Source organism: Populus euphratica, unplaced genomic scaffold (genome assembly GCF_000495115.2).
Source record: "Populus euphratica unplaced genomic scaffold, PopEup_1.0 scaffold3.1, whole genome shotgun sequence".
NCBI classification, from domain to species: Eukaryota; Viridiplantae; Streptophyta; class Magnoliopsida; order Malpighiales; family Salicaceae; genus Populus; species Populus euphratica.
This window is the reverse complement of record NW_011499847.1, coordinates 5,294,261-5,400,217: the sequence shown is the minus strand read 5'-3', so window position 1 is coordinate 5,400,217 and position 105,957 is coordinate 5,294,261. Positions and strand designations below refer to the sequence as shown.

General features: G+C 32.9%; 10 protein-coding genes across 13 annotated transcripts; 4 read left to right on the top strand and 6 right to left on the bottom strand.

The window, feature by feature from the left end:
- Positions 1-723: 723 nt before the first annotated feature.
- On the bottom strand, positions 724-4,174 carry LOC105110047 (malonyl-CoA-acyl carrier protein transacylase, mitochondrial-like). The gene is made up of 10 exons (XM_011004952.1): positions 3,768-4,174; positions 3,464-3,549; positions 3,290-3,356; positions 2,766-2,908; positions 2,134-2,182; positions 1,896-2,033; positions 1,720-1,800; positions 1,465-1,641; positions 1,301-1,387; positions 724-1,182 (listed from the first exon to the last, which is right to left on the bottom strand). Exons 1-10 carry the CDS (start codon positions 4,056-4,058, stop codon positions 1,120-1,122), a joined length of 1,182 nt encoding a protein of 393 aa, XP_011003254.1. The 5' UTR covers positions 4,059-4,174; the 3' UTR covers positions 724-1,119.
- Positions 4,175-4,965: 791 nt separating this feature from the next.
- On the bottom strand, positions 4,966-9,047 carry SLP1 (Calcineurin-like metallo-phosphoesterase superfamily protein). Its single transcript, XM_011004942.1, has 10 exons — positions 8,722-9,047; positions 7,929-8,029; positions 7,656-7,769; positions 7,156-7,368; positions 6,886-7,021; positions 6,579-6,754; positions 6,154-6,242; positions 5,983-6,052; positions 5,688-5,797; positions 4,966-5,398 (listed from the first exon to the last, which is right to left on the bottom strand). The coding sequence occupies exons 1-9, from the start codon at positions 8,921-8,923 to the stop codon at positions 5,711-5,713; spliced, it is 1,188 nt and encodes a 395-aa protein (XP_011003244.1). The 5' UTR covers positions 8,924-9,047; the 3' UTR covers positions 4,966-5,398; positions 5,688-5,710.
- A 22,950-nt stretch (positions 9,048-31,997) lies between these two features.
- CHX24 (cation/H+ exchanger 24) lies at positions 31,998-35,708 on the top strand. The gene is made up of 3 exons (XM_011004930.1): positions 31,998-32,432; positions 32,720-33,727; positions 34,330-35,708. Exons 1-3 carry the CDS (start codon positions 32,118-32,120, stop codon positions 35,455-35,457), a joined length of 2,451 nt encoding a protein of 816 aa, XP_011003232.1. The 5' UTR covers positions 31,998-32,117; the 3' UTR covers positions 35,458-35,708.
- Positions 35,709-37,038: 1,330 nt separating this feature from the next.
- Positions 37,039-39,353, top strand: LOC105110020 (coiled-coil-helix-coiled-coil-helix domain-containing protein 2, mitochondrial-like). The gene is made up of 5 exons (XM_011004920.1): positions 37,039-37,150; positions 37,783-37,842; positions 38,049-38,132; positions 38,266-38,441; positions 38,960-39,353. The coding sequence occupies exons 1-5, from the start codon at positions 37,129-37,131 to the stop codon at positions 39,056-39,058; spliced, it is 441 nt and encodes a 146-aa protein (XP_011003222.1). The 5' UTR covers positions 37,039-37,128; the 3' UTR covers positions 39,059-39,353.
- Positions 39,354-44,847: 5,494 nt separating this feature from the next.
- Positions 44,848-47,953, bottom strand: LOC105110012 (putative glutamine amidotransferase YLR126C). The gene is made up of 4 exons (XM_011004908.1): positions 47,447-47,953; positions 45,640-45,792; positions 45,353-45,520; positions 44,848-45,275 (listed from the first exon to the last, which is right to left on the bottom strand). Exons 1-4 carry the CDS (start codon positions 47,753-47,755, stop codon positions 45,180-45,182), a joined length of 726 nt encoding a protein of 241 aa, XP_011003210.1. The 5' UTR covers positions 47,756-47,953; the 3' UTR covers positions 44,848-45,179.
- Positions 47,954-59,933: 11,980 nt separating this feature from the next.
- LOC105111428 (anthocyanidin 3-O-glucosyltransferase 7-like) lies at positions 59,934-61,408 on the top strand. Its single transcript, XM_011006774.1, has one exon. It carries the CDS (start codon positions 60,011-60,013, stop codon positions 61,406-61,408), a length of 1,398 nt encoding a protein of 465 aa, XP_011005076.1. The 5' UTR covers positions 59,934-60,010.
- An 8,267-nt stretch (positions 61,409-69,675) lies between these two features.
- Positions 69,676-73,608, top strand: LOC105109998 (uncharacterized). Of its 2 annotated transcripts, none has more exons than XM_011004892.1 (9): positions 69,676-69,873; positions 70,154-70,180; positions 70,336-70,452; positions 70,770-71,013; positions 71,251-71,313; positions 71,664-71,756; positions 71,889-71,981; positions 72,118-72,210; positions 72,658-73,608. In XM_011004892.1, exons 1-9 carry the CDS (start codon positions 69,818-69,820, stop codon positions 73,390-73,392), a joined length of 1,521 nt encoding a protein of 506 aa, XP_011003194.1. In that variant the 5' UTR covers positions 69,676-69,817; the 3' UTR covers positions 73,393-73,608. The 2 variants fall into 2 exon arrangements, with proteins under 2 accessions (XP_011003194.1, XP_011003201.1); XM_011004899.1 differs by having other exon boundaries at positions 69,676-69,883.
- A 5,520-nt stretch (positions 73,609-79,128) lies between these two features.
- On the bottom strand, positions 79,129-84,909 carry LOC105109991 (methylmalonate-semialdehyde dehydrogenase [acylating], mitochondrial-like). The gene is made up of 19 exons (XM_011004883.1): positions 84,757-84,909; positions 84,546-84,649; positions 84,295-84,366; positions 84,042-84,203; positions 83,859-83,937; positions 83,603-83,757; positions 83,272-83,335; positions 82,589-82,668; positions 82,211-82,276; positions 81,906-81,956; positions 81,641-81,792; positions 81,126-81,216; positions 80,964-81,044; positions 80,292-80,369; positions 80,122-80,157; positions 79,987-80,030; positions 79,813-79,891; positions 79,472-79,562; positions 79,129-79,320 (listed from the first exon to the last, which is right to left on the bottom strand). Exons 1-19 carry the CDS (start codon positions 84,785-84,787, stop codon positions 79,208-79,210), a joined length of 1,629 nt encoding a protein of 542 aa, XP_011003185.1. The 5' UTR covers positions 84,788-84,909; the 3' UTR covers positions 79,129-79,207.
- A 2,203-nt stretch (positions 84,910-87,112) lies between these two features.
- On the bottom strand, positions 87,113-95,425 carry LOC105109975 (methylmalonate-semialdehyde dehydrogenase [acylating], mitochondrial-like). Of its 3 annotated transcripts, none has more exons than XR_839382.1 (20): positions 95,135-95,425; positions 94,138-94,719; positions 93,327-93,421; positions 93,079-93,150; positions 92,811-92,972; positions 92,663-92,741; positions 92,428-92,582; positions 92,080-92,143; positions 91,451-91,530; positions 90,999-91,064; positions 90,378-90,428; positions 90,118-90,269; positions 89,447-89,537; positions 89,141-89,221; positions 88,746-88,816; positions 88,618-88,653; positions 88,490-88,533; positions 88,318-88,396; positions 87,938-88,028; positions 87,113-87,820 (listed from the first exon to the last, which is right to left on the bottom strand). XR_839382.1 is itself a non-coding variant. In XM_011004861.1 (20 exons), exons 2-20 carry the CDS (start codon positions 94,697-94,699, stop codon positions 87,717-87,719), a joined length of 2,142 nt encoding a protein of 713 aa, XP_011003163.1. In that variant the 5' UTR covers positions 94,700-94,719; positions 95,135-95,423; the 3' UTR covers positions 87,113-87,716. The 3 variants fall into 3 exon arrangements, 2 of the variants coding, with proteins under 2 accessions (XP_011003163.1, XP_011003175.1); XM_011004861.1 differs by having other exon boundaries at positions 88,746-88,823; positions 95,135-95,423; XM_011004873.1 differs by lacking the exon at positions 95,135-95,425 and adding an exon at positions 93,855-93,963 and having other exon boundaries at positions 88,746-88,823; positions 94,138-94,221.
- A 2,598-nt stretch (positions 95,426-98,023) lies between these two features.
- On the bottom strand, positions 98,024-99,549 carry LOC105109966 (uncharacterized). Its single transcript, XM_011004849.1, has 2 exons — positions 99,063-99,549; positions 98,024-98,990 (listed from the first exon to the last, which is right to left on the bottom strand). The coding sequence occupies exons 1-2, from the start codon at positions 99,208-99,210 to the stop codon at positions 98,278-98,280; spliced, it is 861 nt and encodes a 286-aa protein (XP_011003151.1). The 5' UTR covers positions 99,211-99,549; the 3' UTR covers positions 98,024-98,277.
- Between the last annotated feature and the right edge of the window lie 6,408 nt (positions 99,550-105,957).

Genomic DNA, 105,957 nt, shown 5'->3' with positions numbered 1-105,957 from the left:
TTTTTTTGGTTGGGGGGGGGGGGGGGTAGAAAGTCAACTCTCACTTGCTTCTCCCTGATGTGATCACATAAAGATTTCACGGTAAAATCACAAGCTAACATTCACCACACATCCGATCCGATCTAGAAAGAGGCCGATCCACCTTCTGCTTAGGAAGAGTGACAGAGCAACACTTCTTTCGACCCAATCCACCACCTTGCTTAGGAAGGGTAATACTTTTTTACTTGGTTTGAGATACACAAATCTCAAATTGAGATTTATATAATTATTAATTTTAAAATTTATAAAATTAATTAAAATATGCATAAACAATCTGATAGAATTATTGGGGCATGCGTAAACAATCAGGACACTCACATTAATTTTTTTTTAGAAGTACCACTTTTCCATGAGACTTGCCCCTGCAGCCGAAAACCTTCTTTACCCTTGGAAATGCATAGCATCTCTGCTCTGCCTCCGATGACTTTGGATGAGATGACAAAAACGGGAACCAATAGTTTTGCATACTAAGGTCTGGGAGGAAACCAACTGAATTTTCAAGCAAAAGAGACCATTTGATGCCGAACGCGGAGTTGGAACAGGAAGTTTAATGATATGGGGCTTACAATCATCATAGCTGAGCTTCTTTGTAATAAGGGTTACACCTAAATATCTCACAGGCAAATTCCCCAGATTTCACAACCCATTAGTAAAAACCATTAAATCATCCGCAAAACAAAAGGGTGAGAGAAGAAGTTCCCTGCATTTAGGGTGGCAAGGCACGCCAACAACATTATTAAGCAGGCTTGGATAGAACCTCTCCATACAGATCACAAAGAGATTAGGTGATAATTAGTCACTTTGTCTTAACCCCTTCTTCCCTTTAAACTGTTTTTTAATGCTACTCCACGTACAAAGTAAATCCATACATTGTAATTATTTGACGCAGTCGACAATCTGAATGTCTAGTTTCTAGTGCACATCGAGACAAATTAATCTCAAATCAAAACTGAAGTTGCAAATCATGGTCCAGGAAATTTTAAACTGCCATTCACTGGAATGAAGGTCCTGTGCACGTTGTGCTCCAGCTGTGATTATGTTGATCAGGAACCACTTGAGGCATGCTTCTAGCGTTCCTTCTCATGCACTGATATTCTCTATTTCAGCTTTCTTGTCCATTCTCTTGAAAATGCCAGCAATAACCTGGAAAAATGATTTTAATAAACTAAGTAAGATGGGAATTTTCAAGAGTGTAGATTAGAATGAGTTACTGCTACACGACTCTGGTTCTGTAATTTATGAGATCGGGATAAATTTGTACCTTTCCAGGTCCCAACTCATAACTCTTCTTCAGTCCTTTGGTTAGGAGAGTCTTCACTGTTGTTTCCCATTGAACTGGAGAAGTCACCTGCAAGTTTGAATTTATAGGATCAAATTATTGTTTCCTCCGCTTTATCATGGAGAAGCAAGTTACGGGTAGTTTACTTGGCGTGCCAAGATCTTCTTAATTGTGGCAGGATCTGCATGTGGTTGTGCATCAACATTGGATATAACTGGTATTCTTGGTTGTCTGATTTCAGTGGCTGCCAATGCGGCCTCCAATCTTGAGACAGCTGGTTCCATGAAACTTGTATGAAAAGCACCGGCAACTGCTAAACGAACCTGACAAAAGTTGGAACCATGGTTATTAACAGTGAAAAGATGATGATGATGACGATGACGACAATGAAACAAAATTACCGTCATTCGAGCTTTGAATGACTTTGCTTTGGCTTCTACTGCTTCTATTCCCTTGACACCTCCAGATACCGCATAATTACCCTACCAAAATGCATTCAATACCAAAGTTCATACATTAAGTTAATAAATACACCAAGGCACTGATACTAAAAGAATCTGATTTAAAGGAACATTACAGGACATAGGTAATTTGCAATCTGAACTCTATCAGCTTCATCAACTTCTTGATTGGCTGCATCACACAACTGTTGAACTTTGTCAGAGTCCAGTCCTATAACACTGACCATTGCACTTTTAGCAGCATCAGCAGCTTCCTGTAGGCAGTTTCGTAGAAACGTTATTACTAAAACATGTCATGAAACACTCAATACGAGGTACATATGCTATAGCCATCTCTTAGCCAGCTATGATTACCTGCATGGCTTCACCTCTTAGTTTGACCAGCTTCAGTCCATCTTCGAAGCTATAATAAGATGGAATCCAGAGAAACAGGACATGTGAATACATAAACACAAGTGACATATAAACAGGCAGGAATCATACAGGCATATACTATCTGTAAGCGATTAAAACTTTTATTCTGAAAACAGTAAATGGTGCACAGACTAAAACATGAATACGACGATGTTGTATCGGCCCCAATCTGATACACAGAGCACAGCATGAGCAACGACCAGATAATCACCCAGCAGTGACAATCATTGATCAGATTTGAATATTTCTGGATTAATCTAGTTTGCATGTTGGGCAGAACTCAACTAAATGAGGTAGTCATCACTTAAGTTTGAATATAACTGGGTCCTTCTAATGTATGACACACAGGATTTTAACAGAAGCATCATATTGATAAGCATTGTAATCTAAAAGTGCTTGGCTCAATGCAGGATAAATTAAAATATGAATACGAAGGAGGAGGTAGCAAGCTCATAAATCAATTTGTGCAAACACATCAACACAATATTGCTTCAACTCAGTTAGAGTTATTGTTAGATGAAGTTGCTTTAGTTTGCAAATACAACAGTTGTTTTCTTGAGTTAAATGCTCACCTGAAGGCTCCAGCAAATGCTAAAGCAGTATATTCTCCCAAGCTGAGACCACATGTGACATCAACAGAGTCAATTATCTGCTGGCCTCCATCACGTGCTCGGAGAACCTCAACTGCAGCTAGACTTGTGACATAAATAGCAGGCTGCATTGATAGTTACAGATGCTCACCATTAATCACCATTTATAAATCTTAACTGCATGCATGACAGCTAAGCATCAACATCACCAGAAATTAATGCTGCTATTTAGATAAAAGGGTGTAGATCCATGACATGGTGTTTATCCTAGTTTCAAAAATAAGATTAACCGATCAAGCCAATTGGTGTAGTAAATCTATCACATGGGACCTAGTAATTTAAAAGAAAATGCTGACATCTTTTCACCAAAGTAGAGTGTCTTCACAACCATACATGTTGCATTGGGTGAGCTTGTCTCCTTATGGCACAAATGACTGTTGATTATTGCCAGGACAATTAAGCCCAAAGTAAAGCAGTAAACATTGCATAGCAGAAAGAGGGAGTACCTGGCTTATAACAGTCGAATCCAGCTTCTCTTTTGGACCACCGGTGCAGAGTTCTAGAAGATCATACCTGCATCCAACAAATGCTTATGAAGACAATGAATATAGATTCCAGGCCGAATTTCTAAAGCTGACTGAAAGAGGAAAAAAAAAAGAATAATTTTTTTGAATGCTTACCCCAGTATATCGGTGGCTTTTTTGTACAACTCGGAAGCAGCTGACACACTATGAGCCTCCTTTCCCATCCCAACAGCTTGTGCACCCTGAATTACTTAGAACAAACAACAACACACCACTCTAGTTAGGACTTAGGAGTAGCAATCAATTAATTAATCAACAAACTAACAATTTAGCTCTTAATCTTTAATTCCAGTCCCAATTAAACAAAAATCAATCAAGCCTTATCTAACGATTTCCTACATTAGGAATTAACCAATGCAGGTAAAATTAGAAAGGTAAAAGAAATCAATAAAAGACTGACCTGACCAGGAAACAAAAAGGCAGAGGTAGGCTTATAATCGAGAAACAACGTATCATCAACAACAACAGTTTGAGTTTGTGATCCAACTGACAAGCTCATGAAAACCCGTGATGGGTTCCCATTTTTAAGAGCAAATCCACGAATTCCTTTGTTAAAAGCATCAGAGGAAGTGAAAGAGAGGGTTTTGAGAGAAACGGAAGGCATGGAGAGAGAAGAAGAAGCCATGGTTGAAGAAGGGAGGGTGCGTAGGATAAGAGGGAGGGTGGTGGTGGTAGTGAAGGATACTGGCATGTGAATTTAGTGTGTTTGTTTGGGTTTTTTATAATATGAAATGGTGTGGGTATTGAGTAGCGGAGTTTACAAAGAGAGACGTTGGAGATGGCTTCAAAGCCAAAGTGAGCAGCCAACCATTACTGTTTGGTAATATGATATTAGTTTTTTTAAAAACAATCATTAAAATAATATTTTAAAAATTATTTTTGAAATTTTCATATCAAAACAATTTAAAATATAAAAAAATTATCTAAAATAAAAAAATATTTTTTAAAAAAAAATATAATAATCTCAGCCCAAAAACAAACCCTTGCATTTTGTGTTCTTTATTTTATTTTAGGGACATAACTTCACTTTGTTATTGTCGTTTAAGAAAAACTAGAGAACGAGGAGTCGATGAGAGAAAGTTCCAGGGAAGAAGGAAGGAGAATGCTTCTCTTCACCTGGAGAGGTCTCGAGCATCAGAACCAGGTCATGTCTAAAAATAAAATAAATAATAAAATTCTCAGGAATGACTTTTAAAAAAATTCTGACGATCTATCGAACATCTAAAATGAGGCTTTTCTCATCGAGAGTAGGAAATCTCAGGAGGATTCTGGCTAAATTCCAAAAAAAAACCTCTTAACAGCATCTGTAATATGCTATTCTGAGACTGAGAGTCTGAGAGAGTCCGTGTAATTAATTTACCCTCTAAAATAATAATACCATGACCTACTTGAAGTCCTTGATACGAATTTGAGGTACTCAAGTGCATGGATCATTTAACACTATATATTTTGCTTCGTTTTGCTAAGAGGAGTTGAATTCCAATTTTGAAGCTCTTGTTTTCTTCATTCGGTATTTTGCTAGATTTATGCGGTGATAAAGAACTAGCTGATTTAGTTTTTTTTTTCACTCGAGGAATAATGCAGCGACAAACCCAAAATGCGAAAAAAGAAAAGTAATGTAGTGGATAGATTGCATATACCATGGCGTTTGTTGATTACAAATATGAGCCACAGGGAAACTAACGGGGAGGCCAGACGTTATCTCCGCGACCAGGTCTGTCTTGCCTTGATATGTTCTCCAGAGTCTGCTAGTGCTATTATTCTTGCTCGATATAGATCAATTTTTATGTGGCCATCACTAGCCTGCTTCCGATCTTATTACAAACTAATATTTACTAACTTCAGTGGACAACGATATGAAGGCTCGTTCCCCGAGTATCCTCTCGTTTATGCGCGTAATTACTTTGGACTTTTTGTCTGAATTTCCACTTCTCCTTTGCTGATTTGATGTTGAACTATTTCTTTCAATTACAAAACAATTTAACCAATGGGAAGAGAATCCGCCACAAAAAGGTCAAGGTAGGTGTATTCCTGCGAACATATAAAACAGAAATAGAACCCTTAATCCCCCACCATTTTGAAAGTGATATACCCTAATTTTCATGTTTTTTTTCGTACAAGTCTTGCCCAGTAGTGCACGGCATATAATAAATAATGCAGCCTTTCAGAAGCAAATACATAGCTAAAAAGCATTGCGGCAGATGGTTATATCCATCCAACGCAGATTCTGCAAAGCCGAACTGTGTCCTTGCAGAGCATTTTACTTTACGTGGGGCATGAAATAAAGCAACAAACAAGAAAATTTGATTCAGAACAATACCTGGTCAATTCATTTGCTTCTCTTTATGTATAATCAACAGCCTGAAGTTCACTAAATCTGTCCCTTTCGATCCTTATTACTCTTGCTTTGTTCTCTACTATTTCAAGCACCTGAAGAATGTAAGTGAAGGAAAAAAAATCCATCACCTTTTAAGTAGTTCATTGTTTGCTTAGATGACAAAGAAGTGCTTTACAGGGGCTCCTCAACTTGGGTGCAAGATCTTAAATTAATTTTCCTTTTTTCTGTTTTCACGTGTTCTATGCAGCAGAGTTGTGGCACTCCAAATTCAAATTACCTCTGGTCTTGAATTCAGAACTCCACTGGACATTCCAACATCGATGCACCATATGCTACAGTTGTATTTACTGCAAGAAACACACAGAATTTCAGAACTACGACCAGGAAAAAATAGCTGCCATATTATGATGCAAATCGGAACCTAACTAAAGACAGCATAGATGAGTACCAATTTACGCCTGTAGTCTGAGGAGTATGCCCTACCACCATTGCCTTAGCTCCAAGCAAATGCAGCGTCTCTTCAAGAACGGATTGTATCTGATGAGCACACAGTTTTTAGTTCCAAAAGCCAGAGAAGTTACTACAGTATTAAGATTGCACAGTTCAAGCTTGACTCCAATAATTGATTAAAAATCATGGGAAAAAAAAACACGACATCAGAAAATCTCATTTTGAAAGAGGTTGATTTCTTCTTGCTTCAAAGACGAAGTAATCCACCCTAAAGCAAATCAAGTTGGCAGACAAATGCATGCTCTGATAAACAGTGGTTGTAGTTTTTAGTGGCAACAAGTTTGTTTCATTTCATATTATTTTTAATTGCCTGATTCCCTCACAAGAAAGAGATAGAAATACACACCATCAAAGGATACATACCTGGTTAATCTGATAGCCCTCCAACCCCAGCATGTCTCTTGAGTATAAGCGGTTCCAAACAACAGAATCAAAACCCTTTGTGGCTATAAACGGGAAATTAGGACTAGTATCATCCTCACTGAAACCTCTCATCCACTGAGATACTTCATAGTTCATCCTTTCAACGCCATATGCAACTGCAGAAGTACCAATACTCCTATCAGGCATTTCAAACAAGAAAAGATAAAAATCTAACATGTTTTAGCAAGCATAAACAGCATGACAACCAAATCTTCCAAGAAGAGATGCTGCTATTTTTATTTCTTACCATGTCGAGGGAGGAGGCCACCATGACAGAATACCCAGTCATTGATCTTGAGCACAACTGCATGCCGCGCCAATTCACATGCTAACGGACCACCTGGTCTCAACAAGATTGATCTGGCAATTACCCCCTTTTGCCTCTGCCCTAATATTTTAAGATGATATCAGTAAATGCGCCATATGCTGGTAAAGGCAAAGACGGAGAGTTTCTGTGGAGGAACAGGAGGAGAGCCGTTCACTGCATTTGATAACTGAAAGGACAGGATTTTTGTACCTTCACCAGATTCCAAGGACCCCAGTGATTCTGAGACAATTTTCGATCTTCTCTCCACCTTTTAGACTCTCCAATCCAGCCAAGAAAAGCATTTTCCCAGTTGTACTGGTGGTCTTCCAAGTAGGCCAGGAAATCTGAACATTCATCAAATGCCCCCGAGTCAACATATCTAAAATCTCCCTCCACATTCATTGTCTCATGATTCCCATTGACCTATTATCAAAACAATAATATAGCTGAAACATAAATCAAGAAAACTTGGAGAATAATATCTTGGAGTTTCACAAGAATCTTTTAAAATGAATATATTGAACTCAAATTACTGAAAAGTTTGCTGGATGACAGAAGATTGTATGCTTGAGACATAAGAGGTAGGAATCCTAGAGGAACTTCAATAAGCCTTAATTCATATACTGTTGTGCAATATTTAAAATGTGTCTGTAGCATGATGTTGATGTTGCCTCACTGACAGAGCTCTTTCCATCTTTAGTACTACAAACCTGAAAAACAGCTCCGCCTTGAGCTTTTGCCTGAATATCCAATGAGCGTAGTAAGGACAGTATTGCTATCTCTTCTTCACCTCGATCAAGTACATCTCCAAGCTGAATCAATACCTACATTTCCAAAGAAGGATTAGAAAACATTAGACAACAAATATAGAAGCTTGAAGAGGATAGTGTTATCTTAATGATATCACATAAGATTACAGTCCATAAATTGTAAACCAATAGTAGTTCAAAGTTTTCTGCATGTTACACAAATAAAAGACATACGGTTTCTCCACCAGTCCATAAATCTTGACCATCAGAACTCAGTACGCCAGCGATTTCAAGCGCACATCTTGCTTGGTCAAGATCTCCATGAACATCTCCAACTATGAACACAAGTCAAAGTAGACAGTGAAGAAAAAACTAATGAATGGCATGCATAAAAGCCAACACAATAAATTGATACAGATTATATTGTTTCTCTTCAATCTCCACATGAAATCTTCACAAAGATATCTTTTATCGCTTTGAAAAATGAAAAAAATCAATTTTGACTTGTACAAAACTAACAAAAACATTTCACAAATCTCCTTCCAAAATAGGACTTAATGACAAAAGGCATCACAGCCGAGCAAAATGGCACCTTGGATGCCATAGTGGGGAAACCCCAATTAAGTTAAGCATACATTCTCCAGTAACCATCAAGAATCTGTATATTATCCTTTGAGTTAATAAATGAAAATTACCAGCACTCATACTAGTGTATATCAACATGCAGAATGATTACAAATATGCGTTTCAGTTCTCTGAAAATTTAGTCAAACTTACTAATTTGGGTGCGTTCAACAAAAATAATCAGGACTAACTTAGTTTCTGTTACATAATTCAAATTTTGCATTGAAACATTAAGACTACCTTCCAACAATTCAAGTTCGTTAAGTCATGAAGCTGAAGTGTATAAAGAACACACCAATACCAGAAAATGACAATACGGTATCGATATTACTAAGAACCAAGCTCAGACAGAGTAAAACAAAAGCACCAAAACCGAAAAGGGAGATGATGACTAGTAAATTACCAGCTACAATACGCCGACCAGGAGCAGAGACAAAAGTAGGAGGGTCTCCATTGATAACTATAGGCTTTAAGGCTCCTCCTATGCTGCTGCAAGTAGGATTTAACGCGGGACAAGAAGAAGATAAAGAAGCACAAGTCTCTGTTACTCTACGAGGAAGTGAACAAGGTGGTAGAATTAAAGAATTCAGACATGATGAAGCCATTGGTTTTTTTCCCTCTCATTCACTCTTCATTTCTATAGTTTAACGCGAGTTACGAATATAGAGGCTTCTTATTTTTGTTGTTTTCGATTTTCAGTAAAGGGCGAAATTCCTTGCCTCTCAGCCACGTATTTACTTTATATCTTCTTTCTCTTTAGAAGCTTTGTGGATGGAGATTCTTTTGAATGGTGGCCTGTTAAAATCTCTCGGTTTGTTTTGTTATCGTTCAACGGCCAAGGCCATCGAGACAGCTGGGCATGGGATGTCCACTTGTAAACGGCATCGTTTCTTTGTTTTTCCATTTTTATTTTTGTTAGCGTAAAATTTCTTTTCATTTTTCTCAGCTCCTTTCGGCACCATTTATATCTGCATAATTATTATTATTTTTTACTCGTGGTCATTTATAAATTTAATAAATTCTGTGAAATTCGCTCTGAGGATCCACGTATCAATTTTAACTTCTTAATTAAATATGGAAAGACACAAAGTTTATCCTCTAAAAAAATAAAAATGAAATCAAGAAGAAGTTTGACGATTATCAGTTGAGATTGAGAGCGAGATTAATTCATATCATGCAAATTGTTAGACAGTTAAAGAAGGTGTCCAAACTGGAAACTGTCCATCTTGGGTGTAAAAATAAATCCTTGTATAATATTGTAGTTTAATTATATTTTTGAAAAAAAATAAATTTATTGAGATTTTAAATTAATTTTCTTATGTTTTTTGATTATCTTGATATATTTATATTAAAAATAAAATATAAAAAATGTATATTATTTTAATATATTTTTAAATAAAAAATATTTTATATTCAAAATGGATGATGAGGCATGGGCACACGGTTGCGCAATATGGTCCAAAACTAACAATCCCGTAAAACATGAAAGAAAATCACCACAGCACTTGGAGCCATTTGTTCAACTTTAAGCGTTCTGTACGTTACTGGGCAATTTTCGTCATTAGACCAGATTCGATCAAGCCCAACCCAACTTTGCTAATTAATTTGCCCCTGATCATAGGCCCATGCATCCACGAAAGAGTTAGATGTCAGCTAGCAGAAACTCATGTGAAATTAAAGTACACACTCGGAAATCCTAGCCCAGACCGAGCCAATGGCCCATCGCCCAAAGTCGAGACGAGTTTTCTCCCATGGCTAATTGGTGCACACCCAACTGCAACCTATAAAAAAAATGAAGAGAAGAAACCCAGGTTTTTAAAAAAAGAAAATCCATTTGATTGTGTGAGTGTTATCTGTTTGGTAGCAGAGAAAATGTCGAGAATTAATCTGTTCATTTTTTTTCCTTTTTGCAAAAAAAAAAAAAAGAATTCTCTCTATTTCGAGGTAACTCGTTTAGTAACATCCAAGGATGAGAAATTCAATTCTAACAGCACAAGTGAGAAGCCCGAATCAGGACAAGATACCGTTGAAATGATGGTTCTATCAAATCAAACGTCCAGCATACCTAACTGTAGGGTCTCAAAAACCTGCTTTCGAGCTTCTCTTTCCACTCTTCATCGGAGTTCGTTTGATTTTATTTTTCTTCCTCTCAAATAGAAGTTGCAGGATCTGACCAGAAAATATAACAAAGGTGCGCAAGTGGGCATGCACATCCACCGAACAATCCCTGGGCCAAATATGTCCCAGCTGAAACGACCAAAACTATCCAATGTCAATGGATAAAAAGAAAAGCACTCCTGCGGTGTTTTCTCGGAACATGTTCGGCTCTTTCACATGATCTTGTGTGTGGAAATAAATGTGGATAACGTACCATCTGTAGCTTCGTGTCATTATTCACAACTACCATTAATGAAAACACAAAATCAGCAGTATTACATGCAAAACCTCTAACAATGAGATGGCTCTTCTCGGTATTGATGTAGAATGAAAAAATCTTGAACACGGCAAATGAAGTGGTTGGGAAAAAAAAAATCATTTTAAGATATAATTTGATTGTTGAAAAGTATTTTTTAAAAGTAATTTTTTTGATATATAGATTTTCAAAAAGTAAAATATTTTTTAATATTTGATAATATTATAAAAAATAAATTAAAAAACACTTTTCACTATTTGATCATGAAAAAAAACTCTATTTTTTTAAATTTATTAAAATAATTAAAAATAAATTTTACAAATTAAAAGGATAAATGAGAATAAAATTAAAAAAAATATAATCTCATAAATTATTTTCAATCAAATAAATAACAATCAAAATAATATAGATCAAATATATAACAATAAAAAATTTGAGTATTAAATTTGATATTATCAATAAATAAAAAGATATTTCAAAAAATTTCACAACATATAAAAAGTGTTTTTCACTTAAAATAAAAAGAAAATACTTTTCTAAAAACCAAGTTAAATTTTCTTTTGACTATAAATTTTTTTCTATTCATCAACTTTTATAATAAAAAATAAATATATAAAAATCTAAAAAATAATTTTTAAAAATTTACTTTTTATTAAACAAACATGTCTCTTTATTATGTTAAAAACCCTCCAATATATAAGTTAACAAATCCAATATATAAGTTAACAGAGATAAGTTGAAAAACAAGCCTAAAAAGTTGTGTGGCAGGTGCTGCGTAGTTTTTGTGAATAAAAGAGAAGAAAACATCTTGGATATGTTTGAGTGTTTAGTTAAAGCATATTTTTAAAAAAGTTTGAATTTTTTTATTTATTATTGTGATATAAAAATATAAAAAAAATATTATTTTTATATATTTCTAAATAAAAGATCCCAAACACAATATCCACCCTACTTTCTCGGGCTAAGGTCTATAACTACGAAGAAGAGAATTAAAGAAAAAAAAGAAGAAGAAGAAGCTTTGTCAAGGTTTTTTTTATGCAGTCATAATTAAGCTATGGCGAACTTGCATTGACTAAGAAGCGAAAGAGTCAGTTCCCTTGCCATATACGGTTTTATATCAATATTGAAAATAACACAAGCAACATAAGCACTGTTCACTTCATAATTGTAGCTCCTAGGACAACTTGTGCGATGTCACATGCATGTCTCAGAGACATACAAGCATTCGATACTTGTATAATTTGACTTCGTCGTGTCGCTGATCTAAGAAGTCAGACTAGCTGTGTTCTTGGCTGATATCCCTGGTTAATTAAGTGAGCATTTGTTTTTTAATTACAATATAGTTTTTTCATTACAATGTATTATTTTAATATATTTTTAATTAAAAAATATCAAACATTTAAAAACTCTAAAAAAATAACAAGCAAGGCCTTCTTATCGTATCTGGATTGATCATGCACCATCCAAATGGAGAGTTTTTCCTTGCATGTCCAAGCCATGAAATTCAAGTAGAGGAAGATGGAACTCGTATCTGATAATACAGGTGTATCGTGGGTACATTAGCCACCCCGTCAAATCTATACACAAACACGGCAAGAAATGTACATCGCTATTCAACTTTTTTGCCAAACTTGGAATGGAGTTTATGGTGGATGAAGCATGTGACTCTAAAGAGATCTCCCTTTGTGGATCGATCTTATAAACGTATGCTGCACCTCCACACATGAGAGAACGTAGATGCCATCGCTGGCTATGTTCTATCGTTCTCAATTTGATGTATGAATTATGTCAGGTATCTTATGTCAGGTCCTCGGGGAAAAGTTCCATGGCTACATAATATAGGTGATATTTTGATGAAGGTGGCAAAGCAATTTTACTCGGATCTATTCACTTCTTTTTGGATTATATATACCTCAAAACATTTCAAGTTTATTCTCTTGTAAGGAAGCCCGATACCTTGCATTGCGAGTTAAAACCTTATAATTGTATATATTGTTGACAGATTAAATAAATTAGTTAAATCCAAAGAAAAAGAAACTAAAAAGAAAATTAACCATTAATATCTCCATGTAAATTGGTCTCCTTCTGGTTTGGAAGAATTTACAGGAATTTGTGTTTATATTTAATTTTAATAGTATAGTTGTTATGGTTGTTTTTCAAATAATTTTTTATAATGAAATACATACTAAAAATATTTTTTATTTTTAAAAATTATTTTTAATATTACTATATCAAAACAGTACAAAACATATAAAATATATTAAATTTTAATAAAAAAATTGAATTTTTAAAAACTATAATTTGTATCTCGTTCCCAAATTAAAAGGATTCTTTTCTTTTTTGGGGGGTAATTTGTAGTATTCATTACTTCAATCAAAAATTTCTTTCAAGGATAGATTAACTGGGTTATGCGAATTTCGTTTTGAGTTATTTTATTAACCGAAACCTCAACGTAAATATTTTGATAAAAAGGTTTACATGTGGTCAGTGTATTCCGTGATAATTAGAAAGGAGCATGGAGTATTATGAAAGCTAGGATGCAGGGTGTTTTAAACCACCCACCGAATTAAAATTAAGAAATGAAACTGTAATTAAGCTGGTAGATCTGAGTTTGTTTTCAAAATTAGATATTGTATAAACTATCACCGAATTGAAATTAAAAAATAAAACCTCGAGGTTGTAGCTAAACTAGTTATTACTCCTAAAAATTATGAGTCCGAGTAGAATTAATCAAAATATATGAAAACTATCCATACCCCTACAGTTTTTTTTTTTAAAAGAAAGAAATGGAAGCAGAGCAATAGGGGCCGGGGGAAGCCTGATCCGGCTCTGACGTTAGGTGTATTGCTAAAATTAGGACAAGTGGGAGAGCAAACATGAAGAGATTGTCGGGTTGTGGACCCCTTTACCGAGAAGTCTTATTCTTCTCTAATTCATAGAGTATATTTTATTTTTCATACGGAGATTCGTGATTTGACCACTGCCCCCACACACATTCACTTTGACCTTTGTGAAATTCCCACCCACTTTCTCTAGATTTAATGATTTTATATCCTTTCTTAATTCTATCTCTTGGGATTTGCCTCCCCACCTAATACCTCCTTGCTATTACATATCTTCAAAAGGATATAATCACACCATGACCTATAATTTTATCTTGGGCAGGCAGTACGGAATCAAGATTGGATGCAAGTTTTAGCTTGGTTTTTTTAAGCTTGGCTTTGCAGCTGATCTTATTTGTCCATTCATATCTTTACAGCCTTTTCATCTCAAAAAGGTGTTCTACTTTGTCAATTGTAAGGCTTTGCGTAATCCAATTGCATCAATATGCCTGCTCTTGAAAAATAAAGTAAAGGAAATATATAGTTGTAATTAATTAATAGTTTAATACACACTTTGTAGTGTCCAGATTTGATGTCAATGCAGTTTTCAAATGGATCTAGGGGCTGACGAAGCGCACAGAGTTTGCAGGCTGCTGCAAGGATGGCACATCAGCCAAACTGCCATTAGGGTGGGGGTTTCAGGCCATTCATTGAAGGATGAAAATGTACGCTATATCGCTGTTAGAAAAAATATATATTTATCACAACATCCTATGCAATCTAGGGTGCACCCTTGATCTTGATTTTAAATTTAGGAAGAATTTGTGAGAGAAGAATTCTCTATTCTTGTAAGTTCTTGGCAATCTGAGTGTAAACGACTATATAAAATCCAATTAATTAGGAGTTGTTTAGCTTTGATATACAGATTATAAACAAGAATTGATGAGTAAATGTCTGTCAAAGTTGCAAAACAAACCTGGCATATAATCAATTGTGATTCCCGAAACTCTTCAATAAAGTTCATATTATTCAGTCAATTAAATGAAAGGGCTAAGTTCATGGTGGGAGATTTTATCAAGGATTGTACCTTTAATCTAGGTAAGGCTGGAAAAAAACAGGGGGAGGGGGGGCATAGCTGAAGAAGAAACCTGTGAGACCCAAGTGGCATTGAGGCGGCCCTGTCCTGAGTTTTCGAGGATGTTGACGCGACCTATACACATCCGCGCGCGCGCGCGCGCACACACACACTTTTTTTTTTATCTGGCTAGAAACTGAACATGTTCGCTCATTTGGCTACAGAAGTTGCTTTGGGCCATTCTCCTCCTCAACTAGTACGTCGTCGAATCGTTCAGCCTATTTTTATAGATTAAGTTTCCCAAATTTATCTCTTAGATTTGTGGTTGAATTGTTAAGTCAAACTTTTGCCATTCCCTCTCACCCTATGAGCTACGAGTTATTTGCATACCCTGGTTTTTCTGGTGGTGCCAAAATTCGGACCATAGCTAATGGTTTTGGCTTATACAACACCATACCAAACAATGTCAAGGGACTTTGATTGTTTATTTACAAGTAAAGCATTGCGTTCAGTGCTATTGTGAAAACATTAAAAATGATCGTTTTATTACTTTTTCGAACCATACGTACTTTGAGAATTGCTTTCAAATCTAGCTCAAGTCCATCATCAAACTTTTGTCATTCCCCCTCGCCCTATGAGCTGCGAGTTATTTGCACGCCAACACTCGGATCACAGCTCATAGTTTAGGCTATACAACTCCGAATCAAACATGGTCAAGGGGCTTTGATTGTTTATTTGCTATCGGAGTACCGTGTTCAGTAATATCATGAAAACATCGAAGAATTATTTTAATATCCTTGCAATCTGTATATACTTTAAAAATTACTTTCATATATAGTTCAAATGCATTATTAAATATGACCAAAATTCTAGTCAAGAAATTGTGTAGCGTTTAGAGTTTTTCTTTCTTTGTTATTTTGTAACGAACTTGTTTTTTGGAATTGGAAGTGACCTTCATGTAAAGAAGGTTTTTATTTTTATTTTTATTTTTATAAAAAATTGATATACATCCATGGTTAGCTATTAGTATTAATGGGGAAGGGAACGACAAGATTTATTAATTATTACAGCAATAAATAAATTGATCACCGCATAAAATGCTAAAGAAGGCTAAAGATTCGAGCTCACATTGACACAACTAATTAATCAGATCTCGAGTTTTTAAAAACTAAATATTTAATTTCTTTAATTTTAGATCTATATAATTTAATCATTTTCTTGATTTCATGTTTATTTTGAAAAAAAAACTAAAGAAAAACAAAGCAAAGCAAATCAGGTAAAATGGAAAGATTTGATTAGAAAAGAAGATATTTAGAAAGAAAAAACCAATAAAGTGAAATAATCCAAATCCATCAATGAAATACTTAATTATTTCTATTATTAAAAATTAATTAATTAATATTGATAAATTACAAGGACTAAGTTGCACTTAGCTTTTCCAGACAGGAAATAGAAAAGGAAAAAAAAAACAGAGAGTGGTGCGATGGTACCCAAAAACCCGTCTATTTTGACCGCCACATGCAAGAAGGTTTGAATATTTTCCAATATATTAATTAACGAGTCTCCGACTCATCGGCAGTGGCTTCCTAGTTTCTATTAAATGGTGTCATAGAATGGATCAAGTAATAGCATTTGCTTGGAAATAATTTGCTTCTACACCGCGCAAGAGATTTTTGTTGCGGTGATTAAATTAATTTCGAGACATGAAAGATATTAAACTCAGTATTCCTTCACGCTTTGATTTATATGACCTGTGAAAAAACGAGAAAAAAGAATAGCCAGGAGTACATGTATTAAATTAGACATTTAATATTTTATCAATAGCTTTTCATATAGTTATGTTTTGGCGGTATTTGTTCTGTAACTCATTTATTAATTTTCTTCCCTTCTGTTGACTTGCTAACCTTTGGGTTCGACCATATTGGCCAGGAAAGGACTTTACCAAGCCAACAAAAACAAGAGGACAAACGCATACAAGGTTTTCATGATTTTTTACGATTTCTAAACCTAGTCAGGTAGAGATAAGTCGTGAGAAACTAGTTAAAAAATGTCCTGATAGGCCAAAAAGGATAAAAGATTGCGATCACCTTTTCGGCAGAGGATGGGGAGGGGCCGGTCAGATTCTATCAAGGCATTAATGTCCTCACACGATTAAATGTGGGTTTCCCAGAATAAAATAAATGAAATGCAGCTCATCAAGGGGTCACGATTTTCGAGAGAGTAGCAGGCATAGCTGAGTCTGTGGAGAGTATGTACCGATGAATGAAGAAAAGAAATAGGCGAGATGGGGTTTCCAAGAAAAACCCCTGTCGAAAAGCTGAACCGAGTGCCGAGCGGTGCTGCCCCCTCGAGAACCAGAGAAACTAGGGTATAGAATAACCAGGGCCCGAGGCAGATTTTCAGTTCTTCCACCCTTTTATTATTTTTTGCTCCTCGATGAATACAGAATTTCAAGGGACTCCCCTTTAACTTATGTTTTTTCCTGTTTCCTCCTCGTGTAGTTTTCATCTTGAAGTTCAGCTAGCTAGGTCAGCTCGAGAATTAATGTTGTTGATCTCTCAAAGGGTGTACCATCCAAGCTTCATATGAAACTTCAATTATACATTTATATAATCATTATGAAAAATATTAAGTAATTTTCAACTGTCTTTCATATAATCATTATGAACCTTTCCACTTAATGCCAGATGAATCCGATCTCATGATATTAATCCAGTGTCCCAACTAGAGTGACTCCTTGCTGAGAAAGAGTTATTTAAAAATAAAATATCAATATTTTTTTTATGGGTGATTATTATTAGATAAAATTTTAAAATATAATTTATATTAAAAAATTATATTAATTTAAAATTTTAAGTTATTAATTAAGATCTCATGATATTATTTCATAATACATTCTTTTAAATAAAAATCTTTTAAATTTGAAATTTGCATGAATTTATATTAACTTGTATTAAATTTTTATTAAATAAATAAGAATAAAAAAATTTTAATTCATGACTGTTTTGTCATCAAAACTTTAATATCATATTAAAAAAATTATCTTAATTTAAAAATTTAAGCTATTAAATAATATTATAAAATATAATTTATATTAGTTTCCAGCTATTTCACACTTAAACTATTTTATAAAATTAAAATATAAAAATAAATCACTTATAAAAAAAAAAAGAAGGATAATGATCTAAAAGTGAAGTAATAACCCAAGACTTTCATCTGAGAAGTTAATTTTTGTTGGACTTTGCTGTCTTAAAATAGCAAATTACACGAGTATTGTTCGGCTATGGTGTTTTTTTTTTTGGTTAGAATAATGATCATACTATAAATTGAATTTATTACATGATGTGTTGAATTGTCTTATTTTTAGAGTATATTGTTATACATTAACATTAAATGGCGAGTTTAAATTAAGTAAAAGTTAACAAAGATAATTAACTTCATTGTATTAATATAAAAATCAATTAGATCACAAGTTACGTGAATATAATCGTCTACAAGTAGATAACAGAACTAATGTTGCGAGATAGATTTGATATGATTAAAAATACAATTGAAGCATTTAATAACTTGGAATCTTTGCATGCCCAAGAATGGTGTCCTGGTGGAAGAGCTCCGGGTACTTGTGCATAACTTTAACTATGAACAGTCGAGCTATTTTATATACTATGAAGGAAACAAATCATAGAGCACATGCGCGCAAGTTATATATAAGGCTTAATTATGTCCATTATAAATGGCTTGAATCTTCTTAAAAACAGATATATACCCATGCCTCGTCAACTAACTTTAACTGCATTTTAACCATTCAAAAATATTACAAATTATCACAGTAACACCAGTAATTTTAAGAAGATTATCAGTGCTTCTTTCAATTTTTTTAAGGAGAATACACGGAAAATTATTGGAAATCCTCCTTTCAGCAATTTTAAGGATTTTTCTGAAGATTAAAAATTTTCGGAAGCTCCATCCAACCATGTTGAAGATAGTTGAGAAAAAAAATATTGAAAAAACATATAGCAATTTTAAACATTAAGAAAAAGTTAACTTGGCAAAGAAGTGTTGAATCGTCTTTTCAATATTAAGGAGATTTCAATAATTTGTTCATGGAATACAAAAGGATTATGGAGAAAACAACAAAGTTTTTTTTAATTAGTGTAGATGTCTGGAGCAGTTTGTGCATGTTATAATTAATTTTACAGTTTCTGAAATTAACTATCTTGTAAGCTTTCAATGACCATCATACAATCAATTAAAAACTTGAATTTAAAACCATAAAAAAATTATTTTTTTTGGTTTTAAATTCTTATTATTGAGCACCTTCTAAATGATTAAAATCAACAAAATCTTTTGATTTAAGAAGTCATGGTTAAAAATGAAAAGAGGAGACAATTTTAAGTATGTTTAGGGTTATGGATGTAATTTAAAGTATCTTTTATTTAGAATTATATTAAAATAATATTTTTTATTATTTTAAAATTAACATATTAAAACAATTAAAAAATATAAAAAATATTCTTTTAATATTCTTTTATTCTTTTAAAAACATGAGCCAGACAAAATCTTTATTCTCCTATTTTCATGACTCGGATGAGGTTATTCACGATGAAAGGTTAAAAATATAACTTTTATTTAAAAATAATTTTTTATATAATTATATCTATATTTTAATTATAAATCTATCAACTTAAAATGGCCTAGGATGAAAAATTATGATGATTTTATAAAAAAATATGTTTTAATATGAAAAATATTGTGCTTATATTTTTATGACTAGTAGCATTCTCTTTTTAGCTATTATATTTTAATAGTAAAGGTGATTTTAAATTGAGAAAAAAATCAACAAAGATTATTAATGCTAACTTATGATATATTACCATAAAAAAATAACCAACTCGCAAGCCACGTGAATACAATCACATATAAATAGTTAACAAAGCTAAAATTGTCAATTATATGAAATATAATGAAAACTTTAATTAAAATTCCTGACTATATCATACATTTTTTTTTATCATGAACATGTAAAAGCTGGTGATATCTATTAGATTTTTTTCTACGAACAAGGGGGAAAAAGGAGTAAAAGGAGGTAAAAAAAATAGCTAAAAATAAAAAATATGTATTAAAAAAAGAAAAGAAAAGAAATTATTTTTTATTTCTTGAAGTAATTCAATGACAAACTAGTCATCAAAATATACTAGATAATAAAGATGTTCTTGTCATATCAGTTATTTAAATGGAGTTTATGTTTTTATATATAGTTGTTGCTGTTGTACATGTAACCTAGTGTTTGAATTTTTCAAGATTTTATAATCAAGTAATTTATCTTTAATATTTTTTAATAAGTTTTTCAATTATTTAAGATTTAAAAATCAAGTAAAAACTTGTAAGTCTGTTAATTTCTTTAATGCTTCGGTGCATAAAAATACTCATTTGATCGTGAAATTTTAAATAATTGAAATAATTATTTAAAAACAAGATACTCGAAAACTATGAAACTTCAGGCGTTGAAACTTGCGCACGCAGCGCCACAAGCTTTCATCATGGGAGTAGTTAAGGAAGGAAGGAGCTGAGGTTGAGCTAATTTTCATAAAAATTATTTCTTTCAGTTTAAATTAATATTTTTAGTGTTTTTTTAATTTGTCAATGGTAAAAATATTTTTTTAATATTTTTATATATTTCAAAAAAAAAATTTAAAAATAACTGTAACACTGAAAAATTATAATATTTAATGTAACTTTTTTTTTGCCTCCAAACTCAGTCGTTTTGAATTATGAGAGTAAAATTATAACTATGCTACTGACAACAAAACACAAATCACCTTCGAGCTCGTCTGAAATTATGAAAATAATAATAATTTAAAGTGTTTTTTATTTAAAAATATATTAAAATATTTTTTTAAAAAAATTATTTTTAATATTAATACATTAAAATGATTCAATAACACTAAAAAAATAATTTTAAATAAAAAAATTAAATATTTTAAAAACATAAGTTAAACCACATTTCCAAATATACTTTTTTACCATGGATGAATAAAAAAAATCACATTACTTCGCCGAATATAGGGATATTTTTTATTTTTTTCATTCTAAGTACAATGTAAAACTACCACAATATCATTGAATTTAAATTGTTTTTCCCTTGAGTCAAGCTATTTTTATGTTTTATTTATTTATTTATTTTTATTGTAAAGTTTGACGAGGGCAATTTAATGTTTAGATACATGTAAAATATTGATTGATTTTAAAAATTCGGTTGCACATGACATTCACGCGGATATGCATAAAAACACCCACGATCTTCGTCCAGACCGTATATGACTGTACAGGGGTTAAACTCCAGCTTTCATGACGGTATTTTATCCTTCACGATATCACTCCACCGATGGCCAGTGTATGTATAAAAAAACAATATCGGGTTTTGCCATAGTGACTTTTTTCTTTCCTTTATCTTTTTTTATTTCAGAGTTTTCACACGTATATATATTTTTTAAATAACCTTTTAATTTTATTTTATTTTAGATTTTATTTTTATTATTTTTATAACTATTTTTAAAAAATTTTAAAAATCCATGGAATTAAAATTTTCTTTTAATTTAACATGTATTAGATTTTTTTTACATTTTAGATTTAATCTTTATTTTTTTATTGTTAATTTTTTTAATTATTTTCTTAATTTAATTATTTTTAATTACATCAATCGATATTTTATATTATATTTTAGTTAAAATATTTATTCAACTATATCTTTCAATATTTTAGTTCATTTTATATTATATTATATATATTCTTCATTTTTTTATTTTATTTTAATTAGATTTTTTATTTTATCTTCTAGCATTTTATTTATCAAGATTTTATTGACTTTTCAAATTATGGGTTTAAAAAATAGAATCAAATTCACTCGATTTCTTTTAAAAAATTTTTATAATTTTTTTTTTATAATTTCATCTCCATGAAAGATGATCCTAATCTTATATATCAAATTATAGATTTTAGATGATAAATATTATTTTTTATAATATTATCAAATTAATTAAAATTTAATCCGTTAAAAACACCATCATCACTCGATTTTTTTGAATTAAAAAAATTGGTTAGGCTCGTGTTTTTTTAAAAAAGTCCAGTCCTTTGTAAAAGTACTGGAGCGGATGGCTGGGCAGAAAAACCGGTGTTTCCTGGACATGCACACTCTTTATCGAAAAGCCAATTATTCTCTTCTTAAAATAACAGAAGGATTCATTGCAAATTAAATGCAACCACCAATGCCATGCATCATATTCCTATCCCTGCAAAGCAAAGAGTAAAGCTTGCAAAAAGATCCCAAACGCCTTTCTAGAAAAGGGCAGTGACAGTGACTGTGACAGTGACAGTGACTGTGACAGTAACAATATCACAGTTAAAATAACACGCTTAAAAGCATTCAAGCACTTAAATTACACTCAGTTGCTAGAGACTAGATTTTTAAATGATCAATGCTCTGAGTGTAATGCAAGATGATGGAATATCATTTTGCCGACTCTAATTAAGATTATTAAGTCATGATGTCCTCTCTGACGAATTCGGGTTTCCAGAAGTATAAAGTATTCCTCTAAAAATTGTGGGTTTTTTTTTTTCTGGGTAAGATTCCATTCTTCGTCATCTTATATATTATTGTGAATGAATGAACTATGCCAAAATTTATTTATTTTTAATTTATTTTAGGTGATTTAATCCTTATTAAAAATTAATTTATTTTTTTATAAAAAAATAAAATAAAAATATCAAATATGATTAACATGCTATAAATTTCACAAATAATATACTTTGATATTTAAATTTTAAAAATCATATAAATTATATAATTTTAGTATCTTAATATTTTTTTAAATATTTTTTTTATTTTTTAGTTTTTAATTAAGAAAGGAGAGATAAATTGTCGGATTCCAACAACAAATACAAAAAAATATCATTAACATCAATTTTAGCTATTAAAACATACAATATTTATGTCAAATAGTTCTATTTGATGAAAAGAGCTCATGATCGGTATTTCTTTTACATTTAAAGTTTGTGAAAAATAGACTTAAGCTTGAATTGATTTTTTTAGTGGGGTTAATTTGGTTTTTGGGGTGGTTTTTTGGGTTTTTAGGCCACGTATAGGTTCATGATGATTTTTATACTATTTTGTAGCTCATGTAAGTAAAAAATGAGTTGAAAAATAAGTTTTTTTATAAAAAATTCTTAAACTTTAATTTTACGAATCATTGCAGATCAAATAATAATATATCTAATTTTTTTCAAAAAGAACATGTTGTCTATTCCAATTACAAAAAAAAAAATATATCATGGCTCAATCACGTAAGCCTTGACAAATTGAGTTAAGAAAGTCAAGCTCAACAACGCTTGATCTTTGTTTTTTTTTTAATTTTATTTCTATTTTTTTAATCACTCATTTTCTTATGTTTTTTCTCTATTTTTTAAAAATAAATTATATTTAAATTAGTATTATATCTCGTTTTTCTTTATTTTGTTTAAAGTGCTACTTTTAAATAATAATAATTTTTTAATCATGCATTTAAATTTGAAGAGTTTTTCTTAATTATTTATTTTTTTAATCTTTTGTATGAAAGAAATTTATTAAAATATTTTTTCATTTTCAGATATTATTTCTAAAATATGTTGTTTAAATGATTTTTTTTCCTTTTATCTTATTCAATTAGTTTCATTTATTTTTTTTATTTCTATTATTATTTACTTAGATACAAAAATTATCTTAATAAATAAATTTAATAAATATAACCATGTAAAAGTCTTTAATTTTTCAGGTTTTATTTTTAGATATTGTTGATGATTATTTATTTATTTATTAACATATAATTTTTGATTTATTTGATTATATGTATGTATAAATTTTTTTATTTGAATCTAAATTTTTTAAATTATAAAAATATATTGAAAATATTTGTATATAAAAGTTTTTATAATAAATAAAAATATCTATCTTGTACTGGATTACAGTGGACTGCAGGTAACGTAATTATTAAGCTCACAAGTGACGTGGGATAATTGTGAAGGCAACTCCTTGAACCCTGCCACCGCCCAGTGCTTAATTAATTAATGATACGTTTCAAATTCCCTTATTAACTAGAAAATATATAGAGAGAGAAGGCATCCATGGTAACCAGTACTAAGGCTTCATTTTTTTCACCCATAATTCATCCGCAACATGCATGTATGTTCTGAAAGGCACCAATCCAACCTTGTTTTTGGATCAATAAAGGCTTTAAGCAGGTTAACAAAAAAAGAGACTAGATTCTGAAAATCAATACAATTTTTACTAATCTAGTTAATTCCCTATCTGGGCAGGGACGTGATTTTTCATAGGAGAGCCAGGATTAGAGAAATTTTTAGAGGATAAAACTTAAATTTTACTGGATTTAGCTCTAAAATTTTAAATTCTTCGAGGAGAAAGCACGGAATTTGTTTAATTCAGCGGCTCGAGCCCCTGTCAGTCTCTACTGATTCCGCCCCTTGTTACATGCATACCTATTCATGTTAGAAAACGTACATATTTCCAATATATAATATGTATGAGCAATTATTTCGATTCATATTGAAGTTTAGCTTCCCCAATATGACAATGACAATTAAATTGTTGAGAATTTGAAATTTCAAAGGTAGATATTTGAGAGTATCAATCACTGGATGGGTTGATGAACGAGGACTTGGAAAAAAAAAGTGGATCCTAATGTCAAATGGACGTCTTGAGATATTTTATTTAGTTCGATGTAAGTTTGAAATTTCCGAAAAAGCTAGCTCACTAGTAAACATGTGAAGGAGGAAATAAGACCAGAGTACAAATATATTTAATCCTTCAGTACCGTCGCAACAACAAGAAGAATTAGGTAAAAAAATCAGGATATGTTTCGGACAGGAAAACTCTCATCAAACACAAGCAAAAAGCATTAGGTTTTGACTCTGTACACATGCTAGATCATGGATCGTAAACTGGATATTGTCTCCAATTTATATAACTCTCTATCTTTAGAGGCTTAACGGATTGGTAAATGAGTGTCTGTATATATATGTATAATCATCTTTATAATTGAACTCGACGTTATGGAGAAGAAATATTACTATATGGTTTTGATCAGCCGTAAACAGCTGGTGTCCAAACAATTCAATGCCTCATTAATGCTAACAACGATAACCATGTCATTGCTGTATTGGAAATGCTTGGAGGTTGAAACTAGCTAGCTCGCTTGTCAATTACTATCTAGTCCAAATTGTCCAGTGGTCAAGATATGGTAGAGTGCATATTAGACAATATTGAGGCTCCCTCCTTCTAAACATTACTCGAGACAAAATTTGAAAGAATTCATGGCTACCATGCGGCAAAACTGCGAGAAAATAAAAAATAATCTCGAATTTAGAAAATTATAGGCCATAGTCCATACCGTATCCCGAGTGATCATCCTATCATGAAAGACGTAGTCGGCAGGAGTATATATAGAGAAAAACATGACACATGGACTTAAACCATAATACAAAAATATAAGAAAATACTACTACAAATAAAATGATAAAAAACCGTCCTTCCATAATGCTCTACCACGTTCCTCCCTTTATAAATAGACTCTCATCCTCCTTGACACCTCCCCCCATGTGAGTCATGACTTGAAGAGCTTCATTGGCTAGCTACTAGCTGTGCCTCTTTCAAGTATTGCTTGCTTCGGGCTTTCTTGATAAAGGCTTCAAATGGATGCTGTGTGCACAAGTATGGGAGAATCTGTTAAGCTCAGGAGGGATAGCGCCATGAGCTGATGATAAGTTGATGTTTGATGGGTTAATCTCAACATAATCAATCTAGTCATTAGTGGCGCTATCTATCCTGAGTTCTATGGGTTCTCCTTACTATTCCGGTACAGTTTCAGCTTTAAAGATGGTTGTTGGCTTCTGGGTATGTGTGTACTTTTCTTCTTCAAATGCGTTCTTAATTAGGTTACAATTTCTCTCTTTTGCTAGATTTTCTTTTAAAAGACAAGAGCCTGGATTCATGATCATGTTTGGGGTATTTTGGATAAATATATCCTTGTTCTTGCCATTTTTGTTCCTGGTTGGATTTTCAGCAGCATAATCATACCAAGACCAATGATGTGCGTTTTACTTTCTCTTCCTTTTAACTCAATACGATAGTTATATACATAAGTTGATTCAAGATGTAATTTTTCTTGTTTTGGCTCTAGTTTCCTGGAATTAGTGTCATGAGGGAAGCTCCACATCTTTGCAAGGACAAACCCCGGCTTTGCTTTCTTCCCTGTTCTGGGTTTTTATTTATTTATTTACATGCTTTATATCAGTAAGATTTTGGTAATAGAAAGGTAAATGATCTTTGGTCTTTTTTCCTCAATTCTTTTGTTCCATGGCCAGGTTTTCACTGGGATGTTATCATCGCAAAATAAAATGATCTGTGATCATTCATGCTTATCAGGTTATTAGGTTATTAGGTATGTTATTTTATTTCTTACTTTTGCTCTCTTGGTTGATTATCCCGTTAAGAATGATATTTATGTCTCTGAACTTGTAATTGTTTTCAGCTTGCTTGCATTCTTAATATCTTTGGCTTAAGTGATGCTCTAGTTAGTTTCCTTGAACGGTTCTGATCTCCATAATTTTCTCAATTAGGTTAAAACCCCAGGAATTCTGTGATCTATTTCTTCGTCTGGTTTGTATAACAACAACAAAATTAATTATGCAGTAAGGTCTTTATATTGCTGAGTAATATTATGAATTGGGTACGTTAGGGTTTGTCTTTTGGGTATGCCAATCATCAGTTCTGTTGGTCTACTGTTTAGAAAGGTTCTTACCTTTTCCTCTTACAAGAAAAATCAAGGGTTTTAACACTTTTCTTTGAAACAGGTGCTTGGTGAGTGCCTTTTGAGAGATTACCCTGATCTTACGGTTGTGGCTGTAAGCTATTCTGAAACTAACTTTGAAACCCTAGAGATTCCTGATATAAATTTATGGTGTTAGGGTTTTATGTTTTGATTTAAATTTTTTGCAGGCTTTTCAATAATTGGGGTTGGTTGCTGTGGATGTTGACTCCTTCCCCACTTTGTTCAGATCACGGTTCTGTCGCTTTCTTTTTCTATAATTTTTTCGCCCACCACCACCACCACCACCCCTGTTAAAAGCAAACTTTGATGCAAATTACATAGTAATTGTCGTTATCTTTATTCTATCATGCATTTTTATAAACATTGCTGTTCATAGCCTTTCATGAGGATGATGATGGGTGAAGTTGACTTGAATATTCGAGTTCTTTTATATAATATAGTCATCCATTCTCTGTTCGATTGCAAAAGCGGATCATTTTGTTGGCCATTATAACCAAATTGTGAGGTTGGGATGTATATTTTTAAGTTTGATAGCATTTATTTAAAAGTTTGATTTAATTTTAGGGTACAAAGTTTGTCCTATTGTTTGGGGACAAAGGAAACATCTTCCCCCAGCAGATCTCCTACCTTTTGCTATTATTGATTATATAATATGATCTTCATCATTATAGGATAGTGGACAGCGTGCTCAAACAGAAACCCCCACCTTTCCACAGTATGGAGAGCTTTAAGGGTATGCCTCCAGTGAGAGGCATCAAAATCTTGACTGTATCTTTGACCCAAAATAGCTACTGATATGTATTATTCTGTTCTTCCTCCATGAAAATAATGCCTTATAATTGAAATATGCATTTTAAGATTTTGAATGTGATGTAATTGTTTCAGAGGTTTATAAATTTTGGGAGGATGGTGGTATATATCCTGGTGTTGATGCGAATCTGATTAGGTTAAATTCCCAGAAGGTAGATAAAAATGCTGTCGTCTCTTTTTTCCCCAAGATTCTGCGGGATCCATCATTTTTTTTTTTGGGTTAACGTTGGGTAAAAGAGATGAGAGAGCAGCCTATGGCAGAGGCTTAAATATCTGTGCTTGCTGAAACGTCATCATCGACCAGGTTAAATGGTTTTTTCTTTTTCAAGAATTCTGTGTTTATGCGCGAGGCCGGTTTTGCCCCATTTGTTTCCTTTAGTAGAAGGTCCAAACTCCAATTCCTAGACAAGTAGAAAATATACAAGTTCCGGTAATATTATGCAAGAAGTCGCTACATCGCCTAAACATAAGAACAGAACTAATTGTCAGCAACAGAGGTAGACGACTCTTTACGGGCAGCGCCGTGAGCTGGCAGAAAACCAGTGTAGTGGTAAAAATCAAGACGCCGGAAAAGAGCCAAGCCCAAGCATCAATTCTAAATTGCAAGGACGAACTGGTTTGTCCTTAATTGGATCCGCAATATCTAAAATTCTCAATTAAATCACCTTCCACGTGTAGTCTCTCTCTCTCTCTCCAAAATCGCATGTCATGCAGTAGATCAGGGACGTTGATTTTAGAGAGAACTTGTATATGGAACTTATTATTTAATTAGATTTCATTTTTTTTAATTTGGGTTTTATTATTTAATTCAATGTAGCTTATTATTTATCAGATCATAATTTGTTCTACCAAGCTGCACTAAGAAATGTCAATTTATTTTATTTATAAGCCCAAGAAAAGTGCATTGGACTTCAACAGGAGGGCTTATTTATACAAATTTCTACCAAATACCTTAAAATAATGGATTATTAAAACTACCGGATCTATGCAAATCAAACCAGCTGCATTTTAGGTCCAACACCACCATGCTAACAATTTAAAAAATTGATATAATTTTATGAATCAGATCCAACAAATAGCTTTTTAACCCCTATAATAGTTGGCTACGTGCAAAGAGATGATTGAATTACTTTTCTCAATTTTATATTCATGCAGGTGGTGGCTGTATCTCAGCTGAATATATTGTGTTGAAATCATCTTCACAATAAACTGCCGCCTTCTACTGATTCTTGATACAAATCTTCTAGGCTTGGCAAAGGCGAAGTTAAGGCAGGCCTTAGTTGTAGGCCCTATCGTCGCATTGAGGAAAGCCCAGATCGAGGGGCCTCTATGCTTCATTTCTAATCCTTCTCGTAATTAGGTTTTAATTTGCAGGTACTTGTCATGGTCAGATTTTTAAACCCTGTCAATAACTCCCTCATGCAAATGTCTCCGGTGATCTTAATACCACCGTCAAAGTTGAATCAAGTGACTCATACTTCTCCTTCTTCGGCCTTTTCTACGGAGATGACCCTTTGAATTTCAACTTTAACCTCGTATTGCTTGATCTTGCTTTGATCATCTTAATAACTAAGATGATTCGCATTCTTCTCAAGCCTCAAACAGCCAAGGGACGTCTGCGAAATCATGTGAGTGATTTCTTCCTTCAATTTATAGACATAAACGCACACATATATGAGGTTAGTCTAATGATAATTAAGGCCTAAGTGAAGTTCTGTAAATTAGACTTGCACCTAATTAGACAATATTGTATACCATTGAAATTTGAATGTGGATTGTGACTTGTGAGTGTTTCAAATAATTTCCCTCCTAAAATTGTGCAATGGAATGATGATTTTCAAGGGTGCCATTTCTTTGGACCCTCTGTTCCAGGCCGGAGCAAGGAGTCAACGAAGCAGTTGGTACTAGATAATGCCCGATTCGTGGTGGCGAATCTTATTGGAACTATTGGTTTTGCACATTTCTTATCTTTGACTTCAGTCGAAACGGTTTTCAGTGTATATAGAAGAGAAGGGAAGAAACAAGTCTTCACTGATCTTTCTTCCCTTTATAAGAGTGTGTATAGGTGCACCCTATTTTCAATCATCACTTCATGGGAAGCTTTCAAAACCTGTTTTATCTGGAGGGGTTGCCGCAAGTATATCTATAACTGCATTTCCTGTGGTTAATCTTGTCCTTAAAGAGTGAAAACTACTCTCCTCCGAGGTTGGACGAATTGCATTGACCCCAGCATTGGTAAGCGATGTAATAGGGATTATTGTTATTATTACACATTTGAAACCCTGAGACAAGGTCAAAGCAGTGCTATCAGTGTTCTGTGGTTCGTGATTTGGGTGATAATTCTAGTGGCCTATGGGATTTGTTTTCACCCAGGGAGCACTGATTTGGAATGTTGAAAACACCTCAGAAGAGAAACCTGTAAATCAATCATGTAGTTTCCATTCAGTAAGAGTCTCACTCTCGGTCTCATGATGAACTTGAGAGTCACATATGAGCTTATGGTATTTCTAGAATGGCTGAACAAAAGGGTAATTCTCTATACCCATGTTTTTTCTCTTCTACATTCTCTTGAAAATGTGCTTACTTTTTGGAAATTGTGAATGAAAAGAATAAAATGAATTCAAGTTCGCTAGATATTGGTTGCTAGCAACTTGCTTTCTATATGAACCACTGGATCTTATAGAATAATGCATCTCTTCATTTTTGCAGAATAATTCCAAGAGTAATTTCACCCATTGATGTTAAAGAAAGAATCAAGCCATTCATCGAGGCCGAGGATCAGGCTTTGCAGTGTTTCAAAGCTAACAAGGGGAGTAAACTGGTAGGCATTGTTGATTAGGATGTGAGTTTTGGCCTCTTGTAACAGCGTCTTCAAGATTGTAAAAAAGCTTTCAAGGTTGTAAAAAAGCTTTTGTTTTGTCTGGGTAGGAGTACAAAATACAGGTTGTGAGGGGTATGTTCCTTGTCTTGTTCGGGGGAAGAGATGGGAGAGAAACAAGATCTGCAGCAACATAACCATTTCTTTTCAGGGCTTTTGGAGGAATAAGATCAACAATGTCGTCTGGCCCTTTTTTTTTCCCCTTCCGGGACTAATAAACCTGTCGGAATTCTTGTCGACAAGGGCCACACTAATGACTCTGCTGCTATGCAATATTACAGTCGGCGCTTCGTCAACAAATATGTTGGCTTCTCATGAGGTGCTCGCCTATGCAGGCAGGATGGTCGCTAATCGTGAAGTCTCTCTAACAGTAATGAAGTTTTTTTTCATGTAATAATGTTGGAGTAAGTGGGTGGTGACATCTTTTTGCGTGAAGAATGTAAGAATCTGGACTGTTGTTTATGTAGAAAACCTTAATTAATTGCGCTTTTTTAGGTTAAATTTAATTTTGAAGAACTAAATATATGGGAATATTATTAATTCATTGCAATAAAGACTTTAATACAATCAGTCGATAAATTTCATGCAAGTTTTAAGATATTTCTATAGAATTCCATGCAAGATAACAAAACTAGAATAAAATTTAAACGAGTAGTTAAATTAAACAAAGTTTTTAACATACACACTTAACACATACCATACTAGAGTATTAAACTTATAGTTTGAAATATTAAACTAAAGTAGTGTAAATAGAAAGCATTGTTGTTAAATATTAAATTCTTTTGTTCTTCAAACTCGAATGTAAATGATGCAACCAGTCTCATTGCAAAAAGTCTTTTATGATTCTAATAATTTAATTTTTAAAGATTAATGCATAATCTTTCAAATTCTACGAATCAAAGAAATATAATTTTGATTATCTAGGTATTAAACCTGAGCAGCTGAATAGAAAGATTCTTTGGGAAAACAGAAGTTTACTTAAGTCTTGTTTCTTGAAGTTCCTTTTCCAAGAATTTCTTATTATCTTCTAGGTTCAAGCTCCACGATGATACATATCAAATATTTTTCTTAATTTCCTTTTTGTTGTTCAATGTTCAATAACGGTACCACAACTCGTTTTATCTGTATCATCCCTACATTTGAAGAATCTAGTTCTTCATACTTTTTAAATTATAATTTTTTTATTAATTTATTATCTTATCAATATAAGCTTATGTGTTGATTTTCTTTTTATGAATAATTGGAGTAGAAAATCTGATCAATATCTTATTCTAATTTTGGTATATTAAAGTATAAGTATCCATATTAAATATTAAACTTTAATTTTTAGATTTAATTACCACATTGAACAGTGGCGAAATTTCTGTGGTTGCCATGGAATACATGGCAATCTGTTGACCGGTAGGCTTCAAGGGGGCAAAAACTCCAAATCCTTTCTTTCATATTTAGATAGTGATTAAAATTGTGATAATAGTTGGTTTTAAAATTTATTTTTTAAAATATATAAAAATAATATTATTTTATTTTAAAAAAAATTGTTTTAATATTAACATATTAAAACAAATAAAAATTATAAAAAAATAATTTTAAATAATAATTAAAAAAAATCTTACACACATGTAAAATTCTGTCAGTTCTAACTAAAGAAATAAGAAAAAACAAGAGCATGTTTTATGTTAGCATGATAAGTTGTCTTATAATATTTTAATGAATGGATGACATTGGTTTTAGAAATCTGAAGGCATGGTAGACTGAGCTAAGAGAAGATCATCAACTTGTCAACCCTGACCAAGAACGTAAGCTAGCCACTGCCCCATTTCACGCACGTCCACATCCCTTGAAAAAGAGGAAGTATTTCTCTCTTTCTCTGTGCTTCTATTCTTCATAGCTAGTATTTGCATTTCAGGTAGTCATTATTTGCGATGGTGAGATTTGTCCAATTGTATCATCCCCTCCCTGATCACGCGAGATGGAGACATGCAGAACAATATTCCCGCGATCTTCTTCAGACTACAGAGGAAGTTGATGATGAGTCCAGAAGCACTACTCCTCATCATGTCTTTATATGTCGAAGAACTCATCCTGGTCACTGCCTGGGCATTTTCCACGGAGAAAACCCTTTGACCTGCTCCTTTAACATCATCTTATTTGATCTTGTTTTGATGATTTTGATTACTACCATGCTCCGTCTTCTTCTCAAGCCTTTAAAACAGCCAAGGATCGTCTCAGAGATTATTGTGAGTAATTTCTGCTATCTTATTTTGATCTGGAAAAATTCACACGATCATATATATAGGTACTTGGTTCAAGTGGCATGTTCCCAGAAATTAGTTGGCCCAAATTAATATAGAATGAATGGGCCCTCCTCTATTCTTAATCATCTTGAGGGAAGCTACCTCTCATTTTCTGTTTTATATTTTGATATTTGATGCGTACATATATGTGGGTGTATGAATGTATTAGTTTGTGAGTATTTCAAATTGTTTCCCTACTAAATTTTTGCAATGCAATGATGATTTTTAAGGCTGGCATATTCGTTGGACCCTCTGTTCTAGGCCAGAGCAAGAAGTTAACCGAGCAGGTGTTACCAGATAATGCCCAGTTTTTGGTGGCGAATCTTGGAGCTATTGGTTTTGCATATTTCCTTTTTGTGACTTCAGTGGAAACGGATTTCAGTGTACTTAGAAAAGTAGGGAAGAAACATGTCTACAGTGCTGTGATAGGAGTCTTTTTTCCAATTACAACAGTGTGTATAGTTGCACGCTGTTTTAAATCATCAATTCATGGGAACCTTGCAAAACCTGTTGGGATTGGAAGCGTTGCTTCAAGTGTGTCAGTAACTGTATTTCCTGTGATTTATCTTATACTTAAAGAGTTACGACTACTAAGTTCTGAGGTTGGACGGATGGCAATGGCCACAGCAATGGTAAGTGATGTGATGGGGATTATTCTTGTTATTGCATTTGTAGCAGTGAAACATGGTCAACATAGTGGTGCCGATGCTTTGTGGTTTTTGATTTCTGTGGTAGTTCTAATGGCCTTTGCGATTATTGTGATTCGGAGCGTACTGCTCTGGGTTGTTGAAAAAACCCCCGAAGGGAAACCTGTAGATCGGTCATATGTGGTTCTCATTTTGCTGGGGGTATTGGTGATGACATTTTTTAGTGACATGTTTGGTCTGGTCTTTCTTCATGCATCGTTGCTGCTTGGGATTGTGATGCCTGATGGGCCTCCACTAGGGGCAACCATGGTGCAAAGGAGCCGAACAATAGTAATGGAGCTTCTTATGCCATTTACATTTGCAATCTTGGGATTGAATGTGGATGTCTTTGCCATGGCCAATTATGGCTGGTCGAATTTGGAACCGCTATTTGCCATGGTTATTGCAGGGTATCTCTCCAAATTGATTGCGACTTCTGTTGTTGCTCTCTTCTTTGGATTTCCATTCAAAGAGAGTTTCACTCTTGGTCTCATGATGAACTTGAGAGGTTTATACGAGGTTACAATATTTTTGAAATGGCTGAACGAAGGGGTAAGCTCTCTATGCTCACATATTCTCTTGAAAACATGATTAATTTTTTGAAATTTCGAAGGGCGAAGGGAAAAGGTTCAAAGTTAATTTCTTAGATTGAAAGAAACTAGCCAGCGTAACCAAGCTCCTATGTGAACAACTAGATATTGTAGTGTAATCCACCTTTCCTTTTTGATGAATAGACCTGCTTTGATTTTGATTGCAGTGTGCAGGTTTAATTGTAGTTTTAGGGCTATGTTGGTGGCCATCCCCTAGTTAGCTCTATTATCCTCTTATCATGACTTGTAGCTTCCTTTTTCTGGTCTTTTGTCATCTAATAAAATTACGTCGCTCTTCAAGGAAAAAAAAATGCCATGAGTAATTTGGGCAGAGGAGGTAAATTAATGAAAGTTTAGTCTAAAGATGAAATGTGATGGGAACTTAGTATAGGTTAGTTGGACTGAAAAGGCCAGCCCTGTACTTGGAAAAATGCACGTCTTCTTCATTTCCGTTTTCTTTTCGAAGTATATTGTAAGAGACAATTAGAAAACGTTGGCATAATGGCTTTCAAAACATTTCACTTTTTGGATTTTTAGGTTCTTACATTTTTTGTTTGCTCGCAGATTTTGGAGACACCTACCTACACATTGATGCTGCTATTAACAACATTGATGACTGGCACATGTTCAGCTTTGATTTGCTTCATCTACGATCCCACAAAGCAATACATGACAAACAAAAGAAGAACCATACAACACACCCCTCCAGGAACAGAGCTCTGCATATTAGTTGGCATACACGATGAAGAATGTGTAGCAGGGCTCATTAACCTCCTCGAGACCTCACATCCAACTATGACCAGCCCTTTTGCAGTCTATGCCATCCATCTATTTGAGCTTGTAGGCCGTGCGTTTCCCGTGTTCATAGACCATGATAAACCAGAACGACCACCCAAGTATATAAACTACAAAAAAATTCACAATGCCCTAAAGATCTATCAAAAACCAAGAAGTGAATATGTCAAACTACGTTCCTACACTGTTGCGACTGTGAAGCGAACTATGCACCAAGACATTTGCGATTTGGCTTTGACATATAAAGCTACTCTAATCCTCTTACCTTTCTGCAATAAAAGACTTCATAACCTTGCAGGAAGTGAAATTGTCAGGCATGTTTATGGAATGCAATCTATAAACTCTAGAGTCCTAGCCAATTCACCTTGCTCAATTGGAATTCTTGTCGACAAGGGTTACACTCATAACCCTATTGCCATGCAATACTACCATCAGCTCTTCTTTCGCAGATGTGTTGTTCTATTTTTGGGAGGAGCGGATTCTCGAGAGGCACTTGCCTACGCGGACAGGATGGCTACTAATCCTGAAGTTTCTCTAACGGCGATAAGGTTTCTCTCATACAATAATATTGGTGATGATGAGATGGAGAAGAAGCTTGATGACGGGGTGGTGACATGGTTTTGGGTGAAGAATGAAGGGAATAGCAGAGTGGCTTATAGAGAGGTGGTGGTGAGAAATGGAGAAGAAACTCTAGCAGCAATCCAGGCATTGGACAACGATAATAATGAACTTTGGATAGTGGGAAGGAAACAAGGAATAAACCAGGTTCTCCTTGAGGGATTGTCAAAGTTGAGTGAAAATCCTGAATTGGGAGTGATTGGGGATTATGTTGCGTCCACTGATTTTGGTAGCACAGCTTCTGTGTTAGTAGTACATCAGCAAATTATGAGAGGATGAGGGCTGGCTACTGCTGACGTTTTATCAGAGATAGCTTTGGTAGTAGGTTTTCTGAACATCCCTGTGTAAAGACTAATTGAATTTTATTGTTATTTTTTTAAAAATACTGGGAATTATATCTTTACCCGATTTGTTGATCAAGTAGATATCAAATGCGATTCATCTGGAATGCCACTGGTGCAAATACTGTCTTGTAACGGGTTCTTCCATCAGGTATTTGCCAATTGTAACTTCTGGAGGTTCTTTCCAGCATTAATGCAACGAAGAACTTGAAATCAAAGGGCAGCTGTTAAGAAATGGAAGCACCAGTTACATGTATCCTCGCCATATAAATTAGTCTTCAGATAAGAACAACCTACATGGAAGCATTATGAAATGCAACTACGTTGATTACACTCTAAAAGTGTAGATTTTCTATTGACCGATGCCAAGTTAAACAATTCGCGACAAGAGATCTAACTGTTAGAACTTGGAAACTCTCAATCCATAAGTTTCAAATCTTCATCGATGGTGGGCTGGCATCTTGTTCGATAGATCTGTATACTTTAATTCATAAGTTTCAAATCTTCATAGATGGTGGGCTGGCATCTTGTTCGATAGATTATGTTCAGTCCAGCCCCCAGCTCAGATTCAGAAATGGTCAAATAAGACGATATCACAAGCCTGTATACTTGTCCATATACTATTTACCATCCAATATTACTGGGGAAAAAGAAAAGGCCAGATTGAGATCAAGGCGTATCTTTCGTCTCACTTGAGCAAACTGCATACATGTTACAATGATAGTATTTTAGAGAGCATTGATAAACTCCACCCGTTTTTTTCTCAAGAAAAGAAAAGAAATGTTGAATAATTGGCTATGTCTTGGTTAATCTGCATATTTAATTCTAAATTAAAAGTGGACTCTATAGAAAAATATTTTTCAATATTAACTCTATAATATAAAATACTAATATATCTAAAAGTCTTATTTTATATCGAAAGATTATAAGCTTTATGCTTAAAACTCTTTTGTTCTTAGATGAAATTTAACTTTTCTCTTTTTTGTTTTATTGGTTTATACATATTTTAATTTATTTTATTAAATATAAACAATAAATTTCTATTAAAAAAATTAAATATCAAAAAACACATCTATAATATTATCATATTTCTCTCTTATATTAAAAATTAATTTAAAATTCTACCCTTAAGCAGGGTTGCAGCACCAGTCAGAACTAAAAGTCACCGTTAAGACTAACGAACCTTGAGTTTTCTTTTTCTCCAAGAAAAGGAAGAAAATTCTAGCTTCACAGCAGGCTAGTGGAATATTCCGTTATTATTTTTTAAAAACTCATAATATTGACACCTGTATATATAAAAATTATCAAACCTATATACATAAACAAACAAAATAATCATCTGCTCTCTAGCCTAAAACGACTTGTCTGCGCTTCCAAGTTCCAACCATTACCATCCAAGTCTCAACAAAACACGCCCTCCCTTATCTCACTCCATTACAATACTGCCACGTGTCCAACCAAACTCACCCTGGCCCTACCAAATTAACCAGAGATAACCCCATATAAAATCACAAGTTCCACAAAATCGTAAACACGCAAAACCCTTTCGCCCCAGCTCTCTAGAAGCCTCTTTCTGTCTATCTGATCGCCGCCTCTATCATCATCCATCATGCCTCGCCGAAGCTCTGGAGGTCAGATTTTTACTTATATTTGTTAGTTCTTCTCTGGGTTATGTTTATTTCTTGAGTTTGTGTGTTCATTTGTGCAACTTCTTTGCTTTAGATTTTGAGAAAACGTAGGCAAGAATGCAAATACAATTCTGTTTCTTTTCTTCTCTGTTTTTTTCCCCCGTTTTGCGGTTAGGGAGGCCGGGTCGTCTTGATTATATTTTTCTAGTCGTTTTTTCCTTAAAAAAAACATGTAGTTTGTGTTAGTCTTCTAATTCGTGAAAGTTAATGTCCAGCATAGAGTTTGTTTCATTTTATCTGTTTAGATCTTGAAAGATGCCTGATTGGTATGGGTTTCCATGTTTTTTGCTGATATAAATAAGTGGGTAGCTTGATTTCTTGTTTAGTTAATATTGAACATGAAAATTTGGCATTTAGATTCTGGTGTTTTTCAGCTTTTATAATTTTTGGGTTGATTCATTCATGTCTTGAATACCCCTTTCTGATCCGTTTCATTTCATTGTTTGGGATAATCTTTTGAGCCCTTTACGGGTTTCCAATCATTTTGTTTATAGACTTTTGTTAATCAATTCTGCAACTTGCATGAAATACCGATGACCCAACTTCTTATTTACACATAATTCAATGTTTTGCAGGAAGATCTGCCCGCCCAGCTCCTCGTCCTGCACCAGCACGCAGCCCACCTCCCCAAACAGGTAATGTTGCTCTGCAGAATCTTGCAGTGTATTTGAAGATCTCAAAACATCTTTTAAATATACTCAAGAACAGATTTAGTTTTCATGCATCACATTTAGTTTTGGATATAGGATTTGAAATGCAATTTTACGCTGTCATCTTAAATTTGGCGTTGCTTTTTTTAAGCAGAGCTTGGCTTTAATTCATTATTTTTTTCCTGATGCAGTTAACCATGCTCCTCCACCAGCTCATACTCAGAGTAGTGGTGGTGGATCATTGCTCGGAGGCATTGGCTCAACCATAGCTCAGGGTATGTGAAAAATGGAATGTTGTTGTCTTGGGATTGAAATTGTCACTTTCATGTTGTATCTTAGGCATGCTATATATGATTTGAATCAGCATAAGTCTGAATTTTTCTGCTCTTCTGTTCTCTCTTAACACAGGCATGGCTTTCGGTACTGGAAGTGCAGTGGCACACAGAGCTGTTGATGCGGTGATGGGTCCTCGCACTATTCAACATGAAACCATAGTCTCTGAGGCTGCTGCTCCCTCAGCACCCGCTGCAAGCAGTATGGGTGGTGCTGATGCATGTAATATCCACTCCAAGGCATTCCAAGATGTACGTGAACTTTTCTCATTTGGTTACTTTTTTTCTAAGATTAACCATCTTAAATTAAGTGATATTTTTAATGTCTTCTTTCTTATTTCTGGTTGTAAAATTGCTTGGAGAATGCTAGAGAGTGACAGTTTGGCAAATAATTTTCTTCTATGCTGCCTCATCCTTTAACCTAACTCCCATTTTTTGTCCATGCATCATCGTCATGTTTAATTTGAACTAGTGCTTTGTCCAAATCTCATCCAATGATTTCTGACTAGGTTCCCTGAGATAGGGATCGGTAAGAATAGTAAAACAATCTGCTCAGTGGTGTCATTGCGAGAACAAGTTATTCAAAACATATTTTAGACTCCAGTCTTCAATATGAGCATTATAACTTAGAGGCTTTCTCTTGCTAAATGCTTGGTTTTTAATTTTGTTTTTCTTTCTGTTCATGCCTGATGCTGCTTGTATTTTTTTATGTTATACCCAAAGTTAGGTTATTAATTGCTCTTGCATTGTTTCACTGGTCTTCCTTGTAGTGTGTGAACAACTTTGGAAATGACATCAGCAAGTGCCAGTTCTACATGGACATGTTGACCGAGTGCAGGAAGAACTCAGGCTCTATGTTGAGTGCCTAAATGTTGGCCCATTGCTTTGCCATGAAATGGAGTATTGGCTTTGAACTATATTTCTATTTTGATTTATGTGATGGTGATGAAGCTATAGTCCATCTATGGTACATTTATTAATTTTTGTGGTGAATTACTAGATGCTGAGATTCAAATACTCGACCTTCCAGGTTATTATTGAAACCTGGTTATCTGTGTTTTGTTCCATCAAGTGCACATTCATCTGATCGAATGCCAATGGTTGGTCTTGAATAATTACGGACAGTGATTCATTGATGTTATCAGCTTTCCTGATTCTTAATAATTTTGGTATTTCCGAAATATACACACTTATTCGGAAATATTAAGAGAGTTAATTTGCATGACTTGTGTACGTGTTTTGAGGTATGAAGTTATGTTTTATGAATAAACTACGAGTAATAAGTCTGAAAATTTTCTCGGAGATAGTATGAATTTGAATCAATGTGTTATAGGTGAAAACACTTCACATCCAATTCAAGAATTTATTTTTACCTAAATAGGTTGGTATAATTTTGGGTGGACATCAGAAAAGAAAGTGTTATTGAAATTTACCCCTATTGTTGCAATTTTACCTTTCCAAAACCTTATGTCTCTGGCACACGCTTTAGAGAGTGCGTATTAATTAAAAGTCTATAATTGAGAATATAATAAAATCTCAAATTATAAATTTACAAAGTTACGATTTATGAAATCTGAGTTTTAGAATAAAAATCTCTAGTTTATCGCAAAAACTAAAGTTCCAGGTGTTCATGTGCGTGTTCCTCTCCGTAACTCTTTGCAATCAAGTTACCTTTTTCTTCTGGATTCTTTTCAATTGCAATGGGAAAATTTACAGGCAGAGAGGAGCTGCAGTGTATCATCTTCCCATAAATCCAAGAAGAAAACTGTTGCGTGCGATGCTGTTGAATTTGTCCAATCCCTTGTGATTCTCAGCCTTGGCAACAGCTTTACCACCAAAAATGCACCGCGTCACTGAACTCTTGCACTGACATAGACCGCACAAGATTGCAGGCATACCGACACCCTCCACCCATAAAACCACGAATTTATCATCTGGGCACCCTTTTATCCAATCTAGTTTTACATCGCACCATTGATCTCGAAGTCAATGTTGCTCACCATTGATCAAAGACTAGTGTCGTTTTGATTCGTGAGAGAATGACTGAAATTGTTTGCAAGAAGTTTATTGTTGTTGTTAATGAAAGTGTTAGCGTGTTTGTTTTTGTGTTCAAAAAATATTTTAAATTTTGTTAAAATTAACTTGTTTTATGTGATTTTAAATTGTGAATCAAGATTCTTAATCAAATAAATTAAGGATAAAATTCACAAAAACAATAACCAAATAAATAATGCAAAATAAAAAAATAGTAATTAAAAAAATTAAGACAATTTAATATAAAAATTAAATAAAATTGAGAAAAAGATCAATTAAAAAAATTAGGACTAAGTTTGACATAAAAATAAATTAAAAAAATGTTTAGGGATGAAATTTTAAAAAAAAAATCAATCAAGAAATATTTAGGGATGAAATTTTTTAAAAAAAATCAATCAAGAAAATAATTAAAAAAAATACCAATTAAAAAAATAAGAGCCAAATTTTATAAAATAATTAACAAAATCAAACCACTAAAGAGGTAATCGAAAATAAAATCAAATTAGAAATAATCAATGTAAATAAAATACAAAAATAAAATCAAATTAGAAATAATCAATTTAAATAAAATAATTAAAATTAAAAAAAATGACTGAATAAAAAATAAAAATTGAAAGGCTAATATAATTTTTTGCATGGTCAACACACAATTAAAGAGAAAAGAAAAAAAAAAGAAAAACAAGAAAAGCAAATTGGAGCAAAACTAAACCCAACAATCATACAACAACTACTTGGGATGGAAGAGAATATTAAAACAAATCAAATAATATAGCATAATTGTGATTCAAACAACAATAAACACTCCTAGAACCAAACAACAATAATAAAAAGAATTATCATGAAATGACAATCAAGCCACTAAAGCCAAAGCTAACAAATTTTAATTGCTAGGATAATGGAATAATTGAATTATTCATTAAACAATTAAAATTGCTATAAAACCCTTGGATCAAAGGTTCTTATTGTTAACTTTATATGGGCAATATGGTAATTGTATTATTATAAAAAATAAAAAGATATTGTTCCTAAAAAAATAAAGAATGATGAATTAACTGTATATAAAGACCATTTTACTCCTGAAACAAAATTTTATAAATAAAAAAAGTACAGAGTAAAGACAATAATTTCACTATAACCCAAGACATGTTTTAATAAGAATTGGGCTATAGTGAATTGGACTATATGATGGTCACTGGAAGCTTATATGGTCGTTAATTTTAGGGCCTGTGGGATAGTGAATTGGGCTATATGATGGCCACAGGAAGCTTATATGGTCGTTAATTTCAAGGCCCGTGGGATTAGTCGTGGTGCGCGCAAGCTGGCCCGGATACCCACATTAATCTAAAAAAAAGAATTGACTATAGTGAAACAGCACCACATAATTTAGAAAGAATCGGCTATAGTGAAACAGCACCACATAATTTAGTTTTTTAGTTAATAATATATAGAAAGAGTCATGGCAACCATTGATAAGGAAAACATCAAGTTCACGAACTCTTGCAAAATACACATCATCAATAATATACTTCAAACAAAATTCACAAAATAATAATGTAGTTTTTTTCTAAAAATAAATAAAAGTATTACAGTACCATTTGTCAGGATCCATATAAACTCCATGGGTGGCAAATTCACGAATAACAATGTCATGTCTGAAGGGCCATGATCCAATAACATTGCTCTCCTCACTTTATATATACACACACAGGCGTTGATCAATTGAAATAGTACGACATCATAGCTATATGTGTTTGATGGTTAAGCTAGAAATTAATGACTGGCCAGAAATAATGTCTGCTAGGACTACCAGGAAAAAATTGTGGCCAGTATAACGGTTCAGTGTCTCGAAAAATCATCAAATAAGAACAAATAAAAAAATATCAATGATGATGATGTCAAGTTTGTACACTTACTTCGAATAGAGCGATAGAAGGTAGCTGAAACGTCGTCATTATGCAGTCGATGATAATGATTATACACAGTAGACAGCACTTCATCATGTAGTTTAATCAGCTTGGACTTGACAGAAGGGGCTCTTTGAGACGGCGACTTGGCAAAGCCGACCTGTTTTTTGGACACGGCTGCGTTTGTTTACTGGGAGGTTTTGCAATTGTGGTGCGGAAAAAAAAATATTTTAATATTTTTTTAAATAAAAAAAACTTTGAAAAGTAACCATAATAATACAACTATCAAATATTTTATACATATTTTTTATTATATATAAACCATAATTATAATTTTTATTAAACATGTATTTAAATTCAACTAATCACATCTAATTATATTTTTAAAAAAATTATTTTTTTAAAATTACAACTATAATCTAAAAAATAAATGCAAGTCGACCTTAACTAGCAGCTCGTAAGATAATATAAAGCAAAAATCCCTCCTACGATATCCAAAAATCAAGTAGCATTTTTTAGTCATTGACAGTTGTTGTAGGACAAGTTCCCAAATCACCACATACAGGCCCAAAACATTGAAACGAAAGCTTCAAAATGGTACCCCATTTCGGTGCCTGCATTTTATTCAAGCAAGTATCCATGCAATATTATTTTAGATTTATTTGTTAAATGATAAAATGAACTACTTGATTTCCACAACATTCACTCCGGGTTCCTGGTTCATCCAAGCACACATAAACGATTTAACAGTTCGTTTGGTAAGAAATTGTGACCGAGGAGAGGGAATGAAGGAGACGGGAAGGGATAGAAAAAGATTAATGGAGATAATTTTCTTTGTCTGGATAGAATAGTGAATGAAGGGGTGATAAACATTAAATATCATTAATACCTTTTTAATTGAATGTAAAAGGAAGAAATGATAAATAGGATAAAATTAGATTTTTCAAAAAATTATAAAATTATAAAGTTTATAAATAGGATAAAATCACTCTCAATTTAAGGGTAAGACTTTAAAGGTAAATGAATTTTCTTCCCAAAATTAAACGTGTGTTTGGGATGTACAATGTAAGGTGTTTTTTAAAATATTTTTTTGGTTTGAAAATATTTTAAAATAATTTTTTATATATTTTAAAAAAATTTAGCACATAAAATTAGATTTTTCAAAAAATTATAAAGTTATTTCCTCCCCCCTTAATCACTCTCAATTTAAGGGTAAGACTTTAAAGGTAAATGAATTTTCTTCCCAAAATTAAACGTGTGTTTGGGATGTACAATGTAAGGTGTTTTTTAAAATATTTTTTTGGTTTGAAAATATTTTAAAATAATTTTTTATATATTTTAAAAAAATTTAGCACTAATATATTAAAATTATCATAAAACACTAAAAAAATAGTTTATTTGTTTTTTAAGCCAAAAATACTTTTAGAAAAATATCAATATATATATATATATAAAATACTCTTAAACACACCCTTAAAGATACATTGTAAATTTTAAAATATTTGGAATAATGTAATGAAACAACTATGAGACATCAATTAAAAATTATTAAAAAGATTGTGCGGAATGAGACCAAGTAAGAAACCAGAACATGTAAAAGAATCTAGGTGGTGGCCAAGTGGTAAGAACTTGGGATCAAGGGGTTTGCTCCCTCTGTGATCTCAGGTTCGAGTCCTTGGTTGCTCATATGATGGCCACTGGAGGCTTACATGGTCGTTAACTTCAGGGCCCGTGGGATTAGTCGTGGTGCGCGCAAGCTGGCCCGGACACCCACGTTAATCTAAAAAAAAAAGAGCGGGTCAAAAATCAGACCTTTGTAATACAGCTGAAATGAAATAAAAAAAAAACAAAACAAAACAAAAAACGTAGAGTACATTTTTTTTATGGTCTCTTTCCAGAAACCAGGAACGGCTTCTGTTTTCATGGTTTAAATGTGCATTCCAGTTTTTAAATTTCCATTGACTAAAAATGAGCTGGATTTAAAAAATAATATAATTTTTTTTAATTTGTTTGAAAATATAGTTATAATTGTTTTTTTAAAAAAATTATTGGGAAATATATAAAAATAATATATTTTTTAAAATTTATTTTTAATATCAGCGTATCAAAATAATTTTAAAAAATAAAAAAATATTAATTTAAAGTAAATAAAAAATATTAAATATTAAATTTTTAAAAAAATATTTTTATAATACAAAAATAAACTGGAAAAAATTTGAAATATTTGACTGTCAGTTTCAGAAAACGATAAAAATCAAAGCATACCAAGAGCCCATGACCCTCAAGATTGAATTAAAAATACTAAAGAATGCTAAAGAATGCTCATGAAAGGTCAAAAGTGAGGCCCCCCCCTGCATCATCCTCAAAGGCCGTGCTAAGAGGGTGATTCGGAAAGCATTTCAATCGGAACTTAAAATTTAAAAATATTCCCTTTGTTTTAAATTAATTTTTTAATTATTTTGATGTTGATGTTTAAAATAAAATTTTTTTTTTTTAATATTTTTTAATTGTTTTGATGTTGATGTTTAAAATAAAATTTAAAAAATATATATATACTATTTTAATATATTTTTAAATATAAAACACTTCACAAAACAATAGGCATCACTTTTTCACTCGCCCTGGTCATCTCTTTGAACGGTGAGGAGCCACCATGACATAAACTCATGTTTTTTTATATTCGGGAATAGAAACTAGTGTATGGCAATAAAAAGTACCAATTGAGAAACTAAAAGTTTCAACTTTTCAAGAACGTAAGCTTCCTTGCAAAACACCCAATTCTTAAAAAACCACCTGCTTGCATTGTTAAAGTCATACATAGCTAGATTGACCAAGTACGCAACTTGCGGTTTGGCATAAATCACACGCTTGCCTCGAGGACACAACTAAGTAGTCCAGGCATGCAAGCTGTGCCTTCCCGTAAATTCCTCACTCCATGCCTAACCAACATAAACTAAACTTCTTCGAATGTTCCTTCCAAAAATATTTTATTATTTACAGGTCAGTCTATTTATTTATTTATTCTTAATGAAAATAAAAATTATAATCGAAGTCAACCCTTGAGAAAGTTGATGCACAGTTTCTTCCATGCCTCCCTATCTGGTTCGGTTCCCTCCACATTTGCCTTTATCTCGTCAGCGTAGGAGTCCTGATTGATAAATTAATTAAAAAGGGTCAGTCTAAAGGTTGAGTGCTGAGATCAATATTGGAAGTGAAGACGCATACCACTATGAAATCGCGTTGGAGAAGGCGGTTGATCAAGTGGAAGAGAATGTCTTTGGTGTACTCAGGGTGACCTTGGATGCCCATGATGTGGTCCCCACATCGGAACATCTCGACCCCGGTCTTATCAGACCACGCAATTACCTCGGCTCTAGCAGGAAGTTCCTTGACCTGGTATTATTACAAACGGTTGCAAAACGTTGGAACGGTATCCATTAAAATAAAGAAATGATTAATTATCCATGGATTGTAAGTTGGTGTTACAAAGTTCATTTTTTAACCGAACAAACCTCGTCTCTGTGACATTCGATCACCGAGAGGACAGCAGGCATTTTCACCGAGGAGGAGAGCTTGGATGAAGCTGAAAAATTGATGGTTGTTATCCCTATATCCCACCCTGAGACGGCGCGTCCAGTCTTCCCCCCCAGAGCACGGCATAGTATCTGATCAAAACCATAAAACGCTCTCTCAGAAGCAATATAAATTGTTATTGGGAACAAAATGTGTACAAAGTTTCAAGCAAATTATTTGCTTTGCCATTTTATAAAGCACCAACCAATAAAACAGCCTTTCATGTGCACTAATAGTATGATATGGACTTACATTTAGTTTGTCAACTATGTGCACAGAAAATATACACTTGTCACCCACAATAGCTATCAATCAACAAGTGAATCGAAATTGCCATAGGAAAGCACTACACCTCAAGAGATAGCCCATCACAAACAGTACTGATCATAGAAAGAACCCAAAAAACAAAATGTCCATAGTTCTCCAATATATATATATATAGGTTTCCATCAAATTTTGTCTACCGACAAATCTTATCTCAAAGTCTTGCATTAAGAATGAGACCATTTGGCTTCACATTTGCTTTGTCCACCATAGGAACCCTACAACATATGGATATGACCAGTTTATTTCGCCTCGTGGTGATGAGGTTACACAAAATGTACAACATGTGTTCGTGTCCCTTGTATGTGGACACGCTAATCTAACAAATATAACTAATTTATGCAATCAACTTTAAAAAAGAAATTTTACGCTCTAGGAGGAAAAAAAAAACAGAAGGCAAAAACTGTTGAAATTATATTGTAATGATCGCCGAAAGTTTCTATACATCATAACGTTACATGTCAATGGTTTTGCACTCTTACAGGCTCAAACCCCAAAAATAACGTAGAGCCAGAAGGATGTTTCTGTCCGGCCCCTCTTTTAACATCCGGAAAATAACGCATGGCACAGACACCGTTTCTAAAATGCAAATCGGTTTTCCCTTGTAACCTGTTTTTTTTTTCCTCAAGTAAAAAATTTATCAGTAAATGAAACTATTAAAGCCGAGTGAAACAGGTGCGGAGCCAATTGCACATCATTCCCGCATCAGTGGAATGGATGGCTGAGCGACATGAAGCATAAAAGAATCAGCTGAGATAGCGCTATCATCTAACAACAAGGTCAGAATTAGCGGTGATGGAACACGCGCACATGAGTTATTTTCAAAGTGAACCACACTGGAAGTGCTACTACGGATTTTTTTTCAACTGCTTGGATTGGATGGATGCCTAATTCACTTTCTACTACTAGCATAAAATCTGTGCTTTTTTCCAAATTTATTTTATCTCCGAGTCTCGGTGCAAATATTTTATTCACAGTATCAACTTAAAACTTTTTTGACTAGCCTTCACCAACAGAAAACTAAAGATTTAAAACTGGCAACTCTCCCCAAAGCATTCGTATCCAAGCTCAAGATAGATTTTGCCTCTTTCTGTCTAAAAGGATTTTCAAATATCTAAATGCAAATAAAGATTAATCCCGTGATATCTTTTCCTCCAATATAGGAAGGGAAGATTCGGCCCATCTCTTGCCCTTGCTAAGATAAAAACTACTGTTTCGTTAAAAATGAGAACGGTAATTATTTGAGAAATCAATGCCGCTACGAAAAAAAAATACAAAAAAAAAACTCAAATACAGTTCAGTTCCATGGGACGACAAGCGTTCCAAAGGCATGAAACTATAAGGACGCAAAAAAAATATCATGACTGCGATATTAAAAAAATAAAGGGGGAAAAAGAAAGAACTAAATCAATAATTAAATACCTGGTGGCCGAAGCAAATACCCAGAACTTTTTTCTTTTTCGAATCCAGTTTCTTTAACAGGCTCATAAGCCTGCAGATCCAGACATCATTGCCATGAGCATCATTGCAGCTTCCAGTGATCACAAATCCATCAAAGGTGTCAGTCTCATCATCTTCAGGGAACTCTCCAGAAGCCACCCTGTAAACATCCCATGTCTCTCCTTCTTCAGCCAACATTCTCACAAACACCCCAAAATACCCTCCGTACATCTTTATCACGTATTCTGAGTCCTCTGCACATAACAAAACCGCAAACCTCTTGCCACCCATTTGTTTTTTAGCAGCAAAAGAACTCAGTCGTTTTTACACTTGATATGAAAAAAATGTGACTTCCTCTCTCTAAAAATGAGAGAGAGAGAGAGAGAATAGGAAGAGGGTTTTCTCTAAGAGACAGCCCGAGATAATTAGGGGGATTTTGTTTTCTATGTTTGTTCTAAAGGTGTTTTTATCGTGAAAATAAAGGATTGTGTGTTTCGTCAGAGAAAACAAGCTGTATATAAAAAGAACGGGTTTGTAACTAGGTCGTGTTTTTCGGTCTAATTTACAATTGTGTCCTGATTGATTTGTTTACCAAATTAGCCTTGATTTTTGTGATTGCTTTCTCTTTTTAGGTTTTCAGTAGGTGGGATTCATTTTCGTGGATCTCGCAAAAATTAGGGCAAATATTTTGTACAAGTAAAGTATTTTCTTTAGCAGGCTTTTTTTCTTGGTTAGAAAATGTTTTTATAAAAAATAATTTTTTTATTTTTAATTTTTTTTAATATTTTTATATAATAACATCAAATTACTTTTTCTAACATGTAAGTAACTGTTTTGCGAGCTTGTTAATGAAGTAACATGTAGCGTGTGTGTATTATTGTGGTGTATAATACTTTTAAAAATTCATATTTATTTGAAAAATATATTACAATAATTCTTATTTTATATTTTTATATTTTTTTATATTAATATATCAAAATAATTTAAAATGTCTAAAAGCATATAAATTTAATATTTTCTTCATCGTTGGTAGATGAAATACCTGCAAGTAAAGCAATGTTTGCATTAACTTTGTTATTTTTTTTTGTCACTGTTGCAGTATTGAAATTGTATATCTTGAAGAGACAACACTTTCTATATACTTTGCCTCCTTGCTATCTGAAGAGATTGAACATAAGATAAATAATAATAATATGATTGTTTAATCTTGATATAAAGTTTATTCATAATCCTCTTGTGAGTCTTTATTTCATTGATTATTTCTTGAAAAAATAGCCTACAAGGCTATTCAAATATTAAAAAAAAATCTTAATTACTAAAATCTTAATTAAATTGAAAATTCAAATCTCAATTGGAGAAAAAGAAAAACGAAAACAACAAGAAAACAAAACCATGAGCAGTAACTTCTAGGTCAAATTAGCATGTTGTTGACGAGCCTGGCTGAAGCTATCTTCCTAGCTGTGTAAGTGTGTGTGTGTGAGGCTTGTAAGATTATCTACCAGTGATCTCGTGTGTGACTGTGTGTGTCCTTTACTGCAAAGTAATTATTCTAAAGTCAAATAATTCAACCCTAGCTGAATAAGAACAGAGAACTGTACACATCAAGGGAAAACAGGTTTCACCAAAAGGGAGGGGGGCGCAAGAAAATGGGCATTCAAATCAATACCACTGTGATCCAATGATAAAAGAGAAGGGAGATGGTACGGACAGTGACAAGTTAGAAACATCAAGTGCGACCACATTCAAAGGATTTTTAAAAATTTATTAGTTGTTATTTTTTGAAGTATTATTTATTTAAAAATATATTAAAATAATTTAATTTTTATATTTAAAAAATAAAATTTTAAAATCAATATATTTAAAAAAATAAAAAAAAAATCAAATTTTGTACAAACCGCTTTTTTGTCAGGACGGAACACCGAATGGAGGCTTTGCCGTCTTTTTTGCAAGGTGGACAGGTATCATAAAGGCAGATTAATTATCATAAAGTTTTTATTTGAGATCAGGAAAGCTTCTCCATGAGGCCTTAATGGACCGCAGACTCGGAAATCATACAGCAAACATGTAGGCCAGATTATAAAAGAAGTTAGAAATTGATTGTTTTATTGCTTATCGGGTAAAACATAAAATTATTTGCGAGCTCATTAATTCTACTATATGAATCATAGAGTTTTAATCTAGATTATATCAACTATTATCAGCGGCTATAAAGCCAGAAGACAATCACATTAGGAGCGTGAAGTAATCCAGTACCGTTCATTATTTGTTTTCTCTTGACAACGTGAGTAATTGCCGTTTACAAGAATCATTGGCGACCAGTGATGGATTTCCATTTATGCACGCATTAAGGAAAGTGTAGAGACAACGAAGGGACCAATAACAAGATGTGATGTGGTCCATGCTGGCAACCATATGTATCATTAAAGCAAAATACTGTGGTAACGTTGCGACATGTCTTAATCACTCGCGTACATCCCATTTCAAATGGCACCTTGATTACGGTTTACGAGCCCCCATGCCAAGCCGCGTGAAATGCCTTGACCCTCGTTAAACAATGATTGAGGATATTTGGGGTGTAAAACAAGGTTTGTATAACATGTTATTAATCATAGAGAGTTTTTTTAAAAAAGAATCTTCAAATTTTTAAGTGGCTTCTGTGATATTCTAAATATGATATTAAATTTTTTTAAAAAAAAAAGTAAAAGAGTTTTGAAGTTATAGATTATAAGAGTATCTCTAAAAGGAAGATACTATTTTAAAAAGTTAAATTAATAAATAATATGAATATAACTTTTTGTGCTATCCATGCATCAATAAAAAAAAATATTTGAAAAGTCAATTGTATTGGAATGTAAAAAGTATATATTTTATTTTTTTAATGAATTTGATGTTATTTTTTTACATGATTATATAATTGATTTTTTTAAAAAAATATAAAAGTCAAAATAATATTTTTAATTTATTTCTAACTTTCCATTATTCAGACCCCCTTGGAGATGCTCTTATGAGAAAGAAATGAAACAACATTATATTTTTACTTGAATTGATAGGAGCATTGCTAACTCATCGACTCATCGGAGTGATGCCTGACTGCATGCGTGACACAAATAACCATGACATTCTATTTTTTCAACCGCGACCTTGGTATATAATAATGGTTATATTTTGCTCCTGGACGCGTATGGTTCGAAGGTGGTAATTTTATACAATGAGACACGTCTTTTCATAGATTCATTGAATCATTTTAATATATGATTGGAAGTGGTTAATATATGCCTCCTCGAGAAACTGAAAATAAGGCACAGCTTTTTTTTTCATTTTATTCTCGAAAACAACTATATCAGGTTTTCTTTTTTTTTCGACGTGGTGTTTTTTTTTTAAGATTAACATGAATGTTTGGACCAGCTTACATGCACTATGATTAATCCCACAAATCCTAAAGTTAATAATCATATAAGTCTCAATGGCTATTATATAAGCAACCACGTAGTGTTTCTTATATTGCTGTCAAATTGATTTTTAGTAACTTTATATCATTCCAAGGGTATGTTTATTTCAGATTTAGTAAGTAACAAGAACAGTAACAATTTAAATCAAGATTATTCAGATCACAAAAGCATCAATTAAACATAAATTCTTTAAAATAATTTGTTTTCCCAATGAAATAAAAAAGCTATGCTTCCTCGACAGTGATTGCCAGGGAAATTAACACCTGTCATGACAACTGATACAGTTAATATCATTTTAGTCCTTTTTGTTCAAGCCTGACGACGTTGTCTTTGCAATTTCTTATAATTTGTGTGCATAACTATATGTATATAATAACTCTGATACTTGGACTCGAGTTAGCGCATGCAAGTGCAACTAGCAATATAAAGTGTGTTCCTTCGCGGTTTAATTGATTTTTTTATTAAATTTTTTATTTATATTTTCGAGTTGTTTTAATATGTGAATATAAAAAAATAAATTTTAAAACTAAAAAAATATATTCATTTTAATACCTTTCTATATAAACAATACTTTTAAAAAGATTTTAAATTCAAACAATTGTTTTATAATAATAATTCTTTTAATAGTTTCTCGCACTATCATTGATAAGCAATCCATTGAGAAAAGGGAACAGAAAAGGTAATCTAACGTAAGTTGATTATATATCCTGTCTTGATAACTTCATGGTAAATGTCCTAAAGTTGATGATGATATTATCATATTATACATTTTACTATTTGTTCCCATAGTATAGTTACTATATTATTCATTCGTTATTTTCTTTTTAATCTTTGCTTCGGGAAGTATGATAGTCTTTTTCTATTGATGTAAATATACTGTAAGAATTGAGTTGGGTTTACTATAGTTATTGCATTTTTAGATGCATAATAAAATAATGAATATCACCTTAGAATAAAATAATTCAATATTTTCTGGATGAGGATTATTTTATATTTTTTTGTTTAGTCAAACTGTGAAATTGTGACTTTACTCCTGCCATTTCATTTTCTATCATTGTATTCAGGGACTTTATAGTAATTTTATTGTGATTTGTTTATGATTGTTGATTAGAGGTATTTTTAGTTTTGTGCCTTTAAAAAAAATAAAAAAAAATATCAATGCGTATAAAATATATGTTAGCGTGTCAACTATATTGCCAACTTTAGGCAACTGACTCTTGTAGTTGTTCTAGCAATTTCGAATCATCAATAAATTTATTTTAATGTTTTTTTTATTAGATGATACATATATAGTATTTCGACATGGTTTGGCCAAGAATAATTTTTTGTTTTTTTGTTTTCTTCTCCTTCTCCTTGTTCATTGATTTGCATGCAGGTCATGAAAATCAAATTAGTTATTTAATAGATTTTTTCTTTCAATTTCATCCATCTTCTTTTATTTGTATTTTTTTATTAATATTATTTTTTTCTAATTGAATTTTATTTTTTATTTTATCAATGGTTATTTGATTTTTCAAATACAATCATGATTTTATTTTTTTTTGCATGGTTTCTTTATTGATTTTTTTTCTTAATTTCACCTCTTGGTGAAAAATTTAGTCCTAATCATTTTTATCATTTTTTTGGGATAATTTTGATTTTTTTAATTTCATCTTTATTTGATTTTTTCCTATTAGATTTTAATCTCATTGTTATTATTTTTTTCTTTTGCAAGTTTTTTTATTGATAGTTTTTTTAATGATTCTACTATTCAAGATTAAATTTGATGACATTTAAGTTTTGTATTTGAAACCTAAGTACATAATCTAATAAGTTGTGAATTTTTTAGATTAAATAAGGTTTAAAATATCAACTTATGATTGTTTTGTTTCTTTTTTTTAGGCCGACGTTTTCTTTTCTTTTACTTTTTTGAAGTTTGACTTCTTTTGTTCTAATTTTTTTTATTTAGATTAACATCAGGTTGTTTGATAATCCAAATAAGTTTGGGTGTGATTCTTTTTTATCTATTTTTTGGGTCAATTTATTTATCATTGTTATGTTTTATTTTCTATATTATTTAAATTGTCATCTTGACCAATGGCCTTGGACAGTGGTGGAGATAGAAAATTTTAATTAAGGAGATAAATTATAAATATTATATATTATATATTACATAGATATATATTTTATATAGAGAAATCAATTTGAAATTCATGTACTACCTTATATCAGGTAAAATTAATTTAAGAATATTTTTAAAATAAAAAAATTATATTATAATTATTTTTTTCAAGTTTTTATATTTTAAAATCACTTGATAATAACTTCATTATTGATTTCATTAAAGATATTCTTTCTCAATATATACAATGAATATTTTATTAATCTATTTCTAATTTTTATAGGGATTGGTGAAATTATTAGCAATAATTTTTTGTTAATTTGTTGTTTTACACAAGTAGCTTAAATATAAATATTAATATATATTTTTATTGTATTTCTAATTTTTTTAGTTGTTTAGTACTTCATTTTTAATCATCAGTATGTTAATCACCGTTATTTTTATACAAAATTTATAACAAAATACATATTAATTTCTCAAAATTTATTTCAATTCATATTTATATGGATATAATATTATACATAAACATATTAATTTAACATATTCATAAATTATCATATTATTAAGGAATAAAACTAAAATTAAACAATAAAATAAATAGAAAAAATGAATGAAACTCGCCTAAAATATTAAATATAAAGTATAAAATATTACTTGTTTAATCAATTAATAGTTTAAATTTTTTTAAAAAAATTATAAAAGAAAAAGACATAGGAACAATAATTAAAAAAAAAACTTGTTAAATTATTATATTAAAATTTTAATATAAAAAATATTAAAAAAATTAAGGGGGCAATTGCCCTCTTAATCCCCTTTGGTTGTGTACTTGAATTTTTTTCTTACTTTTAAATTTTTTACATAAAAAGTTAATATTTCACCTACGGCAAAGTGAGGGCAACATGTCTAACAATTTTTTTTTTATGGTGAAAATGTTTCTATTATAAAATACCAGAACAGCTTTTGAGAATAAAATGTGGATCATCGATGAAAGCACTATGGGGTAACTTATAAATATTCTACAAAACAAAGAGCTAATATTGCAAATTTCCAAATTACGCGGGGGTAAGAAAGGAAAGGAGAAGAAACTAAAGTGCATGGCATGGCCGTGGAGAGACTGTTATAATTATTTGAGCAAAAAAATAAAAATGCAATGGAGGGTATTATAGTAAAATAGCATGGGAATGCGCTATAATTTTTTTTTTATGAAATGCATTACACTATAATCTAAGTTGGGAGATTTATTTGTAATTAATTATTTTGTAATTTATTATTGTATGGAAATTTGAGTTTGTTTCGACGTGTCGGGGTTGACATGTGGAGGTTACCACGTGATATTCTATCACACTGTCACAGTCACGTGCAGTTATGACCCAGTGGTGCTGATACACGTGTATGGCCAGAATTTGTTCACTGTCAATCAAGACAATTAATAAATCAATTGACTGAGCTCAAGCTTGTTTTCTTTTTCTTAAAAAAAAATGAAGTGAATCACCTTTGAAAACACGCCAGCTTGGACTTTATATTGGTTCATATCCTATAACCAACATCATCGCCGTGTAACCTTTTTTTTTTTAATTAAAATTAGTAGTAGAAAATTGTCAGAATTTTTGGTCCGAAACATGGAATCGGGAGTTGCTTTTGGCTTGCGGGATGGCGTTTTTAAGACCACGGTTTTATTAAATTTGAACTTTATGGATTTTAAGTGTATCGAGTTTTTTAAATTATAATTTTAGAAAAGTTATCAACCACCTACTTTTGACTAAACTTATTTTTTTAAAAACTCAACTACAACATAGACTTTTTTATATTATAATATCTTTTATGTTTTACCCAATCATACAGTAGAAAATATTTACCTAGCTAAATAGCTTATGTGCTTTAAAGTTTAATATTGTAAAAGTTAAAATAACGTATTTTTTTTTATCTATAAAGACATTTATTTATTTATTTTACATATAAAAATTTATCTAACAATAATTTTTTAAAATCATAATTAAAAATATATTTTTAAAACCTATTCTTTTAAAAAATCACTATTATAAAAGCCATTTGAACTCATAGCTGGCTACCACTGAATACGATTTTTAAGGGTTTTTCACCGCTGTAGCTGCAAGATTGTGGGCATCGATAGCCCGCTTATGCTTGAATGACATGTACTGTCTCTCACGTGTGTAAATGACACGAATGATTATAATCTTATAATTCTTCTTAATTCTTCCTTTAGAAATAGAGAATGCCTTTTACGTGTGGGAGAAAAAACGAAGGAAATCCAAATTCTCGAGACCTAGAAAACGTGGCATTTACGGATACGGTCGCTCTCTCTTTTCGTGCAGGGCTGTGAAACATTTTGTGGATTGTGACGCGAGGTGCCCCATTGTCTTTTTCTTCTTCAGTTGACGGTGTTCCCCTTCTGTTGAGTTCTATAAGGAACCCCGTGGATGGATAAAATTGTCCGTCAGTATGATTTATTTTAAAGATCGTACCGTGCCTGGATTCCGTATCTTCCAATCGATACGTGCCGTATGGCGTAGTCCACGTAACAATACAAGCAACATAATTTTCAGGCGTCGCTGCCTGGACTCCTTACACATAAGCCTTCCCTTTTATGTTTAACTAGAGGCACTTCTCCTTCTCCTTCTCCTTCTCCTTCATGCTTGTGTCTATGAAAGCGTAATGATATTCAAACGCGTTTTTATGTGTTTATGCTGTTGAATAAATAAATAAATAACAGCAGCATAAAGCGTTTGGCTGTGTGGTAGCTTTCACGTTTTACTGTCATTGCAGATATCAGTTGTTTGCTGCATGATAAATTATTATTTACTATTAATGATACCTTTCAAAATTTGCGGACGCGTTTATGTTCTGTTGAAAGCAGCTCCAAGCTGCTTTATCTGTGTCTGCGTGGTAACAAGTGAAGTTTTTGTCAGGGAGTGAAAAAAGCTGCTTTTATTCGAATTGTGTTTCAATAGATAGGGAAGTTCACTTGCTCTCCTTGTTTGTTCGTATGTTTTTTTTTTTATATATTTTTTTTAAAAAATTAACTTAAAATAAAATAAATTTATTTATATTATCATATGAAATAATATTTTTTTAAAAAAATTTAGTGTAAAGTAAATTAAATTCACTCATACTGTAATATTAAATTAATTTTATTCTTGATAATATTTTATTTAAATTTATTATATGCTTAAAAAATTATAAAAACTATAATTCTTGTCGGATGAATTTTGTACATAATAAAATTATAGATGATTTAATAAAATAATAATTTTTTTTTCTATAAAGTATTATTTATTTCATGATATAATAGCAATAGTTAAATCTACCATATTTAAATTAAAAACCATCAATATTAATATATATATATTTTTAATTATTTTATAACTTTAATTTTAAAAGTATTCTTAATCAAATACATTAAATTATTTTTTATTCAACTTTAATTTTAATTATAATTTTAAATAAATATTTATTTTTTTAATTAATTTTAATTAAAAATATTTTTTATAATTACAAGGATGTATACGGCAATACCAAATAAACTTTACACGCATGGCGCATGTTGCTCAAGGGTGGTTGAAGATGATAAATCTTCCACCTGCGTTGTTCATGTTTCCGGCTTCCTGACTGGATATAGCTAGTGGCAATAGGGAGGACCTGGCATGGGGTGTTTTCGTCTTCGTCTAATTAATGTAATTTTATATCATATCCATTAAAAAAGAAAAACCCGATTCTTCCAAACTCTTAGTCCAAATATACTCCATCCCCAACCGTCCATTTAATATTTCTCATATATTGATTTTGAAGGTGTGAAAATTGCAGGCAGTGCACACCAGATATGATATTTCTTGTATTCTTGGGAATCGAAAGTTTATGGCAAGCGAGATTTTGAGTTTTAAAAAACTAGCGTGATAGTTCGATGTTACATTTTTTATACAGGGATCTATAATTTTAATTGTCAAGGAAAAAAAAATGCAAGGGTTTATTTTAACAAGAAGGAATGGCTGGTTGGGAAAACATTTTCAACAGTACGGATGCATGATTAATTTAATGTCCCATCATGCCACGTGTGCTGTTGAAAGTGTACTAGTAGTTAGTAGTTAGATGTCCTGCTTGTAAATTTATTATAATAATATTTTATTATTATTATTATTATTGTTTTTAAAAAATTGTTTTTAAAACAATTTAAAAATATATAAAAAATATCTTTTTATATGAAACATTGTTTTATCCGCGTTGCCAAAGTGGGTCTAGGTAAAGCAATTCTCTAACGGGTTTTCACAATAAAAGCAATTGATTACTTGCTGTTGTTTGTCGAGCAGAGCACTGCCAGCGGTCAGCTTTTCCATGCCTGTATATTCTTTTAAACAAGAACAGGGAGAAACGGGTAAATGGAAAACACGGGGCCACTGTAGAATCGTAGATAAGAGGAAGACAAATCATTGTCGTCAAGATGTTTAAATCACCCGTCCAATTCCATCCTCCTTAAATTAAAAAATAAAAATGAAAGGCGTTGATAAGCCGTTCGTTATTTGGTAATTGGTGGTCTTAAGTGCTGTATTAATTGTATAATTAAACCCCATTATGTAGATTTATGAATACTTAGTAGCTGAGAATGAAAGAAGATACATGTATTAGTAACGTCACTAATATTGGTGGAGAAGGAACAGCCTTCATACGCATGGAAGCCAGAGAGGCAGTCAACAGAGGCTCTAAAAGGCATGAGTTAATTCCCGTTGTCAACCTTGAACTCGAAAGTTCTGTTATCTTTCTTTCCTTTCATAAATAAACGAATGAAAGCATATTAAGCTAAGTACGTCTACAGCTATCCATACCTATTAATCTGCCTATATTAGTCTATATTAGAAGGGTATGGTTAATTAATAGGTTCATAAAAACAATTTGAATTTACTTAAAAATACAGCATGAAGCCTCGTAAGGAAGAATGTAATTCTTCGTTATTGTCTCATTAGTCCCCTTCATTGTTGAAAATCTTATTTTACTCCTTATATATGGTATTTTTCATTACAAATAGGCCCTCGTTTGCAAGTTTTTTTATCCTCGTATTTCTTAAAGCTACATTTTAGCTACTCTATCAAAAAATAATTATACAATTAACTCCATGCATGTCAAAAGTTCATTTTAATTGAAATTTAGGAAATATTTATTATAATTAATTCAAAAATATTTTTAAATTAATTGATGCATACTATAAATTGAGTTGGTTAATTGTGGTTACGAGTATTCATTTAAAAAATGTCGTCCATGGATAAAATTAGTGACGAAGATGGATATTAGGGAAGGGGATGATTTTCCCCGATATTTTATATTTTATGATATGTTATAGTTAGATTAAATTTTTAATATACAAATAAAATATTTAAAAATTGCTAAATAAATCTGCAATATTTCTCAAAAAACCATGATAAATTATAAAAATAAATTATAATAAATTTTAAAATCTAATTCTCAATCAATTTAATATTAAAAAATAAAATTTAAAAAATTAATTAAAAAATCTAAAAAAAAACATTTTCGAGTCATGAATATCCTAGATAAAATATCAAACTGGTTTTAAAATCTATAATCAGTATAATTTTCTCTGTAGTTAAATTTCAATTCAAAAGGGTTCTTACATGGTACCCTCAAAAAACATGACAAAAGAAAAGGCCGTTAAGGTGTCCTTCGATGATGCCAGTACTGCAGGCTATTTTCATGGCCGACGATTCCTATTTCCTAGCAATAAACCTCATCCGGTGTTTCATTTTTTTTATCTGATGTTTGTTGTATGCGCAATCGACAAAAATCTGGCTGCATTTTTGTTAATGGTAACAAGAAGATATTTTCTAAACCGCTTCCTGGACCCAGGCAGGTCATTTCACAGCAAGATTCAAACATTCATGAGACTTTTGTTTTTCCCCCTCCCCTGTAGCATACTCTCAAACTTGAGTTTTTCACCATTAGAAAAAAAAAAAAAAAACCGCTTGCTTGGACAGATGACACCAAAATAATGAAAAGAGAGAAGAATAGCTAATCAATGAGCTTGGTGCTCGTCAACGATTGTCCTTACAGAGTTAATTGTGGGCTGGAGGCCATATAATAAGGGGCGGCCCCTAATTTCTTCAACTCATCTCTCATTCTATATTAGGGTTTGAATTATGACTTGAATGTCGGATCTCTAACCTCTTTTACCGGAGCCTAATTTCGCTAAACTAACCTTGAAGCTCACCTTTTTGTGCGTGTATGAGCCTTTTTCGAGGGGAAAACGAATCCAGCACACATATTTGGTATAATTATATATAAATAAAAATGAGAATTAAATAAAATTTAATGCAATATATATCATTACATGGACCGGTGTGAGAGATGATGATAGACAGACGGATTCATGGAATTTGTTTTTTCAAATGTGAGGTGACAAGCATAGCCGGTAACGTACCTTAACAAGAGTGTTTAGGTTTATTTTTTGTGGGCTGGACTGTATGTTTTTTGGGCTTTTGCAGGCTTGAACCAGCGAGGGTTTTTTTATGGGCTGTATCTCTTTGTTCGACGATTTGGAGGCTGGTCCTTCGTTTTTTCTCTCCTTTTTTTCCACGACGTGGAGCTTCCAACACGAAGTGCCCATAAGCACTTTGCAAAGCCTAGGCACAGATGCGTCCAAACAGTTACTTTCATCTCTTGGAAACTCTCCTCTTTAATGGAGCAGTTTTTTGAATAGTCATTTAATGCTACCTATGCGAAACCAACATCCTCAACGAATCAATTTTATCCATGGTTTTCAAACCAACACCATCGACATTAAAATACGGTGTGTGTGTGTGTGTGTGTGTGTGTTTGTGTGTATAATTTGATCTCCATTTCCTATCCATAGATGGATCGTTTGACACAAATAATCTACAACCTATCACATAAATCTTTTGCGATTTCTCCGTTCTTAATCAGTCTCAACTCAAGTTGATCAAATTCTGTAATACCAACTAAACACAGTGAGAAAACATGCATGTTGCCGTCTTTGCATTCCCATTTGGTTGCCATGCTCTTTCTCTCGTTAATCTAGTGCAGAAGTTAGCAAGGGCTGCGCAGGAAACACAATTTTCCTTTCTTAACACAGAAGAATCCAATAATTCAATCTTCTTAGCATCAAGAACCAACCTGCCTGATAACATAAAAACCTACAATGTAGCGGATGGCGTGCCGCTGAATCATGTATTTTCAGGAGATCCAATAGAAAGAGTCGAGCTATTCATAAAAGAAACGCCAAAAAACTTTAAGATGGCAATGGACATGGCGGTGGCAGAAACTGGCCAAAAAATAAGCTGCTTGATAGCAGATGCGTTCTTGTCATTTTCCGGATCAGTCGCCGAGGATTTCAGCATTCCTTGGATCCCAGTTTGGATACCAGTGCCCCATTCCCTCTCTACACACATTTATACTGATATGATTCGCCAACACTATGCCAATTCTCCTAGTTATGGTTGCAGCAATAGTTGCAGAGATGGCAACGATGTAGAGCTTGAAGAAAAAACCTTGGAAATCCCAGGATTATCTGAATTGCACATTGCGGATTTACCTGTAGAAGTGTTACCAAGAGATGCACAAGAAACACCCTTTTCTTGCTTGTTAGGTCAAATTGGAAACATGGTGCTAAAAGTAGATACTCTAGTTGTGAACTTTTACCAAGAGCTCTACCCTAAACCCCTCTTAAATGATCTCAATTCCAAGTTTTCGAACTTGCTAAATGTCGGCTTTATTAGCTTGTCTATGCCTCCACCATCGTTGCCACCGTCAACTGAAGATACCACAGGCTGTCTATCATGGTTGGATAGCCAAAAATCTAAGACGGTAGCGTATATCAGCTTTGGAACTGTAGCGAATATTCCTCAAGGTGAGATAGAAGAACTAGCACAAGCTCTTGAAGTGAGCAGAATTCCATTCCTTTGGTCTCTTAGGGACAATATAAAGGATTGCTTGCCAAAGGGGTTCCTAGAAAGAACTATAATGCACGGAAAGGTGGTTCCATGGGCACCTCAGATCCAAGTATTGGCACATAGCTCAACAGGTGTCTTTATGACACATTGTGGAGCTAATTCTGTGTATGAGAGTATTGCAAATGGGGTTCCAATGATCTGCAGACCATTTTTTGCGGATAATAAGCTGAATGCACGATTAATAGTGGACGTTTGGAGAATTGGTGAGAGAATTGATGGAGGTGTTTTTACGAAGACAGGAGTTGCCAAGAGCTTGGACCTCATTTTGCAACATGAACAGGGGAGAAGAATTCGGAGCAGAGTCCAAGCCGTTAAAGAGCTTGCATTGAAGGCATCCGCGCCTGGTGGCCATGCTACACAAGCTTTCAAAACTTTGGTGGAAAAGATCACATTGGTGTATCCATAGTCATCAAACCCAATTCGGGTGTTCATCCAGCTAAGAAGTTAAGTTAAATTAATAAGTCAATACAGATTAACTAAAATTAATTTGAAATTTTTTTAAAAAATATATTTAAAATTTTAATATTTCATAAAAAATTCATATAAATATAGGCCATGCATATTATAAATAAAATATATTTTTAATATTTATATAATAAAATTTAAAAAATACTAATAATCAACTAAAAAAATATAAAAAAATATAAAAAAACATCCAAATTAAAAAAAAGCCTCTAAAAGACGCTCATGTTTCATTAAAAAGACTATTATTTTCAACTCCAATCTCACCGCCCACCACAGTACCATCCCCACCTGCTCCACCACTATGCATTAGCAATTGGTCATCCTCATATAAAAATAGCTTGTTGTTTTTGGATGCTTGTACTATTGTTTTTTGTGTTTATTTTTATTTCTATTATTCTTGATTTATTTTTTATTTTTATTCTCTATATTTCACTACTCATAACCGCTGCTTCTTTTTCTTGCCAACGTATAATTCATTTTTTGTGGTTGGATTTGCTGTTTCATGTTGGTCAAGATATTGCTTATCTTTTTTTTTCTTTAATCATTTTTTTTAATTATTATCAAGATTTAATTATGTGCTTGGATGCAGTAACAATGAGCTTCAGGCCATGCCTCTACCGTCTCATATATATACCTTTAAAAAGGATTATGGGTGTTTTTTTGTGTTCTCGTATATATGCCTTATGAGGGTTAAAAGTGTTAATTAAACATAAATTCTTTAAAATAATTTATTTTCCCGATGAAATAAAAAAGCTATGCTTCCTCGACAGTAATCGCTGGGGAAATTAACACCTGTCAAGACAACTGATACAATTAATATCATTTTATTCCTCTTTTTTTTTTTATACAACTAATCCCCACGGTCCACTGAATATCCTACAAACCCAGTAGGCATGTAAGGCACCACAGGGGTGACAGGCGTGCACGCTAGAGCTTGAACCCAGGTGCAGTGAAAGGAGACAAGCCCCTTCCACCGCTAGGCCAAGCCCTAGTTTGCCATTTGCAATACCTTACAATTTGTGTGCATAAATATATATTATAACTCTGATATTTAGGCTCAAGCGCATGCATGTGCAGCTAGCTATATAAAGTGTGTTCCTTTGGGTGGTTTTAATTTATTTTTTATTAAGATTTATTTATTTATATTTTCCAGTTGTTTTGATATAGTAATATAAAAAATAATTTTTTTAAAATAAAATAATATATTATTTTATATTTAGTGTGTTCCAAGTAAGTAATGCTTTTAAAAAGATTTTGAATTCAAACAATTGTTTTATAATAATAATAATTTTTTTTAATAGTTTCTTCCACGGTCATTGATAAGCAATCCATTGAAAAAAACAAACAAAAAAAGAAATTAAACATAAATTGATTATATATTCTGTCTCGATAACTTTATGGTAAATACCTATAAGTTGGTGTTAATATTATACAATTTACTATTTATTTCAAATCTGTCATGGAGAGTTTCCTGGATATCATCTGGGTTTGGTTGGGTAGCCTAAATTATGAGTTGATTTTCTAGACCGATCAAGTTTGGCTCGATTATTACAATAATCAATGTTTTAATAAACTCAAATTTATTCAGTTATTAAGTCAACCCGCATGACCGATCCAGATTTAATAACTATAAATATAGTATAGTTAATTTAGAGACATTATAAAAGACATTTGCATCTTCTAGCTTTTCCATTGAGAATAAGTTTAAAAGTGTTTTTGAAAAAAAATTATTTTATTTTGATTTGTTACTTAAAAAATAAAATTTAAAAAATAAAAATATTATTTTCATGGTAGATTTAACATCTTAATCTTTCTTGCAGCCTTCAGCCCCTTCAAGTGCATTGAGCCTCATAATTTTTGTTGTTGGGAGCAAGGCTAGGCAATTTGAAATCTAACTTCAAAAGATAGCAACAATGGTTGTTAAATATCTTTGTATATTTTTAACTATCATACATAGTAGTCTTCATAGATAAAGTAACAATAGAAGACTTGAGATATAAAGCAGCAGAAGGCTTGAGAAAGCTTTCTCAAAGGACTATAAAAAAGAAGTCCAGAACTGAGTCTTGATGAACTAATATAGTAATATAACCCTTTATGAAGGCTTTGTTGTTTTGATATAGTAATATAACCCTTTATGAAGGAATATATATGAGACTGCAGAGACATCACTTGGAGCTCACTGTTCCAGCATCTCAGCCTAGGACTGAGTCTTGATGATAATTAAAAGAAAGTAATTGAAGAAAGAAAAGGCAAGCAATATCATGGCCAACCTAGAACAGCAAATCCAACAACAAAAAATGGATAACGTGTTAGCAAGAAGAAGAAGCAGCGGTTACGAGTAAAAAGTACGGAGGATAAAAATAAAAAATGAATCAAGAATGCTGCCTTAATGCTGCATCTCTTCCTAGACCAGGACCCTTTATCATGACTTCTGCTCGTTGCATACCTTGATCCACTACGGTCCGAATAGCATTTCCTGCTGCAGTTTGAGCAGCAAATGGCGTCCCTCTTCTTGTGCCCCTGAATCCACAAGCGCCTGCGGAGGACCAAGAGATCACCCGACCTCGTACATCTGTAACGGTCACAATAGTATTGTTGAAACTTGCTTGGACATGAATAACTCCCTTAGGAATTTTACGTGCATTTTTACGTGAACTAATACGTCCATTCTTGCGGGAACCAATTCTTGGTAAAAGTTTTGCCATATTTTATCATCTCAAAAATGAAGTCTGAGGTCTATGGATATATCCATTTCGTGTCAAAATAGATTATTTGTATATCGGATCCTTTAGAGAGTCTCCGCTTAGAAAAATTATCCTTGTCTTTGTTTATGTCTCGGGTTGGAGCAAATTATTAGAATTCGTCCCCGTCGACGTATTAGTCGACATTTTTCACAAATTTTACGAGCGGAAGCCCTTATCTTCATATTTTTCATTCCTTAATTTTGAATATACATACTTTTTGTGAAGAAAAAAAGTTTCGTTAAATTTTGAAATCGTAAATTGTATTCCTATAAAATATAAAAAATAAAAGGAATGTTGAAGTTGAAAAAATTACCTAATCATTCGAATTTTTGTTGGGGAGTCTATAAATTAGACGTTTTCTGGTCGAATCATAAGCACTTACTTCTATTTTGACTCTATCTCCTGATGGTATACGTATAAAATCGCGTCAGGCCTTTTCTGAAGCATAATCTAAAACCATATCTTCATTATCTAATCTAAACGAATCCCTAACATATTATTGGAAAGTTATTAAGAAATTAAACCTTTCTGAATCCCCCCCTTTTTTTTTTCTATCTAAAAGCCTCTTGAAATATCAGCTAATCTAATGTAGGAGGAATGATATTAGAAATCTGTTCTTTACTTTTTTTTTTCACAAATAGGGGAAGTTCGGATACAATTTGGATATCGAAAAGATTACCATATATAACACAAAATTTCTCCACCGATTCTTTCTAGTCGAGCCTCTCGGTCTGTCATTATACCCCGAGAAGTAGAAAGAATTACAATCCCCATTCCACCTAAAATTCTCGGAATTTGTTGATAGTTAGAATAGATTCGTAGACCAGGGCGACTGATGCGTTTTAAATTTAGACTCGTTCGACATGGTCCTTTCCTATTTCTTCTATGTCGTAGGGTTAAAGTAAAAAAAAAAAAAATAGCCTTCCTGGTGTTTCCTCACATTTTCAATAAAACCTTCTCGTAAAAGTATTTTAATAATGTTTTCGGTGATGTTAGTAGATGGTATTCGAACGGTTCCTTTTCTATCCATGTCCGCATTTCGTATAGAGGTTATTATGTCAGCAAGAGTGTCCCTACCCATGATAAACTAAAATTTTTGTTGCCTCGTAATTTTGATATAATCAACATACTTTGTTTTCATTTTTTTTTTATAAATTAATTATTTTATTTTTTTTTATTAAATATTCATTTTTATTAAAGGTATATGCGTGAAACACAATCTACTAATTAATTTTAATTTAATTGATTTCGTTCAAATATCAAATATTATAAATTATGGTTTATATCTCATCTTATATTTTATAATGCTTTATTTTATAAGACTTCAGGTGCTAATGAAACTATTTTAGTGAAATTTAACTGTCTCAATTCCCGAGCGATTGCACCAAAAATTCGAGTTCCCTTTGGATTTCCTTCTTGATCAATTACAACTGCAGCGTTGTCATCATATCGTATTATCATACCGTTGTCGCGTTTGAGTTCTTTAGAAGTACGCACAATTACAGCTCTGATCACTTCAGATCTTTCTAGAGGTGAATTGGGGACTGCTTCCTTGATCACAGCAATAATAACGTCGCCGATATGAGCATATCGGCGATTACTAGTTCCTATGATTCGAATACACATCAATTCTCGAGCTCCGCTATTATCTGCTACATTCAAATGGGTCTGAGATTGGATCATATTCTTTTTTAATCTGTTATTTCAATGGAAAGGGGCAAAAAAAAGAAATATTGTTTGTCCAAAAAAAAAAAAAAGAAACTTGCAAATTTTTTCCTAACAAAGGCCTTTTTCTTTTAGTTCTGTATTCCTATCTCAAAATAATGAATTGAGTTCGTATAGGCATTTTGGACGCTGCTATTGAAATAGCCTTTCTGGCTATATTTTCTGCTACCCCGCCCATTTCATAAATCATTCTACCCGGTTTAACAACAGCTACCCAATATTCGGGAGATCCCTTCCCCGAACCCATACGTGTTTCCGAGGGTCTTAGGGTAACTGGTTTGTCGGGAAAGATACGTACCCATATTTTTCCACCGCGGCGTACATTTCGTGTCATTGCCCGACGCCCTGCTTCTATTTGTCTAGACGTAATCCAAGCAGGTTCAAGTGCCTGAAGAGCATATCTACCGAAACAAATACGATTGCCTCGAGAAGATATTCCTTTCATTCTTCCTCTATGTTGTTTACGGAATCTGGTTCTTTTGGGGTTATAGTTGATGGTTGTTTCGCAATTCCATCTCTACTGCAGAACCGGACATGAGAGTTTCTTCTCATCCAGCTCCTCGCGAATGAAATGATTAGGATTGATTATGATTAAAAAGAAAATATACATAGATATTGATATTTCACTTAATCTATTTATTAGATTAGAAATTTGTATATTTTTTATTTGTCTATCTTATTATTTGTCTATCTTATATAGATAATTATGTATTCTATTTCTATATAGTATATAGAAATTCATAGAGAATTCTAAATTTATAGATAATTATTTCTATTTTTAGTTTGAGTCTATTTTTAGATAATGTTTAGATAATGTTCTTTTAATCTTATAACAAGTCTGTATTTATTATGATTATTAGATCAGATCGCTTAAAATTTTGAAATCAAATAATATAAAATAAAAATCTTCGCGGGCGAATATTTACTCTTTCAATATTTACTTCATTTGTAGGGTTAACCCATGACCTCTCAGAATAAATGGATTGTCTCTTGGTTCGTTTCGCCATCCTACCCAATAAATCATTAAGATTCGTTTTCAATAAAATCTTATATATTCATAGGTTCCATCGTTCCCATCGCTTTTCGATTAATGGTTAGGTCTTAATTATACAATGGAGCCCCTCCCTAATGAATTTGTTTTTGAGTCAATGTTCTTAGTCTTTATTGGCCCGAGGCTCTTGATTTTTTTGTTCTATGAATGGGATTCATTTAATTATGAATCAATCGATATTGATGCTTTATTACATTGGCTTTTATGATATGACCTATAGACCTTACATATATTGGAATCCTATATCATTGATATTCTTTTTCTCTCTTTCTCTCATCCTTCCATTTATCTGCATAATTTTTTTATTTTGCTTTACAATTCATAATCAGATTGGTTTTTAGTTTATTTATGCAAAAAAGATTTCAATTGCTACAATGAAATGACCAATAGATTCTATCTTGACTTTGACTGCTTTTTTTGATCCAGATCCAGATAATGTGAAGCGATGAGTTGGTTATAAATTCTATATTTATACTTAATTCTATATTTATACTTATTTTTTTTTTTTTTGACCTTTGAAAAACCAACGAGTCACACACTAAGCATAGCATATTAAATAATCAATCGAATTTTTTATTTTATTCAACCTTATAGAATTAGAATTCTTTCATTCTTTTTTTTGGCCAAAAAAAAGAATGAAAGAATTTGTCATTTTTTGTTCTATCAATGAATAGAATGTAAAGACAAGTTAAGTAAGGGTTTACTATTCCTCGTCTACAAATATCCAAATTTTTATACCTAAGACCCCATAAATAGTTCTAACTGTATAAGAACAATAATTAATTTTAGCTCGAAGAGTTTGTAGAGGAACCCTGCCCTCTCTAACCCATTCGGCGCGTGCAATTTCTTTTCCATCAAGACGCCCTGCAATTTGTACTTGAATTCCTTTTGTATTGCTCTGCTCAGTTAATTCAATAGCCTTTTTCATTGCTTTGCGAAATGAAACTCGATTCTTTAATTGTCCGGCTATAAATTCTGCAAGAACATTCGGGTGCATGTAAGGGTTTTCAATTCTTGTAATAGAAATGTTGAGTTTTCGGTTCATACAATTAAGTTCTTTTTGTACATTTATCTGTAATTCTTTGATCCTTTTAGGTTTACCTTCTGTTAAAAATTTTGGGAATCCTAAATAGATTATAACTTGAATCACATCGATTCGTTTTTGAATCTCTATATGTCCAATTCCTTCAACACCAGAAGAAATTTTCATATTTTTTTGTACATAATTTTTGATACAATTTCTTATTTTTTGATCTTCTTGCAGACCCTCAAAAAATTTTTTTGGTTGTGCAAACCAAAGAGAATAATGATCTTGGGTTGTACCAAGTCTGAAACCAAGTGGATTTATTTTTTGTCCCATAATCCCCCACTAGTATATATATCATCAAATGTCATATGTGTGTACTTAGTTTTATTTATCCTTATACGTCTGGGTTTTTTTAAGTATATGTTATATTTTTCATATTCTTCGTAGAAAATCTTCTTCATATTCTTCATATGATATATCCTCCAATACAATACTTATATGGCAAGTCGGTCTTTTTATCAGATAACTTCGTCCTCGAGCCCGAGGTTTCAATTTTTTCATAGTAGCACCTTCGTTGACTTCGGCTTTGCTAATGACTAAACTGGCTTCGTTCAAACCCATATTGTGACTAGCATTGGCTGCTGCGGAATAAACCAATTTAAAAATGGGATAGCATGCTCGATAAGGCATTAGTTCGAGTATCATAAGTGTTTCCTCATAGGAACGTCCACGAATCTGATCAATTATTCTTCGCGCTTTGTGAGCAGACATAGATATATAGAACCCTGAAGCGGATGCTTCATATGGGTTCTTTTTTCTCTTCTTTATCATAGGGTTTACTTTACCTCTTACTCTTAATCTTAATTCTTACTCTTAAAATTGAATAAAATATAAAAAGAAATATAAATAATAAACTAATAATGAATAATAAACTAATAATGAACGATAAGCATCTATATTTTCCTTTTCAAATTCTAATATTTATTAATTATTAAGGAATTAACGACGAGATTTATTATCATTTTTTGCATGTCCCCGGAAATTAAGAGTAGGTGCAAATTCTCCTAATTTATGACCTTTGAATGTGGATAACCAATTGTTGATGAGAGGCTGCCTTTAGATAAGGATGACCAATTGCTGATGCATAGTGATGGAGGGGGTAGAGGTAGTGTTGGTGGTGGGATTGGGGTCGGTAATAATAGTCTTTTTAATGAAATGCGAACGTTTTCCAGTGGTTTTTTTTTTTTATAAAAAATATGGGTATTTTTTCTATACTTCTTTTTTTATATATTTTTAATTGATTATTAATATTTTTTAAAATTCACTATATAAATATTAAAAACATATTTTATTTATAATATACATAGCCTATATTCCGTCTTTTTAAGCGGGTTAACACAGAAATCGGGTGAGATAACTATGATAGGGTGCAACCGAGTCTTGTTCGCGTACACATCCGTACTCCAGTAACTTATGCTGTCTTATGTTTCCGCTGCCAGTAATCATCTACAAGTACTCGCCAAATTCAACTAGAATATTCTATCAAAGGACACGTTTCAGTTACAGAAGGCGAGTACTTAAGCGAGTAACTATATCACAGCACGCAAAATTAGGACATATTTGTCATTTCGTATACCAACTGCTACAAAAGCGACTTCTTCATTTCACACCTTCACTCTCCTATGAAAATCTTTCTACCCTCGCTTTCCTCAACAATGGTCCTTCATTAGTTAAGATCTGAACTGAAGTCTTGCGAAGATTAAGTAAGCTGAGAAAAACTTCTCGAAGAGGCCTGCGTTCGTGATGAGTTTTGTAGGGCTTTTGAAATTTGCTGTCAAATGCCTTGATATTCTTGCATGGTATGCATATGTATGTGTATCTTTACTTTGGCAATACGTACAAATGTACTGAAAATTCATACTTATAATATGGTCTTGATACTTGATTCTAATTTCTTACATCTCTTTGTTACTTCTAACTAATTGAAGTCTCAATTTCATATTTTATGATTGATTATGAGCAGTGCTTGATTTTAAGCACCTTTTTTTTGCTCCAACAATTAATGAGGAACGTCTTGTTTTCCTTTGCTTTGTGTTTTCATGACTGTGATGATCACTTGTTTCCGTTATGTGGTTGCAGGCCTGTTTTTGGTTTGGGTTATCCTATGTAAGTCTCCCCGCTTTGTTTGACTTTGTGCGTGTGTTCATGTTATTGACGATACAATTTCTAATGATGTTTCAATTATGTTATTCAGAATGTCTAGTCGGTATTTATTTATCGAAGAATTTATTAAACATTACTAATTACCCTTACATGAACAGATGTGCTTCCATTCTAGCGATCGAGACTAATTCAAACTCAGACACCCAGAAGCTGATCACATATTGGGTATCCATTTCTGTGGTTTTGCTCTTTGAGCATAGCTTTCAGCTTCAGTGGTAATTTATTTTATTTTCTGTGTTTTACATTATGTATCTCTGTTTTTGTAGCCAATTGAAACAAATAAAAACATGATCTCTTGCAAGTCGAAACAATTTCAGTATAGTTTCCGATCTAGGGGGCTTTTTTTTTTTGTTCTGTAATTACTCTTGACTACGATCAATTAATGGAGGTTTATGTGTTCAACATGATTTTGGACATCGGTTCAAATTGGTGGAACAGGGAGAAATGTTGTGTTATACTTGATTAGGACAAGAGGCAGTACATTACTGCTGAATCTCCTAACTCAGTTTCAATTTTGTATCTCTATATGCAGGCTAGCCTTCTGGCCATACATCAAGCTAATGATTGTCGGCTGCTTGGTTCTGCCTTACTTTCATGGTTCCCTTTATATATATAAACACCTTGTTCTTCCATGTCTATCCATGGGCCCTAGAATTATCACCTGCCAGTTCAACAAACTGAAGTTATTTTTCAAGAAAGATGATTTTCTTGTTGAGGTGAAGAGGTATATGAAGGAAAATGGCTCTCATGCTTTGGAGGATCTCATTGCTTCCACGGTACACATCCTTCGTCATGGCAACAAGACCTATGGAAATCTTTTGATGTGTACCTGGAATCAATTGGATTAATTTAATTTTACTTTCTTATCATGTGCATAAAATTGCATGCATGTTATGGTTGGATTGAATCAGGGTGATAATAAAATTAGTTTCATAGATGCTGTCTATACTTGATGTAATAATTATGTCTTTCTCTTCATTGCTGCTCTCCCAAAAACTATCTCTTTCTTCCAGAAAAAGAGTGCAAAGCCTAATGTTGCTGTGAACGAGATCAGGGCAGTTGCAGCAGAGGATTGGGTAAGGCCACTAATTTCATTTGCATATTGTTTTTGTCTCTTTACGTGACTTCCTCAATCCAGATGTATGTAGAAACACACCCCAGCTAATGGTGTTGTAGGAATGGTATTTATAATGAGAGCTCAATCAAAGCAGCTACCACATAATTCATGTTTCCTTATCATCCTTTTTTTTTTTTGAAAAGAAGTCCGTGCTTATGAATTAATTCAATGTTCTTGTAGAAGGGTGGTTGTTAAGTGTGATGCTGTGGTAAGTACAGGGCTTTATTTCTGAGCAATCAAATTAGCTGTTTTCAACCATCTGGAAAGAAAGAAAAAAAAAGGAGCTGATCAAGAGTTTGATTCATGCAGCCAAAGTCCAAACAACCAGAACTTCCAGTTCGATATAAAGATAGTAATGCTGTCAAGATAACAGAGAAGATAGAAGTTGCATCAACCAAGCAGGTAATCTTGTTCAACTGTTGGGATTTTGGGCACTTTTAAAGGAAAAGTCAACCTGTGCTTTTGGAAATAATATTATGAACTGTGAAATCTTACTGCCTAATAAGAAATTTGAACATCTTCTGATTCATGCAGCTTAAGTTGGAACAACCTAAACATCAAGTTCGACTTGAGGACAGTAATGCTGTGGAAGTAACACAGAAAAAAGAAGTTGCATCAACTGAGCAGGTTATTTTATTCAACAGTTGAAAAATTCAGCACTTTTTATAGAAAAAGTCCACTTGTGCTTTTGGGATAATATTATGAACTGTGAACGAAATGTTGCTTCCTAGTGCAAAATTTGAATATCTTTTGATTCATGCAGCTGAAGCTTGAACAACCTAAACTTCCAGTTCTATTCAAAGACAGTAATGCTGCGGAAATAACAGAGAAAAAGGAAGTCACATCAACCAAGAAGGTAACTAACTTCATTCAACAGTTGGATAGTATTATGAATAGTGAAATTCCAGTGCCTATTAGAAATTTGAATATCCAAAAATATGTAGGAAAGAACAAAAACTTGTGTGGAAAATAATCCAGGAATGTTGGCAAGGCCCAATGAACTAAAACAAATAGTGGCCACCTATACGTCCCAACAAAGTAAATGGATGTAACAAAAATTAAAATATAGAATATTTGTACTTCAATCCAAACAATCTAAAACTTCTCTGGAACTTGTGTTATTTGATAAAATTTTCAAAAATTCCCTTTCTGGGTATCACAAATTTCGTTCCCCTCTATGATTTGAAATTTTACCTTTCTTTATTGGTTTCTTATCAGTCAGTGTTCTCGTAAACATTGTATATTTACCATGTGCATTTTTTTTTAACATCCTCTTAAGCATCTATATTTACCGCATTTGCAGGTTAGACAAGTAGAATCTAACTTCAGTCAGACAGAAAACAGTACATTTCCACCTCTGGAGTTCATAAACACAGTAACAACAACAGGAGGCGGCAGAGATCTTTGCGAGATACTACCTCCCGAGAAAGTCCTAAATGCATGGACTTGTGCTATATGTCAAGTGACAGTCCAAAGTGAGACAGTTCTTAATTCACACCTCCAAGGGAACCGACACAAGGCTGCTTGTGAACGACTAAAACTCAAGAATCAGATACCAGAAAGCGAGGTCCCCCCTGTTTCAGTGGGAAAGGAATTTAATGTTACCGCAGCAACCACAGCGATTGATGTTGCTTGTGTTGTATGTCAGTTAACACTTAAAAATCAGATAGATCTTAGCTCACATCTTCAAGGAAAAAGACACAAGAAAGCTTGTTTGCTGCTGAACTCCAAGAACCAGGCATCAAACAGCAATGTTTCCCCTGCTTCAGTGGGAAAGAACGCTAATTTTCCTGAAAGCAAGCCCGAGAAGTGTACAGTCAACAATAGTACCCCACCTGAAAATAGAATACATGAAGCGAAGAAGCCAGAGAACCTGATGAAGAGCCGATTTGTAGAGATTAGAGATTCTAAATGGTGGTGTAAAATCTGCAATAAAAGTTGCACCGGTGAAGGAAACATGAAAAGTCATCTTAAGGCGAAGAAGCACTTGGCTAGGATGCGAGCATTGGATGGTCCTGGAAGCGGTGTTCATGCCTGAGTCACTAAATATGCTTATATCATTATTGCAGAAGACGTTCTAATCTGGAGGCCAAGGTGGCGGTAAGCATCCAAGGTACCTGTAGATTAATTAATCACTTAGCCCCCAATTACTTTCTGTATGCCTGAATCCATCTTTTGGTTTCTAGTTACACAAGTAAACTTTTCAAGGCAAGCGTGTCATGGTACAAAGATGAAAGCATATTTTCCCGCGGTCCATGGTATACACGACTCAGGGTCGCTGGACAAATAAAAAATTAAACAACTACTGAAGGCAAAAACTTAGAAGGCAGATGTAGGCTAGTATTTGAAATTGAAGGCTTTTATTAATGAAAGAAGTTTCATGGGTCCAAAGGAAACAAGTAGGAGCCTGTACTGACAAGAGCAAGAATCCAAGTAGGATTACAAGAAAAATAATCAGAGAACTAGCCAGTGAGTCCAAAGAACAGAAATTTAGCTTCTAAATAAGTTCCATTTGCATATTGCATGTGAATAACGGACCTCTATGGACTGCTCGTTGAATTCTTCTTCATATTGGGGTGGGGGGTGTCTGTCACGCAAAACCGTCGTTTATTGGCGTAGGCATTGACTTCGTCAACTGTTGAGGTGCGAGCATCTCAAATGGATTGACGATTTTGACAATGGAATCTTAATCCGTGCATGATAGAGAACCAGGAAAGTGTTTGATAGGAGAGCTCTGTCCATATTTGCAAGGGTTTTTGTCAACAGAGAACCTCTCAAGTTGCTCTTTCGTCAAAAGTTCACATGCATTCCTCTTGTAGATTTTCATGCTTCTTCTTCCTGGGTCCAAATTCTATTACTTCAGAGTGTTTGGGAAGGTCAGAGAAACTAGCAGAGAATAGACGGCGACATATAAAGGAAGTCAAAGAGTCCCATAAAATGTGCAAGGATAAATCTGCTCATGCATGCATTAGGCAACTGTCTTTCCCTCGGCTCAATGGTGCATGAGAATCGAATATTTCAATATTCTTTTTAGGTCTAACTAAGATGGAATGAATTGATCAGTGATCTCAATGGAGCCTATGACCAATATGGGCCAGTTACTTGTGGAAAAAAACCGTCCTTTTTATGATTTTCGTGCGGTATCTGAACTCGTTGATTAGGATTGGTAAAAATTAATCTCCCCTAACATTCAGCAACAGAGAGTCAGTTAGATATTTCAAAGCCCAGCTACTCTCGATTTAATTAGCTACATAATTGGGAATTAGCAACTACTTGAACCAAACTAAAATGTGGCCACCGAATTTGCCATCCTCGTGTCATTGAAATCACATGAAGAAATGGCAGCTATACCTGAAGGCTGATTGCAGGATAGATTTAAAGGTCATGAGTGCAGGATAGATTTAAAGGTCATGATTCTTTTCCCGGAAAAACTGAGCAAAAAGCTCATGAAGCAGGTGCACTGTGCATTTGGATATCTTTGCAACCATGATGAGAATATATTCCAATTTGGGCAGCTAGCTCTATGAGAAATGAAAGGTCATGTGGTTGAGGCAAATTGATCATGGTGAAGCCAAATAATGTAGCAAATCTGAATCAGATTTTTATTCTTTCGCTGGTTATAAATAGGATGTCAAAACCATCACATTTCCAGCGTGAATACAAGAGGAAGAGAAACCTAACATCAAAACAAGAGTTGTTGGCTATCCGAGGACGGCTTGCCTGGTCCTAGCAATTAAGGTCATGTCCTGGACAAAGTAGGCAGAAACCCGCATTGCGGGTTTCAGGCAGTCTTCTTGGCTAGGTTGACAAGCTCTTCTTTGTTATGCCAGGCCTTCTCTTCTAATTCAGGCCACCATGCCATTCACTCCATCTTGGTGTCATTTCATTGGAGGATGAATTTTTGAGAGGAAGTCAAGTCTTGCATGAAGATAAGAGTCGTGTTTGGTAGCCAAGGATGACTTGCCCACTCCATTGAAAGAGTTTTTCAAGCATATGGTGGTGTAGATCTTTTCTTTGTTTCTGGGCAGTCGTCTTGGCTATGCTGACGGACTCTTCTTTCTCATGCTAGACTGTCTCTTCTTACCTGGCAACCGGCAAGTCCTCTGCATCAACTTGGAGCTCCAACTGAGTTCATGCAGCTATTCCATAACACGTTGCAATTAAGTGTGCTCTGAAAATCAGCAGTTAAGAAATTGCAAAGGACACGTATTGTTTATGGCATCTGACTAATTCTTCAGTTCAACAATTAAAATTGATATTAAGAGACTTGATCACGGATTTTGGCACTTTTAAGGGTTTTTTTTTTTCATCAAAAGATTTGTTGGACTTTGAGAGGATAAATAACTAAATAAATTGAGGTCGTAAAAACTCGAATTTACTTCACTAAAAAGACCATCGAATATACAACCATTAGCCTATATTTATCTAGGTTTTACACACTTAGTTTAACTATAATGTATTTTACCTATTTCTTTATCTTCTTTTTAAAAATGATGTATTTATTTTCTATCAATTGGGATCCTATAGTTAAGGGAAGCGATTTTTTCATTTGTCGAAGCCTTGGATCTTCCAAAATAAAATCTACAAGAGCTAGTTTTGTTATTTTTTGGATTTATTATTTTTATTTCAGATTTTATTTTAATGTTTTTTAACTTCAGGTTGTTTCCTAATAAAAACAGATTTTCTTAATCTATTTAAAAATCTTATATTTTTCTTGAGAAAACAATCATCATATACTTAAATTTTATATAATAAAAATATGAATTGAAAGTTTACATGTATAATTTTTTTTGCTCATTATAATTCTTATATTATGGCAGTCCTATCATTAGCTTCCGTCTATATCACTACTGGAAACACCGTGGAAGGATATTAAAAAGGGTATGATACTCGACGTTATACGTTTCACAAGAGCACTTCTTTCAAGTCTTGCATATAAAACTCCATCTTTTGTGAGTACTTATCTTAATAAGATTTTGTTCTTTCCTTCTCATGTAAGTTCAGCATCAATGCTTTATCTTATTAGGAAAATACCAAGAGCAAATAGTTAGACAAAGGAACGAGATCATGGAGATGTGGCTTACTAATTTTAGCAAGAGGATTTGCCAGCTAATTGAGCCTCGGCTTCAGTTATCCTGGCTAATTTGACGGGCGCCACCTTAATAACAAGATATATAATTATTGATACTAACCATATTTACAAAATAATAATAAAAATAAAAATAGGAAAGAGAATAAAATGCAGCAATAATAGGCCTACAATCTGAAATGTTAGAGCGTTGGTATGCTTTCGCACAAATATTGTGTAAATTCAAATTTTGGATAACCTAATATAAAATTTGTTAACTATCAATACTCATTTGCAGAACACGACCAGAGCTATTAACTTGATAACTTTATGGTGGAATGTGGATCACAAAAAAGAAATTAGACGACACGGGGAACTAAATAATAATCTCATTAACAACTAAAAAGAAGATAAAGGGTAAGCAAAGCCTCTTATTTAGTGTTCGTTTTTAAGCTTAAATTGTGCTTTTTTTATTTTTTATTGTTTTAATATAATAATATAAAAATGAATTTTAAAAAATAAAACAATATTATTTTATAATATTTCTAAATAAAAAAAAATAAGAGGGCATGCCTAGATGAAAAGGGCTTGAACCTATCGTGCCTATGGGCTTGCTGCGCGGTATAAATATGATTTAGATTTTAGTCCCTGTGTTTATGCATAGTTAGACTTTAGTCCCTGTGCTTTCAAAACCTACTATTTAACCCCGATGTATTGTACATGTAGCTATCTTTCAATCAAATAAGAACCTCATTTTCATTGTTATTCCAAGTCACTGAATAGTGCTTTCAAGTTGGAAACTTTTAAATATTTTTATTAATTATGTCTTAGTAATTTATCTTCCTACTCAATAAATTAATTAATTATTATGTAATATACTGATTATTAATATTATTATAAACATTGTTTTAAAGCCTACCTAGGGATTTAGGCTAGGTTGAGCTTGAACAAATATAAAAAAATAAAAAAAGGATTGACTTATTACAATATAGTCACAAATTCGAGTTGATCCATGAACTAATCAAGGCTAGGTAAAAACCAATAAAAAGTCATTGATTTATCCTATTTGATAAATTAATTAATTATTATGTAATATACTAATTATTAATATTATTATAAACATTGTTTTAAAGCCTACCAAGTGATTTAGGCCAGGTTGAGTTTGAACAAAAATAAAAAAATAAAAATAAAAAGAGGATTGATTCATTACGATCTAGTCATAAATCCGAGTTGACCCATAAACTAATCAAGCTAGGTAAAAACCAATAAAATTCATTGATTTTTTTTTTAATTTTTTCTCAAAATAATGTTATAATTTATTTTTTATAAAATAAAAAAATTAAACTGGCATGAATTGACTATCAACTTGCCAAACTCAATGTTTATCCCAAATCAAGTTTAAAAACTTTAATTATGCAATCACAACACAAAATATATACTATATTTTTTTAAAAAAATAAATATTATTCACTTAAAAAAAAATAATAAGTTAATATAAACCATAAAGAACCATTTCATCTTTTTATAATTTAGCTAATTGTTCCATAATTATTATGATAGTTTAAAAAGTTAATTATTATTTCAACCGAAAAGATTTTTTGTTATCTCAGAGAAGAATAAATATTATTTGAATCATTTTTAATTGACTATGAATTAATAAAAATTTAATCTTATTGCATTGTAAATGTTATTTTATTATTTCATAAACTTAAAAACACAGTAGTTATAACGCCATAAAGGTGTGGCAACAAGAGCTCCTTTAGAAAACCTGTGGAAGTTATTTTTAAAGCATTTTTATATAAAAATAATATTTATTTTATTTTTAAATATTTATTTCTAGTATTAATATAAAAACAGTTATTTTTAAAGCATTTTTATATAAAAACAAAAAAAATTAATTTTTTTTTAAAAACACATTGAAGGTGAGTTTCAGAACGGGAACGAGGGTGGCTTTCACATCGCCCACCCCTTTCGGCCTTTACAGGAATTTGTCTCACAAATTGAAGCCTAAGTCACTGGTAATGTCGTTGCAGGATATCGGAATTCAGCGCGGGTTTTTTCGAAATTTAGTAAAAATAAATTATCAAAACACACTAGATTTAAGAAAATAATACTTTATAATTTTTTCACAGGACCAGATTTTAATTTCATTAGGAGTGTTTGGTATTAAAATACATGATATTTTTTAAAATAACTTTTGCTTATAAAAGTATAAAAATAAGTTTTTTTCTTATTTTTTTTATCAACATATTAAAATTATAAAAAAAATCTAAAATATATAAAAAAAAATCTAAAAATATTAAATATTAAAAAAATACATCTAAAAACAAAAGCTAAACCAAAAACCCAAACAAACCTCAGACTTTAAATAATTTACTCCATAGAAATACCATACGGCCTTTCCTTTTTCACTTTCCTTTCGTGCTAGTGTCGATATCTTGCTTCCGTACCAAGAAGAATTTAGCTTTTAGACATTTTAACTTAAAAAACCGTCAACAACAATAGCTAGTATGTGTTTCCCTTTATTTATTCTTTTTTTTCCCCGTCTCTAGAACTGAAAGGGGAGAAGGCTGGAAGCGAGTGAAAGGTTCCTTGCTTTTCTGTCACCTAATATTTGTGCCCATGATTTGTTATTTGACACGATGAGGATTTTGGTAGCCCGCCAGAGAAGAGAGAGATTACATGTACTTAAAAACGACAAGGAAGGGGGAGCAGAAGACCTCGAATTACTTTATTTATGGTTTACAAATGCATTGCAGATGATAGTTGGTAGGACATGGCATCGTTATAGTTTCTGTGAAGTCGGCATTGCTAGAGAAACTCCACCACCACCTGGTAGATCCTTCCATTGCTGAGTTATTGTTTTGATCTGGGTGTAGAAATTAACACCAGCCTTGCCTGCAATTATTTATAAAAAGAAAAAAAAAAAAACCATCTCAAGGATGTTTACATGGCCGCCAACTTTATACAACCAGCATGTTGGTGAAGAAAATAAGATCGTAACAGTTTCAAAATGAAAGAGCAAGGCTTTAGAGGACGTATGCATTACCATAGAAGTTGAGATCGCCAGCAAAAGATGCCTTGGAGCCAGTAAAAGAGAAAAATGGCAAGGGAACTGGTATAGGAACATTGATGCCAACCTGGATAGCAGCTAATTATGTTAAGCATGCATGCATTTTCCAAGGTGCCTATTTCAACAAAATATGAAAGTTAAATTATCCTGGAAGTAATTTTCAAAGTTCCTCGTGTGGTTTGAGCTATCAAATCTTGGCATAGAAAGAGTGATCAGTAGAGTGGGGAGCTAAAATTGCTGCCCTTAACAGATAAATTATGCAGTTGTATCCATTAAATATTCTTTGATGATTGTGCAGTGTTTCTTCGTTTCTTTACCTGCCCAGCCTCTATCTCAGTTTGGAATTTCCTTGCAGCAGCACCAGATGTAGTGAATATGGCAGCTCCATTGCCATATCTGTGACAAAAATATTACAAACATGAAAACCAGATATACTTCATGGAAGGAAAAATGATAACACAAGCAAATGAGAAGTCATAACAAAAAAGTACTTATTTCTGTTCACGAAGTGGATGGCTTCTTCAAAGCTGTCAGCCTAAAGTTACAAGAAAGAAGTTAATTCATTGCCATGCTAATCGATCAGAGGCCTAATTATCATAGAAACACAAAAGGAGTATTTAACCCACCTCCACGCAAAGAAGAACTGGGCCAAAAATTTCCTCCTGCAAAGGAAATGTATGGAGAGTAGATCAGTCAATTTTTCACCAAAATTTTAAGTCTACATCTTCATACACTTATGAATTTAATAAATTATAGATTTCTTGGAGTATGATCTACAAAATCACTTTAAAAAAACCTTGTAGCAATCCATATCAGCTGTGACACCGGATAAGATGGTGGGACCAATAAAATTGCCATCCTCGTATCCTGGAACCTGTTTATCACCAGAAACAAATTGGTAAGCAGAACAGTCTCTTTTCGGTTAAAACTTAATTGAGAATAAAGGATATAAAAGGAGCAAAAGCACCCTTCCAAGGAGGAGGAAAGAAAAGGCACAAAGCTAATTTAAAACTGATGGATGTTTGAGATTAACAAATGCTGGACTCGAACTCAGTACCTTATCCATCTTGCTTTACAAGAGAGCCAATGCTACAAGACTACTGGTCCTAATGTATTTTCAGTTCCTTACTACAAAGAGAAATGCTATTTGCTCTTCCAGCAATTACTAAATTAATCCATCATTTCCACTATATTCCATGCTTTACAAATGCTGGACTCAAACTCAGTACCTTATCCATCTTGCTTTACAAGAGAGCCAATGCTACATGACTACTGGTCCTAATGTATTTTCAGTTCCTTGCTACAAAGAGAAATGCTATTTGCTCTTCCAGCAATTACTAAATTAATCCATCATTTCCACTATATTCCATGCTTCTGGTCTGACATGCATATTTAGGTGGGTTTACTCAACATTATATAAAAAAGAAGTATTGGGTCCCATCAACAAAACAAAGATGCAATAAAATACCACTATATTTCTTCCATCAAGCAGAAGTCTGGCACCACTTTCGACACCACTTTCAATTAATTTGCATACTCGTTCCTTGGCCTGCAAAAACAGAGAAAATTTCCAAGTAAAAGTTTGATCATGGTGGTGCAGAACCAGGTTAAGAATAATTCTTAAAGATACCTGTTTGCTGATCACTGGACCAAGGTCTGCATCAGGTTCTGTTCCTGCATTTACTTTTAGAGACTTTGCACATTCCACCAGTTTATTCTCCCTAGAAAAGTTTGAAAAGGTTCTATGTTATACAGTTACGTCTCGGCCAATCACCAACTTACTCTTATTTTCTAATTTTATAAAATATGGTAAAAGTTTGCAAGGGGATGTGATCTATGTACAACTGTGCAAACAGTGATAAAGGCTAAATCTTGTGTGCGGCCTCAGAACCCACCTACACAGACAAATGCCTCCCTAACTAACATGATGACATGCATGAGCCAACTCTCAACAAAGGAGCTGTGTATTAGCTGTGTCCTATTCTGGCTACTAAAACTGATCCAGATTCCTTGACATGGCTGAAAAATCATTCTCTCAACAGCATTTTCCTTTGCAGCTAGCTAACTGACAGCAGATTATTTGAAAAATCCAGCTAGAAGTTATTAAGTCAACGACTTGTGGATTTTAATTGGAAACAAACTTACCATGACTGTGAGTCTCCAACAAAAACTACAGTGCTCAGTGCCATACATCTCTGTCCCGCTGCACCAAAACCAGCAGCAACCAAGGCATTCAAAGTGGCATCAGTGTTGGCATCAGGTAAGACGATTGCATGGTTTTTAGCTCCCATGTTGGACTGCACAAAAGAATCCACATAGCCAGTTAATTCCAACCTCCAACCATTGTGAAGAAGTCATATTGATCCCAAGAGACTGAATAGTTATTACTAAAGAAATGATGTGAACTCACTTGTACACGTTTTCCTTTAGCTGATGCCCTTGAATATATGTGCATTCCAGCCTGTGAATATGATAACAAAACATCAAGTACTAATGTGACTATCAGGTAGATACTAACATATCAATTTTGCAGAAAAATGCAATTATCTCCAGAACGTTGCCCACCCAAAAATAGCAAGAGAATAATTTAAAGGTTATCCACCTAAAAACTAATCTTGTTCAGGATCTTCATTTTTCTCAGAATACTTGAGGAGTGAAATGTAAGACAAAAAAACATTAATTAGGAAAACCTGGATATCGTGCCGAGTAACTTACAGTATTAGAGCCCACAAATGATATAGCTCTAATGTCGTCGTCATCACAGATAGCATTAACAATATCCTGCCACAAATAGAAACATGTTATAAAAACAATGCTGTAAAAGACAAATCAATAAATGAAAACCACAAGTCCGTATCATAGGTATAAATAACTACAGCAAATATAATTGTTTTTCCACTATTTTTCCACTATGTCACAGCCCTTTAATTATGTAGATTTACTAAAAACTCTGCAAATGAAACTCCAAATCTTACTAATTTAGAATCAATTAAACAAAATCCTATTTGTCAATATTATTTTCTTAGGAAGCTATAGCTAATAAATCACAATAGAGATTAATTAGCTAAAAAGAGCTTATTAGCAAAATCATACATTGGTGCCATGAACAATATTTAAGACACCATTAGGTAAACCGGCCTCCATTGCCAATTCCGCAAGTATTATAGAAGCACCTGTTTCACCACCGGAGAACAAAGTTACTGCTATGTATAAAAGTATGATGATTGATTCTTTTGCGCAGAATATGCCTGGATTTGGAACTATGATTAGTGAACATCTAGGCAGAGACTGCCTTTGTCCCAGACCAATGCTGTTTGCCTGAATTTTCCAGGACTTTCAAAACTACATTTCTTCACATTACTAAAAAATGCAAGAGAAAGCATCCTATTGATATGCCAGGTGCAATTTTCAAATCTTTGAACAATTTCCATTAACTATTCAAAGTGGAAAGCTATTTTTAATAAGAGCAAAAAGAAAGGCAAACACCATTTATGACAGGAGCAGAAAATCTGACACAGGATTCAAGCTTCCAAACACTTTTCTTATTGGATAAAAGAGGTCACCTGATGGAAAGTCCCACAATTATTGGCCAAAGGTGCTTCCAATACCCATAGGAAGCTATTACATTATCAGTGTAACCAACTTCTAAAAGCTTTTATACCACATATCTATGACCAGAGAAGATAGGAAGTATCTCTCTTGCCTGAATATAGCACAACTTGGTACCATGAAGAGGTGCTCCAAACCTTATACACAAAGTACAAGTAAATTCTCACCGGGATCTTTCTCCGATGGCTTCAAGACAAAGGTATTGCCACATGTAACTGCAACAGGGAACATCTGCAGCAAAAAAGGTCGCATACACATTTTTAAATTACTTTTTTTCTTTGAGAACTCAAGATTTGTTCACAACAAGAGAATCCTTTAAATGTTAGTACAGTTGTGAAACATGATCAACTTCAAGATGAAGCTAAAAGTTGGCCTGGTTAACTGCATGTTTTCATCTTAACAGCAAAATTTAAGTTCCACCTTTGTGATAATGAGATATGCAGGCATCGTAAATGCATGGAAAAAAACAAATTGTGAAGAAGAATACTGAAGGCTTACCCATAAAGGAATCATTGCTGGAAAGTTGAAAGGGCAAATCCCAGCACATACACCAAGTGGCTCTCTGATGCTAAAGGTATCAATTCCATTTGCCACATTTGGGACATACTCTCCCATCTGCAAAGTTGCCATTCCACAAGCATGTTCCACCACCTCTGTATGAGAAAACAATCAAAATTGAGAAAGCATAGAAGCAATCGACTGCAATCTTTTCACCGAAAGAGATTTTAGGAAAGGGAATAAAAGATAGACTAACCTAGCCCACGGAAAACATCTCCATGAGCATCCTTCAAGGTCTTCCCCTGTTCAGTAGTGATATTCATCGCTAGCTTATCCTACAACAAGATCAAAGTGATTCTAATCATCAAACAAAAGCCAATAAAAAATAATACGAATAAAACGCAGTAACATACGACAGAACAAATTCTAGTATGCTTACAGTGTCTCTACGAATAAGCTCTTGAAGCTTGAGCATGACACGCTGACGGGTAGTAATTGGCGTGTTACGCCACGCCGGAAAAGCATGCTTTGCTGCAGAGACTGCAGCTTTGAACTCTTCATTCGTCGTCAAAGGAATTTGTGATACAACTTCTTGTGTTGCCTATCCCCAAATTTCAATCCATTAAACCCACCCAAAACCACAACAATTTCCAATAAACAAGAGAAAGAACATTATAAGTTCATATACTCACGGGATTTATCACATCAATGGTTGAAGATGATTGCGAATCAACGAACTTTCCTCCAATAAGATTCGGGACTCTCTGATACAACAAAAAAAAATCAGAAAAACGAGATGAAGAAAGCAATAATAATCTTGTATAAATTAGATAAGTGAAGTAGAGTTTCTCAAGCTTTTGAAGAACTTTCTAAGAGACCAAACAGACCATAAAGCATCGTATATACACCGTATGTATGTATAGATTTATACAGAGTGTATTACCGGAGGGCTACGGAGGCTTGAAGAAGGCTCAACAACACCAGTGGAAAAATAATAAGAGCTTCTCAAAGCAAAGATCGAAGGCTTCAAGGCCTTTAGATTTCTCGCTGAAATAAAAAACCAAAGGGATCAAAATAAATCAAGATTCCTTGTAACACGGCTTAAATAACTGATTGATGATTAGTTATGAAATAATTTTGCGCGAGTTTCTTACCTCGTTGAATCGAGATTTTAAGAGGCAACATGGTTTTTTTTTGTTTTTTTGGGTTTTCTACTTTGATTCAACGATTTTTATGTTCTTAGGATAAATGTTTTTTTTTATAAGATATATATCCGTTTTTTGCATGCTAGTATAGAGTGATTGGTGTTGTGACCAGCAGACGGGTTGAGATTTGAAGGCAATGATTTGTTGGGATGTGAGCCGATGGATTGGAGTTACGTGTTATCTGACGGTGGAGATTCAAAATTACTTTATGACGTGGCAGTTATATTAGAAAAAGTTTTCCTAATTTGCCTTGTTTTAAAAAAAGGAAAATGTTAACATACAAATAAATTCACTTGAGCAAAGATTTTATCAAATGCAGATTTGTAAATATAGAAAGAAAAAGGTCTTATTTAATTGATATTCTTCAACACTTTGCCTATACCCATCATTATTGTCACCTCTGCAATATCTTACATACCCACTAGGTTTGAGATTTGAAGACAATGATTTGTTGGGATGTTAGCTGATAGATTAGAGTTACATGCTATCTGACTATGGAGATTCAAAATTACTTTATGACGTGGCTGTCATATTAGAAAAAGTTTTCCTAATTTGCCTTGTTTTAAAAAAAGGAAAATGTTAACATACAAATAAATTCACTTGAGCAAAGATTTTATCAAATGCAGATTTGTAAATATAGAAAGAAAAAGGTCTTATTTAATTGATATTCTTCAACACTTTGCCTATATCCATTAGTGTATCCAAAAAGAAAAAATAAAAAATTATTTAAATGATGATTAAATAGTAAAAATTTAAAATTAAAAGGTTTACTTTCTTTGTAGTTTTATGTTCGAGTTGGTTACTTATATTATGACTACTAGAAATTTATATAATTGTTAATTTTAGGACCCGTGGAATTAGTTATGGTACGTGTAAACTCGTCCGAATATCTACTTTAATCTAAAAATAAAAATAAAAATAAAAATAAATAAATATATATAGAGAGAGAGATATTCTTCAACACTTTGCCTATACCCATCACTACTGTCACCCTCGCGATGTCTTACATATTTACTAGGTTTACAGGGTATTCAATGGGTCGTGAGGATTAGTCGTGGTGCGCGCAAGCTGGCCCGGACACCCCACGTAAATAAAAAAAAGAAAAAAAGAAAAAAGAAAAAAAATTATTTAAATGATGGTTAAATAGTAAGAATTTAAAATTAAAAGGTTTATTTTCTTTGTAGTTTCATGTTCGAGTTCTTAGTTACTCATATTATGGCCACTAGAAATTTACATGGTTGTTAATTTCAGGATCTGTGAGATTAGTCGTGGTACGTGCAAGCTGGCCCGGATATCCACGTTAATCTAAAAATAAAAATAAAAATAAATATATATATATATAGGGGTGCTTAGGAGCATTTAATTATTTTTTAAAGTATATTTTGTTTGAAAATATATTTAAATAATATTTTTTATTTTTAAAAAATTATTTTTTAATATTAATATATTAAAATGATTAAAAAACTAAAAATAATATTAATTTAAAATTAAAAATAAAAATATTTTTTTAAAAAATACTTTTCAAATATAAACGGGCATCCAATGTCCCAATCCGCAGGGCAAGCTAGCAACCAGCAGGAAAAGAAGAGAAGAGAAGGAAAGGAACAAATTTTACTCCCTCCTATCAGCGGTGTTGGTCCCGCTTTCTATTTTTATTTGTCTCATTGGGAACTTTTATTAGTCCGTCCAAAAAGCATGTTTAGAAAAAATATATAAATGAGTTTTTAGTATAATTTATACAAATCTATAATATATATTAATTAATCAAAAAAATTAAATAGTTAAGGCAAATTGTAATTTCAAACAAACCATTTTCCCAAATAAAATCTTAATTAACATTTAAAAAATATATTTTACTACAATATTTTTAATTAAAGTTCATTTATAAATAACAGATAATTAAAAATTATTCTTAAAAATAATAATATTGATTATTAAACAATAACGTTATTAAATATGTGTTAAAAATAAATTAAAAAAATTGCAATGTTTTTGAGATAAGGGAGGAGCGAATCTTGTTTTTTGCTTCTGTTTGGTCAAAACAATATATCATTTCATGAAGAAGTTGATTTGACAGAAAAAGCCTCCATTAACAAAGCGGACTTGCACGCAACAAGCAAGTCAATAAACAGTAGCTCAGCCACATCCGTCTCGTAAGCTAATCTGAATATACACATTAATAAAATAAGTTAAAGATACTGCTGCGTTTCGTACTCAGCAGTTGGCAAATTCATCCTGCAATCCACATTGAAGAGCTGGTAGGGAGAATTAATGCCCCTTGTGGTAAAATTCGGTTTAAAAACTCTTAAGAAAAAAGGAGGAGAGCTGACCTACTTAAAATCCGAGGAAAGGTGATCCAAAACTACTCCAACCATAGAACCCCAAGAAAGAAAAGCTTCATCTCCCTTTATATCATCCAACTAGGGAGCAAGCTAGTGACAGAAACCGTAATCATGCGCATTGGCCGTCCCCACCAGACTCCTTAAAAACCTAGATACATAATTGTCAAAGGAGAAGTTATAATCTGAAGTCTATCTGTTTGCTGTCATGGTCTTGTTATGAAGACACAGATCGAAGGAAGGAAGGCAGCATTAATTGCTTTAAAAACGTCACCGTTCTAAAAGGCCACACAAACGAATCACTGCAGAAGAGAGAGAACCATGGCCCATCACTTCATAGCATTTGATTGAAAATAACCTCATCACCACCTATAGCTCCGCATGGAAGAAACAACCAGGCAAACATAGAGAATGAAACCACACTCTGCCAGGACCCAAAGGCGAGATTGATTATAAACAAAAGGTACAATCTCGCCCTAGTCCAGGAAGGTAAATAATAATAATAATAATTTAGCAATTTCTGTCTCTTCTCCCTGCTATTTCTGGAGCAGTCTCTATGTAGGATGGTATCTAGGAGCTTGGCAACTGGTGAGATGACGAATCGTCACTCACTAAATCTCTCCATTGTTGAGTCACTGTTTTAACTTGGGTGTAAAACTGAATTCCAGCTTTTCCTGCGGCAGTTTATGAAACTCTGCTTTAAAACTTCAGAAACTAAGATCCCCTAAATGTGAAAGCTCTTCAAATAGGTGGCAATTCACATAGAAATCATCCAAACCACACATATTTACCGTCAAAGCTGACATTTCCAGCAAAAGATGGTTTTGCGCTAATAAACGAGGAGAATGGCAGCGGAACCGAGACAGGAACATTTATCCCAACCTGCAAAAATTCCAGTTATAGGAAATTGTTTCAGATTTCCAACCAAAAAAAATCAGTCAAACATAAAAGGAGTCACAAACAAATGTTTCACACGGGCAGCAATACTTCAGAAACTAAAGCTTTGCAGATTGGAGTAATCTTATTTCAAAAAAATTAAAAATTAAAAAAAGGACAGCAACATGCGAGGCCTTGATAGTGAAACACAAGTCATTCAGATGAAGGTTTCACTGTCTCTTCATCTTTTACCATTAAAAGCAGACCCATGACAGGCTGCACAGGACTATCTTACCTGCCCAACCTCAACCTCAGTCTGGAATTTCCTTGCAGCGACGCCAGATGTTGTAAATATAGAAGCTCCATTGCTATATCTAAAAGAAAGAATCAGGCATAGACCATGAGACAAGTATTCAATACATTCCAATTCTATGCATGTACTGGGAGAAAGTAATAGTTGAAATTACTTATTTCCATTAACAATGTTTATAGCTTCTTCGATGCTATCAGCCTGAGAGACAAGAAAAACACGTGTTAATGTCCTGGACTAAATAACTGGTGAGACAAATAGTAGGATGGATGGGTAGCAGCAAACCTGCATACAAAGAAGAACTGGGCCAAAAATATCCTCCTGCACAAGCAATAAGCCTCATTTAGTTTATGATGCAGTCAAGCTTGCTGGAAACCATCCAAGGTCACTTCTGTAAATATCACATAAACTACCTTGTAACATTCCATGTTGACTGTGACATCCGATAAGATGGTAGGACCAATGAAGTTCCCATTTTCATATCCTGCAACCTAGCATTAATAAATGGACTGAATTATAAAAAAATGATCGGCTTGATCATTTAAAAACTCCGGAGCAGAACACAATTATTGGCAAGCTTCTCAGTATTGCTTAAAGCACATCACAGCTTTCATTTAAAATTCAAAACATTCATGCAGGATCCATTATAAATAATTTAACTATTTAAACTGTGAAAATCATGTGCAGATGTAAATTAAACCAAATTATCTTATCTTATTGTTGATAAAAAGAACACATACTATAAATTTGAGCAAAAGCTTATCAAGAAAACTGTTGAGATCATAGAAGACAACATAAAACTAGATACCACAATATTTCTTCCATCAAGAACTAGCTTTGCACCACTTTCAACACCTGTTTGAATCAATGTGATTATCTGTTCCTTTTCCTGTTGAGTAAAAAACAATATTGATGAATAACAAAAGTCACTAGTTGGAAATATACATGAAGAAAGTGAATTTCTCATATACACAGCAGAAGCTGCAAACTCTCTCAAATATCGCATAGATGATGGGACATTTCTCATGATCAAAATTATTATATATCAATAACTTCAATTACTCTCTCTAGAATGGAAAACTTGATAGGTCAGGAATCTGACTCTACTATGCACCTGCTTACTAATAACTGGACCAAGCTCCGCATCCGGTTCTGTTCCAGAGGTTACTTTAAGTGCCTTGGCATGCTCTACTAACTTCTCTTCCCTGGCAAAAAGGTCTAGCAAACTCAGTGAAGGAAATGCCAGTATCCTCTACTGAATCATAATTGGGAAAAAATAAAGGAATAAATTTACAAAAGAACGTAACATTGTAACATATATCTGATATCTATTGTTTCATTCACTACCTTCGTTTGAGAAAATTCACCCCATACCTTTCAAACATTTTGCTTAGGCAAAAGTTCTTTTTTAAGAAATGTAACCTCAAAATTCAAACAAGGTTTTATTAAACTTAAAGGATATTACTATTGTTTTCACGATAGGGGTGCACCTGGAACAGCAGTTAAGCAGCCAATAAATCATTTCCTAGACATCCCATTGAAGGAAGGGGGTAAACAATGACATGATCGACTACCAACCACTAAGGGGGGTCTAGGACCGCTGACTTCCATAAAGTATCACTGCGACAAATTATACAAGCTGGTAGGTCTAAACAGAAAATTCTCCACAAATGCTTACAACTTTTACCTCCAACAACTTTGATGCAGTTTTACCAGATTAAAATCCAAGGTATTTTTTTTAGATAAAAAAATCCAAAGAAATTAAAACAAGTATAAAAAAAATACCATGGGCCTAGGCCTCCAACAAAGACAGCCATGTTCAGGGCCATGCACTTTTGTCCTGCACCACCAAAGCCAGCAGCAACTAGAGCATTTATGGTAGCACCCACACTTGCATCGGGCATGACAACTGCATGACTTTTGGATCCAATATTGGACTGAAGTAAAAAGGTCAGCCAGCAGTTAATGTCCAATAACGATTCATGTCATCCATATAGCCTCATAAAATGAACTGCACACTTACTAAAAGCATTATTTGGAGTTACCTGTGTACGTTTTCCTTTAGCTGATGCTCTTGCATACACATAAGCACCAACCTATGAGAACATAATGACAAGATTAAAACACTCTTCAACAATACATTCAAACAAGGCAAATAGAACCGTACTTCTTGTAAGTTACACTGCTGAGTCTAGCTCCCACCCAAGGAGCAAACCGTCAAATAATAAATCCACAACCTTGAACTTGACTTAATAATACAAATTAAAGTGATGTTGATGCAGGGCTTCAAATTACCACTGCAACCATTATCCTCTACACACAAACACATATGTATTCCTTTCTTTCTGTTTTCTCATCCCTAATGTTTTTATCTCTTTCCACTAAAAACTTATCCTTCCATCTAATAGCAAACCAAATATCCTCATAACTTTCACACAGTTGCAGCATTACAGTTACTCCTATAGCAATTCGCCTACACTATTTTAGCTCAGAACCAAAAGCAGCTTAAGCGGGAAGTCATTAATTTTTACCAAAGTAAACCAACAAAAATCAGTGAATCCATCCACACAACTTGAGGGAAAATAGCAAATTCTGTGATAATATACACCTAAAAGATGCAGATTCAGCAACTTACTGCAAAAACTTGACAGGTTGAAATTACTTACCGCATTTGGACCAACAAATGAAATAGCTTTAATATCATCGTCATCGCAAATACCATTAATAATTTCCTGCCCATATCAAATTTAGAAAATGAGAAATAAAAAAATAAGAAAAGTAACTGCAATAAAAATAACAGCGCTCATGGCAGTGACGCAAACACATAGCAAGCTCAGTTCAGTTAAAAGTTCATATGAAACCAAGGACGCATTGCAAACAAGTCATGTGTGGTAGACATAAAAGAAAAGGTCTTGTTTGTCACGCCTTCAATTGAAAAGGACTGAGTATTTAAAAGCAAATGTCTTGTATTTGTTTCAGCATATGTAATTCGATCCTCTTATGCTATTCATATGGTCCACAAAGGCATGTGATGATGCAAGCAATAACCTGCATGCAATTCTTAAACTGGAAGTAAAAGTGCAAAACCAAAATTGTAATATTGAAAGTGAAACCTTACATTAGTGCCATGGACAATATTTAAGACACCATTAGGCAAACCAGCCTCCATAGCTAACTCTGCAAGCATCACAGAAGCCCCTGAAATAACACCAACCAACATATTGCTTGTAACCTGCAAATGTCTAGTAAGAAATCTTTCAAGTTGTATTAAAAGCAGATACAGAAACTCTAATTGACCTACAATCTTGGGAGCGGAGCTGCAAATAGCATAACACTTTGGAAGGCATAACTATCTTATATCTTGGGGGTGTAATGGGCTCATGGTGCCCCAAAACTTTAAAAATTTCTTTATGCAAGTCCTAAAAGTTACTGACTCTCTTCAAATTTACCATTATTTCACAGGAAATAAACATTTTGCACTGCCAGATATTACTACCATTCTATAAACATCATTAGTTTATTTTATTTATTGAAAGTACCCCTATACCATTACATTTAGGCACCCTCGTTTTTTAAATCCTGGCAGATTTGCAATCCAACAGTTTACATCTGTAATGTGCTTCATGCACCAATAAAGATAGTGAAAAAGCTTTACATGAAATTAAAATGCGTGTTTCAGCTACCATGATCTAATACACCATATCAGGAAAATGGAGACATAACCACCAGGAATCATTTGGCAATCACCTGGGTCCTTCTCCGATGGCTTTAGAATAAAGGTATTACCACATGTGACGGCAATTGGAAAAATCTGCAAACAAAGAGCAAAACCATCAGTGGTCATATCTAAACCATGTAATTTCCCTAGTCAATGTTCCTGGAGAGCTTTGAAGCAGGAATGGTTTCTTTTAAATAAGCAGATATTAATAAAATGTGAAAAAATAAGTTTATTTTCATAACCATGATCTCATTTTTTATTTCTCAAGCACATAAGTTGCAGATACGATGGTGATCTCACATATCAGATACTTGAAATGAACCTGAAGTCCATATCAGAAGGGCAGGTAATAACAAATGATAGTTCAACTAGCTTACCCATAGTGGGATCATAGCTGGAAACTCAAAAGGGCATATCCCAGCACAGACACCAAGTGGTTCTCTAATGCTATAGGTATCAATTCCACTCGATATGTTGGAAACAAACTCCCCAATCTGCAGAGATGCCAATCCACAAGCATGTTCCACCACCTCTACGAGGGAACATCCAAGACTTTGTAGAGCAAAGTGTCAACAAATGAGATTTCTCACAGATAACAGATAAGACACTAACCTAATCCTCGTAATACATCACCATGTGCATCCTTCAAAGTCTTTCCATGTTCGGTAGTAATGCTCATGGCTAGTTTGTCCTGCAAAATAGTAGTTCACATCAACTGAACAGATATGCAGGCTAGAAGTTTATAAATTCAAAAATTTACAATATCTCTCCGAATAAGCTCTTGGAACTTGAACATGATGCGTTGACGGGTGGTAATAGGTGTGTCTCTCCACTGTGGAAAAGCTCGCTTTGCTGCAAAAACTGCAGCTCTGAACTCCTCATTTGTAGTTAGAGGAACTTGAGAAACAACTTGCTGTGTTGCCTGTCATGTTTGGATAACATAATCATAACAAATGACTTGATAATTATTGACTAAATAACTTTGGATACATAAATCCAAAATAATCTTTTAATGGAACTAAACTCACAGGATTTATGACATCGATGGATGCAAATGACTGTGAATTAACAAGTCTACCGCCAATAAAATTAGGAACCCTCTGGCACACAATACTTAGTAGGTTAAAATCCAGCATGAATATAGTGAAAAGTCCCACCAAATAGGAGCGGGAAAAAAAGAATAACTCAAAAGGTAGAAATTTCTTTTTGCCTCTCATCCAAGTAGCTGGGATGACTTCTGTAGGTCTAAGTTACTTCTACTTATGTCTGGGCTTACCATGGGGTAGCGCTGCCTCCAAGAAGGCTCAGCAATTGAGAGATGTTTGTCCCTTCCAGCAGATTTCTCAGGTCTCAATGACTTGAAATTTCTCACTGCACCAAAAAAAGAATCAATCACCCACTGTAAGGAAATGGGCGCTTAAATAAAGGCCACCTGCCAGTAGATAACTGCATACAATGTTCTTCAACAAGATCAAAAGATGCTGTGATGTTGTATAAATTAAGATGGTGAGATTTACATTATGAAAATGTGCTCCCAGGTACCACCAAAGAAGGGGGCTCTGAGCAATGAACTAATGCACAGATTCGGTTCATCCCTGTAGTAATAGGATGAATTAAGTTAAAGACATGAAAGCGTAAGAAGTCAGCAGCTCCCCCCACTTTCAGGTCTCAATTTAAGAGTTTTCATGGTGAGGGAACCATAATTAATCATTAATAATTACTTAATTCATTGTAGCAGCAGCCTTGGTACAAGTCAATGGTGGAGCAAATAGAGTCTGACAAGGTTCAAAAAAGATTTTCAAACCTAAAACAGCCGAGTGACGATAATATGTTCAAGCAGCCAAAGTCACAGGGCATGAAGTTCATAAAGGTCAAACTTAATCATCTGAACATTGACATTCTTCATCAAATACCTGGAAAATGTAGAGAGTCCAACTTCATTGGATCATGAAATGAAGGTTTCACAATGACAGATTGCACACATTTAATATGTTCAAAGCAGAATGAAAGGGGATATAGTAAGGGAAAAACGAAAAGGAAAAATGAAAAAGAGTGCTTGATAATAAAATATTGGCAGAGTAACCTGCCTGTCATATTTCCTTGTCGAAGTTTGGCTTTAACATTGTAAACATGCTTTGGAGTGGACAAAAGCTCTGGATTGCTTTGTCTCAGTCGCTTCAGAATCTGGCGAGGTTTTAATCCAGCTTCTGTCATCTCCTTAATCAACACAATCTCACTCTCAGAAAAGCGACGAGCAGAAGGATGTTCTGTAATGTCCTTCAGTGGCTCATGGTTGTGTGTTCCGTTTTTAATAGTAAGCACCCACAACCCATCATCCTTCTTACCCACAGCTTCAAAGGGACAGTTAGTAAGTCGTGAACCAGATCTTTTTCTGCGCTTCCGTTCAGCCGAAGTCTCTTCATCAGCTTTCTTCCTGTTACGGTAAACACCTCCCCTATCACAGCCAAGTACCACTACTCTTTCTCTCTTGGACTGCTTGATGGTTACAACATATCCTTGAGATACAGCAAAGTCCCCAACATGTTGTATAAGTTCTTCACGATCTACAAAAGTTCCAGGAGGAGGTGGTAGCATCTGCATTTGAGCTTCATCCAATCCACTTCCACTACTACTCTGAATATCCGTCATTAATGTACAAACGAAACGACCTGCAACGAAGCATAATATTTATCGCATAAACATATCTTCAAATTTGGATGAATTGTCTTCCACAATTGCCAAGATAATTCTCTGCCTTCTCACACAACAAAACTAGAAAATAAAATGACGACTTGAATTCAATTTCTTTTTTTACAAAGGGATCCATTGCATGGTCTCTGGAATCACAATTTTAGTTAGTTCCAGTTCCTGTATTTTCACTGTAACCAAACAGGTAGCAAGTACGGAAAAAAGTTATGTACAAACAGTGCCAAGTAAAACAATCACAAATTTGAAAACTTAATTAGCATTTCAAGAATCAATTGTTTATCAAAGTGTCAGCACAACTCAACATATATTCTCCTTCAATTTTTTTCTTGTTTTCTCGGTAACCAAACTGCACAGATAAAAGTGACGGAAACTTACAGGAGAAATTGATCGAGCGGTAATCGAAGGAGAAGGACGTCCGGCGAATCTAGGGAATTTGAATTTTTTATAGTGCATAGATCGGTGTCGCAGAAGAATTACGAACCGTTTGTAGAGGAAACGAGTTAGGAACTGTAATTAGCTAGTTCTGGGCACAACCAAGGTCTTGTGTTTGGCTTGAGAAAATTGACGGGGGGTACTTGAGGAGCGTGAAGCGGATTTAACGGGCATTTTTTCTGTTTCAAACAAACAGCACTTTGGAAGGAATATTGGATGAGGCGATTTGTAAAATTACTTGGAGTGCATTTTGGTGTGTTCTTGCCTTGTAATATTGTTTTTTGTGTTTTGAAAATTATTAAATGTATTTTTTTATAATTTTAATATATTAATATTAAAAATTTTAAATAAATTATTTTAATATATTTTCTATTAAGATGGTGCTTAGAGTATGGTAAAGTATTTTTTCTAGAAATATATAAAAATAATTTATTTGTTTTAAAAATTTATTTTTAATATAAACACATTAAAATAATTTAAAATAATAAATTTAAAATAAAATAAATAAATTTTAATAAAAAATGTGTTGAAACTCAACGTCTAAACATCGCTAAAACTAATTCTACGTCGCATTTCAAATCACAGTTTTGGTTTACTTGTTGCTGATAATAATATCAACCACAAAATATCTTGAAATTTAAGGGTTTGTCATTATTATTGATCTAGTACCTAAAATGCCCTTATAAGAAAGAACAAGAGGGACAAAACAAGAGGACAAAAAAAAAGAAGGGAACGACACTAAAGAAATTCAACTTTTTAATTTGTAAGATTTATTCCTTATTATTTTAATAAACTTGAGAAAAATAAATTATTTTCCAGTTCATTTTCCATAACATAACCAAACATTGGAAAGTGTTTTTCAGTTCTAAAATGCCCTTATAAGAAAGAACAAGAGGGACAAAACAAGAGGACAAAAAAAAAGAAGGGAACGACACTAAAGATAACACTACCAAACATCGAAAAATATTTTCTCGGAATTCATTTTCTAGGAATTCACTTTTCTCGGAATTCACTTTCCAAAAAAAAACAATTTTCCTACAAACAAACGGATCCTAAAAAAAAATCAGCAACGCCAACAATGGTAACCTCGCCACCACCGCCAGAACCACCTCACTCTCTCAAACCATCAGCACCCTTCCTCCCTCACCCGCTAAAAAAATCTTCATTTGTCCTCTCTCACCCACTAAAGCAACCTTCCCTCTCCTACAAGCAGAACCACCTCTCTAGTCACAGCTATTGTTCTTCCACAACTACACATCAACCCACTTCACCACCATCGTCATGGATCAACACTACCCAGCCTTGCCAGCATCATCTTCCCACGCACATTTTAACAGAAGACAGTCGCCAACCAATCCAGCTCCCCACATCATCACCAGCGCCAATTATTCATTTTCTTGTTGCTTTAGTGATGACCCATGAATGATAGAGTGCGGTCATGAATCAAAAAGAAGAAGAGAGGTGTTTTCCATCTTGTAATGAGTTATTGCAATTAATTACGAATGCTTAATTACTTAGTTACACTTTCTTGCTACGCTGAAATTTTGTCCAATCATGTTGTAATTTTACTAATTACCATATAATATTTATAGTTACAAATGATGAAGTGCAATTTTTTTTTACTTTATAAAAGGAAAAAACTGTTACTTCATTTTTACTTTCTAAAAGAGATTATTTTTGAGCGATTATAAACTAATTTTTTTTGACCAGCTTATACATTACCTTGGACTAAATTCTAAGGATAAGATGAATAAAATTAGTATTTAATCATCACATTAGTCGGCTTTCAGTTGGATGAACAGTTAAAATGCTTGGATCGTGTGAATCTTGTAATGTGCATGATACAAATACTGTACCATCACAACGGTGGTTCAAAAATTCAAAGATGTACATCTTCGTTCTAAATTAGAAGAACTTTGGCCCATACAGTTTGTTTCTTCCCTTAGTTGCTGTCACTGTGTCGCATATAGTTGAAAGAAAATGAATTATCACAAGCATTAAGAACCGAAAGAGAGCTAATTTTGTCAGGAATCACTGGCATCATACCACTGTAAACGATGTAAAGCTTCAGTATCTGCTAAACCAGGATACATGCTAAGATGCAAATGAAAAATCTTGCAGTAATGGAGTTTAGCTGTCCATCTTCTTAAAGACGATAGAAAATGAAGAACCAAAAAAAATGGCTTTCACTTCCCTGCCCCAGGTGCCATTGGCGTGACACAATTTTTTACCTCTCTCGCACATCATTCTAGTCGTATCCACGCAAATCAGCCACTGCTTCACAGGTTGAGATTATAATGCGTAATTGAGTTTTCCGAGCATTATAAGTTAAATATATACTAGTACTTGTAAGGAATTGCGGTCCAGGGTCAATGCCGGTGGGTATAGACAGTTGATTATTAAGGAAGAATCAGAGTTGGAGCTATAACTGGGGATGCAACATTCACGTTCGTGGCCATTCAAAAAACTAGCAGCCCGAGATTGATCGCAGTACCAATGATATCAAAAAAGGAGCAGCCTGAGATTTATTGTAGTTCCAATGATACACAAGTTACGAAAAAGGATCTCTTATACGTAGGACGAAAGCACGAAGCACATGATCCATGAACAGGGCATGTTATTCTACTACAAAAGATTTCTGGACACTTTTAGTACTGCGGTTTAATAGTATTTTTTAAAAAAATTGAAATTATTTTAAATTTAAATTGCTTTTTTATATTTTTAGATTATTTTAATTTATTAATATCAAAAATAAATTTTAAAAAAATATCTAACAAGAAAATTAATCCATGCAGATTAAATTAGAATTAGGAAACAACATGACATCAACAGTAGCTGAAAAGACAGTGAAATGCATTTACCCCAGATCGTCTAAAACTATCAAGTGCTAACATGAAATGCATTTACAGAATTACACGAATACATTGAATCCAAAGACATTAAGAAAATACAGATTTAACAGAAGTGTATTGTAAATGCTTTCCAGTACATGTATCATTCTACAAGGGGTTTATTTCACCCCCATCAACTCAATACAAGTCAGTGAAAACCTGCACTAACCAGTTATTCAAGGTGCCATCAAGAACTCAGAGAACTGAAGAGTCCATGCTGTCAAGAGATAGATTCGGCACATCTTCAATACCATCTTCCATGGTGGAACGAAGATAGCTCATCCTTGCACCAGACGCTTCAAATTGATCCACTTCATCACTCTTCACATACTGCCCCAGCTTTTCTCTGTACAGTCTCAAATTCTCCTCCATTTCACTCCTTTCATGCTCAAGATTGATTATGTCCCATTGCAATGATTCAATCACTTCTTTTAGAAATTCTTGTTTCCGTTCTGCCAATTGGCGATACTGTTTGGCTTCAATCTCCGTTGAACTCTTTTCATTCTGAAGCCTTAAAATCATTGCCATAGCCTCATCAGCCGCTGATGCAGAAGCCATTCTCTCCTTTTCAAGTTCTGCATGAGCCATATCCGCTCTCAGCCTCTCAATCTTGACCAATCTCCTCAGTGCCGTCACATCATATTCCTCATCTTCAACACTATACTCTCTCTCACAATCATCGTCATCAAGAATACCATCGTTCACAACTTCCTTTCTCGTCATTGAATTGTCCTCATTTTTTGCTTTTGAATTCTCCAAGCAAGACGACGGAATCTTTGTATCACACAGTTTATCAAAATCCAATTTTGAACAAGACCCATTTTTAGGATTCCTCGATTCCCCCCTGAAACCACATAGAAACTGAACCAGAGACTTACCATGCCAGGTAAACTGCAAAAACCTCAACCCTAAACAGAACATGAAAAACAGCCACAAAAAATTGAAAACCGACGAGAAATACCTAAACACAAAAAACCCACCTTTGAACCCAACGTTTTGAGTCAGGACCTTCAAGTATGATACGCAATCCATCAAAAACAGCCCCGAAAAAGCCAGCAAGATTCCCTTGTACAATTCAAGAACAGAGCAAGTGACAATCAACAAACAAACACAACCCAGAATCCGCATGTGGGTCTAGTACTAGTAAAATCCTCTCGCCCTGTATCCTTCAATTAAATGTCGAAACCTCTCAAAACTTATGACCGTGACCATTTAACCAATGAATGCCCACCAAATATGGAAATCCTTTTGTAAGATAAACAAGAAAGAGACGGAGGACATGCCAAATTGCAATTAATGCGTTAATGTTTTGAGGAGTAAAATCACCACGTTCATTAGGCAAGTAGAAGTTTTGTTGTTAGTGACCTTCATCTGTATTAGAGAGAGCCTTGATACAGAGACAGCTAACAGAGAGATTGGCGTGCTAGGGTAAGTGAGGGAGTGTCCGTGTGTGTGCGGGACTTGGAGCGAAAGGAGGGGTATATATCAGGAACCGTACTATAAGCGATAAATTCGAGGGATGTCCTTTTTGAAGAAAACAATTATTAAAGTTATTGAAATATCCCCATGCTTTATTTTTTTTCTTTGTTTTGCTTCGAGAAAACAATTACCATTTCTAACATATCGGATAATCTAATAATAGAAACTTACTGGATCATTCTACACGTTGCGTCGTGGATTGCATGAATATTTATATCCAAGTGTTTTTAATATATTTTTAATAGAAAAAATTAAATCATATTAAAATTAATTTAATATTATAGGATTGATTCGACAAATTAAAAAATAATATAAATAATTAATAAAATTATAATTTAATTAATAAAATTAAAATGAAATTTTTAAAAAAATTATTTAATCTACCATATATTAGATTCTCTCATATCAATTTAAATTAATTCATTAAATATGTTACTTAAATAATAAAATCATGAATAATTTTGTAGGGGATAAATAAAAAAATATTAAACTAAATTCTCAATTAATCTATTATTAAAAAATAAAATTTATAATAAAATTCAATTAAAAAATAAATTAAATCAAGTTAACCTACTAAAATTATATCAGAAAATTGTAATAACCTTGTAAACTTATTGTCGCAATTTTTTTTTATTAATTATCTTGCCTTGATAATATATATTGGTCTTGATTTTTTATTATTAGGTTTATAGATCTTCAAAGTAAAATAACATATTTTGATTGACTTTTTATAAAGTTATCCTAATTTCATAATTTAAGTCATGAATTTTACAGGATAATCATGTTGACTCGAGTTTTTTTAAATTTTATTATTAAACATTAGGTTAATTAAGAATTAGACTTTATAATTTTTGTATCATTTTTTATGTAATTATCTCATTCTTCTAATGTAATATCCCACATCAACAGGTAGAAGAGTGGTAGTTAATTTTGCTAAAAGTGTTGATTAACAACTTGTTATATATATTTTAGAGCGTTAGGCTTAGATATGAGCTCACATCACTAGAAATAAAATTACGAGTACAGTAAGACTCAAAGCAGACAATATATTGCAAGTTGGGCCAAACTATTACTTTTAATTCGGGTTCAACATGTTATTTTAGATTGAGTCGAGATGTTTTTTTTTTATCTTTATCTCATTTTATTTTTTCCAGTAAAGTCCTCCATATATGGGTTGACTAGGAATTGATATTTGTATTTTTTTTTTCATTTCATGTGTTTATTATAGTTTTATGACCCGATCACGAGTTAGGTCAATTGACTTAATTTTTTATTTTTTTATTTTTATTATTTAAAATTAATTTATTGAGATCTACACTTCATGATTTGTTTCGAGTTGTGTTTTACAAAGTTATCCTATTTTCATGACCAAGGTCATAAGTTTATTTTGTTGACTTTAATATTTTTATTTTCTTTTTTTAATTTTTTTTTTAAAAAAAAACCTTCAACATTGGTTGATTGTGAATTTAGTTTTATAAATTATTTTAATTTATTTTTTTATGTGGTTATCCCAATCTTATAACTCATGTTTGACTGATTAACTCAAGTTGACTCGACTCATTTTTTTAGTTCAACTTTATTATAGATTTTATAGTTAAATCTTAGATTAATTAAAAATTGAGTTTAATATTTTGTTTTTTTTGTTTTTTATATGATTATTATGATGTCATAACATGAGTATCGAATTTAATAAATTGATTCGAGTTCATTAAAGTCCATATAATATATTGTCCTTTTAATATTTATAGAAAAATATCATTATGATTTTATTATAGTCAAGTTGTATTTTTATTTGTCATTAAAATTATTTTTTAATTTATCATGTTGATTAAGTGGTATAAAATTGGGCAATATAAAATTTAATTATTATTTTTTATTAAAAAACAGATTAATAATATTTAAATATATTTTTTACGCTTAAAAAATAACCCAACCGATAGCAATGCCGGACAATTACCTGGGTAATACTTTAAAGTTTAAACTAAAAGATTCAGGGTTTTTGATGCACATCATTGTTTACACGCTTACACATAAGTGGTTCGCTGGCATTGCCTTATGTCACGTCTTTTTACACCTTAGTCCCCGCAATCAAAATTTATATCCTGGTTATGAAAAATCATTGATGTTACACCTTAGTCCGTAACAGTTGAGAAAGTACAGAGAGATGTAAAAAAAAAAAGAAGAGAGAGTTTTTTACCTCACATTTCAGCTGTAAAAAGTATCAATCTTGGTATTACTGGTTAGTTTTGAAAATAAAAAACCAATGGAGGTGGTTTATGTTTTAAACCCTGTAAAAAAAAAAATAAATTAAAATCCAAAAAAATATGTTAAAGTTTGATTTGAGTTTGAGTTTATGGACTAATTATAGCATGTTTTGGATTTGAAAATAGGGTTTTGAAGGTTTCTAAGATAATTTTTATATATTTTTAAATAAAGATTTATTAACATTCAATATAAAAAAATCCAAACTTGATATTTCAATATTTAAGGTGATCAAAAAAGTGTTATAGAAAATGATATGTGATAATTGATTACCCGTTATGTTTTTTAAATTTACGAGGCATATGTATTTTAAAAATTTCTTATGAATATTTAATGAAAATAAAATATTTGTTTAATAGTGATTTTTATACAATTATCTCAAAATAATTATTTTTTTATTCTCACATACAATCGCATGAAAATTATCAAGATATATATATTTTTATTAAAATTTGCTTTCAAATATTGATAAATTTTTATTCAAAAAAATATGACATGAACAAAACAAATATGTCTACACAAGCAAATAAATAAAAAGATTTTTAACTTAAGAAAAATTTGTCAATTTTTTTTTTAAATTTTTTGTCCATACAATGGTGTCTCAACAATTTTTTAAAGAAACAAAAAAATTGCTATGCGAAAGATAGTTATCTTTTACTTTATAAAATATTTAATTTGTTCCTCTTGACACACATTCTTTATAAATAAAGTAAAATGAATTACATATATAAACATTATCATTTTTTTTTCATTTACTCCTTGAATGTACTCATAAACTAAAATAGAAATCCGTGTCACATATAAAAGCATTAATTTTATGTCATTGATCTCAAATTGAACTCTTGACTTAAATATTGTGTTTGTTTTTGTATTTTAAAAATATTATTTTAAAAAATGAATATTTTTTATTTTTTTTATTTTAAATTAATATTTTTTTGGTGTTTTCATATTATTTTGACATATTTAATTAAAAATAATTTTTTAAAAATAAAAAATATTTTAAAAAACAATTATTAATCTACTTTCAAACATGATAGTGTCAGGAAAGGAAGCCTTTCTCACCTCTAGTGGCATCATGAACATTCAATGAGGACAAAAACAGAGTCGTTGTGATGCATGCTAGAGCAAATTTGTTTTTGCTGTTGATAAATGTTTATGTAAAAAATGTTTTTTATTAATCTTAAATTATTATTTTTTATCTCGTTGCTTAGCATGACTGCAGAGATAAGCCGGACACTCCCTGCCGATCAACCCGAGTGATTTTTTTTCTTTTTTCCATCATGTAGGGCGAGACCTTCAAATGAAATCAGATGACACGGAACAACTTTTAACTTCAATTTATGGTATTGTAAGTTATTTGTTATAAATAACTTATAATAAAAACATGTTAAATTAGAAACGAGTTTCATAAGGCAATTCAAAATAATTTTTTTCTTAAAATAAGACAGTATATATTAGAATCCCGTCAAAATTAAAATTTTAATAAATTAAATAAATAATTTTATTCAAGTTTGTAACAAAATTTTATTACAATTCTAAAATTATTTCCAAAATATATTATGATTTTTTTAAATATTTTTTTTAAATAACTCAAATCAATTTGTATAAATCATACCAAACAAGACTTATAATCTCACAATTCTCATAATTTTTTGAAATGAACTATAAAATAGTCTTTTTAATTTTAATTATAAAATAAATAAAATAATTCTTCTAGCTTTAAAAGCTACTCAATCCAAACTCAACTAAAATCTGACCTTCACCACTCCATCGAAACGATCTCAACTCGGCATCAAAATCCTCATGATTAGCAGTTAAAAATTTGTGCCCGTAGTCATCTTCAAATTGGTTAGAGAATAGAGCTCGGCATATCGTTGCCCATGTTAATAACATATTTTTAAATGACATATTTTTTTTAAGTTATTGAAATTCATTCAAGTGAATCAACTAAATTTAATCTAGTTAACATTCAAAATAATTTAAAATAAAATTTGACCGGAACTAAACTCTAGATCAACTCATTATAAAATTAACCTAGCTAGAATTATGATGTGAATAAATATGTGTTATTTATTTTAAAATTAAAAATATACTTTTTATAATATTATATTAAAATAATAATAAAAAATATTAATTTAATTTTTTTCTTTTAAATATTAAAAGAACATTTTAAAAGAAATTGAAACTATCAATAAAGTATTGGTATAGCCACACACTCTCTGAAGCATCAACAAAGCAGTTAAGACATTATTCTCTGAAAGAATAAAAATATGTATTTGATGTTAAAAAAAATACAATGGCCACACACCTCGAACAAAATGTCAAAATATTCAAATAAAAAAATTAAAACCACAAAAGACAAACAATCCCCAGGCATCGGAAAACCCTTGGATTTTTTTGACAGGGGGGGAGACATGATGAGGGTCCTTTATGATGTATTTAGCAATTCTATTAATTATTCAGTCTACTCGGAGGCCACGCAATATTTTAGTGCTGTTATTAATTTTCTGATCGAGATACAGGGTGTCACGCCCCTCTCTGTCCCCTCTTTCTTTCCACACACAAATTTGTGCGCAGAACTGCAAATATGAGTAAAAACTAAAAGCAAAAGAGCAACATCAAGCAAGTTGTTCTCCCATATCTTCCAACACAACTTATCGGTAACTATCTAGGTAGTAACCAAGTAGTAAAGATTTGAGATCAAGGGATTTGTTCCTTCTGTGGTTTCAGGTTCGAGTTCTTGGTTACTCATATAATGAACATTAGAGACTTACATGGTCGTTAACTTCAGGGCCCGTGGGATTAGTCGTGGTGCGCGTAAGCTGGCCCGGACACCCACGTTAATCTAAAAAAAAAATAATAACATCAAGAGGTAGCTTAATTAATAAGTTTTAGATTTATTTTTTAATCATTATTAATTTTAAAATTTATATAATTATTTGAGGGTATATATAAACTAGTTTGAATATTCATATTAATAAAAAAAATATCATAGTAACTTATTTTATTTAATATAATATTAAGTAAAGCGTTTGAAATTATATTTTTAAAAATTTAATTTTTTTATATTTTTAAATTATTTTTATATTTTGATATTACAAATATTTTTTAAAAATATTTTTTAATATATTAAAACAATTTAAATTACAACGATTATGACAGTCACATAGATACCACGCTGACATTTGTTACGAGGAGCGAGCAAGTAACTGAGAGGAGCATCACGCAAGTGTTAATCTACTCCTTCATGGCTTCAAATCTCGGATGAAAGTGTTGATAATCAACCACATGTCTTCAATATCAAATTTCATTGCTCGTGGTGGCCGTTCTCTAGAAATGCCAGGATTCATTTTCTGTGATCCTCCCATAGTAGTGTGGTGGCTCAAGGAAGTTGGCTATGGAACGCCGTTGAAAACTCATATTATGAGATACCACCTTGGGATTTCAAGGATCCATTTTTATACGGTTTCTTGTCTCTCCAGTCAAAGAATCTGGAGAGAGATTGTTTTTTCTTGTTTTTGACAGGGATTATGTTGGAGTTTTAAACTCAAACGGCTAGTTTTTTCTTTTGTCCTGCAGTTCAAGTATTTACTTTACTTTTTTAATTTTGAATAAGTTTTTGGGTTTGAATAAGTCTGTAACTTGTCGTGCAGATTTTCTTACTGATTTTTTGTTAGCTTGTTGAGTATGGTAATGCCATGCAAATAGGAGTGATAGTTTGAGAGTCATATGTTTCTGTTTCTATTTTTTTACCTATATATAGGTGTTGTTTCTACGAACATTAAATTTTTATTCAATAAGAATTATCTGTCTCTCCCACTTTGTTTTCTTGTTTTTTCTTGTTTACTACATTTGGTATCAGAGCTTGTTACTGTCCAGTATTCTTGTTTGGTCTAAGTTCTTACTTGTATTTGTAAGCATCCAATCATGAACGGCATACAACCTCAGCTTCCCAGGTTTGGTGGAAAACACTTTGATCAATGGTGTATCCAGATGAAGGCATTGTTTGGCTTTCAGGAGTTATCCGAGATTGTTGAGCTTGGATATGCAGAACCAGTAGATCAAGATGCAACAGCAGCACTCACTCAAGTCCAAAAGGATAACTTGAGTAACAATAGGAAGAAGGACAAGAAG

Excerpts from the sequence above, each read along its gene's own strand:
- LOC105110047 (XM_011004952.1), bottom strand. The coding sequence starts at position 4,058 with ATGCCAGTATCCTTCACTACCACCACCACCCTCCCTCTTATCCTACGC. Across the intron at positions 2,909-3,289 it reads ATTCGACTGTTATAAGCCAG|CCTGCTATTTATGTCACAAG; the intron begins GTACTCCCTCTT and ends CTATCAATGCAG. Across the intron at positions 1,642-1,719 it reads CATTCAAAGCTCGAATGACG|GTTCGTTTAGCAGTTGCCGG; the intron begins GTAATTTTGTTT and ends AACTTTTGTCAG.
- SLP1 (XM_011004942.1), bottom strand. The coding sequence starts at position 8,923 with ATGGCTTCATCATGTCTGAATTCTTTAATTCTACCACCTTGTTCACTT. Across the intron at positions 7,770-7,928 it reads TATGGACTGGTGGAGAAACC|GTATTGATTCAGCTTGGAGA; the intron begins GTATGTCTTTTA and ends TTGGAAATGTAG. Across the intron at positions 6,053-6,153 it reads CAGACTACAGGCGTAAATTG|TAAATACAACTGTAGCATAT; the intron begins GTACTCATCTAT and ends TGTTTCTTGCAG.
- CHX24 (XM_011004930.1), top strand. The coding sequence starts at position 32,118 with ATGGTGAGATTTGTCCAATTGTATCATCCCCTCCCTGATCACGCGAGA. Across the intron at positions 32,433-32,719 it reads GGATCGTCTCAGAGATTATT|GCTGGCATATTCGTTGGACC; the intron begins GTGAGTAATTTC and ends ATGATTTTTAAG. Across the intron at positions 33,728-34,329 it reads TGAAATGGCTGAACGAAGGG|ATTTTGGAGACACCTACCTA; the intron begins GTAAGCTCTCTA and ends GTTTGCTCGCAG.
- LOC105110020 (XM_011004920.1), top strand. The coding sequence starts at position 37,129 with ATGCCTCGCCGAAGCTCTGGAG. Across the intron at positions 37,843-38,048 it reads CAGCCCACCTCCCCAAACAG|TTAACCATGCTCCTCCACCA; the intron begins GTAATGTTGCTC and ends TTCCTGATGCAG. Across the intron at positions 38,133-38,265 it reads TGGCTCAACCATAGCTCAGG|GCATGGCTTTCGGTACTGGA; the intron begins GTATGTGAAAAA and ends CTCTTAACACAG.
- LOC105110012 (XM_011004908.1), bottom strand. The coding sequence starts at position 47,755 with ATGGGTGGCAAGAGGTTTGCGGTTTTGTTATGTGCAGAGGACTCAGAA. Across the intron at positions 45,521-45,639 it reads TCGAATGTCACAGAGACGAG|GTCAAGGAACTTCCTGCTAG; the intron begins GTTTGTTCGGTT and ends TAATAATACCAG. Across the intron at positions 45,276-45,352 it reads TCCAACGCGATTTCATAGTG|GACTCCTACGCTGACGAGAT; the intron begins GTATGCGTCTTC and ends TTTATCAATCAG.
- LOC105111428 (XM_011006774.1), top strand. The coding sequence starts at position 60,011 with ATGCATGTTGCCGTCTTTGCATTCCCATTTGGTTGCCATGCTCTTTCT.
- LOC105109998 (XM_011004892.1), top strand. The coding sequence starts at position 69,818 with ATGAGTTTTGTAGGGCTTTTGAAATTTGCTGTCAAATGCCTTGATATT. Across the intron at positions 71,014-71,250 it reads AGGATCTCATTGCTTCCACG|AAAAAGAGTGCAAAGCCTAA; the intron begins GTACACATCCTT and ends TCTTTCTTCCAG. Across the intron at positions 71,757-71,888 it reads AAGTTGCATCAACCAAGCAG|CTTAAGTTGGAACAACCTAA; the intron begins GTAATCTTGTTC and ends TGATTCATGCAG.
- LOC105109991 (XM_011004883.1), bottom strand. The coding sequence starts at position 84,787 with ATGTTGCCTCTTAAAATCTCGATTCAACGAG. Across the intron at positions 84,650-84,756 it reads TAAAATCTCGATTCAACGAG|CGAGAAATCTAAAGGCCTTG; the intron begins GTAAGAAACTCG and ends TTTTTATTTCAG. Across the intron at positions 79,321-79,471 it reads TGGCGATCTCAACTTCTATG|GCAAGGCTGGTGTTAATTTC; the intron begins GTAATGCATACG and ends AAATAATTGCAG.
- LOC105109975 (XM_011004861.1), bottom strand. The coding sequence starts at position 94,699 with ATGACGGATATTCAGAGTAGTAGTGGAAGTGGATTGGATGAAGCTCAA. Across the intron at positions 93,422-94,137 it reads TCGACAAGGAAATATGACAG|TGAGAAATTTCAAGTCATTG; the intron begins GCAGGTTACTCT and ends TTTTTGGTGCAG. Across the intron at positions 92,583-92,662 it reads TGATGTATTACGAGGATTAG|AGGTGGTGGAACATGCTTGT; the intron begins GTTAGTGTCTTA and ends GTTCCCTCGTAG.
- LOC105109966 (XM_011004849.1), bottom strand. The coding sequence starts at position 99,210 with ATGCGGATTCTGGGTTGTGTTTGTTTGTTGATTGTCACTTGCTCTGTT. Across the intron at positions 98,991-99,062 it reads TCAAAACGTTGGGTTCAAAG|GGTTGAGGTTTTTGCAGTTT; the intron begins GTGGGTTTTTTG and ends TGTTCTGTTTAG.